The sequence below is a fragment of the Amblyomma americanum genome, chromosome 9 (genome assembly GCF_052857255.1).
Source record: "Amblyomma americanum isolate KBUSLIRL-KWMA chromosome 9, ASM5285725v1, whole genome shotgun sequence".
In the NCBI taxonomy this organism is placed as follows: Eukaryota; Metazoa; Arthropoda; class Arachnida; order Ixodida; family Ixodidae; genus Amblyomma; species Amblyomma americanum.
The window spans coordinates 110,168,027-110,299,534 of record NC_135505.1 but is presented as its reverse complement, the minus strand read 5'-3'; the positions used below and the strand labels follow the sequence as shown (position 1 = coordinate 110,299,534).

Sequence of the window (131,508 nt, the reverse complement as noted above, 5' to 3'; positions counted from 1 at the left end):
CGCAGCTGGGGGAGACATGATACGCAATTCCCTCATACGCAACCTCAGTGAGGAAGCGGTAAACCAGCTGACAGACTACCTCAACCAACTCTGGGCCGAGGGCTCGATTCCGGCCGAATGGAAACACGCGGAGGTAGTGATGATCCCCAAACCGGGCAAAAAGCTGCAGATCGAAAACCTACGACCGATCTCCCTCACCTCGTGCCTGGGAAAGCTGTACGAAAGAATAATTACGAAAAGAATCCAGCTATGGATGGAGCGAGAACAACTCTATCCACACAGCATGTTTGGATTCAGGTCAAAGCTGTCTACGCAAGACGGTCTCCTACAACTCAAGGAGGACGTTCTCGCCAACATCCCGAAAGCTGGAGAGAATGTTGTCATGGCCCTAGACATCAAGGGGGCCTTTGACAACGTCAGCCACCCGGCAATAATGGAGGGCCTCCAGAACATAAATTGCGGAGAAAGAACTCACAACTACGTGAGGGCCTTTCTCGCAGGCAGAACTGCCACCGTGGGACTGGGAGACGTGAGAAGCCAACCCTTTAACACCCCCCACAAAGGAACCCCACAGGGATCGGTGATTTCGCCCATGCTCTTCAACCTAGCCATGATCGGCCTGGCCAAAAGATTGGGGGAAATCGAAGGCACACAACATGCCATGTATGCGGACGACATCACGGTGTGGACCAACCGTGGATCGCTAGGAGAAAAACAAGAGAGACTACAGAGAGCCGCGACCTGCATAGAAGAATACGTGAAGGCAAGGGGTCTAGCGTGCTCGACAGACAAGTCAGAGCTACTCAGAGTAGCGAGCAAACCCACGGAGGCGAGCCTAGAGATCAAGTTCGAAGACCAAAACATACCAGAAAGAAGCACCATAAGGATTCTGGGCATGTGGCTGCAGAGCAGCGGCAAATGCAGCCACACGATCAGCCTGCTACAGAAATCGACCGAACAAGTCGGCAGAATGATAAAGAGAGTCTCCAGCAGAAGACACGGCATGAAGGAAGAGGACACCCTCAAACTAGTCAGGAGCCTGGTAGTCAGTAGGGTGACGTACTCCCTCCCCTACCACCCGGCGATCAAGAGGGAAAAAGAACAGATCGAGGCATTAATAAGGAAAGCCTACAAGACCGCACTAAACCTACCGAGAAACACCCCGAACGACAAGCTACTACAGCTGAGAGTCCACAACACCTTCGAGGAGTTGGCGGCGGCCCAGCTGAACGCACAGCTAGAAAGACTAGAACTTACAGAAACAGGCAGGCAACTCCTGAGAAGACTTGGCCACAGAGTGAAAACCACAGCAGATCCGGATGAGAACATTCCGGACGAAATCCGGCAAACCCTCAGAATCTGCCCACTGCCGCGCAACATGGACCCCAACCTACACGCGGCCAGAAGACAAGCAAGAGCAGAATACGTGGAGAGACACCTAGCCACGCAGGAAAACACGGTGTACACGGACGCAGGACTATATCCGAGGGATAGACGCAACAACATCACGAGAGTGGCGGTGGCGGTCGTAGACCACACGGGCGACTCGATCAGCTGCGCATCCGCGAGAGGACGTACGGTGGCAGAAGGGGAGGAGAACGCTGTGGCGCTTGCAGCGGTCGAAGGCTACCGCAGAAACAAGCCACAGATTATAATAACGGACTACAAAACGGCCTGCAGACGATATCAGCAAGGAAGGATCTGCAGGGAGGCCCTACGCATCCTCCTCGGCGCGAGAGCCTCGGGATTCAAAGCGAAGCAAAAGGTCTTCTGGGTACCGGCACACACCGGAGTCGAGGGCAACTCGAGGGCTGACAGCCAGGTTCGCGAGATCACGCACCGAGCCTTGCTGACGGAGGACCTCGAGAACCCCTCGATAGTAGACCCGACGTACGCAGACATCCTAAATCACTACAGAGGCTGCAGGTTCAAGTATCCCCCGCCCCACAAACTCCTCACACAGCAAGAAGCGGTCAGCTGGAGGAGGCTGCAGACTGGCACCTTATTTAACTTACACGACCTAAGCAAAATGTTCCCCACCCAGTACAGCGACAGCTGCCCCTGGTGCGGGGAGGTCCCGACACTTTACCACGTCACATGGGAGTGTAAACACAATTACACCTTCCACAAACAGACTAACCCGAGTGCGGAGCAATGGGAGGGCCTGCTCACCAGCAGCGAGCTCACCGCCCAAAGGGCATTGGTGCAGCACGCGTGCGAGGTGGCCAGGACCAGTGGAGCCCTGGAATGAGGGACCACCCTTGCTAAGGAGCCCCCGACGGCGGCGGCGGCTGCGGCAAGCGCCAAGACGCAGCTGCAAGGAGACTCTCCGGAACTGACCATAAGAATTCAATAAAGTTTTTCATTCATTCATTCATTCATTCGGGAAGGGCACACATTACTAGTCATCACTGTGACCGCCGGCTGGACGCGCTTCGTGCGACCTTTGTAATCATTCTGTTACTCAGTATCGCAAGACGCCACCACGTGCTCCGAAACGCTTTTCTGGCTCTGTACGGAGTGCCGTTACAATATACCATCCGGTTTTGAACGAAAAAAAAAAATTCATCAAGAAATTTCATACGACGTGGCCTTTTCGCGTAGGGAAAGAAGCGCATGTTTTTTTTTGTGGCCCAAAGTGCCGGATGACATTTGAGGTAAAACATTTCTCGTGCCTTCCCAGCGTGCCTTTGCTAGTGTTCAGCTAGTAATAGTTGGAAATTTGACCACCAGAATGTGTCCCCGTTAAACAAATGTTAAATATGCCTTTCCCACTGGTTTTCCGCATTGGCTGGCTTTCGTGACGAAACTAAAGCTGGTCTTATTAAATTATACACTAAAACAGTCTGTGCCAGGTTGTGATATATCTATATATTTTATCGCTTCATGCAAATATCCTCGCTGTTAGTTTAAAATGATATATGCACATACAAAGTGTAGCACGTTGGTTTTCATATGTATGCTACAGACAGGTGGGATACATCAACAATCGTGAAATAAATATTGATTCAATTCTTTTATCTGAATGAGGATGGGTCGGCGACCGAGCAATAGGGAGGTGGAGGAAGGGGAGGAAAGATCACATGCCGCGTTCGACGACAGTGGCGCGCGCAAGAGCCCACAACTATAGAAGCAAGTGTTTGGTGCTATCGGAGCACCGGGGCATGGTCCAGTCCTATAAGTAGCGAATGCCCGGAGTGAGGCACAGGATGCGGATTTGCCGCACCGTAACACACTCCCACAAAAGGTGAAAAATCATGAGGCTGGCGCCTGTCCGCATGTAGATCAGGTAACGTTGTGGGTTAGCAAGGTCTCGTCATCTTCGTTGGCCTTTTGGAGTTGGGTGGGTGGTACGGTCTCTCAGAAGTAGAGGCGCATGGTTGAGGGAGGTGAATTCTTTCAGTTGACGTCGGTCTGCATGGCGTGCTGCACCCATCCGCTCAGTGGGATTAGGGTCCGAGGGTGGGGAGAGGACTGAAACGCACTGGTCGGAGTGGATGGCTTCTTACTCCTCACACACTCGTGGGATGCCTTGTTGCCGAGGCAACAAGCACGTCCCGGTACCTACTCTACTCTTACCCCGATCTTCTGAGGACGAGCAGTTATGCACAGAGGCTCTTTGTTCGAGGACAGAGGGAAACCGCGTGGGCTTTCTCGTCTACCCTAAAAGGCCTCTTACAGCAAGTGCGCCCTGAACATAAATAAGCCTATATAAAGAGAGTAAGATGTCCTCTAGCAAACGCCCTTTTGTAAAAGGGTGTGCTTTAGATCTGTAGAAGGTGAAAGAAGTCTATGAACGGACTCCTGCTCCAGGTGGCTAACGCTGCGCACGAAGTCAAACTGAAAGGGTTGGACGTATCGAATTTCGCCGTGAATATAAGCATGAGTGGCATTTGGTGAGTGTGGCCCTCTCTTCCTGATGGTCCTTTTAATGTGCAACAAATATAGACACCTAATTAAACTATGAAATGGATAAAAGTCGTTTGTCCCTCTTCACTCCGCATGGCCGGCTGACGTCGCTGGCTGTCGGAGTGTTGTGGAGAGGTCATGGGTCTCGAAGCCAGCAGGGGGAAGACAGAAAACCACTTTATTTTACTGAGCAATATTATCACTGAGCAATTCGGTGGCTATTTGAATTAAGGTCAGCTGGTCGTCTCCTTGGATTGATGCTAACCAGGTGCGCAAGAAGTACAAGGAGGGGTAAAAAAAATTGGGGTTCAACAGTAACGGCACAAGAGATACTACAAACTCCTAAGTTGCCATAAAGAAAAGGGAAGTTTGGGCACGAAGCTTTTGAACATAAGCGGTGCAACAAGAACGGGCAGGGGGCTTGATGGATGTTTATGAACGATGCGTGATTCAGACTCAGGGAGAGCACTGTTCGGCGCAGGGAGTTGTGTGAGGTACAGTCTAAAAAGCTCGTAATTGTTGCGGATGCTACGTTAGTAGGGTAATGCTTGGGCCGTCGTTTTTGTGCTGATGAAGAGTATTGCCTGCGCCTGGTACTGAATATCGCGGGCTAACTTATCAGCCAGTTTATATCCGATAATCTCTCAATGACGAGGAATACACCTAAGATTGAGGATGGCTGTGTGCAGAAGCATGAGTGTATCTTCGAGATCCGCTCTTCCGCCTTGGCGTAGAATATCATTTTAAATAGAGTTTAGAACGGCCTGTGAGTCAGTGTAGACCGTATTATTGAAGATTCGCAGTAGCTGTGGGTCGTCTGGATTGCGGCCGGACTATAGACGGTGGCTCAAGGGTTACTTTACCTGGCAGATTGAGGCAGGGACCTGAATATTGTTGAGAACGGCCTGTTAGTCAGTGTAGACCGGATAATAGAAGATTCACAGTAGCTGTGGGAATGTCTGGATGGCGATAACTCTACAGAAGGGCTCGAGAGTGACGATACTGGGCAGAAGTGGTCAGGCACCTGAGGCTCAGGCTTATGGAGCAGATGAGTCTGGGGTAGACGTATACGTGGCGGAACTGAGATCCTGTGTCTGGGATGCCTCTGTATTTGCGACGGCATGTGTGGGGAAAGGAGAAGAGTGTTGGAGAGCCTCAGCTTGTCTCCGTCCCTCGAGAAGGCGGAAGGGGAAGTTAGGGGGAATGGAGGTGATGCGGAGGTTGCAGGAAAGGGGAAAGTGTCGGATTCCAGCCTGTGCCAGAATCCAGCGCCCTCGAAATGTGCCGTACAGAGGAGTAAGTTTGTAATGCCGGTTGAGATTAGTAACGGATAGGTCAGGGAAGAAGAGACCAGGCTTTGTGTAAGCATTGGTTTTAGGTGAGGAAGGGGAGCTGCAGGGTCTCCTTCTGCAGAATGCTAACTGCAGGCTAAGTGCAGAGTTGTGCTTGGCGTACTGTTTTCGTGTGAATGTAAAATAATTAATTTCGAAAAATTTTGTTCAGTGCTGAGGCTACCTAGCATCAACTGCCTAGCTTCTTTCTCATGCAGGCGGGTGAACCGTTTTGCTACACCTCGGACCAAGTGCGTAACTGAGTGACAGGTATTGATGGCCTGGGTCATGATGCGAGTGCTTTGGGCAAGGAGCTGCATACCTAGTTTTCTAAAAGATGTTGCCCGCGTATGGGCTAGTGGGGCATGGAAAGGGAGTCAGCGGAAGAGGCACCGAAGGTATAGAAGGTCGCATCATAAGCTGGTGTCCAAAGACGAGAGGTTGGCGTTGCCGGCAAGTAGCTCAGTAAGAGGAGACATCATGGAGGAGAAATTGCGCACGAAGCGGCGCAAATAAGAGAACAGCCCGATGAAGCTAGGCAGCCCTTTCAGTGAAGTGGGTCGAGGAAATTCGGCGACTGCATGCAGCTTGGACCCGCCGCGGTGGCTTAGTGGTTAGGGCGCTCGACTACTGATCCGGAGTTCCCGGGTTCGAACCAGACCGCGGCGGCTGCGTTTTTATGGAGGAAAAACGCTAAGGCGCACGTGTGCTGTGCGATGTCAGTGCACGTTAAAGATCACCAGGGGGTCGAAATTACTCCGGAGCTCTCCTCTCTCTTCCATTCTTCTTTCACTCCCTCCCTTATCCCTTCCCTTACGGCGCGGTTCAGGTGTCCAACGATGTATGAGACAGATACTGCGCCATTTCCTTTCCCCAAAAAACCAATTATTATTATTATTATTATGCAGCTTGGCAGGACCGAGACAAACGTTTCTTTGGAGACGACTTGGCTCATGATGGTAGGCCACCAGGCAGCGAAGCATCACTTCTTCAAGTTCAGTTGCAAGCGGGCGTCGGTGAAACGTTGCAGTGACAAGAGGTCTATAGAAAAAACAACGACATCGTCCAGGTAACAGACACGCGTGTGCCACTCGAGCCCGCTGAGAATTGTGTCCATAATACGCACGAATTTGGCCGGCGCATTGCCCAAGCCGAACGACATGGCGTTAAATTTGTAGAGGGAGTCGGGCGTAACAAATTGTGTCTTTTGCCGGTCAGCAGGAGCCGTGGGCACTTACCAGTAGCCGTAGCGCAGGTCCAGTGAGGAACATAATTGTATGCTACAACAGGACGTTACCGAGCTCGGTGGCATAATCCCACTTGTAGGCGCTGAGGCGCTCGTACGAGGACAACCAGTCGTCTGCATCGTGGTCGTAGGCACTGCTGAAGACGCTGAGAGCGCGCTGCCTCCCCCCCTCCCCCCCCCTCCCCCCACAGAAAAGAGTATGGTAGGCGAACGGATTTAGCTGGTGACTTCGGGCATAACGGTCGTCGGAACTAAGGTACGGTTACGGAGCTCCAGGATGAGGTGGGGGGATCAGGTGGTTGCGGTTCAGCAGGTCGCTTGCAACTCCCAACAAATGTTCAGGCCAAGCATTCGGGCTGCGTGAGAGCTTCACACTTCTGGATCGTCGCCTACTTTCACACTCACAGTTCACTCCAGTGAGCGAGTGTGGGTGCAACGCTATAGCAGCGAAAACCATTTTTTAAAGCATCTAGCGTGGACTTTACGTGCTAGGACGTGCCTTCGCAGCCAAGGGGACGCTTGTTCCGCGATCATTAATTGCAAGCTGTGTGACCAACGAGAAACTAATGAACAATGAAATTATTTGTGTTGTGTTCTGTCGCCATGTTCGTTTAAGACATACTTCAGTAGATTCTTAATCTTAAAAAGGACATCGCGGTCACGCCTTACACTTTACGCGTGTGATTAAATCCTTCAGATTTCTGTGTGAACTGTTCATGCTAATAAGTGTTTAACGTGTGGAAAGCCGCATGGTGGATAGATGCGCAAAACTGCCGCGTTCAACCGAGGACAACGCTCAAAGAACAGTGCATTTTATCGCAGGAGGTATATGATGCGCAAGTTCAACCTCCTGACCGTTTGCCCTTCCTTAAAATGTGGGTCATCCGAAACTTTTATGTGCGAGCTGAAGAAGGGAGTGATGGTGGCGTGAGGCCCTATGTCGAGGCCACTGAATTCGACCCAGTCAAGTAAGGCAGAAGGAATGTCAGGGAGGTCCCTAATATTACTTGCAACGACAATGTAATGAAGCTTCGAACATAGCCTAGTAGCCTAAGGCATCCTCATACGAAGCGTCTCTGTTGCACCGCCATTGGCTAGAATCCCACTAGGGGTTAGTGTACGGTAGTTGTTTTATTTATTGTGTTGGAAGTATAGCCTCCAAAATTATCGTGGTTGTGCGTGTGTCAGCCTATGTGGACCTGTGCATGAGCATGTGCGTGCTTCTGCTTGTGCAGCCTCCTCAATGCACACTTTGGTGGTCCCCCACATCCGGGAACTCACTGGTAAAGATGCATCTTCATCCACCTTCGCCCCCTTCCCCAACCACGTGCAGCTGATGTAGCTGAGGCGGATTGCTGTGAATGCTCCACGCATGCCGTCGCCCAAGCGTTCTACGAAGGATCGCCAGCAAGCATAAGCCTCGCGTCTTAGATAATAACTGGAAGCTCGACAGCGATATCCAGGTACAAGCCGAGCGAGAAGAAATTAAAGATCCAGAAGTCCGAGAGCAGCGTGTCGAAGCCGGTCGCTAGTGATTGTCGTCTATTTTTTTCATAAGCAGAACAATTTCACCACATCTACATCATCATCATCAATCAACCTCTGCCTCACCACGCCCACGCCACTACAAAAGCCTCTCACATATCATTAACCCTATCAAAGCACAAAGTCCTTCCATCACAGCTACATTTCATTACATTAGCATCTTTCTGGGCGTAATCGTTATCGCATGGTGCGAGCAAAGGCTATTCCGCTTTGCCCTTTTGATTATTCGGAAATTATCTCTTTCATTTCAGTACCTCTACCACTGTCACAAGTCCGCCTTTTCATGTTTATTTCCGTCACGTGCAACAGCTAAGGTTGGGAATCAGAAAAAAAAACTGCACCAATTTATACACACTTTACTTTTTTTAAACTGGTAGTAACATCTGAAATAAACGCGTGGAAGCAATACGGACTATATCAGGATCGGCATAGTGGACGACTCCAGATCAATGTACAGCAACAAGTGTTTTTGAACATGCGCTTACATCGCAGAGCACACGCGCAGTTTTGCATTTCACCATGCTTTCGAAATGCGGCCTCCGTGCCCGGTATCGAACCTGCGACTTCGATCCGAGCGCAACAGCCACTGAGCCATCGTGAGGGATATTTCAAGTACCTGCGGTCTGAGACAACGAAGGCTTTTGAAAGGGAATATTGCACTAAGTGGAGTCGTAGCACCCGAGTTTCACATATTTATGGTACATTACACAAAGAAATGGAAGCTGCCCACACTCGATGCTGTATAAGTTAGAGTAGAGCTAACATTTCTATTGAACCCATAAGCAAACATATGAAATTGGGAAGCTGTGGACAGCTAAAGCTTCACATCGGTCTCGCATATAGCGCTTTAGAATGGCCGAAAGGGCAAGCAGCAGCGCCGAGTAGGTTTCTTCCTAAGCGCCAGACTTCCTTCAAGTGTGTTGTTGCAAAGTCTGGGTGCCATTTTCGAAGTGCCTAACACAGACAGCCTTTGGTGAATAAAGTTACGCGCTATCACTACTCATTTTGTCTAGGAAAAAAAGTATCCTGTCCTGCAAGAAAGGTGGGGCTGAGCCTAGTCCCGAACTAGTTCGGAATAGTTCCTTTGAAGCGTTCCGGTTCAGGTTCAGTTCCTAGATGCCGAAAAAAAAAGCTATTACAGTTCGGTTCCAGCTCCGGTCAAAACTGCGTCTTCGGTTCCGATTTCGGGTTGAGGTTCGGTTTCGGTTCGACTACCTGCATTTGATGCGGTATGTCTACGTGTTTAATGCATTCAACGAACACAACGTTTCCACGCGTACATTATTAACGCGATATTGTTAAAAGCCCCGTTAATCATAAAATTCGGCGTCGGAGTCGTCGGCGTTGCCGTTGTGTGCGAAAAATCACGGACATGGCTCTGCCAGGTGGTCCTCAGAAAGTAACCTAAGAGGCAGGTGGGGCCACATAGGTCCCGTTACCTTCCGGCGTCATCACAACCTGCCCACAAGGTAGTGAGCGCACTGCCGAACGTCACAGGTAGCACTTAAATTAACGACTGGCCGCTCGGGAACAACAACGTGGGCCACACAAGGCCCACAGCTGTGAGAACCTGCCATCGCAGGCTTAAGGGAACCGAACACTGGCCAAAACATGTCATGAGATTATGGGGGAAATGCGATGATTGCACCTTAATTGTAGGAATCGAGCACAGTAATATCAAAGAAACGCGGATTTAAAATTTGATTTTGGCATTGAAAATAGCATAAAAAGCCATCTTGCCATGAAAGCCGCCATTATCACTGTAGCCCACCACATGACTACATCTCAGTAAAGTATACCTTATTTGTTTTAAGTGCATATCCTTTTTTCTTTTTTCAGGAGTGTTTTTCTTGTTGCATTTTGTACTCATTCTCCTAAGTGCGCCCATCGATGAAAAACAGGACTCCCTTCTCATCGTCGACGATGCGCTTTTAGCTTTTGTAATTACATAGCGCCACAGAGTTTAGAATTTTCTAAATGAAGCGGCAGCCACAGTGTACTAAAACTCGTCGACGAAGCATAAATCACTGTGCCATAACATCTTTGCGTGTGAAAACTGAAATGAATGCTACTCTATAAACTAATTTATTTTTATTCTCTAGCAGATGAGATTTATGCTACATTTTGTTACAGCCCCTTTGCCGACATGCAATCGCCATCGCGCGCGCTGGTCATGGGCTCCGGCATCGGGATACATAGAAACGGGAGCATGGGCAGATTTAAAAAATTCTCGGTAAAAATTTTCTACGGCGCTTCCATTAAAACTGCTGCGGAATGCAGCACCGTAGACGACAAGCTTTTTGTTGCGTCGAAAAAATTTTGGTTCTTAAAGTTCAGTGTTATGTCCCCTTAACTGCTGCACCACTGCGCCAGGAAGGGCATGATGACTCCCACGGATCTATGAATGTTAAATATGGGATGGCCTTCTGCATATGTGGGAATTAACCCATTACGCTATCGCGTAGTACACTTAACGCGGAGCTTACGTGTGCCCTCCATTTTTTCTGATGCCTCTTAGTGCTGCTCTTTGGCTTAGCGAAAATTATTCTTTATCAATTTATACAGACGCGCTGTTTGCATTGTCGCTGTTAGCAGGTATCCTCGTTTTTGTAAAGCAAACCCATTGTTTTTTACTCAGGCTCTCCCTGAAAAATGTCCAAATAAAGCAAACCATTTTACAGCGTTTGCCACCGCACCGCAGCGTTGGCTTGCATCGCACCAATGATTTGGAAACATGCTGATAAACCTTGCTTCTTTAACAAACAAGGATGCCCAACTCACACGAACACACAATTATGCTCAAGTGAATGCAAAGGACAAATTAATTGTACTTCAGAAATGTAAGCGGCACCGCTTCACCACTAAAACAATAATTTATTTTTAAAATACGTTTTTAAAGTAGAACTGAAGAAAAATTGGACACTTCCTGCAGCTTTGTATTACGGTAGTGCAATGACAAGAAGACTACTTTCACTGCAAAAGTACCTTTATATAAAAATACCAAACGGCTTAAACCAGCGCCGGCATTTCTCTCTGGTAAACATGTAATGACGCCCAGACAGAGTTTTCTTCGCGGATCTCTAAAGCCATGCTACACCGACATTCACTTCAGAACAATGATCACACATTTGGTTTACTTCTTGACGTCACTAGTCGTCATACAGTGGCGAGATATAAAATTATATGATTAAGCTGATTTCGCTGCGCAATAAAGGCGGCATTTCCTGTAGTGAAAAATGATTATGAAAGCACAGATTGCCAATCAACTCAGCTTTACAAAAACAAAAATTGCTTTTATTTTATTGCGATTTACCTACACGTGTCGCTTGACTGAATGAAGATTTTGTTTACAGCTTCTTTTCATTGAAGAGTCAATCACAGAAAGAGCTCTAATTTTATTCGAAGCTGGTCGTCTTCCACGTAACCGCCGTCGATAAGACTTTGTGCGTTAAAACAGTTTCCTTTGTAGACGATGCCAGCGTTTTTGGATGTTGTTGGCCTTAGGTATCTTTTCTGGGTTGAATTTGCTCCGGTTTGAAAAATGCACTCCTTGCTTCCATTTTTGGGATGCACGATGCTAAACCTAATCTTCTGCTTGAACGGCCATATAACAAAGTCGTCAAAGTCACCCTTGTGCACTTCGATCGTCAAATGCAGATAAACGGATCCATCCTTTTTTCCGAACTCGACACCAGGCAAAATATGGTAACCACGCAGGTATACTCTCTCGCTGTCATGCACAGCATGACCTTTCTCCATCGCAGTCTTCTGAAGTGTTTTCACATTTGGTACCAAAAACACGCAGGCTGCCACAGCAAGTTTTACGTCGAGCTGAACATTTTTCACGAGGTCGATTGCCTTCTGAATGTTATCATCAGTTGACGTTTTCACAGCCTGGATTGCAGTAGTCATGCGGGAGAGGTTGTCTCGTGCTTGGCTCGTCGCATTAGCCACTTCATTCTTGGTTGTTTCCTGAAGTGACTTTATGCTTCCGGAAAGATTAAGTGCATCGATTTTCGTTACTAAAAATTGTTTGAGACTTTCGTTAGACAAATTTATCTCGCCTTTTACTTGCAATAAATTTTCACGGAGTCTCTCGGCTACTTCTGCCACATGCGCACTCTGTGTTTCTCTCATCGTGTTGATTGCTTGTGACATTTCGTTTAGGCGGTTGCTATGTGCGCTGAGGTCACCGGTTATTCTCAGTAAAGATTTCTTCATTTCACCCGCTTGCTTTCCTAAGGCACCTATGTTTCCGGTAGCTAATCCAGTATCGTCGTTGTAACCGAGCTGTGTTTCGTCTTGATACCTAAGAGGCTCCTCTGAGTGGCAAAAACCTGACGTCAGATGTTCCACCATGCTGCAACGAAGAACGGTGGCTGAGCACTTGGGACAGCGAATAGAGTGATGTCCACATTCCCGATGGAAATGCTGGGAGATCCCTGAAACGCCAGACACATACTGGCAACCACTTTGTTCGTTCCAGCACTTCACCTGCAAATATAAAGAGGGCAACATTTGTACCCCAATAGTACTATAAACGGCCTAAATACGTGACTTATTCATCTCATTCTAAGCAATATCTATTATGCTAATAACTGAAGTTACACTTAAAATGCATTGTTCTCGTTTCTAAAAACGCTGCGCTTACGCAAAGGGTTGTGACTTTCCAGCACCCACGTTATGAATTATTTTTGCTCTCTTGAGCACATTTGAACTATTCATGCGTTGCAATATCGCCAGAAGAGTGATGATAGGTCACAAAGTGGCACTGTGTCTAAGCACATTTTTTACTATTTCTTTTCAACATCAAAATAGAATAATAACTCAGTAAAGAAACAGTCGAAATTCCAGGTACTGCATGTACTGACAAATTTTTCCTTTTTCACAGTAAACATGGACGATCGATAATACGTGGCTGAAAAAAAAAGCTTGTTGACAAGCTCAAGGAAAAAAGTAATTGTGTCACAAAGGGTAACCGCGGTATGTTGCTCAAAACAGAGTTTGTTTTTTAAGAACAGTGTACATACTCATTCGTATCATTGACTACGCTCAGTCATTTTAAACGTCTAAGTCATTTAAACATGGGATCGAATTATGGCCGTTAGGGCTGCATTAGGATCCAGGCGTGATAATCAAATAATATCTGTATGCATGGTGCTGCTAGTGTACGTTAAAGAAGTGCGGGTGATCTGAGCAGAGTGTTTCTCAAACTCAAAAGACAGCTATGGGCCGTGAAACTGCGCATAACGCGAACTTGTTATAACATGCGAAGTGTCTATAGGCAGCTTGTGATGCGCAAAGTTTCTTTTCTTATTCTTAATAGCCGTTGTTTAATAAAATGTAACACACACACACACACACACACACACACACACACACACACACACACACACACACACACACACACACACACACACACACACACACACACACACACACACACACACACACACACACACACACACACACACACACACACACACACACACACACACACACACACACACACACACACACACAAACTATGGAGCATAGGGGATGTCTTTTATTAATTTCTGGTTATCATTAATGGGAGAATAATAAAACCAGCAGAAAAACAACCACATGCGGTCGGCGGGATTCGCACCCACGACCTCCGATTTGAGCATCAGATGCTCTGCCAACTGAGCTACGGCAACAGCTATCAACTCTGTTTTCGGTGGTATTTATGTTTCACCTACCCTTCAGAGTGTTCACCAGCCTTGTCTCCTCATATATATATATATATATATATATATATTTATATATATATATATATATATATATATATATATATATATATATATATATATATATATATATATATATAAATATATATATATATATATATATATATATATATATGTATGTATGTATGTATATTAGCAGATAAGGTAAATGCAATTAGGGGCCCGTTTGATAAACGTATGAAGGGAGCCAACAGTCACCGAAACCAAGGTGCATAGGGGAACGTTATATTTTTTATAATGTGCTGTGCTTATCAGTCGGATAATAATACTTGGATTAATAAATCGCTTAAAAAGTTACTTATAAAGCAGCAGAAAAAACAACCATGCCGCCGGTCGGATCCGAACCCACGACCTCCGAATATCGCGTCCGGTGCTCTTACCAACTGAGCTACGGCGACGGTTGTCCAATGTGCTGCTCTCGTGGGTATTTGTGTTTATTTGGTGTACGCGAACCTTGAGAGTGTTCACCAGCGCCACCCTCGACCGTAGCGGCGGAAGTAGCACGTCCTGTAGTGCCGTCCTGTAATATATATATATATATATATATATATATATATATTGTAGGGGTGTGTTTATTCGGTGAACCCAGATGATTCCAGCCGCTCAGGGGAGACTCGCAGCGAAGCGTCAGGCGTGGCGAAAGAGCAAGGCAGCGAACAACTTCTTCGTCCTTGAGAGCGGCAGCACGCGACGCATGTCAGTGGTTATATCGATGAAGATTACCACACTACAGTTTCCCCCCGGGCAGAGAAGGAGCCATCCTGGCGACTCATGGTGCCGAAAGGACAGACGGATCGTAGTAGGGCTTGAGTCGGTCCACATGAACTATTTCGCGTCCACGGCGACGCAAGTCCGCAGATGGCGTAACGGGCTCAACTACGTAGTTCACAGGAGATGTTTTTTGAAGCACTCGGTATGGACCGTGATACCGAGCAAGAAGCTTCTTTGACAGGCCGGCGGTTGTGGCAGGAACCCAGAGCCACACCAGGGAGTTGGGCGCATATGAAGGCGCCTCACCAGTGTCACGATGGTGTTTTTGTTGCCATTGATTTTCCTTTGTGAGCGAACGAGCGAGCTGACGGCATTCTTCTGCATACTGGGCGGCGTCCGAGAGTGGCGTCGATTCAGAAACATCAGGGCGGTAGGGAAAAAGCGCGTCCATTGTGCAGGTTGGCTCGCGCCCGTAAAGAAGAAAAAAGGGAGAGAATCCAGTGGTGGTCTGTATCGCAGTGTTGTACGCGTAGGTTACGAAGGGAAGAACGTGGTCCCAGTTGGAATGAGCGTCGTTGACGTACATGGCCAGCATGTCACTCAGAGTACGGTTGAAGCGTTCTGTCAGGCCATTCGTCTGAGGGTGGTAAGAAGTAGCGGTGCGATGAATGATGCGACATTCTTTCAGTAGGGCCTCGAGAGCGTCGCACAAGAAAACGCGTCCGCGGTCACTGAGCAGTTCCTTCGGAGTCCCGTGGCGAAGAATCAAGTTGTTGAGAATGAACAAAGCAACGTCTCTTGCAGAGGCAGAGGGTAACGGTGATGTTTCAGTGTAGCGAGTCAGATGGTCTACTGCCACAATAATCCACCGGTTTCCAGCAGGAGTAGTCGGAAGAGGGCCATAGAGATCTATGCCAACGCGGTCAAACGGATATAACCACTGACATGCGTCGCGTGCTGCCGCTCTCAAGGACGAAGAAGTTGTTCGCTGCCTTGCTCTTTCGCCACGCCTGACGCTTCGCTGCGAGTCTCCCCTGAGCGGCTGGAATCATCTGGGTTCACCGAATAAACACACCCCTACAATTGGTGGAGGTGCTGGGTAGGGACGTCACACAAGACGGTATCACAAAGAGGTAAAAAGGAAACTTCCGCGCGGGCGCAGTCAATAACGGCATGATGAGTGGAAAGGAAATCGTAGCCCAGGATGATGTCGTGTGAGCAGCGAGACAGTACAATAAACTCGATGGTGTATAAGACGTCTTCGATGAGAACACGGGCCGTGCACGCCGCTGAGGGATGAATGCGCTGTGATGAGGCGGTGCGAAGCGAAAAGTCGGAAAGTGCGGTGGTCACCTTACGAAGACGACGGCAAAGAGCTTCACTGATGACTGATACGGCAGCGCCCGTGTCGACTAGAGCGAGTACTGCGACGCCGTCGACAAACACTTGAATTACGTTAGTGGGAGAACACCGAGGACTTGAAGAGTTCGAACCAAGCGCAGTTCTTGCCCCGGGAACTGCGACTGTTAGTTTCCCTCAACGGTGCCGGTAGAACGTCGGAGTGGGGACGGGGAACGGCGACGAGGGGAAGGTGATCGGCGAGCTGTGTACGTTTGATTGTCACGAGATACAAATTCGGAACTGGGCGGATTTCTCGGCGAGGGCTGGTCTGTATTGTAGGAGTAGTTCCATAGTTCAGGTCGAGAAGGTGGAAGGCGTTGGCGGCAAAGGCGTGCGACATGGCCCGGCAGCCCGCAAGAGTAGCAGATTGGTCGGTTGTCCGCGGTACGCCAAGGGTTCGTAGGGCGTTGGCGTACCCTTGGAATAGGGACATGGAATGCAGACCCAGGCAAAGGCGAAGGAAGGTTGGAAGGAGCGGCCTGGTAGGAAAGAGATGCTGATGGCATGAGCGGCCTGGCCGCAACTTGGGCGTAAGTCAGTGGTGCCGTTACTTGCGCTGGCACGGGGCTGGGCGGCAGCACAGGGCTGGGCGGGAGCATGGAGCTGGGAGGAAGAACGTCAGCGATGTGATCTTGAACGGCACGCCGTATGGTAGGGGCCAAAGACGGAGCCATGTCAGGAACAAGGCGGCCACTATCCTGTAACTGAGGGACCAGCGATAGCTGGCGGGCGACCTCTTCTCGAACGAAGGCTTTGATTTGCTGAAGTAAAGGGCTGTCCTCTGATGGGGTAGAACCGCCCAGCGCAAGTGTAGAGATGGCGTCGTCTCTAACACCGGACCGCCGGGGTAGAAGCGCGCTTCTTACGAAGCACGTCGTAGCTCTGGCAAAGCTTGATCACGTCACTCACCGTGGCAGGATTTTTTACCCAGAGCATTTGGCACGCGTCGTCAGAGATGCCTTTCATGATGTTCTCGACCTTATCCGCTTCAGTCATTAGCGGATCGACACGCTTGCATAGGTCCACGATGTCCTCTATATAACTAGTGAACGACTCATCGACTTGCTGAGTGCGCTCACGCAAGCGTTGTTCTGCCCGGAGCTTGCGAACTGCAGGGCGGCCGAACACTTCTGCAAAATTCTTTTTAAATGCAGACCAAGATGGCAGGTCTGCCTCATGGTTGCGAAACCAGAGGTTCGCCACGTCAGTCAGATAAAAGATTACATTGCTTAGCTTGATAGCGTCGTCCCATCTGTTGTAGCTACTGACGCGCTCATATGCCGCCAACCAATCGTCGACGTCCTGGTCGGCTGTGCCACTGAAGAAGCACGGATCACGCTGCCGTAGAGCTCCAGAACACAGCACGGTGGTTGGGAGGGGCGACGATGTCGTGGCAGTGTCATCCGGCATGCTGGAAGCAGAGGGTAACGTGCGGCTTCTTAGTTCCAGGGTGGACGGGAACGTACCCAGCAGCACCTGCACCAATTGTAGGGGTGTGTTTATTCGGTGAACCCAGATGATTCCAGCCGCTCAGGGGAGACTCGCAGCGAAGCGTCAGGCGTGGCGAAAGAGCAAGGCAGCGAACAACTTCTTCGTCCTTGAGAGCGGCAGCACGCGACGCATGTCAGTGGTTATATCGATGAAGATTACCACACTACAATATATATATATATATATATATATATATATATATATATATATATATATATATTATTTTTCACCGAAGTAGCGGCGATAGACGTAGTAGACTTAGACACAAAACATGCGATGGCATGCCCAGAATTGCTGCTGCTGGAGTGAGCATGGTCTCCTATGCTGCCCTGAGTAGTGCGCAGAAACCCTCCCGTTCATCGGCTGTAATGTATCGAAGCCCCAAGAAGCTGCAACGAAGTTTTTTTTTATCCGCTGCTTATAGAGAGGTTGATAGCATAAAAGTGCGCCCATTAGCGATAAACAGCCTAACCTGACAGAGAAACCTTTATAATAGATAAGGAAACTTTATGGAGCTCATTTAAGTCTCCTTACATACGGAAATGCGAAAGCAATGTACTGTCCACCACCTGCGCCATCTGCTGAGCCAGCGCCGTACATTGCGAGGCTGGTTTTTAGGGGGTGCCTCATGATGGCGCTACGACTGCACGCCAAGCGCGCACCAAATTTACCGGAAACGGAGGAATTGTGTTGCTCGCTTGATTGAGACATCTGTAATTAACATGCTCATAATTACTCATGTTGGCCTCAGTACATATCTCGAATATACGTGTTGATGACTTGTGCATTCATTAGACGCGCCTTTATTCAGTTTAAATTGTTGAAGTGTCGTGGCGTAGTTGAAGCGTCCGCGTATCGCACGCCGGCCGCCAGGGCTTTATTCCCACCTAGACCTCAATTCTATTTTGTTATTATTTTTATTACCATATAAGTGCGGACACTTTTGCAGACTGCCTTTGTCTACAATTTCCATCCACGCCGCTCATGGGCCAAGAGAGGCTTTCGCCTTAATACTGACTGTAAAGGACCCTCGAAATTAAAACGAACCCTGTCGAGGCGCTATTCGCAAGAGCTACCAGGGCCTAGGACATGCTTGGCCCTTTACCAGTCATCGGCCCCAAACACGCGGTAGATAGAACACGAAACAAGCGCTCTCGGAAATCGGTCGGAAAATTTGCTTCGCAGGTGCTGTTTCACAGAATGCTGAACAGCCAAGCAAACGTATGATAGGTGCGCGTGTGCGTTCCCCCGCCCGATTTCCGCTCTGATTTGCCTTGGCGCAACTATGCAGGGGAAGCGACGCTCGCGCGATGTTAACAGTTTGGGAGGATTTACGTAGACAGATATTGGAAAGTGTGAGTATGCCATTTAGGCTTCTTAAAAACGCTCCTGGAATGTCAGAGTATTGAGAAACTAGGCACCACAGCGCAGACAAGCCGGGCAAGAAGTTGTGCGTGAGCTCACGAATAGCAAGTGAAGACCGAAACCTCAGTATCGGCAAAACAATGCGCGATACGGCTGTTTTCTGCTGACCTCTACTGTACTAGAAAAAAATATTGGCAGTGGCTTAGCTCGGCTATGCCAGGATATGCGTAGCGGGAGGTACGTTTCCCTGGCTGAGCTTGTTGTGGCCACTGTATGTTTAGCAATGAGAGATATATAGGCTCCATCTCGGCGGCTATGCGCCGTCTTCCATAGGATCCATAGCAATGGCTACGCGCTGTCTATTACGCTCGGCAGTCATGGATCTCCGTTTGGAATGCCGTTCCTCTCTCTGTTTGGGCGTCTCCGCTGCTCTATTCGCCTTCTTACACTCATTTTCTCTTTGTTGAGTAGCCAAGTGCCAGGCAACAGCCTAAGCATTGGAAGAGTTAATCTACTCTTGACTATACCACCGTTTAGAAGCGGCTGGACTCTCCTTCTCTGCATGCGTGTCAAACGTTGTGATACAACCGCCCATTACATCTCCGCCTTTTATACGCAAATGCTGCGCATGAGACGCGCGGTTCGGATGATAGAGAGGCGTGCGGCGAGGCGGCGGCGAAGCGCACGTCGCGCCTCCTGCTCCTCTCCGGTTTCAATGGTAACGGCGCATGCGCACAACTTTCCTCTCCCAGCCTCCGCGAAATGCTCGACTGGTAGCTCAGTGTAGCTCTCGCTACAAAATGAGAGGCCTGGGTACCTCATCTTGGGTTGATCGCTTGACAGAAACGCATAGTGTACTTTTCTCCGCAACACAGGAGCCTTGCTCCCCTGTTCGCAGGAGGGGGACGCTAAAGACCGTTGGGTACGCTAAAGCCGACATCTTTACCAACACAACTTACCGGTCGAGGGGAACATCGTTTGCGTAATGAAGTCTGGGTTGCATTGAGAAGAGTTCTGCGGAGTCGCGCCTCACTCTAGAAAGCACGTTTCACAAGTACATCTCTCGAAAGCAAATGGCAATGCACGTAGCCTCCCACGTTGGCACTCCGTTTTTGTTCTGTGGAACACGGTACACGGTCTCCTTAGGAGTTGCGTAGTGGGGCAAAGAATGGAATGGAAGCGCGGAACTTGCACATTCTGTCGAGATAGACACGTGACAGCGTTAGTAATACAGGATTACCATCTCTCCCTCTCTCTTCTATTCCATGTATCGCACACCATAATGTCGAACTTCACCATGGCGGTCGCGTTTAGATGAAGGACTAGCGAAAAAGGCGCCCGTGTGCTGTGGGATGTAAGTGCATGTTAAAGATCCCCGGGTGGTCAAAATTATTTTCTGGAGCCTTCCACTACAGCTCCTCTTTCTTCCTTGCTTCTTTCACTCCCTCCTTTATCCCTTCCGCCATTACGGCGAAGTTCGGATGTCTGCCGAGAAATGTTACTTTCCTCAAAAAACAATTTATCGCAAACCGCGTCTAGTTGCCCAATACACCACAGCTCTGCGCTCTAACCAGGTCCAGCAGTTGTTATACCGCAGCTAAATTTTTTTGACTGGGCACTGACACACTCTAAATGCTCAGTTTCCTTGATTACACGCTTCTTTTCGCTCAAGGTGGCACGGGCAAAGTTCGTGTGACAGCACGTGAACACCTGACGGAATGCTGGGGGCGGTACCCCACTCCGCGATAACGTTCGAAAGGATGTAAATTGCTCACACCGCTCTCACTCCTTCATTCCGTTCAGGCTTACCTCTCTACTCAGGAGCTCGCCGCTGGGGAATTCCCTCCACTCGACCTCCTCGTCCTGGTACTCGTAGCCGTCCATCGGACACGCAGGCAAGTCGCCCTGTGCGCACTGCTCGTAGCAAGACTCGCACATCACGTGCATGCATGGAAGGAACGCGATCCTTTTAGGCACCAATCCGCAGGCGCTGCATATTCTGTTCGGCGGAAGCGGCTCGACGAAGCGCAGTGGCTTCCAATCCAGTTCAGCTGAGAACCCGACCAGGGTGTACTGCGTGCTTGAGGGAGGCATTGTCTGCCTCTAACGCTCGCTGCGAGTAAAAGTTATGGAAAAGCACTCTCCCTCCTAGAAAGCGCGCCCTAATCTTTTCTCCTCTTATCTGTTGCCAAGGCGATAATCGCATAGTTATCTGATGCCTATCGATTGTTTCCCGACGGAGTAAAAGTCGCATTGATAGTACTGTTCATAGTCAACTGTTTTTACGTGGGCGTGAAACAAGATAAGCCTACTGGGTTCCTGAAACCCTAGCCTGCAGCTCAAGCCTCGTTCTGTGTTGCCCGGAGTAAGGCAATAAACTCATGACAGTTGTTGATAAAAATTAGTCAGCGCTCACACTTTTTTTGTAAATGATGAAATTGTAAAACGTAAATTGTGGGCGTTAACGTCCGAAGCGGCATTTGGAACATGAGTGACAGTGTAGTGGAGAGTTTCGGATTTTAAACCATGCGAGGTTCTTTACTGTCCTCTAACATCACGCAGCACGCGGGCGTTTCTGTAGTTGCAAACATTAATTTACGGTCGCCACGGCTTGGATCGAAATTGCGACCTCGGGATAAGTAGCCGGATGTCAAAGCTACTGAGGCACCGCATTGAGTCTTATGAATAATAATACACAAAATGCTGAATAACCTCTAGATAAAATTCGATATATTGGCTGGTTTATTTACTAAATCCGCATTTGATGTATAATAAGCGGAGTGCTGTTTAAATAAGATTTTTCTAAAGCGGATGCTCACGTGACTAGAATTTTGCGTGTAGCTTGCAAGAAGAAAAAATTAATTTTTTGATGTGAGGTTTCTTTTCAGGGCATTGAACAAATATAAGTATGGCCACCAAACTTCCCGGAAGATGAAATGTCTTCCCGTTTTGATTGTGTTTTGAGAATGTTTTGAGTGGAAGGTGTGGAGACCGGTTCTATTGTTAGCCGCGGCACCCGCTTGTGTAGAAAGTTGCGGCGGCGCTGTCGTCGCCCGAAACTGAAGAGCCTTGCTTGCTGGGAACGGTCGTTGTGCTTGATTCTGGATGTTCTTGCTATCGAGAAATATCTGCTGGCCTGCTCTTCGCCTGTGATGCCTGCCATGCGACGGCTAAATCACTGCTACGCGCCAGGGCGCTAGACGGGATATGCTCGAACTGGCCCGCCCAAGCCCACAGGAATCCCTAATAACCTCAAGTGCCTCAATTATTACAATCTGGCAAAGAGCGTCGCTGGGTCAAATGTTCCTGAGGTTGTGGTTAGCTCGTTTCTATCACTCAAGGACCAGGCGGGTGGTTCTCACAAGCAGCAGAAACTTCTTGATATGCTGATCCACATGGGTAATCTTGATGAAGCAGAGGAGCTCTTAACAACAAAGAAGCTATGACAGAACATTCTTTTAACAATCAGAGGAGTGACTCAAGGCTTACTTATTATATTTCAGGGTATGTTGAAAGAAGGTGTATCTTGAAAACAAAATGTCGTGTGTGCATAGATCAGCTTCTGTTACCAGCTCACGATGGCAAAAATTTGAATGCTTCCACATTTACAAAAGCATGCAATTTTGGTGGCTTGCTCTACCCCTTATTGAGCTTCTTCAAGTTCATGAGTCAGCTTGAGGACGTTTTCACAGGTTGTTTTAGCTATGGAGAACTGCATCATGACAGCATAATGGTTCTGCTTGCTTTTCTGAACACGACAGGCAGGAATCGTATTGGATGCGATCAGCACTTCAAGAAGCTCGTCTCAAATGTGACTGGGTTTTATCTTGTGACCAGAATACATTTTTTTTTGTCAAAGGTCTCAACAAGTTTTGTGACTTCGCCCGAAGGAAAGCACCGCGCCATTTAAAGTTTAACCGTGTGTAGCAAATTGAGATGGAAGATTTTGTTAAGGACAGAGTGGGGCACAGTCTATGTAAATAAAATTAGCTGAGTCATGCATATTCGTGTATATTTTTTAATTTTTTTAAGCGCGGGGGGGGGGGGGGCGGCTACTGCTGCCTTATGACTGGGTTGCCGTGCATAAAGTGGGCCTGACCTATTTTTGGCGCTTCTCTCAAGTTCGTGGAAAGTTGGTGTTAAATACATGAACCAGAACTGCACTTTTACTAGGTACAGCCTTTGTAAAGAGCTCAAAGCTCACGGGGTTTGCTTCTGGGACGTATAGTGGGGCTCGTGTAGCACTTTTGGGCGTTCAGGCCATTGGAGATAACGGGGCCAAAATTCTTACCTTCAGGAGATTTGGAACGCTGGAAATGCGTTACGAGCTATGCAGTGGGGCTCGGAAGTGAACCCCGTCGACTCTAAATTTTTTACAAAGGCTCTGCTTGCACTGACGCTGCGAGTAATAGCACTAGCTCGCCCTTCTAAAGAACTGCGCGCGCTAAAAGAAGACAACGAAAGTGTTCGATGCGACCGCGGCACGCTCCTTGCCGAACCCTGGCTTATTCCCTGTCGTAGGTGTGTGCCATGTCGTTAAGGAAACAACATCGCAGTCACTGCATTCCGCTAGGCTCTTACGGAATTCCGTGTCCTAGCGTCGTGCAAACTAAACAAGATCGTGGGTGTACACGTGGGAGGGAGCTCCTGTGTAAATTACCAGGCATTTCACTTACTGCTATGCATTGTTTTGGAGTTTTTTAGGGGGTGCCTGAGGTAATAGAGCATTTGCATAATTCATTTTACTAAAGAGGAACGATGCATTAATTTGAACATCACAAGGGCAGTACGCAGCGAATTCCGCGCCCGGCAGCAAACGGCAGGCTGACAGCGAAGACGCATTAAAGTACGGTTGACTGCAGCGCCACCGCCAACTTCCACGCTCACCGGCCCTCTCCGCGGCGGCTGGTCGCGCCACTGAAAACATTCTTGTGCACTCTAGCTAGGCGGCGAGCGTGCACGTGTAGCCGAGGATGGTGGCAATCCACCCCGTTTAAAAGGGTATTACATTCCGTTTGTCGAGACGAGCGGCGTGTTCTTCTTCGCTTTCTTTATCTAGTAAACTATACAGCTAAAGCTCACCACTTCAACGTCTTCCAGATGGTAGCGGCCTATTTTAGTGGTTTCTACTGCTGCTCTTATCTCCCTCCTATTGCTATCCTTCACAAAGTTTTTGTCCTGTAGTCGGAACGAGCTTGTTTTTGTTAAGCTGTTTCCTTGGAGTGGCGTTTTTTGTTGGGCACACTTGCGCATATTTACTTCGAAGTTTCTAACTTTTGACTGGAATTAAATATTTCCTTTCTGCGTCATCTTTAGTTAAAAGCGCACATTTCTTCTGCATTCCGCACTGCCAGACCGATTTCGTATGCAGATCGGGTTTTCAGTATGGGCGATTACTTCTTATTCATACAGACTACAAAACTTCGTTTGTTTACAAGTTTACAAGGATTATAGACAGGCTAATAAGGTATAGTAATTATTTAGATGCCCGATAGTCGGTACTTTTTTATCCAAAGGAATTGTCTACTGCGTGTATTCGTGTCTTCGACATGTGCATTACCACTCTTTTGGGGCACAGAAAATATCACGCACTCGTGTTTTATATCTGAACTGTTTCGCACACAGCAAACACGGGGTAATTTTGCAGGGTCAGCTTATTTGGTCAGCCTGCATAGCACTGCTCTGGGCAGACGATGTGAGAGACAATGAGACGTGTTTACTCTCGCATCATACGATTCATGGGCTATCAGCCCATTGTACAGCTTTGTGAACGGCCCTCATCAGCAGTTCCGCGATAAAAAGCACTGGGTGTCAAACACGACATGACAAGCTCGAGAGCAGCGGAGAGTTCTTTTAGGTTCAGTGCACTTACTCCAAAAATTGCAGCAGAACAATAGGAGAAACTTCCCTCCTGCTTCAGCTGCTATGGCCGGAAGTTTGAAGTGGTTGGTGTAAAAATAGCAGCTGACAGAACAAAGTGGTGGATTGGGCGTGTTTGTGAGACATTCTAATAACATTAAGCGCACAAACAGACGAGGACGAAGAAAGAAGACGTGACGCACAAGAGCCCTACGTGCGTGCTACGTCTTCGATCTTCGTGCTTGCCTATTTATGCGCTTCAAGTGTATTTGAAGGAACAATTTGTTTTTCTGCAGCCGCTTGCTTGTGGAGATTATTGTACGCATAAGCTCGCTTCTCATTGGCACCGATAAAAAAAAAGGAGAGCTGCTCCTCCAAGTACAACAAAAGCAGTCCGATTTCTGTGACATTTTCACTCTGGGCTAATACAGCAGTCCTGCGTTTCATTCCTTAGCAAAGAGTGCTGCACTGAGACTATATAGACATAGCAAAAAAAGCCCATCGCAAAAGAAGTAATGAGCAAATAGAGCAAAACAAAATTAGTCGAATAGGGTAATTAGGCCAAATGCGGATATGTGCGCCAGCATGAGGTCAATTTTCGGTTGAAGATACGACCAACTAAGTGGTACCAGGCTACCATCTAATTACAACCCCAACATATTCGGCTTAGCTACTGTGCAAGCACCATTGGAATCACGTTCGCCTCCTGACCGCTGCTGCTTATTCCGCTTAGCTCGGGGCGCTTAGGGGCGGGGCCGCCTAGAGTCACGAAATAATTTTTTTATTTTTATGTTATTTTTCTTATAAATTTTTATTTAGTGACTAGTGCCGCCTAAACAGGCAGGCAGGCAGTGCACTGAAAACTCTTATCCAGTGCAAAACAGATTACAGCAACAATGAAATGAGGAACATGAAAAATACTTCTCACAACATTGAGATAAGAGAGCTTGCTATGCTTTGTTCAAGCAAGAGGGAAGCAAGCAATAGAAAAAAAACTGAAATTTAAATGTATTCTTTTACTCAAAAATGTAGCATCATTTTTTATAGTACGCAATAGCCCGTAAGGGAGTAAAAGTGCAAACAAAAATATGTTCATCTATCCTATTTTTGTGTGATAATATAAATAGAATAATTGCCGTCTTTTACTACAGCGACACCAGTCAAGCCGCTCAAGTTGTGCATATTACAATAGTGCAGGCAGGCAGGCACAGGCAGGTAGGCACAGGCAGACAGGCACAGGCAGACAGGCACAGGCAGGCAGGCAGGCAGGCACAGACAGCAAGGCAGGCGCAGGCAGGCAGGCAGGAACCGGCAGGCAGGCACCGGCAGGCAGGCACCGGCAGGCAGGCACAGGCAGGCAGGCACCGGCAGGCAGGCACCAGCAGACAGGCAGGCACCGGCAGGCAGGCACCGGCAGGCAGGCACAGGCAGGCAGGCACAGGCAGGCAGGCACAGGCAGGCAGGTGCAGGCAGCCAGGCACAGGCAGGCAGGCACCGGCAGGCAGGCACAGGCAGGCAGGCAGGTGCACGCAGCCAGGTACAGGCAGGCAGGCACAGGCAGGCAGACACCGGCAGGCAGGCAGCCACAGGCAGGCAGGCACAGACAGGCGCAGGCAGGCACAGACAGGCGCAGGCAGGCAGGCACAGGCAGGCGCAGGCAGGCGCAGGCAGGCACAGGCAGGCGCAGGCATGCACAGGCAGGCACAGGCATGCACAGGCACAGACAGGCACAGGCAGGCACAGGCGGAGGCAGGCACAGGCAGGTACAGGCAGGCACAGGCAGGCACAGGCAGACACAGGCAGGCAGGCACAGGCAGGCAGGCATAGAAAAAGACTGAAATTATTCCATTTACATTATCACACAAAAATAGAATAGGTGAACTTTTTGGTTTGCACTTTTACTCCCTTACGTGCTATTGCGTACTTTAAAAAATGATGCTACATTTTTGAGTAAAAGAATATATTTAAATTTCAGTTTTTTCCTATTGCTTGCTTCCCTCTTGCTTGAACAAAGCATAGCAAGCTCTCTTATCTCAATGTTGTGAGAAATATTTCCCATTTTCCTCATTTCATTGTTTCTGTAATCTGTTTTTCACTCGATAAGAGTTTTCAGTGCACTGCCTACCTCCCTGCCTACCTGTTTAGGCGGCACTAGAGTCACTAAATAAAAATTTATAAGAAGAATAAGATAAAAATAAAAATGTTTATTTAGTGACTCTAGGCGGCCCCGCCCCAAGCGCCCCGAGCTAAGCGGAATAAGCAGCAGCGGTCAGGAGGCGAACGTGATTCCAATGGTGCTTGCACAGTAGCTAAGCTGGATAAGTTGGGGTGGTAATTAGATGGTAGTCTGGTACCACCTAGTAGGTTGTATTGTCAAGGCATGCTTGACGTAGAGGCCGACAGCGAGCACAGCTGGTGATAGCCGGAGCCCAAGAACACACGAACCAGAACACAGGTCCGCCAGCAGCAGCGTCGTCTTCGGCACGCGGCAATTGCACTTCAACTTTCTATCCGGCACGCGGCCATAGCACTTCAACTTTCTCTTCGCTACACTACCTCCCCCTATAAAGAAGCATCGTCCCGATGCTAAACCGAGAGCAAAAATCACGCTGCGGAAAACCACTCAGGGGCCCAGAAATCTTGCTGGTCGATGTAGAAGGCAGTGGAATGTGCAGGCGATTATCGCGTGTAATACGGCTTAAGCCGAACAACGTGCACAATTTCAGGGCGGGAGGAACGGCGAGACGACGGTCGCAGTCCTTCCGGCAGCACCTCCTAGTTTAGCTCACCGATGCGGCGAAGAACCGTATACGGGCCAAAGCAGCGCTTCATGAGTTTCTCGGAGAGACCTCGACGCCGTACCGGCGTCCACACCCATACCTTGTCACCAGGGTAAAAATGGACATCACGTCGACGGAGATTGTACCGACGAGCGTTTGTATGCTGTTGGTGCTGGAGGCGGAGTCGAGCGAGTTGCCCAGCTTCCTCCGCGCGCTCGCAGACTAGACGGGCATCATCGACTACGTCGACAGATGGCTCGTGTGGCAACATAGCGTCAAGCATTGTGGTGACCTGTCTGCCATGCACCAGCTGGAAAGAGGACATGCCTGTCGTCTCCTGGACTGCGGTATTATACGCGAAGGTAACGTGGGGTAGTACCTCGTCCCAACTGCGATGGGCGACGTCCACATACATGGCGGTCATGTCAGCTATCGTCTTGCTCAGCCTCTCCGTCAAGCCATCGGTTTGTGGGTGGTACGCCGTAGTTCGGCGGTGGCTGGTGCAGCTGAGACGGGGGATCTCCTGTGTGAGCTTTGCCAGAAACGCGGCACCCCGGTCAGTGATCAAAACGGCAGGGGCACCATGACGGAGCACAATGCACTCAATAAGAAACTGGGCGGTATGAGCAGCCGTCGCAGTAGGATGTGCTCGGGACTCGGCGTATCGCGTTAGGTAGTCGGCGGCTATGATAATGTACTTGTTACCCGACTTCGACGTTGGAAATGGGCCGAGAAATCTATTCCCATTGTGTGGAATGGAGCATGCGGTGGTTTTAGCGGCTGGAGAAGACCAGCTGGTCACGTAGAAGGTCTTTTCCGTCTTTGACACTCTCGACAAGTTTTAACGTAGTGACGGACGTACTTGGGAAGTTGCGGCCAATAATACTTCTCTCGAATACGTGCAAGTGTTCGGCTGTAGCCAATGTGACCAGTTGTAGGATCATCGTGACAAGCTTCAGCCACCTCGTCGCGCAAATCTTCTGGCACAACAAGGAGCCATGACCTCGGGCTGCTGTCGAAGTTCAGCTTGTACAATACGCCGTGCAGAATCCGGAACGTCGGCAGAATACGCAGGAAAACGCGGGGCACCACGTCTTCGTGGCCTTCCAGGTGTGCAATCAGCTGACGACCCTGAGCATCATTGCGCTGCCGAGCAGCCATACCTGCGTGTCCAATGCCCCAAGAAAGCCGTCCTCGTCGTCATTATCGCCCCCTGGCGCCGGATTCACGGGGGCTCAAGACAGACATTCAGCATCATGATGTTTGCGGCCGGATTTGTAGATGATGGTGACATCGTATTCCTGTAGCCGCAGGCTCCACCGAGCAAGGCGGACCTGCGGGGTCCTTGAGATTGGCGAGCCAGCACAGGGAATGGTGGTCGGTAACGACGCGAAAAGGGCGACCGTACAGGTAGGGCCGGAATTTGGTGATCGCCCAGATGACAGCGAGACACTCTTTTTCAGTTGTCGAGCAATTGCCTTCCGCCTTCGAAAGAGCTCGGCTGGCATAGGCAATAACCCGCTCGGCGTCGTCCTGGATTTGCACAAGCACTGCCCCTAGTCCTTTGTTGCTGGCGTCCATGTGGAGTTCAATGTCGGCATCTTGATCGAAATGGCCTAGTTTAGGAGACGCTGCAAGGGTTTGCTTTAATTGGCGGAATGCTGATTGCTGCTCCTCGGTCCACTCAAAGGCGACGCTATCCTTTGTAAGATGGTAAAGTGGTGCTGCGATCTGGGCGAAGTTGCGAACGAAACGTCTGAAGTACGCGCAGAGGCCGAGAAAGCTGCGTACAGTCTTCTTGTCGGATGGTGGAGGGAAGGATTCTACGGCAGCCGTTTTCTCTGGATCTGGCTTCACACCCATTTGGCTGACGACATGGCCTAGGAACTTCAGCTCACTGTATGCAAAGCGGCACTTCGAAGGCTTCAGCGTGAGTCCGGCGGTTAGGAGAGCTTGCAGAACCGCTTCAAGGCGCACAAGATGGTCAGCGAAAGTGCTGGAGAAGATGAAAACGTCATCCAGACACACGAGACACGTCTGCCATTTCAGTCCGGCGAGCAAGTATCCATGACTCGTTGAAATGTCGCGGGCGCTGTACACAGGCCAAACGGCATGACCTTAAACTCTTAGAGCCCATCCGGTGTTATAAATGCGGTCTTCTCGCGGTCGCGCTCATCCACTTCAATCTGCCAGTATCCACTCTTGAAGTCGATGGGCGAAATATAGCGGCCATGACGGAGACGGTCGAGAGTGTCGTCGATGCGAGGTAGTGGATACACGTCCTTCTTGGTCACTTTATTGAGTCGCCTTTAGTCGACGCAAAATCGAAAGGTCCGTCTTTTTTCTTGACCAGTACTACAGGGGCGGCCCACGGACTGTTGGATGGCTGGATGACGTCGTCGTTAATCATTTCGCGCACTTGCTCTTGTATGGTTTCCCTCTCCTTCCAGGAAAAGCGGTATGGCGGTTGGCGAATCGGGGGCGTCGTGGTAGCGACAATGATTCTATGCTTGGCGACGGACGTCTGGCGAACTCAGGATTTCGTCGCGAAACAGTTGTGGTATCGATGCAAAAGCGAGAGGAGTTCGCGTCTGTGGGAAGGCTCAAGCTTGGGATCGATGTCCAGGGGCAACGTTGTAATGTCACATGACCCGGTCGGGGCCTCCTCTTCAGGCAGCGCAGCAGCTTCGCGAACGTCGCTAAGTTCGTCCGGTTGGGCTATAACTACCCTTTTCGTCAGGTACTGCGGCTCGTTCCTGAAGTTGGTCACTAAAATGTTGGCACGCCCACGTTGAACATTGGCGATCCCTCACGCTACACCAATTCCCCGCGAAAGTAGCATCTGGACACTTTCTTCGAAAACGCTTTCGCCACATGCGGTTGTATCGGCTCGGACAGGCAGGAAAACGGTCGACAACGGCGGCAAGTGAACATGGTCGGCATCAACTTTCATGGCAGCGCGGGGGGAGGGGGGGGGGGGGGGCTCGAGGAGGTATTGGTGACGAAGAACTTGCACGGAGGGTCAACTTGTTCCGCTCTACGTAGATTACAGCGCCCTACCCACGGAGAAAGTCCATGCCAAGAATAACGTCTTTGGAGCAATTCTTCAGGATCATGAATGTGGCTGGGCACGTCTCACCTTGAATCTCAACGCGGGCAGTGCACTTGCCAACAGGGTTTACGAGGTAACCTCCCGCGGTATGTATGGGCGGGCCGTCCCACTGGGTGGTAACCTTGCGAAGACGCCGAGAGAAGTTGCCGCTGAAGACCGAGTAATCTGCACCCGTGTCGACAAGCGCCGTTTTCTTCACGACCGTCGATTAAAACGTTTGCATTGCTAGAGGCCACAGAACAGTCTTCGCTTCCAAGGGTGCCATCAGTCGAGCGGGGACATTCCAACGTAGGCGGAGGTTCTTTACTGCGTGCAACACCGGCAACGCCACCTCCAGGCGTCGCCATACTTAGTTTCCCCGACGTGGCGAAAGGCTCGAACGGCGAGATCCGCGAGAAGGGGGTGATGATCGGCGAGGGGGCGGCGACCGGGAGGTGCGAGATGAAGTTGACACTGGCGATTGAGAGCGTCGAAGGTAGTCCTGTATATCGCGGGGATGTTCACCGTGGCGGGGGCGCGGATCAGCCCGGTTGAAACCTCGAAGTCCGAGTTCGCGGTGCGGGCAGTAGCGGTATAAGTGGTCGGGTTCACCGCAGTGGAAACACAGCGGCCTCCGGTCTGCAGTCCTCCAGATGACGGTTTTTCTGCGGCCCAGTGGTTCCAGGTCCAGGCGTGCATTAGACGGGGGCACGAACTTGTGGCGTCGAGAGCCGGAATCAGCAGCGGCCTGGTACTGACGATCTACGGGAGGTGGACGGTGGACGGAGGCGGCGTAGCTCAGAGATGGTTGGTCGGCTGCAGCTGCAATGGGTACGTCTTCCGACGCCAGCGCGTGTCGCAGTTCGTCCCGAACAGCCGTCGCGATGGAGACAGATGCAGGCTGGTCAGGAGCTGGGAACAGCCTTTTCAGGTCCTCTCGGACGACGTCGCGGACGACGTCGCAGGCAAGACAGAAAGAGAACAAACTTAATTGCTGCCTTGTGATTGGGCGGGTTGTTCAACCAGGTCTGAGAAACCAGGGTCAGGGGAAGGCCAGGGGAAAGCTTGTACCCATTTTCTCATCGGCAGATACGCGGGAGCACTTTCTGTTCTTTATGCAGCAGTTTGTTCGAAATTCTAAAACCTTGCCATGCTTTTCTGCTGAAGCTTTCGGCAATCTTTTATCTCTAACATTCACTAAATTTTTACAAAGAGGACAGCCTGCGGCTTAGCAACTAACACTGCCAGAATGAATGACATAGACTCAGAAAGAACTGTAAAAGCAAAAAGAAGCTCGACTGAATTGCTGAACCGGGAGAAAACCAATGAAGAAGCCGAAATCGGAGTGCATTAGTAGCTGTAGATTTTCTAGAGCTGCATTCCGCTGGCGGGTTTGTGGACCACTGCTGCGGTGAATCACTCCGCCCCCCCCCCCCCGCCCCAGTGGGGACTGGCAATGTAGTACACGTGTTGTTGTCAACCATAATGTCGCTCCAGTGCTTCCGCACGCGCCCGGCGACGGCCATTGTGGTCAGAGTGAGATATGTTGCGGGGAATGGGTCGGACTCCGAGGGCGCGTCTCCAGGGTTCTGGCGCTCGTACCCGTTCCTCAAAGGTGATGGTGGGTTAGATATGGAGTCGGTCAAGGATGCGGCGACCGGATGACGTTTGTTATAGGCCCGTGTATCAGTTAAGGAGATTGTCGTCTCGGAGTTCCCGATAGGTGTTGACCATCCCCAGGTCCAACAAACGCTGGTTGGATGTGGTAGTGGGAAGGTCAACAGCCAGTTTGATGACTTTGCGGTGCATGACCTCAAGCTGGTCCACGTCGTGTTTGCGCATGCGAAAGTAGAGGATTGAGTAGATTCTACTGAGCCATCTTTGCTTCGTAACCCCCCACGCTTATTAGAGACTCGGAGGACCATACGGTCCACCTGAACAGGATATTTTAATAATCTTATACAGGATACAGTTTGTTAATTTATTTTTCTAGATGTCTCAAACTGCACCAAGACTTCTTAGTAGCTTTCTCTTGACACGATTATATAGAGATAAGTAACATTCTACCAGCTTTGTATTACAAAAAGTGCATAGAATGTAACAATTATTTTCTAGTAACTTTAAACTTAGAGCAGTATATACAAAGTAACTGTTCACGGGCTGTGATTAAAATTTTTTTATTGAATCTAAACGTTAATACAATGTTTCTAGAGTCAGTAAAATTTTGATACAAATTCAAACGAAATTTCATAGCCATTGTCAAAACGGTAATTAGGTTCCAATGACCGATAATATGTAGAAAGACCGCAGAGACCCTATAGAACAGAAATAATACGCCGTCAGGGCGTGGAAGAGCGCAGCGCATGCTCGCATTCGAACTCCACGCGCCCCATAAAACGGAAGTTGTTCACAGTTAGTCTTTCAGCGGCTGTGTGCGCTGCAGTTATTTGGGTCACTGGACCACTTGGGAGAGCCTGTTCTTTATAAAATCTCTTTCTCTATTGTTCCGTGCTCAGAAAAACGTCCGTATCAAGCTTGGTCTTTTTACTCTGTCCACTCCTCGCTAACAGCTAGCGCCCTTTTGATCACAGAGTACACTGGCGCATGCGACCCCTGTCGTTTATACATCTCTGACAATAACGCCCCCTGTGTATGCGTCTTGTAATGCGCGCAAACTGTGTGAGAATATTATTGTATCTTAAGCAGCCCGACAGGCTGGCATGAGGGTTAAGGAAAATTTTCACCGGTTTTTATACGGAGCAAAAGCACCGGGGCCTGCTAACAGCGGCTGATGTGGCAAATGACGCGAGAATGCCGGAGTATAACTCTGCTCATCGAAGAGGAAGAGTTTCTAAAGGCGCATGGGCTACTTAGCGCGGAAAGCTGGTAGACAGCACTGGTTCCCCGGAACCGCACAAAATTTCCTGTTGTTTTTCATGATGCTCTTAACTGCATATAAAAGTAATAAGACCGAATCAGTTTAGAAGATATGCTCGCATATGGGCAAACGCATCACACTGTTTCGTTTTTGTGAGAGATTGTAGCACGGTGTCGATACCATTCCTAGAGATGTCTCGTGCTTACCGTCGTATGCTGTGAACTGTAGGCCCCTGCAGACGTTATCGCCAAATGCATCGCGCATAGCTCGGAGCGAATTAGAGCCCGCATTTCGGGCGTATCTAATGAAGGACAGTTCCTAATTCCCATAAGATATAATTCGCTATTTTTTTTTAAAGACAAAACAACAGGCGTAATCCACATCATCACAAAAAGACATGTTATAGTTGTGCGTGTTGAGATTTTGGGTATGCGCTCAGCTGCAGCAACACTTTTATTCCAATGTCACAAAATCGGAGCGGATGTGGTTACAAAGGGACAAACGACATTTTGTTCCCCGCTCTCGTAATGTTTTTTTAAAGAACAAAATGAGATTTCAATGGGTATGAACCGTTCCTGAAGAACGTTGAAAACTACACGGCGGAGCAGTGAACTGGTTACCCAAACCTACCACTCCGCGCTCTGAGCGGAGCTATCATGGAGAAGGTGTACAGGTCACGGTTTAGCGATTTTCGCTATTTGAAGCCTTAGAAAAAAAGCGATAACAGCGGGATTTGGCTGGTTGGAAGAAGTTCCTTCAGTGCTGAATGCAGCGAGCGAGCGTGTCGAATGATGCCGCCAGAAAGTGCGCAATACACGTTGGTTGGGGTTTTCTCTGGAACTCTATTGGAGGCCGCTGAGCTTTGCCAAGCCGCTGCCTCCGAACATAGTGTGTGCCGAATGCGGACTGGTGCGCAAGAAGACGGCGTTGCTTCCTTGCATACATGTACTCCGCGAATCTTGATACGAGTTGTGCACGCAGGAAGGGTTGCACGTCTGTCCGCTCGACGGCTGCGAATACCAGGACGAGGACGTCGAGTGGAGGGAGTGCCCTGCAGATGAAATGCAGATGAGACCTGTACACTGCACGCTCAGCTTTTCCACATAATCGTGAAGTTAAGGATGGCAGAGTAAAGACGTCCAAAAGGACAGCTAAGGAAGATTCTCTAATTGTGAGGGAATTATGTACCTTTAGACCTAATGAGAATGAAAAATTGGTTTGCAATAGATTAAAAGGCAGTATTCCAGCGGAACCGAAAACTTGGCGAGTTGGTGAACCTTAGCATTTTGAAGAGGACAAAGAAACAAGGAAACACGCAGACACAGCGCTTCGTGTATGTGCATGTTTCTTCCTTAGACCTCGTTTTCCCGCATGGTTCAAAATGGTATTCCAGCTGAGCTGAGCCCAATTAAAAAAAATTCACTGTTTATTCTATAGAAATCGATTTTGCGAGCATTAAAATATTTTTACTGACATTCTAAAAGAGGAGATTTATAACTAGTCCGCTGATTAAATTGTTTCAAACAATTATTGCGGGTAGCAAGAAACACAGGAGTTTCTCTTTAACCTGAAAAGCAGCAGAGGTGCAAGAAAACATACCGCCCCTCTCTGATCTCAAATTTTGGGATCTTTCAGCAAAGGATATTGAGTGTTAATTCGCCCACAGACTTTGTAAGGGCACGGACACATAGGCGGCAAAACGCACTCTGCACGCCGCCCGCGGCAAGCCGCTTGCCGGGAGTCGTGCCGCGGCGGCGGGTTGATCTGCCGTGCAAAGGATGGATCAGCAGCCATTTTCAGCGGCTTGCCGCGTGCTGCGGAGAGGGAAGACCAATGAGGGGCACCCGGTTTAGTCCCATGGATGGATGGATGGATGGATGGATGGATGGATGGATGGATGGATGGATGGATGGATGGATGGGGATGGATGGATGGATGGATGGATGGATGGATGGATGGATGGATGGATGGATGGATGGATGGATGGATGGATGGATGGATGGATGGATGGATGGATGGATGGATGGATGGATGGGGATGGATGGATGGATGGATGGATGGATGGATGGATGGATGGATGGATGGATGGATGGATGGATGGATGGATGGACGGACGGACGGACGGACGGACGGACGGACGGACGGACGGACGGACGGACGGACGGACGGACGGACGGACGGACGGACGGACGGACGGATAGAAGGAAGGAAGGAGCATTCCCTTTGAAACGAGGTGATGGCAGCTAGTTGACACCATGACCAGCTTTTTTCTCTTTATTTCTGTTTAACCTTGTTGTAAGTGATTAAAATTCACCATTTTCTTTAAATACGCGTTTTCCTACACCTTTAACCTTATGTCACATGTCTGCTTTTGAGCCAACATTCTTCAAATCGCTGTTTGCTAAGTTACACCGCAGATTTATTTACATTATTATAGTTATTCCTAAACTCTAGGTCCTCAGGAAGAGCGAGTGTGCCTGCATCCACATCGGGATGGATGCCATCACATTTGAGTATGACGTCTTTATTGTTTCTACAGATTTACCACACACAGCAGATGCGTCACCTTTTTCGTTAAATTTTTTTTTCGTAGCTGCTCGTTCTAAGACATCCGGACCTAGCTTCAAAGAGTAGGGCACTGCCTCTTCAGTCATCATAAAGCGCTTCCTTCCTTATCTGCCTTTTCCAGTATCGATATATTTTAACATTATGCTTATTTTCCACCAAATTTATGGAATTTTTACCTTCCGCATTTTTAACCTGTCGTTAAATGATCTTTCCTTCTCCGTCCTCGTGTCTCACATAGTTACTGGTTAGCTTTCTAGTTCATTTCCGCCAGTGTTAGTCAACGCTCTTTCTGTATAGGTATTTAAATACGTTTGCTGCCCACCTGTTTTCGTCAAATTTCAAAGCGTTCTTCGTATAGTATTTGACTCGGAGCTTCCCGTGCTCCAAACGATGCCCAGCTCATATCCCCCTGTACTGCCTCGTTTGTGGTTTTCCCGTGGGCACCTAGTGCTAATCTTCGAACAGCTCTCTGATTTACTTCTTATCTCGACTGAACTTCTCCCCTTAAGCACAGAACCCCATTCCCAAAATTAAGCCCTGGCACCATTATTTCTCTCCAAATAGCTCTCTGTACTTCATATTTATTGTACCCCCTTAATGCCCTATGCTTCATTATCCCGGCATCCCTTCGCCCTTTTGCTATGTGAGACTTTTCGTGCTGTTCCGTGTACATCTGCCCTTCGTTTACCCGTACCCCGAGATATTTTTATTAGGCCACTCGGGGTATTTCATGGCTTTGAATTCTAAGCACCTGATCAGTTGTATCGTTTAAAATCATTACACCTGACTTGTTGTTCCAAAACTAAAACCTAGAGTTCCTCCTTCGTCTCCACAACAATTAACCAGAGTTTGCAAACCTTCCTGGCTATCTGCTAACTGTACAAAATCGTCCGCATACATTAAACCCGGTAGTCGTTGCTCAACAACCCTTCCGCCTAATCTGTACAAAAGATTATAACCGAGATTGCTACTTTGTAGCCTTTATTCCATACTTATCATATAAAACGTGAAAAGCAGCGGGGATAGAGGACAACTTCGCCTGAATCCTTTGTTTGATTTATTGGGGTTTTAACGTCCCAAAGCAACTCAGGCTATGAGGGACGCCGTAGTGAAGGGCTCCGGAAATTTCGACCACCTGGGTTCTTTGATTTGCACTGACATCGCACAGCACATGGGCCTCTAGAATTTCGCCTTCATAAAAATTCCACCGCCGCGGCCGGGTTCGAACCTGCGTCTTTCGGGACAGCAGCCGAGCGCCGTAACTACTGAGCCATCGCGGCGGGTCAATCATTTGTGTACCGGGACAGTGGTCGTATTGTTCATTCCTTCCCATGTCGTTTAAACTGTATTTTCTCGATATATTTCCTGTACAAAATCAAATACCTCATGAACGAAACCTTCATATTTTAATATGTTCCATAGGAGTTCCCTGTTCACGTTCTCGTAGATCACCGCTTCTGTCCAGGAAGGCTAACTACAGAGGTCTGTTTTCCACCTTAGCTATTTCTATGCACTGGGTACGCACGAACAGTTCTCTGAGTATTCGATTATTTTGTACCCATGACTGCATTTTGAATTTTAAGGCCTGCATCGCCAGTCTGTATATAACTGATGTTATCGTAATCGGTCGGAAGGATTTTATGTTCATCTTATCGCCTTTCCCTTTTAAATCAAAGTGATCTTACTCTGATTCCAGCTGTGCGGAATTTGCTTATCGGTTATTACTGCCTCCAATGCTTTTATCAGCGTTTCCTGGCCTATTGGTTCAAGTTAATTATTTAACTTGATTGGAATTTCGTCTATCCCTGCGCACGTGCATTTTGAAATATTTACTTCCGCCTTTTTCCAGTTAAGATTGGTCAGTTCTATGCTGTTTTCTATTGTGCTGTGGTGTGTCGCTCTCTCATTTGGAGCGATTGCCCTATAGTCTTTGCTAAATAACACAGCTATTACTGATGTAATGTAGTCCACAGCGTCATCTCCCTCTAAAAATTTTCCCTCGGCATCGTGAATCTGTTCCTGCTTTCTTTGATTCGCTTTACCTAGCCAGCTTATATGGTTCCAGAATTTTCTTGACCCCAGTTTAGTTGCATCGCGAACTTCAGCCAGCCAACGATCAGAGGACTACTTTATTTTAGATTGGACGAGGACCTGCACTTTGTTTCTTTTGTGGATAAGATTTCCATTTTTCGCTTATTTTCTTTTCAGATAACTGCGCCCTCCTTGTTTCTCTGTGTTATAGTGATGCCAACCATCGTTGTTGGATGGGCTCCCTAATTTCCTTATTCCACCATCTTCGTGGCTTCCTCGTTTCTCTGCAGCAGTTTACTCCTTATACTTCTTTTATTTTTGTAATAATGATTACTTCTGATTCTAACTCTATGCCAGCCGCTATTAGCGCTATTCGTTCGTCGTTTAACTTCGCGTTCTATTTTTGACTTCCCTACATTTCCCTTTTTTCCCTGCATTTCCCTTTTGAGGAGGGCGCCCAACTTTAGACTAATGCGCTTATGATCACTTCCAAGGCTGTACTTCCCCTCTTCGTCTATTTCAATTATTGCGAGCTTGCCATACATCCCCTGCCACATTAAGCAGTAGTCAATGATCGTTTGCCTAATACGGGATTCCAATGTGATTGATCCCTCACATTTAGTTTCTCTATTTACAATAACTAGGTTGTGTCGCTCACAGAGCTCTAGAATTAATTTCCCATTACAATCTTTGTATCCATCCAGATCCTCGATGTAGCCATTCATGTCGCCCAGTAGAATAATATCGGCACCGTCTTTGTTTTATATCGTCATTGAGACAGTTAACTAGATCCTTGTTTTCATACCTGCATTTGTCCCCTGTCCCTAAATAAACTATTCCTAGCCATGTCGTTTTACCGGAAATTGTACCCGATACCCAGTCAGGTTCTTTGCAAGTTCGCTTTATTCTTTTGCATTTTTTTTCTTGATGCATCAGCATACCTACCCCTCCTTCCTTCCTCTCTGCTGTTGCTCTATTGCTCCCTTCCCAGAAAGTAGCCATCAATAATTGGTAGATCTTCTGGATTCCTGAAATTTGTCTCGCGTAGCGCGTATACACCTACTTCTTCGTCCTTTAACTGTTTTTCTATTTCTATTTGGCTCTCTTTCAACCGCCTTGCAGGTTTGATGTACATGACCCTGGTGTTGAACTTCTATTTTGTAGTTTTCTTCCTGGACTTCCTAGTCGCCATTTGTTTGGGGTAAGCCGCCATTCTTAGACTTTGTACTTTGCTTCTACCTACTCCTACGCTCTGAGCCGCATGGGGCCTCCTAATAAAGTAACTGCCCGGTGCCAGGCGCCAGCCGATCTCTGCTCCTAGCTTTCTATTAAAACGGACGCCATCTCGTGTTAATCCTCTGCCAAACCCTGCTCTATGCTCTTCCCTGTTTATGTCGGCCACTTAAAAGTCTTTCTCGTGGCTTAACTTCCTTACCTCTCGATTAACAGCCACAACATCCTTGGCAACTTCTCCGTTCCGTCCTTGCACCTCCGGCACTAAGCACGCCCCGATCTTCACTTGCTGTGCTATCATCCTTAAATCATCAACTCCCTCCGCTAATCTTTCCACTGCTTTTGCGGCTTCACCATTCAGGACAACATTTAGCCCCGCCGCTACCACTACTGAACTGCGCTCTGCAACATTCTTAGAAAATTCGCTTTCGTCTCTCTAAGTACTGCGTCTATTGCCCTGCCTGGGAATGCCCCGACTGCTACCCGCTTATCACCCTTTACAGGCTTCATTATAGTTCTTTTGCATGTCTTCATGTTTGAGTCACCACTGATAAGCACTAGGGTATTCTCTTCCTCCCTCCTGACTTCAGGATTTCGCTTCCCCTTATTTGCGACGATGACCTCTTGCTTCCCTTCTCTCCATCGCCTCCAGACTTCCTAGCTGCCACGTGTGCTTAGCTGTTCCTATCTGAACCGGCTTGACCGACTTCCTTATCTCTGTCCATGCCAGTGCAGGCCCCATCCACGTGGGTGGCGCTGGAATGTCCGCCAATGTGGCGTCGCTTGGTGGTGTCAGCCATTATTGCGTCCAACAATCGACAAAGCTGCTCTTGAATTTTGCGCTTCTCTGCCCTCTCTAATTGTACCACTCTTTTTAGGACATCCATACGTAACGCTAGGTCGGAGTTAGCTTCGTCAGCCCTGTCCAGGCGTGCACTTAATACGCAGCATTTGCACATACAATTAGCGCCTTCGACATCCACTTCAGATTCCAACCGGGTTTCCTTCAAATTCACCGACGCCTCACAGTCCTTGCAATTCGCCTTCAGTTGCTTGACCATTTTAGCAGCATTCTGCAATTGCTACCAGAAATTGCTAGAATATCGACAGACAAAAAAAAAACACCCGCAAGCACATGCTCAAATAAAATTCTGCTTACCGCAAAATCAGATGACCCAAAAAAACGAATAACCACCTGTCTAAACTAAACTCGCAAATGAGCGCTGCCGATCGATAGCTGGCGGCCAGAAAAGATTCGTACTTTAGGTAACTGACCTGCTCTTTCGCGAGCACTTCACTTAACTAGCCTAGATGTAAAAGCTAGCCTTAATCTAAACTTCTAAACTCTCAAAATATTATCGGAAAGAAGTCATCTTTTTAACGAAGTCACGGCGCTCTCGGAGTCGTCTTTCCGTCCGGTCCCGGTCGCCACGCGCATTCCGAAGGAGCATCTGTGTCGTTACCTCGGGGCTGCTACTAAAGCTACATGCCAGCGGCAGCGGCGGAGCCGCGCACGCTCCTGCAGAATTAAGAACCTCGACAGGTTTTGGATGGATGGAGTCATGGATGGAGCTTTGTGTGGCGGCGCTTTCCCGCTCACTCCTCGCCGCCAGTATTGCTGTCCCTTTCGCGGCGGGGGTTCTGCCGCCAGTGGCATGCCGCGCGTTTTTTCGCTACTGTGTTCGCGTCTTAAGTTAGGCCGTGCGGAAAGCGAGACTCCACACAATTTGCAGCCGCTTTCGTGCGTTCCAGGCGTTTGCTTCTATGACGAAACAAATTCCCCCGCAGATAAGTGGATTGGAAGCCTGGAGGCGACGTTCGAGCGGCGCGACAAGCGTTTGATCGCCGTGCTGAGAGCGGAAGCAGGGCGGCATGCCTCCCCTACAAGCATTACGCACACAGTGGTCGACTTTGGTGTTTAACTTCAATGGAGGCTAAAGCACTTCGTGATACTGATTCCGACCAAAAGAAAGTGCAGCGCGTGAGGAATGTTGCTCAACCTATGCGCTTGTTTTCAGGCATGCACGCCCTGTTCCATTCTTGATAAGAACAGTGCGGAGGGGAAGTTGATAGCGTGTGTCCACTGGACTGCGCCGCTTGCCTGTAAAGAGTAACCTGCAAGTAATGGGGCGTTAAGTGCTGCTGAAAAGTGGTAATACGGGGCGGATGGCAAAGTTTAGTTTGCAATATTTGGTGACGTGTTAGTATTCGGAGTGTAGCAGCAGCAGCGGCTTTACGCTGCACGAGCGGCACCAGCCGCCGAGGTGCAGCCGCATTGAGCTCCCACCTCGTGCTCGTGTCACGCGCCGTTCGGTGCTTTGTCGGTCAAGGCATCAAATGTTCTAGGACTTCAGCCAATAAATAAACCATTACCTTCATAACGCCGCCCTCATATTCAGTAGTGCGACTGGACAACCTCGTCCGGCCATCCCAGAGAAAGATTTCTTGGTGCTGTTCTTTTCACAGTACACGAATCCTTCACTAGGATGATATTTCAAAAGTCTTCCAGCAGTATTACAGATAATATAATGGAGCGTGACCATGGTTTAGAGGCTCGTTTCTTCCGGGACGTAATGTTCACAACAGCGCGGCACGTAGACCAGCAAAACTGAATTCCGCTTAGGAAAGCGCAGCGTAGAGTACGAGAGGAGTCTATTTTGAACTCGAGCTTCCCGGAACTCAAACCATTGAGTAAACTGATCTTTCTTAATGTATTGCACGGCTCGATGATAACTCGCGTGTTGAACCAAAATTGTGAAAGTGCTGTTAAAGCCAAATACAATTTCTGCCCAATCATTATTCATCTTAGGGCGACGTACGACGAGACAGACTACTGTTGTGCCGCACCTTCGACAGGGGTTCCGCGCTCCGGTCATCAGTACAAGGTCTTTCAACCTCTGCTGGGAGACAGCCTGCATTCCTGTGTCATGCAGGCGCCTTCCGGGTCAACATGGGCGCGGTCCGGACACACGTGCGCGCCCACCTGGAGGCTGCGTGGACGACAACGTGACCGTGTCCTGTTCCCTTTACCTCGACCGAGCTGCGAGGAAACATCAGGACCGCCCTGGCGTGGGTGGTACCATCAGTCCCATCGTGTGATTGGACATCATTCTTCGAACTGTATTCCCCAGCTAGGGATCTAGGGAATACGAAGAGTATTTAAGGAGCTTCTGGTTTGGTACCAGATGAGAGCCCCCCCCCCCCCCCCTCCACTGAGAAGCACTCTCAATTGCCCTACTTGTACATTAAGTAAATAGTCCTTGTATAAAGTTCTCCAAGTTTCCTTCCTCCGATCATCCTCGTCTCTTCTCCGGCCCAGTCACGCTACCTGAATCTCAACAACTGGTTGCAGCGGTGGGATGTTGCTACCTGAATCTCGACACAACTCGTCGGACAGCCGCCCCTTCGGTATCAAGGGATGCTTTGTCTTCCTTTCATTTCTTCGTTGTCTGAACGTCTTTTTTGTTGTGATTGATTTGATTCTGCTCGCCTTGCATTTTATTATCAGGGCGTGTACTCCAGAACATTACTTCACCCTCATAAACAAAACAAAATTAAGAAAAACAAGAGCGGCAGTCAAAAGGTAGCCCACCCGGCTCGCTACTTAGAGTTGCGGGGATTGATTCCATGCCCGGCTGCGGTTTATCGTGTTGTTTAGCTTGGGGAGTACATTTACGTCGGAAGACGGGTGTGCACTTCACAATGGCTAGAAAGAGGGCGGATATTTTTCGTAAAAGCAGAGAAATATGGTACAAGGGCTTACCGCATTGGATGGCATTTCCAGCAATCCTTCTCAGAGTGCATCACAAAAAGAAGGAAAGAGGCTGGAACCGGTTTATTTACTTATTTTTAATTTTTAGACACTGCCAACTTTCTCTTGGCATTACAGGTAGGAGCAAGTCAGTACAGAAAAGGCAAGTCAATTTCGGCACGCAAGTCAAAAAAACAAGAACGTGAGTTACAAGGAACCTTGCGAAAAATCCTTAAAAACAGAGAATATTGCGCCGGTAAAGGCCGCTTTTTCAAAATTACAATAAAGTGGACACTGACGTCATGAAACGATGAAAAAAAAAACAGCCCACCAATGCAATGTTCAAAAACAGGAAACTGGTGACTCTAAAACTAACGCGCTTCATTGGAAAGATTCCGCGACAGACACAAAAAATTTGACCGAGGACATACCAGCGAATAGAGGAAATTGCTGGGCTTGTTGCTTCATAATGCGCAGTGGTGGAAACGGCGAAACAGCGGTGTTGTGTGTGTGCCTCCTTGTTTTTGTCCTGCGTTTGTTTCCTTGGTTCCACCGGTGCACAATTGAGCGACTTCTTGCGGTAGAGCATTCTACTCTGCTGTAGATCGAGGGAAAAACGAGGAGCGATGAGCGGTAGTTTTAGTCTGTGGCATCACAATTGTTTTGCTGTGCTTGCCTCTGGTTTCTCTTTTTTCATTAAAATTCATGTAGATGTCGGAATTTATTTTTGTTTCTTTATTTTCGATATCAAACAAAACTTGTAAGCGATGTAGTCTGCGCCAAAATTCTACCGATGGGAGGCCAGAACGTGTTCTGAGATCAGTGATCGAGGCTCGTCCACTATAATTTTTATAAATACATCTATGGGCTTTGTTTTGCACGCCTTGCAGTGTTGTTCACATCGGTCTTTGTGTGGGGATCCCACACAAAATCGGCATAATCAAGCAATGGTCTAATGAGGGTCGTGTAGGCAGCGAGTTTAGTCCTACTAGTGCAATGCTTAAGCCGGTGCTTAAATAGCCATGGCTTCCTTAGCGACGCCGAAACGGCGTATTGGACATGAGCGCTCCAGGTTAGCTTCGAGTCAATGACTACACCCAGATGTTTAAATTTGTCAACCGTCTTAATTTCTACATTGTCGATTATATATATGTGCAAATTATTGCTGTTTTCCTTCTTTTAATCATCATTTGTGCGCATTTTGAGGCGTTTAAATTCATACACCAGGAATGACACATATTATCGATTGCAGTAAGATAATCATGTATAGCAGTCTGATCGCCGAGTGATTGATTGTTGTGGTACACAATGCAATCATCAGCAAAGAACCGACATCGTACCGGGGAATCAAAGATCAAGTCATTTAGATACTCTGCTTCATACCTAGGCTTGGTTGGCCAACAGTAAAATCGGCAGGAAGATTAGAGAATAGAAACGTTGGATTACAGAGATGTTTCGTGAAATTTACCAATGCGCAATCAAACATGCTGTCAATTTCAGCTCTATAGGGTTTGTATAGCCCCACTTCACTGTGATATTACGGATGACTGAGCTGGGTAAGTGCACAAGTACTATTGATGTTTCCAGTATCTTTCAGAGTCTGGTGCTTGCCGAAGAGGTAAAGCTGAGCGTGTGGGTGTTGAACTGACGCTCACACGTGCATGCGGCCCCAACGTCGCTCACAGTCCCTTCAGCGCTAGCTAGCGCCTGAGTGACGCTCACGAGCCACATAAAAAGAGGCCACGAGAGCGATAATGAATATGTTGCTCTTGTACCGCGCGAAGTAGGTGGTGTCATTAAAGTCCACATTACACAATCATGCGAAGAAAAACATCCCATTAGCACTGAGCACTGCAAAAGGTAAGAAATATTGTCCGAGCTTCTTGTGGCGGCTCTTCATGCCTACAGAACCCACAACGCCGAGCATGTTCTAAACTGCCTTCCACTGAGATTACTCGAAGTGAAACGGCAATGAATATTCCTTACCTTCTATTTTCGGCCAGATCTTGTGCGTAGCTGTTGGATGACATTATTGATACAGCGTCGCTGCCAATGGTGCTGACATTAGTTTGATTCCCCTCGTAGTATACTACACTTTATGAGCGTATTACAAAACAAAAACTGTCAATTTACTGGCCTGGCTAATATACTTACCAAAAAATCATTCAATTTCTTCACGTAGAGGAAAGTTCTTCTGTCCGGTGTCTTTCTTTTTCTGTGTGCTGTGTTTTTGTGCGCTTCATCTACTCAAGCAATGAACCAACTTGCCCAAGAACGCGTTCTACTGACAACATTAGAAAAGTAATATTTTGAATCATGAATGAATATCAACACTCGTGATTGGTAACACTTTAAAGGTATATCACCCAAGCATAACGAAACTGACAGTACCATCGTATTGATAAACTGTATATTCAAATTGGTGGATTGGTGTTTGTTATCAGAAAACGTTTGCTTTGGCACCTTGTAACACGGAGATTTTTATGCTTTCAAGTACTATGGTGCGAGAATACAAAGGTGTCAGTTAGTAACGAATGTGGCATGGACATTTTACTCTTCATCCTTCTAGTTTCATGTTAGGCTGTTACAGAAGGTGTGGCAAGAACTAAGTACGCATGATGACAACAACGCATGCAAGCTTTAGCCACTTTAAACCAGTTGGGAAGAACATGTGGTGACAGTGATACTTCGAAGGCTGTTCCAATCAGCAGTTGTACGACGAAGAAACAACTTATAAAACATGACAATGTTTGAGGGTGGACGGGCAACAAGTAAATGGAAACTGGTGCCGTGTGATATGCGGGCGGGGCCAGGAATACAAGGTGCGCAGCGCATGAAACTGTTGAAAATTTAGCGAAATAAACAAACGCTGGCAGTGTGACGACGGGCCAATAAGGGGATAATGCAAATGCTGTATTTAGGGAATAAACGCCGATTTCGTCAGAAAAGTTGAATGACTGAACTTAGTGGCGCGATGTTGAACGGCTTATATAACAGTAATATGATAAGCTGGATGAGGATTTAAATTGGTGATACGAGACGATTTCCAGTAACGAGTTGAATAATGGCTTTATGGCTAATAATTCAGCATTTGAGTAGCATGATGTACAGGGGCTTTAAAAGAAGCAGCATTCTATTCGTTGAATTTTTCACACTTCCTTTACACCCGAAGTTACTCCTAAGAGAGAAAACTTGGAAAACTAAGAAATCATTTCACAAATTTTTACGACGAAAACATTCCTTTCGACCCAAACTTGCTTTTAAGAGAGAATGCGATATTTGTCTTATCGTTATTTGTTAGGTTAATAGGAGAAGGATGCGATAAACTAACTATAACACTTAAAACTATAGGTCCGCCATTAAAACAGTGAGGTATTTCCAGCCATGTTGCGCGCATGACAGCATCAGCTGTCTATGCGCCATAAAACCCAGCACATCAAACATGACCAGAATGTAACAGTACACTTATCGCGAGTTGTTAAGCTCCTGAAGCAAGGAAATATTGTAAAAAATACTAACTCTTTAGCTGCTAATAGTCAGTCCGAAAACCGTTGATTGCCATTTTTACAGCTGTTTTTTGGCGCATGATAACGTTATTTACTTATGAACCATAACCTCCCATTGCGCGAAACACACACACACACACACACACACACACACACACACACACACACACACACACACACACACACACACACACACACACACACACACACACACACACACACACACACACACACACACACACACACACACACACACACACACACACACACACACACACACACACACACACACACACACACACACACACACACACACACACGCGCGCGCACGCACGCACGCACGCACGCACGCACGCACACACGCACGCACACACGCACGCACGCACGCACGCACGCACGCGCGCACGCACACGATGTTAGTAATATGCAAGCGCCAAGCAAGATCGTCCGAATTTGTAACGCCTAAACATATATATGACTGACCTAGTTTTGCGGGGACTTCAAAGATTACGCGAGGATTGGCCAAGAGGATTATGTTAGTGTTTAAGGAGGAGGAAGAAGACGAGGAAAGTCGGGGAGGTTAACCGGTAGATGAAACCAGTTTGCTACCTTGCAGCAAGAGAAAGAGGTGATAGGATATAAGGGTGAGGAGCAATGTAGAAAGGAAAAAAAAGCTACGCTTACATGGATAGCAACAGATTACACCTGGGCTAGACAGCATTAAGGTAAATTTAAAGTGATAATTAGTCAGCGGTGGTAATGGCAGCACACTGAATTGCTCAAACATCTGTGAAGAAGCAAATTTTAGAGGATGCCTGTGACTGCAAGTCATTATTATAGATTATAAAAATAATCCGGCGAAGCACAGATCCGTAGGAGGCAGGGAATGTTACAGGGAGAGAATTAATAGTTATCATTGTTAGCAGGTGCAAAACTAGGAGCCATTAAATAGGATATATTTATTTCAGGATATCCAGATGAAAAATAATTTGGGCCCTCATTCATAGGTCAGCTAAGCGCCAGGTTAGCCTCTGTTCTTATAGTATGGACGTGCGTGAGCTAAACGGGTTGGCGGTAATTTAAGTGGGCGCATATCGCAGGGTTTGAAAAAAATGGCGCCTTCATCTTAGAATCCCCACAGCCGATACGTAAATTAGCTTTTGTTTGCTGGCCTCAATAGACAACGATGCTGGTGTTTCGTTCCAGTACGTGTCTCCGAGAACAAAAGTTTTGCTCCAAGGTGCGGTCTGCGGTCGGGCTTTATACGCGCACTGGGTGAGATGTATATCCCAGCAGTTGGTCACTAGTAGATTTCCTTTAATGTGAAAAAATATAGCTTCAGAATTGGTACATTGGTGCAAACATAGCCAGGGGTCCTTTAAGTTGATCTAAAACACATGAATTGGCACATTGTTCTCCCAGCCAATAATTAAGAAGCTAGCTTTACTAATCGCTTCACTTTACGCAAAAAAAAAGCTGCTGACTAGGCCACACGACTTTCAATAGCCCTCATTTCGTTTCATAGTACTAGGCACTCCCGCCTTTTTAGGTCTTGTTTCCTTTAACTTGTGTAACAGATATACACGAAGCCCAAGATGCACCATCAAGCATCCACATAAACGGTGTCTTTCGAGGATCGAAAATCAATTTGGACTGCCATGGGTGTCACATAACACGTCTACGTTAATCTTTTTTTTTACTACACAATGTGCAGTAATGCTATTGTACAGACCTTGGGATGTAGTCATGCGAAAAGTAGCATGTCATGTTAATATCCACATCGTATATGCTATGGTTTGTCATGGCCACATATATTAAGTTTAAAAGTAAGCAGCACATACGCTGTGACATGCAGCAGATTTGACATGGTGTGGTACCAAGCATGTGTGCGCTAACATTCTTGCCGCATAATGCGCCACAACATCCGTTTACAAGCCACGTTAGCAATGGAGTGCTGGATGGACAGCACGTGTTGCGGAAACAAGGTTAGCGCGCACTTGCTACGCCTTCAGTATGCGGGATTTTTTCTTACAGTGATAGATAAATAATGGTCGTTATTGCTGGAGGTCTGCATTCCAAGATGAAGAGAGCGTATCACAGGGCAGTAGGAATCTAGATGGGTTGCGGAGATTACGATGTTCGCGGTGATGAGATGGCGACGTAGCTCTGCACAGTGTTATTTGAAGAGATATGGGCGAGGACTTCTCCCTGCAGTGGTTGATGATGATACGCTGATAAATACGGCGCATGGATAACTTTACATTCAGCTAACTTATTAAGGTGGCAGTTTTCCAAAACATTTCGATTGAGGCGGAAGCGCGTTTTACTCCCATCAATATGCCACATACGGTATGACGTTTAAACTGGATAAAACTGAACACTCCAATTTTGTAACAAATGCTCCAGGCTGCGTTGCAGATTTTTAGAGGCTGAAAATCATAGATTCCCAGAAACCATGATAACAGTGCAAATTTATTTGCAGAAAACATGCAAAGTACTGTTGCGGACAGCAGGCCTACTTCAATTAATTCAGTATTATCAAGAAAAAGAAAGAGCTTATTCCAGTCACAGGGACAACCTGTCTCTTGGGTCCTACACCAATGCAATGGGAACTCATGGGAGAAGCTCCCACTTGACACGGAGCTTGTCATTTTCAACAAAGCCATCCTTCAAGATATCTTCGAGGTCAAACGACTTGTTTGTACAGTAAACTTCTTTGTTGCTTGAATCGGTTGGCCTTTTATAGCCCTCTTCATTACTCGAAGGTTTAACCTGAGCCTCAAGTCGTGCACCCGCCAGTCTTTTCGAATGCACGACTCTCAGCTTGATTTTTTGCTCGAAGGCCACAGAACAACCTCGTCCATGTCACCTTTGTGCACCTGCAAGAGAACATGCACAGTAACCGAATCCCCCCTTTTCTTGAAGTACAGCCCGGGTGATATGCAATAACCACGCAGGTACACGCGCTCGTGGAAATACCAAGCACAGCCTTCCTTCAGCGCTTTCTCTTGGAGGGATTTCACACCTTGTACAAAAAAGTCGCATCGCGTTGTTTGCAGCTTAATGAATTGATGCATAGTGGTGATGCTTTCAAAGGTCTTCTGATCAGTCTTCTTCCCCTTTGTTTTGATTTCTTGCAGAGCAGATGTGATTTGCGATATGTTTTCTGCAGTTTCCGTTCTAACATTAGCAAACCCGTCTTTAAGTCCTTTTTCTATTCGGTTCATCCCTGCGTAAAGACTGTCTACTGCAACACTCTGTGTGGTCAGTTGTGTTCTGATTTCAGCGGTTGACGTCGAGAGTTCACGCAAGGTTTCTTTTAAACTCTCAGGATTTGGTAATCCAGTTTCCTGTTCTTGCCTGCGAGCTTCTTGGAATGTGTTAAGGTCATGAGAGAATTCATTCAGCCTGTCACCATGCATGCTAATATCAGCAGTCATTCTTTCGAGGTAGCCCTTGATTTCACCCGCCTGCTTTTCAAATGTTTGGCGGAAAGCAGAAAAAGACGCATTTTCATCGTGGAGGTCACGATCTCTTTGGGACTCCGACGAGTGGTCAGCCAATGAGCTGCATGATCCCGATCTAAGGTGGGCGCATACTTCCCTGCACAGGACGCGGACCGAGCACTTCGGGCAGCAAGTAGAGTGGTGCAGGCATTCCCGCTGAAAGTGGTGGGTGATCATGGAAGCAGCCGCCACATGCTGGCAACCCCGTTCTGCATTAAAGCACTGGACCTGCAAGTGAAAAAAGGGATATGCTTAGAATTCACCATTACCTCTCGAACTACTCACGTAATTTTTTCTGTAATATCATTCTTCCTGCGATTTCACCTAATCACTTGGATAATCACGGGCCAGCATGGTCATTTACGTTTTCTTGAGCGGCAAAGTCGAAACATGACAGCTGTAATGTCTGAAGCGCAATATAACGGCTACATTTTAATTTTAACGGTTTTATTCACTTAGTCTTGATCCTGTGAAGCGTGAAATGAATTTCTATGTTATATTTACGCTTTTCATTGTCCACTGTCGCGATTTTTTCTCTCCCATACGCATTTTCTCATTTTTGGCCGTCCGTGTGTGGACGCATTTGGGTTACCTTAAACAGTACAAGAGCAGGTCGCTAAACAGCACCCATCTCTGTACGTTGTTGTGATCGCGCTTCCTTCCTGCTGAGGAATTCGGCAAAGAGACGTGACTGCAGGACTGCCAGAGGGAACGACAACAATAGCGTCCCCACGTGTTCGAACAGGAATGCCGGAAGCAGCGACGATAGCGTCCCCTTAGCAACGATAGTGTTCATCAGAAATGCCAGCGACGACCATAAGCGTATTCGTTCCAGTCACCAGTGCAGGATCTTTCGACACCTGCGGGGAGACAACCAGCATTCCTGTGTCATGCAGCTGCCCTCCGGACGCACGTGCGCGGCCACCTGGAAGCCGCGGGGACGACAACGTGACAGGGTCCTGTTCCCTTTCCCTCGACCGAGCTGCGAAGAAGCGTCAGGACCGCCCTGCCGTGGGTGGTACCATCAGTGCCATCGTGTGATTGGACATCATTCTTCGAACTGTACACCCCAGCTAGGTATCTGGGGAATACGAGGAGTATTTAAGGAGCTGCTGGTTTGATGCCAAGAGAGCCCCCTTCTTGAGAGGTATCAGAGACTCCCGACTCCTAAGAATCTCTCTTTACTGAGAAGCCCTCTCAGTTGCTCGTACTTGTACATACTGTAAATAGTCCTTGTATAAAGTTTTCCAAGTTTTCTTCCTCCGATCGTCCTCGTCTCTTCTCCGGCCCAGTCACGCTACCTGAATCCCAACAACGTGCAGGCTCCGTACACCTGCTCTTTCAGGCAATACTAGACCTTCCATGATATCTTATTGGCCTTGCAATAAGAACAGCAGGCGATAGTGGACAAAGATGACTGTTTCGAATAATACTCAAACCACTTTGGAATCCCTTTATAGAAAGGAGCCTTACTGCATTCCTTAATACCTTACTGAATGCCTTACTGCATAAACAAAGCCTTGCTGCGTTTCATGCACTCTTCGAAGGCAACGGGGGGCATTGAGTAACCTGCAGTAAAATTATCTTACCGACCACAAAAGAACCTGAATTGCAAAAGAACCTCGACCTTATAACAATAATATTCACGTGTTTGTAGGCGCTGACTCGACTGATGGTGTATTCTTTACACTGCTTACAAGGATGCGTGAATGGGAGAATCAGCTACGTGTGTAATACAGGTGCCCATGGGAGAATACTGCCGCGAATATTTGCGGTGTTTGTTCATTATTCAAATCTGTCACCACGCCGCTTTATCGCTTTGTTTGCGACGCAAGACGCGACTAGATTTATCTAGATTGATCGCAGCCAGGCAGAGCTGATTCTAAGTTGTTCTGGAATGTTTTAGTAACTTTGCACGCTTTATCTCGGAATTTCGCTATCTGCTTTAGATAGTGCACGGCCGACAGCGGCGGGCATTCTGTTCGACGCCCGCCGAGCACGCTTGTTGCTATGCCGCCGCCGAGTGATTCAGTCCATTGTGGGCGGAAGTCAGCCCAAATAAAGAGCTTTGTTTAGACACCATTTTCGCAGCCTTCTTGCTCTCCGGACTGCAGTCGCCACTTGAAAATAATAAAAAGTAGTAGAAGAACTGGTTGCCTCAGGGAAATGCACAGACATCTGTGGGAGGCTACTCGACCAGGATCGAAATACAGGACCAAGTTGACCTTGGCATCACTGGCGCACTGATATAATTTGACGCCCACATTGTACATGCAGGACGTATTGAGCAAATATTTTAATATTGTTCGCATGAATAAGGCGCATTTATGACCTTCAGGTGAACAAGAAAATGAAGTAAAGGACGAAGACAGCTTCTAGACGGCATGAGTTAGACTCAGAGCGCGCTTTAGTTGAATAAAAAGTAGTGCCAAAGATGTTTTAGACATGACAGGAGCAATTATGCGCTTGCAGATTGACAATGTGTACACAGCCGCTTTTGTGTGCGCTGCATGACTGGGCGCATAGGTAGGATCAATGAATGCCGTGCTGCCGGGTTAAGCTGGGAAGAAAACGTTGAAGTAGTAGACGATGTTGACAACACAAAACACATGCACCTCTTCGAAGTTAACTACGACAAACCCAACGAAGAGGCTGCATTTCATTCCATATCAGCCCAAAACCCCACTAGACCAGCAGGCTTCAGTTCATGGTAAAGAGTACTCCCGGCAGAATTAGAATTACACTGCGGGGTTTAAAAAAAAGCTGCTTTGATATTCACGGTGCAAGACGAATATGCTACGTGCTGCTGGGAGAATATGATACAGGAAAAACAGAAGATATTTTTACACCGTTCTGAAAAACACCAATTATCTGAGCAATATGGCAGTAAATAAGAGTTGGAAAGACATATGAAACAATATTGCGAGCAGTTGTGTTCGTACATCTTGACATCTGACTCGCACATCTTGTTCTCCAATATTCTTACCCCTTCATCAAGCTTTGAAAACGTTCAGAGAAGCAGGCTGCGAGATGCAGTGAACAGACTGCATGCAACTACTTTTCTGATTTTAACAGTTCGGGCTTCTTGTGGAACCGCCGACCTACAATCAAGACGAGAGCGTTAAGAGGGGGCTCAGTTCAAACCGTAGAGTGCCACTAATAATGCAGCACTATGTGTCCTGCTTTGCTGAATCCTTCCAGGCCTCCGAGTAAGCTTGCGGCTTCTTTTGTTAGCCCTGTATATACTGCACTAAAAATTCGGGAAATCAGAACTGCATTTATTCACATCTCTCCGCAACTTTGAACTACGATACAAGTGCAGCCAGCGATTTCTAAAACTATCGTTCGAGCACTGAACGGCCAGTGCATGTGCACATTCTCAAATCGCCTAGCGACAAAAGCAGCGAGATAAGGCGCTTGCGGCGAGAGCTGGAGCTGGAGGGAGAGTAGTTCGGCAGGCTCTTGCCAAATGCAGGCACTGCCCCAGCCAGTTTTCGTGCCGCCGCCACCGACCCACGATAGCAAAGGCATGGTTATTGCCACTCTTACTGGATGATGAAGTATTTGTTGTTCGCGACACGGGTTCGGTGTTTCCTGTACTATGGAGATATATTTGATATATTTCACATGGTGAGGGCATGCACTCAGAATCCTCACCTGCCCCCTTCCCCTAGCCGTACCCGAGAGGCATGGGATACTGCCCTCCTCAGCTGTTCCACACTGGAGTCCCAAAGGGCTGTGCTAAAGCGGGCGCAAGACGGGGCCTCGTCGTGCGGTGTCCCGGAATATAGATACCGACCATGCAGCGGGGTCCTCTGATAGCCAAACTCTCGTTCTGAGCATTAAAAAGTTTTTCACCGCCACTACCCAGAAAACAGCAAAGAAGGGCAGAAGTAATAACTCATGTAAGGAAACCCAAACCTCGCAGGAAGAATAAAAAAAAAAGCCAAGCTGCACTGTAGTACTTGTTGTTCAGAATGACACTTTTGCGTAAAACTGAAGAATAATGATTAACAGTATCTATCGCACTCCCCCGTGACATTCCCCTGGAGCAGGATATACTAGGGTGACACTATGCATAAATAATTTTTTGGTTTATGGGGGTTTAACGTCCCAAAGCGACTCAGGCTATGAGAGACGCCGTAGTGAAGGGCTCCGGAAATTTCGACCACCTGAGGTTCTTTAACGTGCAGTAACATTGCACAGTACACGGGCATAAATCATTCCGTCGTGTATGCCTTTGAAGGGTCCTGAAATAACTCCTTTCACGGGGCACTCATTGTTCGATGCGCGGCAATAGTTAAGTCTTGTACATTGGCAATGATGGGACCATAAGACTTTTTCTGCCAAATAAAGAAACGGAGACGAAAGTGCGGCCTAAAAAATGGCGGAAGTCAAGGGACCCACCTCTCTTTTTAGCAGCTGATCTGTTGGAAACTCCCTCCACTCGACGTCGTCTTCATCCTTCCACTCATGGCCGTCGAGCGGACAAGCGTGCAATCCGTCCTGGTCGCACAGGTCGTAGCAAGACTGGCAGAGCACGTGCATACAGGGCAACAACGCGGTCGTTTTACGCACCAGTCCGCAGGCGCTGCACAGCCTGTTCGTTGGAATGGGCTTGACAAATCTCAAGGGCCTCCAGTCAAGCTCCGGGCAGAAGCCGACGAGCGTGTATTGGGCGTTTCCAGGAGGCATCGCTCTCTGCATGCTCTCCCTCGCTGCTACGCCGCCTGAGCGACTGTCTTTTTCTGACTGGCCCGACAGCGGCTGTTGTCTTACTGCTTTTGTTGGCGGTCGTCGGGGCGGCTATCGAAGTTGCATCCACTTCCTCTCGCCGAGCTTATCGCTGGCTGCTCGCGTCCGGCGTTCATATCTCCCGTTTCCCAACCGTTGCTTTCTTTATACAGCGCCGTCTCTATTTTTGCAATGCCTGCCGAGTAAGGCAGATCCGACCGTCCGACGCCCTCTCCTATCCTCCTTTCCTGCTCTCCCCCGTCGGCTAGCCTTTGCGCCTGATCTACGTCTGTGGGGGAGAGTGCCATCTGAGTGGCGCCTGACGACGGAAAGCGGAAGAAGGCTATTTTTTAAACGTTCTCTCTTTCTTCGTTAGACGGCGCTTTGCATCCCTCATAGTAGTAATCAGGCTGGCTGTCAGGGATTGACGCGTCATAGAGCGCGCCGTTCGAGGCGCTGCTCACCGTGGAGCCGCTGCAGGCGCCGGCTTTAAAAGGACAGAGAGTGCGGTGCAGCCAAGACCTTCTGAGCTAGAGATTTGCACATATGGCGGGGTCCTATGGGACTGCGTGCGCCAACTTTCGTTAACTTTTTGGCCGTCGAGGACGCTCGGTTGACCTGTTCGTCTTTCATGATCATCATCATCGTCTGCTTTGGACAAATAATTTCTCTTCTCTCACTGCCTACCTGTACATTTGTCCTTAATTATTATTTTGAAATATAGTAATGAATGATGCAAATATGACATGGCCTTCTTCAAATCCTAGCGGTGAGTATTGTTTGCGCGCATGCATGTGTCAGACTTTTTGGCATCTTTGCTAGGCAATGGATGAATGATGAATACTCACAACGTAGACAAATGACAAAATTATTCCATCCTTGAAGTAAAATAACAAACTCCATTTTGTTTTGCTCAACAGGTTAATTGCAGCGCCACGCCGCGCGTAGCTGCCGTTCCCTAGCGGCAAAAGGCACGAACTAGAACATGCGCGCCAGAGCAGTGCCAAATGTGTAGGTGTCAAGTTTAGTAGGTCTTCGCTGTAGCGGCGTTGGCATTGTAACGAAAGGCTATGGCGACTTGTTGTAATCATGTTTGTGCTGTGCGATGTCAGTGCCCGTAAAAGAACCCCTGGTGGTCGAAATTTCCGGAGCACTTCTCTACGGCGTCCCTCATAGCCTGAGTCGCTTTGGGACGTTAAACCCCCCTAAACCATAATCATGTTTGTCTTTTAGCTAGAACCCTGAAACATTCCTGGAGAGGTACTGAAACTGCTGGGAGAAATATGAAATCGGAGGGTAAACATAGTTATTAATACGTATTTTACTCTATTTATTTGCGATTCAATCATGTTAGTCAAGGAACATGGGAGAATGAAATAAAGAAGCAATGATATATCTTCCCGAGAAGGCATTTTTCGAAACTGCCAAGTAGCAGTAGCTTTCAACTCGTAGCTATAATTTTTACAGGCTAAGCTGTTATCGTTACCACAACTAGATAAAGATTTTTCTCTGTGCGTGGCAGACTGCAGCTACGATTGTTTTAAGGAGCGAAAAGAACTCCAGTCACAAATGCACGGCGCCGCAGCTGATGCCGAAGCATTTCGGACATTCTGCCTAGTCTTCACTACAACCAAGTGCAAATAAAAGGATGCAAAACTAAAACAGAAGCGCTTGAAGAAAAGAAGGCAGATTAATTCGGAATCAAGTCCGCTTCAGCACGTGTTCAGGCGCAGTCACCGTAATGGTCGAACCTCATGGTAGCGTTTCTTCGGCGCAGCATCAGTGTCTATTCTACCGCCGTTGTCGCTTCAGGCCGCAGGAGAGGACGATCAAACACACGAGAGCATACAAATTGGTTGTCCAAGCGGGCGTGAGGTGCGTTTTGTTTCGTTCACTGTTGTTCCGCTCGCGCACGAGATTCTTTGTCCTGCTCGCGCATACAAATGTGGTTGCGCTACAATGCAGATTTCTTCTGTCTGCAAATAAGTGTCAATACAAGCAAACCAACAAATTCTAGAAATGTAAATGGCTATAAACACAGAGTTGTAATGTATATAGCAGCAGACACAAGGAAACTATTGTATATGCTATTGCTGTAAGCAGTTGTAAATATATGTAAATAGATGCACGTGAGTGTCCGCTCCTTTTCTACAAAATAACTTAAAATTTCGCACAATTCGCACAAAACTGCAAGCAGCAGCCGCGCTTGCCACAAGTAACTGGTGTCATTTTACTTCTGCTGCGAGGACACCTCGACAGCGTCGCGCACCACACCATTTATCCGCGCAAAACAATTTTCGTTAATCATGGTGCCACGAAACGAACAAACGTAACAACTTACAACGCTCTATTCTTCTGGCAAAGAACAGCATCCTCAAGTGATAGGCGGAGCGAACGCCTGAGAGCACCTCGGCAAACGCGAGCAAAGTTTGTGCTCCAGCCGATTGTCGCTGGAAAAAGCGCCGCGCCGCGGATGAATCGAGATTTCGGCAAGAAGGGGTACGAAGCAGGAATCTGATAGACGCGTAGTATATGTCTGCAGTATAGGAGTAGGACAGATAACGCCAGCACTGCGCGACCGTTGGCAAGCATGACGCAATCAATCCAACCATCCTGGTAGCGCCGCATCGCGGCAACTAACTGAAGTGAGGCGTACCGGCGGCTCCCATTGCGAAGCGGGCGATGCGGCTGGCATTGTAAAAATAGATGAGGCGCTGCAGCTTCATATCAGGGAATCCCTTTTTTCCGAAGGAATCGTGCGAATAATGAATTTTTATTATCGGCCGGGGTAACGGCCAGATGCAATATATATAAAAAAGAACATAAGACCTCTAACTTACCGGGCACTCAGGCTTGGGGCAGAAATATGGCGGCTAACGAAAAGAGTTCAACTTAAATTGAGTTCTACGCGGCGAGCTATGGAAGCGTAAATTATGGCTGTGCCATTAAAAGAAAGGAATACAGCAGAGTGCGTCGGAGAACCAAACGCGGGTTAGCGCATCCTACTCGAAATGGAGAGGAAAAAATGGGCTTGGGCAAGGCATGTAACCCGAAGGCAAGATAACCGATGGTTGTTAAGGGAAACGGACTGGATTCCATGAGAAAGCAAGAAAAGCAAAGGCGGCGAAAAGTTACGTGGGTGTATGATGTTGAGATGCTCGCGGGCGCTGTGGGTGTTCGCATGGCATCTGCTGCACGCGCGGACTGGTCCAAAATCGGGCCTGCTAGTGGAGGTGGGTGGGTGTATCGTCGTCTGTTTGTTGCGCGCTGCCGCGCGGCGCGCTTTACTTCGGTAGTTTCGTACACGCTTTCTTTGCTGTTGTGGCATGCTAAAATTGCCTGTGCTGCTGGTCAACAATAGTAACCGCAGCGTCGGGCCGATGCATCGTGAACAGAGAACATTTTACGTGGCTTTATTGGTCATATATGGCCTTCCCGTATACTTTATGCCAAAAAGATGCATTTCTCAAACTACACTACTTGTGTGCGTTACAGCATCCCGTAAAATACAGATAATGTACGTGTGTCGACGCACGAGATGTGTTAAGTTTATCTCAAACGGCGCAACTGAGATCTTAAGTTCATCATTTCGTGCACCATTCACACAATACCTACGCGATCATTCCTGCATAATTTTCACGCGATGCACGAGGATCAGTCTCAGCTCAGTGTGTTCACGCAACTTAACCCTAGCATGATGCACCTTACAATCGTAGGGTGTTGGAAAAATTGCTTTGGATTTCCGTAAACGCGTGAGGGCAAACCGCTATCACGCAATGGCCTTCACTGTCTGTGCTGATAAATGCGGTAGCAATAAAATTCAGTTAACATACAGCTTCATAATTAGTTTCCACTATGTCCCGACTCTTCTGCGGACCAAACCCGATGTATGCTTCGTCAGCAGCAGTGATTAAATCATTGTTCATGATCCATGACACCGAAATGAGCTGTGGCTCCCGAGAAAGGGAGTGCAGGTACAGCGGTTCTTATCGTATCCGTGCCAGTTTCGCTGCACCCTTAGCACTTTCGAAGGTCACGAGCACAAAACGAAACACTATCGTAGTTGTCGCAGCACTGAAATCCCTAACACATGAAGGAACACGACGCCAAAGTGTCTGTGACCGGCACCGCAGAGCAGGCGACAGCACCCGCGATAACGTGCGACTGAGTTCGCGAAACACACGCAAAGGATGCGTCGCTGTTGCAACGGCCACACGGGCCAGAAATTCAAAAGGGAGCGAGAGACCATTTATCCTTTCAGAAACTTGCTGCGGTTAGATCTTGTATGCTTACTATCGACGCTAGCGCCAATTCCGCCTTCAGTTACGTTCACAACGGATGGGGTACGGAGTTACGGCTTGAGCGGAGGTTTTTCAGTTGGCCGGGACTGAAGTGGCTCGCGCTTTCTTCCCCATGATTCGGTGACTGCGGCTGTCACAGGAAATAATTGGAGAGCCTTTTGTCCTGCAGTGGGCTTAGTAAGGGTGATTAATATTAGTATAAATTGTGGAATAGAAATGTTGGAGAACAATAAATGAGGCATCGTTAGTGGCCCGCTGCCGTTGCTGAGGAGCTCTGGGATTAGAACGTCGAATAGCAGTGTTTAAACGGTAAAATCTCCCGCTGAGATCCCTGTTCGCAGGTCTTATGAATTCTTGATGCAAGCGAACTGAAAAAAAATGCGGAAAATGTTTTTATTGGTGTTGAAAAGCGTCCCTTAACAAAAATTCGTTACCATGCTGTCTGTTAAGGCACGAGTCAAAACCGGCATTTCTTTTTAAGGTTAAGACTCAATAATCCAATAATCGTCTACCCTCATGACTCGAAAAAGAATCTGATATGTGCGAACTGTGCTAAAAGAAAACGTCGCGCGAAATTTTCTGGGCCAGCCTGTTACTTCAATGCAGATAACCTGAGACTGAGATAGGCGCTCTTATAACGTCGAAGCCGGCATGCAGAATTAAGCTTCATTAGCTTTTCACTGCACAACTTTGGTGTAAGGGAGTAATTACTCATTGGCATCCACCCAAGCACAGCCATACGGCTACAAAGGAAAGCTGGGGGATTCCCCTAAACATTTGGCCAACACTGTACCCACTGCTATTTATCTATCAATTACCTCTCGCCCTACTATAGGCTTGCCATTACGGTTAGTTCATTTGGTAGAAGGACTGCTCCGATGAAGCAATGGTCCAGGGTTTGAACCCCGGACCAGGACGAATTTCTCTTTAACCGTGAAATTTCTGAGAAAGCTGTACAGCTTTCCTTTGTAGCCGTGAGGCTGCGCTTGGGTGGATGCATATGAGTAATTACTCCCTTTTATCAAAGTTTCACTGTCTAAAATAAAACACCTTCAAAGGAGTTTTCAGGTGTCTATAACTCGCACTCGGCCCAGAAGGGAGTCTTGGTGTCTTCATACAATTTTCACGCGTGGTGTTACGCAAAGGAACGAGCACAAAAATGAAAAGTGACCTAAAGGTGTTGGGGCGACTAGCACGCTATTACCGCCGAGCCATTGGCGTCTTAGTGCTTAAACCCCTACACCCTTCAGGAAAATACAATTCAATGGGTTCATAACTTGTTTCTACTTTTATTGCTTTTCTTAAGTGTTCTTTAAATTTACCATTATAATGCTTACATAATGTAATATACCTGTATTACTGGAGCTCTTGACAGCTATTGAGTGGCTGTGCGCCAAAAAAAAAAAAACATTATTTGACTCGCAAATCACAATACTGTAGAAATGTGGAATTTTTTTTTGTCAAAACAAAGGTATCCACAAAAAAAGCACAACGAGCTTCGGCAATGAATTCCTTACTGCCATCCAAGCAACGACTGCACCATGCCTGCTTTATTGGTGTTATGGTGCTGTAAAATGAGATTCAATTGCAGTTACATCTACCTTCTAATTTATTCAGAGTAAACAATCAAAAATTCATGCCTGTGCATCATTATAAACGAGCTTGAGGAAGGCTTGCACTGTGACACTAACTCCCCGCAAAAGCTTGAACGCAAACATAAGGTAGCTTATGCTGATCATCCATAATCTCGACCGTATGGCAGTTGTAGAGTGAACCGCAGTGGTGGGCCTGCTGAGCTGTCATCCTCCCTCGACGGAGCAACCTCAGGATATCCTTCGCAGAACGGCATGCATGGTGCGAGTCTGCATTTTACACAAAACAGAACAACATTTCATATCAGTTTACATTGCTCAATGATCTTTATTAAATGGCAACGTACTTCTCATTAACGATTTGTGATATTATGCATGCTTACGCAAACAGAGAGAATAAAATCTGCCCATATCGTGAGCAAGCGCCAGCTGTCATTCCCTAAACCATTCCAAGGAGGCCATTGTGGTTTCAGAGAAATGGCATTATAAAAACAATGTTTGAGCAAGAAAGCTACCTGTTCAGAAATGGAGTGAAGTGGGTAAGGCGATGAAATTAATTGTGCATGAATTGCTACAAACTAGTGCAAACCACTAGCCTTGCTGGAGAGTGAACTGACTCTAAAAGGCCCAAAACACCACGACAACAGACGAAAATACAGCGCACTTCATAATGCTTTACAATCACACCAACGACAGGTCAGGTGTAACATTCACTGTGACAACAAAATATACTATATGTGCCAAAGTCAGCGATGCAACCCCTTCCATGAAAATGATCCGCTTCAACGCAACACAAAGCATGCATTCATACCAAGTATGTGACATCTTGAAAGGCAGGCAACAGTGCCAAGTTAAGATATCTTCCGCGTCTGCAGCCAGTAAACTCAAAAGCCATTGGGAAAAATTTGCGCGAGGTCACTAAACTACTTCACAGAAATCCGCCGGGCCAGTTGGTGCGTGATTCTTGGCAAAACCGCACAGAGTAACAGGACACCGTCTAGATGACACGTATACAGTGCTAACAGCTGAGTAATTTATTGCTTTACTCGCAATAAATACAGGAAGCAACATCCAAAATACCGAGAACGAAGGTTATGGAAATCATTCTGTGACATCACTCCTGATTATTTGCCCAGATATAGTCAAGAATTATATCTGTAGCTGAATTATAAATCCAGTCAGTTTTTTTTTAATTAACATTAGGGATGATGTGCTTACGCAAGTTGTGGAATTTGTATATATGAGGTAAACCTCATATATCTCGTGCTTGAGCTATCGATTATATTTCCTCAAAATGGTTGGTTGGTTGAGGTGTTGAATGCTACAGGTGGGGTTAGCCTTGCTTGATCTGCCGGCAATTGCTCCACCGCAGCGTCCCTTCGATATTAACAATGCCGCATCTACCCCGCTAAGCGCACAGTCTCTTATAATAGCACACATTCTTTCCCGCAGTCACCACCTATGTACACAATCAAAATTTTACAACGTCTAAAGCGCGTAGTGCATTCGCTGTACAACACGACTCTTGCTTGCTTGCTGCCATATACTGTCTGTGTTGCCGAAATGCTCCATTAGACGAATGTTGACACGCCGGCCTTTTTTCCCAACATATGATGCTCTGCATGACAAAGAGATTTTATAAACGAAGTCACTGTCGCATGCTATGCATTTGTTTCTTTGCTTCGGAGCCGCCGCGGTGGCTGAGTGGTTACGGCGCTCCTGCTGCTGGCCCGAAAGACGCGGGTTCGATCCCGGCCGCGGCAGTCGAATTTCGATGGAGGCGAAATTCTAGAGGCCCGTGTGCTGTGCGATGTCAGTGCACGTTAAAGAACCCCAGGTGGTCGAAATTTCCGGAGCCCTTCACTACGGCGTCCCTCATAGCCTGAGTCGCTTTGGGACGTTAAAACCCCATAAACCATCTTTGCTTCGTCTTTGAAGCAGCTTTGCTGGTTGCGTCGCATACTAAGTTCACAGCAGCCCGCCCGACCACACCGTGCATATATGGCATGACAGTTAACTTCCGTTCGTCTTTCTGAAGCCTCGTGGGGGCAGATCGCCCATTTTCTTTCAATACCTTGAAACCAAGGCTGCAGATGAGGTTATCTGGGAAGCTAGCTTCACGTAACCGGGTCAATTGGGCCTCGCCACTTTCCTGCTGATGGTCAATGCACAACCTGTTCAGGGCATTTTTCAGTGCTTCTGTAGCCACATCCTTTCTTTTACTGCGGAACATAACACAAGCACATATGGGCCTCTTCAATGTATAATCATAGACCGAGAAACTGAAGCTGTACCTCCAATAGCATTTCTTTGGTCAGCTCAAAGTTGGCAAGAACTTCGGAGGTCTTAAAGATGTCAACAATGTCCTTGTGTTGCCCTTTGGTTAGCTTGTGGATTACTTGGAAGTTGTACATAAATCGGAAGGTCGCTATCGTATTCGTGCGACGAAAAGCTTCCGTTAGTTAGCGATCTTGACAAGAAAGTCAGCAGGTCACTGAGAATTGGTGCAACTGAAGAACCGGTGCATACTCCTTGCCACTAAATGTACAGATCATCATTAAACTTTACAAAGGTAGAACGCTAAGAGATGGTTAGCAACTCCAGACATCCATCTGCATTGGTTTTGGAATCTCTTACACTTCCGTGTGCCAACACAGGGCCAAGGACAATAGCTAGAACACAACGCCACGAGGAGATACGTTTCTGCCATACTTCCAATAACGGCATAGTCTCTGCGACCAGTGTAGACTCTGGGAAAGTGCTGGATGTGGAGGTTTTGTCTAAACGTTGTCCAAAGTGCAGCATCAAGGGTACAAACAGTGACCCCCTTCATAGAGAGGTGTGCCAAAGCAACTACCAAGGCACCAGCGGTGGAATGGAAGTCGCAGGAGCACTGAAAATTTTCGGCAGGAGTGAGGAGCTTCACGGCATTCGATACGTCAAATACCTTGGGGATGGTGACAGCAAGGCTTTTATGGCTGTGAAGGCACAAATGCCATATGGTGATTCCGTTGAAATATCCAAGGTTGAGTGCATAGGGCACGTGCAAAAAAGGATGGGCACAAGGTTACGAAGGCTAAAAAAAGGAAACAAAGCAGGAAAACTCTCTGATGGAAAGAGCCTCTCGGGCCGAGGCCGACTGACTGATGCAGTAATAGACAAGCTCCAGACGTACTATGGTTTGGCCATCAGAAGAAATGTAGGAAACCTGGATGAAATGCGAAAGGCCGTTTGGGCAACCTTCTTCCACTTATCGGCCACAGACGATGACCCATGCCATGGACTTTGCCCAAAGGGACCTGATACGTGGTGTGCCTTCAACAGAAGTCAGTCAGAGGGCAAGCCATTTTTCCACAAGGAGAGTTTGCCTGCATCTGTCTTGGAGGCTATCAAACCCATTTATAGGGAGCTATCGAAGGCTGAGCTCCTAGAGAAGTGCCTGCATGGGTGAACTCAAAATGCAAATGAGTCGTTCAACCATGTTGTTTGGGAACGCGCTCCAAAGAATGTGTTTGTTAGGCTTCGGACCCTACGGATGGCAACACTGGATGCTGTTCTTTCATTTAATGTTGGTAGCATCGCACGGGCCAACGTTTTGAAGGCGTGTGGATTGAACCCAGGGAGCAACACCATCAAGTGGCTGAGGGAAGCTGACCATAAGCGCATGTACTTTGCGGACCGAGCAACACGACAGCTTACAAAAGAGGCCCGACAGTCAAAACAAGCCGAAAAGCGAAAAAATGACGGCGACAGTGACTACGAAGCAGGGGGCTATTAAACCAATTACTATGGAGGCGTTTCTGCGAATAAAAAAAATGGTTTTTCACATCTTTTTTCTCTTTACGCTCTATTATCTCAAAACAGTGTTTTTTTTCTTACAAAGGTACCATTATTTCCAATGCCTTTCAAGACAGACAGCTGATTTTTTTTGCAATCATCTACATAATTGTTGCCAACTACTGAACTAGAATTAAGCAATTTCACTGAGCAGTTATTCTGTTATGAATTTTGAAATGCGCAAAGAAAGGCCAGATTTGTGTACTACCGGAAAACATTTTATTAAAAATCGAATTTTCAACACATTTCAAATATTCTAGTTCAGTAAAAAGAGCACAAAATTTGGCAAACAATGATATATGTATTATTAGGCTACTGTTATTGGTTAGTGAGAAACATGTACCTCAACATGGCCTAAAATGCATGGGAAGTACAGGGCTTACCCTGTGCCCTTAACTCGAACGACGCCTACCGCTTCTCGCGGTGTCGCAGCGCCCCGGTGCTTTTCCTGTAATCACGACTGCAATCCAAATCAGCTGACTACGGCACCCGGCTCCCAGAGCCAAAGAGACAGAACAGAGAATATTTACAACTATGTGCAAGAAAAATCGAGCCACCCTTCAGGCTTCGGCATTCACTCGCTTCTGGCTTGCTGTTCTCCGTGGACGTCTCGGTTTCGCCCTCCATGTGCGGACCTCGTAGGTTCGCCTACCAAAAGTGTACTGAATAAGTGCTCATCAAAAGCGTAGCATGTACGGCAATTCTCCCATGCTGCTATTACGCTCATCTCGCTGTCAACAAAGCATCACAGCCTTGCTACCAACTCCGAATTCGGGCTAGGCCTATCACTGTTCAAAATCCGGGCGGGCATTCTACGAACCGAACTTACTGTAGTCCCTCGTCCCAAGAGCTTGCCACACGTTGGGGCGCAATTGTGGAAATACGGCGGGGGACAAAGAGAGGGACGACCAAGCGTTAACACTCGTATGCTGTTTATTACACTTGGAATTAATACACAGAGCGGGCCAGCTAGCTACGAAACATCAACGAGGCATTCCTCGGAAGTAGAAGGCTACGTAAGAAGGACTTCCGACTTACCGGCTGGGGCGCGACTTCGGAGTTCTCGGCGGCGAACGTTTGTATGCGCCAATAATGGCGGCCGGGTTTTCCCGTGCGCGCCGCATTCTTGAGGCAAAGCCATTTCTTGGCATTTGATAAGGAAGGCGACTAGAGCGCGCGTTTGCTGCGCTCGCTTTGCTGCCTGGAACCAGAAGTCCAGCGGCAAGGCACAACGGATCCCCGTGCGCCTGCCGCGGAGGTGACGAGACGAGGAGCGGCTCCAACCGCTCGTGACGCAGGCCGAATCTCGAAGAGACTCACACCGGTCCCGCAGAATTCCGCGTAACCTACGAGGTGGCGCTCCCGTCGCCGTTCCCTTTCCCACATGAGGGAGACTTCCCTCCTCGCTCAGCCTAGGCTGTCCATTACCAACGGCCGACGATGAAGGTGGGCCGCTTCGAAATGGAGGGGGGAAACAGGTTTCCACACCCTACACAGCCTGCCATTAATAAAAAAAGATTCTTGTTAGCGCTTTTTGCCAAAAATCTCATTCTTTACGCTGTATTTCCGTAACTGCTCCAACTAGTGCTATTCAGTGAAGCCCGCAAGGTTTGATCTGCCCATTGTAACATAACGAACGTTTATAACTTATTTTATCTGTTCGACCTATGCTGATTGGAACTACCTTCCCGCAGACGTTCCTTATGACATATGACTATTTTTCTTGCAGGGCTTGTTCAATTATTTTTACTTTTTGTGATTCAGGGATGACGCAGTTTCTAAAAATTGTATTCCTATCCTTTTCTCCTGGTTTTTCTTCTATGCATTAAATAAAGTCGAATTCTGCTTCGCAAATTTCTGTTATGTACTTTTTGCACGCAGTATGGTCGCCGCATTTTCCAGAACGCTTTTTGTGCCTAATTTACGCATGCTCCTATGTAAAAATATAAAGTTTGAGGATGCTTGAAATTAATAAGAAATACACAAGATTCTCGCTATCCCAATGATAATGTCTCTTAAACTGCTAGTTGCGCACTGGCTTTTTGCCATCTCACAATTGTCGTTTTCATGAGTGTTCAATGGCACTTACAGCGATACTGACATTGAAAAATACTTGCAGCTCTACTTCTCCTTAAGTCGAATATAATAGTGCACATAGATGATCTTCAGTTTCCCTCACTTCCGTATAATGCACGAAGTGCAGGTAGTTTAGCCCTTAAGGTCGAAAACTTGTAAACTGTGTAAGTGATGTATAATGGTCGCTATGTGTGCGATTACAACATTGTTCACCGCACCCTACACTTCTGGGAACAGACGCGAACAATATGGTGCTAGAGGCCAATTTTACCTGCTATATACCAGGCGCAAACGGTCCATCAAGAAATCTGAAGTTTCACTTTACCCAGATCACAGAGAGAGGTAGGGCAGCTTAACCATGGGCAGGCTAATTCAGCCACTTTTATTCGCACCGCTTCCAGGTTGTAATGCTATATTCACTGTACAACTTGCAAACAATTTATTGGTATTCCAAGAAAAAGCGAAGGAAAAATTTGCACGCCATAAATTTTTTTTTTCCCTTGAGGCAACTGCCGCTCAGTTATTATATGAATGTCGAAGTTTCTGCGTGGCCTTCTTTGCAGTTTCCGAAATGAGATCATTCCACCCAAGGTACGTTTCGGTAATTATCCCTAGATAACTACAGCTGCTCATGTCACAAGAAAGGTGCATTCTATAGCCTGTCTAGCATAAGAAACATTACAGCTTTCGCATCAGTGTTGTGGCGATCGCGAACAATTTCTCTGATATGTTTGGTTGGGTTTCTCGGGGTTTAACGTCCCAAAGCGACTCAGGCTATGATGGACGCCATAGTGAAGGGCTGCGGAAATTTCGACCACCTGAGGTTGTTTAACGTGCACTGACATCGCACAGTACACGGGCCTCTAGAATTTCGCCTCCTTCGAAATTCGACCGCCGCAGCCTGGACTGAAACCCGCGTCTTCTGGGTCAGCATCCGAGTGCGATAACCACTCAGCCACCACGGCAGCTACAGTTGCGATTGTTAACATCACACCGCAATATTTGCTAGAGCATTACTCAGTGGATAATGGTCGCTTGAAATGTGATTTTCAGGTGGATTGTGCGTTAATTACTAAATAGCTTCATTCTCACGAATAGGGCGTGAATGATAACACCCCTAAGTATAAAAGACCAAGACTTAAGAACAAATAGATCATTATGGGATCTTAACTATAACTGGTGTAGGATGAGAGCCCACGTCATCAGTTTAAACGCAGACAAATCGATAAGGCAGATTAGATGAGATTAATGTAAAAAGCAGATTGTTTACAACATTGGATCTATTTTTCGTTGAACCTCAAGGTGTGCGTCGCGTCCAAAGGGCTTTTCCAACTTAAAAAAAAACATATCGGTTTTGCTTTACACACGGCTCTCGGACGACAAATTGCGAAATATTTCGAAGAGCGCTGTTCCAGTGAAAAGTTCTCTTAGGTGCACATTTGGGCCACTTTCTTTGTTTCGCTTACCTCCCTCCTCAGCAGGTCTTCAGCAGGAAAGTCCATGAGAGCGACATCTTCCTCTTCATAGTGGTTGCCGTCCAGCGGGCACGCATGCGAACCATCCCGCCCGTATTGCTAGTAGCAACACTCGCATAACACGTGTGTGCATGGCAGCAGGGCCGTTCTCTTCCTCATCAGGCCACAGGCGCCGCATATCCGATGTGGAGGCAGGGTTTGACAAACTGCACGGCTCTCCAGTCCAGTTCAGGGGAAAACCCGACCAGCGTGTACTGCGCGCTTGCAGCAGGCATATCGTTCTCGACGCACGGCTGTTGCACTGAGTGTTGAGGAAATGCCTTTTCCACCACCGCTCCGCTTGCGATAATGCCTTTTCTTTTTTTTGTTCGGCGGTTACCGGGGCGACAATTATCGGCTTATCGGCTGCCGCTCTAGCCGCGTATGTCGGACTGCGCGCTGAGCGAAATCTGTCGCCGCTGAAACGCTCTGTAACTCACACGTGTTGATCCCGAGAGGTAAAGAAATATGTGAAACACTCTAGCTGGCGATTGCTTGGGATGCCGCCATCTCAAAAAACCGTTCACAAGCTGACAAGCACAGGAACTTCGATAATTTGGAGCCAAAGATATGCTGTACGCTCAGGGGCGTACTTATTCGTCTTCGCATTCTCACTGCTTCAATTGGTAAGTCTTGCTGACTAACAGTAACTAGACTGAATATTCCTCGAAAGCTAACATCACGACTTCCAATATTATAACGAGGCTATCCCAAACTGTCTTCATGAGTGACGTCATCACAAAGCAACGTCGCAAGACCAGTTGTCTCATTAACAGTGTCATGTGTCAAGATAAGGCAGGATGGGCTGCGAATCATAAGCTCTCTTATTACGGTTAATTTTTGGTTAAATTCAGTTATGTTAGCTGCGTCGTACGGAGGGCCTTCCAGAGACGAGGGTTCTAATAGAATAAAATAGTATACATCAGAATCAACTTACAAACTTAAACTATTCCGTAGAAACAATTCCGAACTTCGACTCTGCGCGTTGTGATGATAAATACGTAATACAAAGTGCCCGTCAGCGAAACATGCGTATCGTTGCATCTGGTTATAACGAGGTGAAAGTGGCCCCACAATCCGACATTGCCGCCCCAATCATTAAATCAGCAAACTGTTCCCATTTATTCTTAGGCAAAGTTTTTAAGCTATAACTTCATTACATAACGTCACCATTTGAGTGGACCGCAGTTTAAAACAGCTACAAAATAAACCGAACATCTGCGGGTAAGTTTTCCAAAATTGGCATTTATTTCCGCGCCCAAGCTGTCTTCACCATCAAGAGGCGTCTTGAGGGTCGACCAAGCGTATCACAGCATCGGTAGTGCTAGCCTGCGCAGTGAACTGTTGGACCCTAATGTTGTCCGATTAACGCGGTGGCTTTACCCTAGAGCACCATGCTGAATCGCCGAGGGTTACGAATGTCCAATTTTTATGATTTAGTTTTAAACTGTCTGAAAGTTTATTCTGTTAACCTTTCCCCGCCCAGTGCCACAATTTCGCGGCAAGCTTTTTTTCTTGCCCTAAACTTGTTGCCGCGCTAAGCCTGCGTACTAATCGGTGGTAATTAAGTATACTCTCAGTAGTGATCACTTGGCGACCAAAACGTTAGGTGCTGCTGTCTGTAGAAAATGAGTGCACGAATTTGAGACATGTAGGAAGAGTTGAGCGACACCTCGTCTTTATTTTTGTGCAATTTTTTGCGAGAAAGATAGAAAGCATTGACTCGTTAAATATTTATTAGATGCCCCAGAAGTTTCCAGGTTTGATCAATGCTTTCGTGACAGATGAACAAACTTGTAATGTTCACTTTTGTATGTGGGTACATTAGCTAACACAATTTCGAGCTCATAATTTTCTTCCTCAATTCTTTCTTAACCAGATATCCGACGGTTACACTTAAAGCATGGCAGTCGAAAAAGTACCGAGTTAAAAGACACATGCTTAGCCAACTGAATAAAATTTTATGTTAAGATCATTGCAATTAAAGGGCCTGCAAAACCTTTTTGTATACAAGATATTTATCATTCTTTTCTTTTATGATACACAGGCCGACTGTCACAATTGGTACAGGAGAAGATTGCTTTATGGTGGCTTAACGTACCAAAGCGACTCAGACTGAAGGACGCCGTAGTTAAAGGCTCCGGAATTTTCGACCACCTGGGGCTCTTTAACCTGCACTGACATCGCACAGCACACCGGCGACTAGAATTTCGCCTCCATCGAAGTTCGCCTGCTGCGTCCGGGATAGGAACAAGAATAGACAAAAGTTTTGCACATACGTACTCCTTCCCGCGATTGTGCATTGGATCACAAACCACTAAATTTATGAGTCAGCAACAAAGGCATTACAAGTATGTTGCACTGAAGTGCTGTATAATGACTTCTAGCACAAGCTGCATTCTAAACGTGCCATTCAACAGCTTTTTTTTTAATGCAAACGCATTACTCCTGCTTTTACGAAAAAGACGCCGGCGTGTGTATGTGTGTGTGCGTACTCGCAGATGGCAGAGAAAATCCTCAGCGATGGCATGAAAAATGAGCTGACGTCATCAAGTGGCCGCATGACCCACACAGCAAGCTGTACACCCCCACTTCAGACAATCCTTTACATGTTGTCCGTCTACATATACTCTCCACTGAACGACTTCCATGTGGAGCTAGTTTTCCAGACATTCATTCCAAAATTGTGGCCCAAGATTTTGTCATACAGTGTTCCGGGTGGTGTCATACGATTTTTAGTTGCGAATAACTTGCATGTGCTAGTCAAGTTGGAGGCCAGCTTGAGGCAGGGATGCAAACCGCTGACGTATGCACCTTCCCTGGTATGTCTTAGTATAAAAACTGATTCCACCGTTCGCCGTTATTTATTCAGGGATTACTGCAGCGCCTGAAGGCACTGTTGCAGTGGAGACGTACAACAAAATCGAGCATTACAAGTGCCATTGTCAGTTCAGGTAATGTTACTATTCTAAGAACACATGGAACAGCCATAAACAACGCTCGAGTATTCAATTATGCATTTTTAGGATGAAATTAGTTTATGAATAAATGCATGAAACACTTCCAGAGATGTGAAGACATCGATGTTTTTAGGCAGCTTGTGCCACACAGAGATGACATACGGAAAGAAAAACTTCTGATAAGCGTTAGTTCGACAACTGGCTTCTTGTACCTTAAAAGCGTGACCACAATGTGGCAGAACACACACAGCTTTATCAATCCAGGTTTTATCGAAATGGTGTTGTAGAACTTTTTTTATTTTCTGCGTAGGCGCTTAGTACACAGAAGTTCCGAACCAAAAGATGCCTTCATTGCTGAAACGCTGCATCGATTATTGTCACTGGTGACAATACGAGCTACACGGTACTGTACGCGTTCAAAAAGAACTGCTAACGCAGCCATGCGTGGATCCCATAACCCGCTAGCATAGTCAAGAATGGGTCTAATGTGTTTGTTGTAGAGCAGTTTTTACTTTTGATTGGGTCTCCGGAAGGTGACCCTCCTATTCACCTAGATCCACCCGGGAATCAACCCCCCCATTCCTTCTCTCCCTGCACCCACCCATTCGACACCCTCACTCCCATCCGCTTCTAATGCCCGGCGGATCCTCCCCGTTTGGGCCTGGAGCACCTGACCGGCTGGAAGGAATAGGACACCCTGTTGTGCTCCGCGGACACGGTCACGCAGCAGAAAATCAACGGACCGGGCCGCTGCTGACATGGACTATCATGAACGTCTGGGTGCGGGGCCCTGGGGCCTACGGCATCTAAAACCCTTGTTGATGACGTCAGGCTCGACGGCACATACCCACGGCGGGGGATGGGGCAGGGTGCATTGCAAAAACAAACGCACTCATGGAGAAGGAGTGAAGGATTTGGACAATTGTCTGTCTTATACTAAAATGCGTAGAAAATGAAAATATTGGAAACAAAAGAAAAAGCAGGGAATTCTCATTCTTGCAGGCGAATTTAGCGGATGTAATTATATATTCGTGAATATAAGCGCACACACCCTTCCTCCAATGAAGGGTCCTCATCCCCCTCCATATGGGTGGTGTCACACGCGTGTGCGTGTGTCACACATCGCGCCACCGGAATCGGTGCACAGTGGATCACACTGCCTCATGCCTTAGAATTCACGCACGTAAGCAGCCCTAAGCATTTCTGCCCACTTTTTAAGCTTTGTTTCCACCGCAGTGGGTATGCCGATGTTCGGAAACAAGCAGTACAAAGTAGGATGCCAAAGCCACCGGAGTAATGAGGCTGGTCATTCATGATGCAGAACAAATTGCAGCAGTCTCACACAAAATGGGCATAATATTTTCAAATTCGACCACAAAACTAGAATGACAAGGAGAGACAGGTTTGGCGTAAGTCACAGCCCAGACGCTTGTACAATACGTTTAACATCAAGGAGAAAATTCACGAACAATTCCTCCGAGCCGTGCTGCTGTTTGAGAAAGCCGTATTTCGCCCCCCTTTCTTTGTAGCCGGCGCTGGTGGTAGCAACTCCAACTTGACGTGAAGGCTGTCGTTTTCCACGTAGCCCCGAGTCATAAGGTTGTCGAGGTTAAGCCAGTCACCATCGATGTAAGCACCTGCGTTTTGCGATTCTTTGGGCTTGTCAAACCATTCACCATAGCTCCCCGTAGCTTGGAAGCTCACAGTTGGGCCGTCCTTCGGATGCAGAACGCCGAGATCGAATGTTTGCCGAAACGGCCACGGAACAATCTCGTCCATATTACCCTTGCACAGAGCCAAGGCAAGATAAAGAATCACAGATCCGCCGTCTTTTTTGAGGTAGATACCAGGACACAGGCAATATCCACGCAGATACACCTGACTGTGCTCATAATTAGCAAAGCCTTGGTGCAGCGCTGTCTCTCTCAGTGCATTCACACCTGGTACAGAAAAGTTGCAGACCGTTACTACGAGTTGTGTGTATCGCAAAGCTTGTGTGATTCTATCGAGTGCCGTCTCACTGTATGCTTTAAATTCAGCTTTAAGCGAACCAGCGGTGTCCGTCATATGTTCTCGAGTAGCGTTTGTCACATAAGACAGAGCATATCTGAGCGTTTCTTCCAATCCGTTTACGCTTCCTGGAAGATTATTTACTGCATCATCCTGCGCTGTAAAACCAGTCTGGCCTTCCCCATTAGAGACGGTAGGGTCACGAAGACGCTTCTTAAAAGGCTCTTCATCTGGCCGTGACTTCGCGGCCAGTTCCGTTTTCATTGCTTCTTTGAAATTATTTACGCCCTGTGAGATTTCGTTGAATCTCTCACTGTGCGTGCGAATATCGACAGCTATTTGCTCTATGCATCGTCGGATTTCTGCTACCTGATTTTGAAGTCCTATTGGGAAAAAAGGCAAAAATGGTTTTTCCTCCCGGCTGCCCGACGCTACTTGGTCTTCGGATTCAGCTGGGTCCATTCGTGTAGAGCAGTCTGATGTGAGGTGCGAGCACACGTCCACGCAAAGAACATCGGCTGAACACCTGGGGCAAGCAACTGAGTGGCGTCCACATTCGGTTTGAAAATGGCGGCACATCTCCGTAGCAGACGTCACAGTCTGGCAGCCACGTTCGTTGTTCCAGCAAGTCACCTGCGAAATAGGGGAGACAGCGTTTACATAGCAATCAAATCTGCTTATCTGTGCTCTAAAACTTTGGTCCCCTCGTGGCTTAAGCTATATTAAACTGCAGTGCTGATAATCTCCTCATGGAGTGAGAAACTGTTTATTCATAAAATGTCACCGCAAAATGTCTACTCTAACTGAAGGCGGAGTGAAAGCGAATATTTCGCTTGTTCGAATTGCATCAGTTAACGTATTTCGCGCGATTTATAGTTCTTCATGACATATTTAGGGCCACATCCTACATTATTCTGACACCTACGGGGCTAATATACCTGCACAAAACATTCCCAAACATGGTTTTCGGGACTATTAACATCAAAGAAGTGTATGAAAGCCGCTTTTGTACGCAGGTGAGGCGACTAGGCTGGCTTAAACCGGCATCGGCAGAGCAGTGAATAGGCGACAAGGCAGAGTCAACAACAATGCACCTAAACAAGGAATAAAATTTGCAGCCACAGCTGCTAGCGCGCATCTTTAAAGTGGACATGTAAGAAGGTCGTGTTCGAACCCGACCGCGGCGGCTCCGTTTTTATGGAGGAAAAACGCTAAGGCGCCCGTGTGCTGTGCGATGTCAGTGCACCTTAAAGATCCCCAGGTGGTCGAAATTATTCCGGAGCCCTCCACTACGGCACCTCTTTCTTCCTTTCTTCTTTCACTCCTTCCTTTACCGTTCTCTTACGGCGCGGTTCAGGTGTCCAGCGATATATGAGACAGATACTGCTCCATTTCCTTTCTCCCCAATACCAATTATTAAGAAGGTCGAATTCTTAGTCTCAACAATAAATTAGTTCTTCAAGCTGGCGCTTATTCGCAGAGATTCGTATCCGCAGTTTCAGCTTAGTACTTAAAGTGGCGTGCGTTGGTGCAAAACTTCAGCCGGTGTGACAGCGTGCCCTTGGTGTTGTCTGCAAAGAGCGCAGAGTAGCAGGTGAACCTGATCGCCGTTATCTTCACACTTTCGGTTATCGAACTGAAAAGAATTCCCTACGGGACTGCTTCTTCAGGCACGGGAAGTTTCGCTTTCATCGCCACCACATTTTGTGCTTGATTCAGTGGAATGGGACGAAACGTTCGAGGCAATTGTTTAAAACACGAGCGTGTTAGTTGAATTGTACAAAAGCTGTAATATACGAATACAACCGCCTCAGAATTTTCAACGCAGACATGCACGCAAGCATTTCAGTTGTTTTCGAAGTTCAAAACGACCATTGTCATCTTGCTTAGTATAGGCCGGGTTGCGCTACCAGTTTAATAATAATAATAATAATAATAATTGGTTTTTGGGGAATGAAATGGCGCAGTATCTGTCTCATATATCGTTGGACACCTGAACCGCGCCGCAAGGGAAGGGATAAGGAAGGGAGTTTGGGGAAACAACTTTTCTGCACTTCTCGGGGTATAGATGATGGGTCTTCTGGTTTCTTTGCGTGCTGCTTTTTTGAAACAATGATGAAAAGGCAGGCATCTCTATCTGTTTTTATTGCGCGCTAGGTGCAGTGCAGGCCTTGCAGACACTTTAGGTCCCACTCGCGAATTCTTGAGCTCTACGTCTTTCTGAGCAGTATAATGCTTACGGCGCAGCTACAGAAACGTGCGAAGTGCTCCGTTGGTTTCCATCGTTTGACGCCAGCAAAGTTCGTATTTGCTCCAGGTGCGTCATATTCGAGAAAACAGAAAATGATGTTTGCCTGACCTTGCTTTGATATTATTTGTGAACTAGCGTTGCGGAAGGAAAAAAGTGACTTGCTGGAACCGGTAAAATACAATCCAAAGTGGACAAAGCGGGTAACGCATCTGAGTTCCTTGTGAGTGTCACGTCTGTTCAAGACAAGTTCATCTCGATTTAGCTCGCTTGTGCGGCTGATTCTCCAAAACTACAGCTTCATCCCCACCATCATCATCATCAGCATGATTACGCCCACCGCAGGGCAAAGGCCATGTCTCTCTAATCGACCCTCTCCTTTACAAGCTGCGCCAACCGTTTCCCCGCAAACCTCATCCGCCCACTTAACTTTCTTCCGACCCTTGCTACACTTGCTTGCTTATAAGGAGCAGCGGTTATTTCTCCTTTACCTTATGTGCCAACCCCAAGCCTATTTATTCCTCTTGACTTCGACTAGGATCTTAGTAACCCACGTTTTTTCCATCACCCACTCCGCCCAGTTCCGGTCTCTTATCGTTGCACCTATCATTTTTCTTTCCATATCTCGCTGCATTGTCCTGAACTTAGGCTGAAACCTTTTCGCTAGCCTCCACATTTCTGCCCCTCAGGTGAGAAACAGCTAGGCAAGACTGTTGTAAACTTTTCTCCTGAGTGATATTGCTAATTGCCATTCATGATCTTAGAGAACCTCCCTTATGCGCTAGATCCCATTCCGATTGTTCTACTTATTTCTTTCTTGTAATCCGGATCAGCTGTCACTACCTGCCCAAAGTAGGCGTCCAGCACCTTGCTACCAATTGTGAACTGCTGTTTCCTTGTGAGGCTGTTGAACATTACTTTGGTTTTCTGCATGTTATTTTTAGACCCACCGTTCTGCACTGCCTTCAAACTCATTTATTATGCTTTGCAGATCAATGAGTAACTCCTGACGAGGGCTATTCTCTGCTATTGTATTACACCGCTCGGATTTATCTAACCACATGTCATACCTCTGCAACCCTCATTCTGCTAAAGAAATAGCTACCCCCTTAACCTGTCTCCTCTCTTCTCTTCAGCCACGGGCTGAACAGAGGCCACTTACGGCGAGAACCGTTATTGGAAGCCGACACTTAGCCGCCACGTACCTGAACTATTACTGTGGCTAGACACCATGAAGTACGTTAGTCACTTTAACAACACCACATGCTAATCCAAGCGGCCAAGTTTCATAAGAACAGAAGCATATTGGTAGGGAAGAGAGAATGAAAGCGGCGAGAAGAAGGCCACTGTTGGTAAGTGCCATTCCTCCAGACGCCAACAACAACAACAACACAAACAAGGCCGGGCAACAAATCCGAGGCAACAACCACGACAAAGACAAATGGAAAGAAGTCTTTTGTCGACAGAGATATTGGCTCCCACAAATGCTTTAGCAAAGCCGCAGCCTATTTACGCGACTAACGCTTTTGCTTAAGAATATTTGTTTACTATTCAGCGTGTCGGGAATTGTAGCTAAGCGCGTTGCCATGTTGATATTCAGATGTAAAATCCACTGCATTTTTTCTAACACGCAGGACCACTGGCGCGAACAAGGGATGCATGCAGAAAACTGCTAGTTGTTTTCGATATAACTGTGCCTCAAACTTCGCTCGTGAAGGTAGATAATGCTGGATTGCATGAGATGGATGAATGAAATTGGGCTCTTACGATGGCGCCATTTTTGATGCTTCTCGCAGTGACAGTAGCGGTAAAGTACAATTTACCGCTACAATTTCCTTTTTTATTCAAAGTACGGCGCGCTGAATATAAGAATTAGGCAGTTTCATAACCGCCATGCACGGCTAACAGCAGTCAAGACACGGACAAGAGCAGGCTGTCACTAAAACAAAAAATATGCAACGTTTATGCAATGCTGCGCTGTGCACGAAACTCGTGCTACAGTTGTGCGGTGCTGTCGGCGTGTGCGTAATAATGTCGCACTGTGCAGGAGCTTTACACGCGAGGTAAACCCTAACGCCTATAGCCCAGTTTTCCGCATTACACAGCAGGCCGTTCTAAGCAGTGGTTCGCCTAAGCATGGAAAGCTCTGCGATAACAGGAGGAGACAGCGAAGAACACAGCAACGTGCTGTGAGCAGGGCGCGTCGTCCGCACAACACAAGAGAAGCACAGCCATTTCGTCTCGGCAGAGGATCGCAAGCATTTAAAGCAGCGGAATCCGAGGCTGACAAGGCATTGCATTCGCGGGTTTTTTACAATAAACATGTGATAACGCAAAGTGAAAACATTCACTATGTTTTTGGCTTGTGCGGTAATGAAAGTTGTGTATTAAGTGAATGTAGCGTGCTCCAGACAAATGACCGTAGGAATTACATTACCAAATGCTATGTGTGTACAAGATTCGAACTTTAACTTCTAGATAGTCTTTAATACACGTGAACGACACCACTTAATACACAGCATCCCTTAGATCAGAATAATGCTGACGGCCCCGGGCAGAAGTATAAACAACGAGGCACTGGGAAGGCGGAATTGAGAATCCAACTTCCCGAAAATTTCAGTGCCCTGATCCAGTTTCAATGACCTGCACTGTGGCTTATAAATTGTCTGGAGCGATGAAGCAGTTAGAATTTTGCGGAATTGTACCCGTCACCTGCTTTTACAGGTTTCATGCATTAGATGATGGTGGCGACAGAGGGGGTGACCAGGCGTCGGCTACACGGGCAAGAAAGGAATGATCTGGCTTTCGGTGTTTTCAGAAAAACCAGGCCGTGATACCTATTTGTCCAAATCCGAATAAATAATTTCAAATCTGGGCGAACAAACCCTAATTTTGATTCCCTGGCGTCGGCTTCACTTCAGCAAGAAAGCATCAGAATTTCCAGGATCATGCGCTTTTAACCTGCCCGGCTCTCGCTCCCTTCAACCAGAAAATTCACCTCCTCTGCACGTTCATACGTTTACCCTCTGGAGACGAGCAGCGGACGTTCAAAGCTTAATGTGGGCAACGCTGAGAATTGCGAACGAGAATAAGAGAAAAAAATTGGCACTGGCTACGCTCGGCTATGCCAGGATATACGTAGCGAAAGCTAAGGCACAGTTGGGTTAGCCTTGTTTAATCTTGTTTGCAAGTCCTGGTTAGTCTAGTTGTCTGGCTAGTTGTCACGTGGTTAGCCACGTGGTTGGTCACGTGGTGTGGTGGGAATGCGAGGAAGGCGAAACTGGAGTTCGTGACCAATGCAGCTTTCGCTACCAAAGTTAGTCGATATGGGCATAGTTAGGCAGAATGCGGATATGTACGCTAGCATGATGTGTTTGGGTGCTGCGCTGCTCTGCTAGGTTAGAGTGGTTGTTGGTTTGTGTGTTATTTCCTGCAAAAGTGAAAGGAAGACAGGTGTTGCCGGTGTGCAGGTGCGCAATGGCGCAGCGGCACAGGGGCAGGTGCTATGGCAGGTTTTCCCATCAGCTGGACTTAGGTCGAGACCCAGGTTGGTTTTCCCGAGCAGCTTCTCACGATTAAATAGGCTGCCTCTGACACAGTGGGCGGGTGAGCAGCCTGTCACAAAACCAGCTTCAGCCAGAGAGACAAACAACAGCGGATAAATGGGCGGAATGGCCACTACAAGTGCCAGCACACCAAAAACAAGCGTGTTCGATGCCTCATTTTAAATTTCGCTCACCTCTCTTCCCAGGAGCTGATCGGCAGGGAATTCTTTCCAGTCAATGTCTTCGTCCTGGCACTCGTACCCGTCCAGCGGACAGACGTGCAGGCCTTCCTGGCCGCACTGCGCGTAGCAAGACTCGCACAGCACGTGCATGCAGGGCAGCAAAGCGGTGCGCTTGCGCACGAGGCCACAGGCACTGCAAACTCGGCTTCGAGCAATAGGCCTTACGAAGTTCAGGGGCTTCCAGTCGAGTTCCGGTGAGAACCCAACGAGGGTGTACCGAAAACTTGCAGGATGCATTGCTGTTTACGGGCGGTCGCGGCAAAGGTGGATTCAAGAATGCTTTTTTCGGCCCCATGAGGCGCTATTTTATAGTTCTTTTTTCTCTTTTATCAGCAGTCACCAAAACGATATTTGCGGCCACACTGCAGCCTCTAGCTCAAGGCTTAACTGCGTCTGCGCCAGTGACGTACACAATCTTCGCGTGAGGTTCGCAGCGTATCCTATTTCATTGAGCGCTAATCATTCTCACGCTGTCCCATTGAAACTTAGCTTTTGAAAGCAGTGTTTAGTCACAAAATGCGAAAGATACGCTACTGTGGTTTGGGTTGGCAGAATTTATCAATGCTTTGCTTGGTCATAGGCACAGGGGCCAGTATTGAATGTCAGCCGAACTTAAAAATGCGCGTGATTGCTCGGCGCTCTTGATAGAAGTTGTCCGCAACATCAACAAAGAGCGCACTTAAATTTGATCGCATTCGCAGGTCTGGGATCAGCGCATCGGCATCAAGCATGTCCGGGCCCTTGATACTGATCCCTGCCCATTCAGGCGATAGCTATTAGAACACTGCGATGTAGAAAACAACCGAAAACATATAGTGGTGTCAAGGCTGCCTTGCATAACCGTATTTACATCCGTACATGGTTTTCATGTCACCGCAAAGCCCGTCCTCCATTCCACCGCGCACACTCATTCACCTCACCCAAGGCCATTGCTGCGTTCCGGTGTCGGATGTGCACGGTGCCTATGCTGCCGTTGGAACGAAATTTCCGAAGCCTGGTCCCTCAAGGCCCCGCGCCTTTTCATGATTAATGATACTTAGATGTCCATCAATTCGGCCTTTCCAGGTTATCAATCGCCACGTCACATGAGGTCTAATATAGATGCTGAGGGCAGCCGTAGACTCCAAAACAAACTGCTGATCACTCTCGCGCACGTATGCATAGCGCCGGTGACACCAGCGTGTGAGCTTCGGCGGGAATAGTGTGCTGTCGTGAAGTGTACACCTGACAGTCGACGGATCCTCAAAAGCATTCTACTAGCAGTCGCGCTCTGACATTTTTCTTTAGTGCCTGAGCGAAAAACTTGCACGCACATCTGTCATCGCAACGGCGCCCTGAACTACAGTTCTAGTGTGTTAAGTACGTAGTAATTATGATCGAGGACGACCCTCGTGATTAGCTTTGTTGTGATCGTTGCAGTTTATACGTTCGTGAATGTTTCCTGTGGGTAGCTAGATGAAACGAATGAAGGAACGTTCCGCCCAAGTGTGGCCTGCCGGCTATAGCCGTCGGCAGGGAATGAGCGCGTAATATTGACTGGTCGATCGTTTTTCTGTCGGAGAGACCTGCCTCGCGTGCCGGTGCTTCTCACGCTGCGTGTATGATGACCCGCACTGGGAAACAATTTCTTTATTGAGCCAAACGAGAGGTGATGGTGACTGCATGCGGTACCTCTCGGATAGTTTAGATCATTTGCTGTATCTTACATCTATATCTTACAGTTGTATCTTAAAGCTGTATCTTACAGCTTTTTCTATGCCTCCGCTTTCTGTACCTTTTGAAGACAAGAAAAAATTTGATTTGATTTGATATGGGCCTTTTCACTGCGCGGGAAACATGCAAGACCACGAGCTCGCATTCCGTTTCATATAGCTACGAAGATTATGCACATTAACGTATGCATGAGCGAGCATTAAAAATAACGGAGCAGGCATCTTGCATTTTCATAACGGTCGCAACTTGAGCAAAGTAGCCCATTAAACGACCGAAATGAGAAGGAAACCGCGTCACCGGTCGCCTAACGAGCACAACACACTGATCAAGCGCAAAGTTCAGAACGCTATGAACACAAACAAATTTTCTGGGAAGTTTAACGTCGCTGCACAAAGCTTAGAAGTCAGTAAAGGCGGTACAGATGCAGTCGTCATGATGACGCTTTTGAGCGACGTATATACATCTGCCTGGATCGCCGTATTCGCCTAGCTGTCGCACGACGCCTGGCGTGGCACCTCGGCTTTTCGCACAGCAGAAACGTGTTATGATCCGCCCTCAGGCAGTCTCAACATAGCCACTAAATGAACTTCGATTTGCTAGGCCACCTAATCTTGCTGAAACCAAAGTGTTCGGGCACCCCAGTTCGGGCAGCTGAATAGACTCACACGCACCTGACAGTTGTAATGCCACGTCCGGCTGTCCCACGTTGCCCACTGTGGCTTATGTACATGTTGCTCTGGCCGCACCGGCGTTCTTCGATACGAAACTTCACGCCAACGCTTTCGGTGCCTCCACTGCTGCGTAGTCTTGCGAGCACCCGCTTCAGCATCCAACTACTTCCTGCGTTCACGAAACTGCTCGACAGTGGCTGTCGAAGGTATGGACATGATTAAGGCCTCCAGCAAAGGCGCCTTTTACCGTTTCTCATGTCCGCACAAAGCGGATACTGGTGTCCAACTGGCGGCCACACTCGGTTTGAACCCTTCTCACATCAGCGTGACATATAGATTTGGTTTATGGGGGTTTGTCGTTCTAAAGCGACTCAGGCTATGAGGGACGCCGTAGTGAAGGTCTCCGGAAATTTCGACCACCTGGGGATCTTTAACGTGCACTGACATCGCACAGCACACAGGCCTCTGGAATTTCGCCTCCATCGAAATTCGACCACCGCGGCCGGGATCGAACCCGCGTCTTTCGATCCAGCAGCCGAGCGCCATAACCACTGAGCCACCACGGCGGCCTCCAGGTACAGGGCAGCGACAACGGCGGGACCTTGCGTGTACCAACGCCTGCAGTGTTGCTTTTGCTGAGACCAGCGAGTCGTTGTTGTAGGGCACTGAAGGAATGGTGCATACCCACTGAGGGGGATTGGCCAAAGTCAGTTGCCGAACTGAAATAACATATACACGATCATTTAGCTAAGTTTGGTCGACGTTTGGTTAACTCTTTAGTGAAAAAAATTATGCAATTTTGAAACTCTTAACGAATAAACAATTCCCATTCTTTGTTAGCTGAAATCACTCTGAGAATCAAATGGTTTCCGGACAAGTCTCCGGTTGCATGCACCAGGGTAGAGAACCGGAATTCAAAGAGCAAGCCCTGATCGGACGAGTGGGATGCCTGAATAATTTCTTCGGAGGCAGGCGATCCTCCCGCAGGAGAGCAGAAACTGATCAGGTGATTTAATTTCGCCACGTGGACCTTACATATTCGGCGGAGAGATCCCCGATGGAAATAAAGAAAAGATACAACCTTTGTATTCTGCAGCACAAGAGAGCCATGAACACCTATCATTGGCTTGTCCTACATACACGCGCACTCCAAGGAAATGCCTATTGCTGAACATCCGTTGCAGCAAGGACAGGCTCATGGCTCGATGATTTTTCATGCGGTAAGCGTTCAAACATGCGATTGTCAAATTCGCAGTGTTTGGAATAAACGGGACCACAGGTTCACAAAGGAGGATTTCGCTAAAATTCATCGATCATTTTAGGCGCATCCTCACAATGTCTAGACAACGAGTTAAATAGTACCTCTTTAACAAGCGGCGGGGGAAAAATAATGGGAACGGCTCAGAACAGCGTTCCTCGAGCTTTACAGTGCTGCCAGCAAGTATAATGAACAAGCAAACATTGCATGAAATCTTATTTAAAGTCATCTCAACCGCAATGACTCGGCAACGAATGCACAGTACAATCACGGGCCCGAAATTAATAGCTCCAACATATAGCCTTGCAACAAATGCTACGATCAGCCTTTTAGTGCGTAAAAGAAAATTTAACAAAACTGTTTATTGTTTTTGCATGCACATTTTTAGCATTCCCCTGGAGGAAGTGGAAAAACCAGAATTGGGCGTCACCCGTCTTGTTGCTAACCAGTACTGAGAGACTACGACCAAAAGTTTCCACAGTAATGAAGTGGTCAGCCCAATCTTGGTGACGTTCTAAGTAGGTTAAATATTAACAGTGAAGAAAGCCGGGTTCGTCGTAAATTTGGGGCCAGCCAATCCGGGACTAACCTCTAAAGTCAATCGAAAAATTCGCACTGTTAGAAGCTCAGACCAAAAATTGAAATCAAGTACCAGGGCTTTCATAAGAAGAACAACATTTCTCGCTCTTTTTGGCGAGGTGCAACGTAGGCTAAACGTTACCGGTGAAGAAAGCAGGGCTCGTCATGATTGCGGGGATAGTCAATCCAGAACTAACATGTCAAGACCGTACAAGAGATGGCAGTTTGAGAAGCTCAAAGAGAGAATTTAGCTCGGGTATGCGTGTTACCATCTTGTCGCCTCTTCAATACCTGACTGTGTCTTTCTACAAGGTTGCTACCCTATTCGATGTTTCGACCCCCACTTGGGGGCCTCCGTGGTTTTAATGAATTCGCATCTTTTCTTTTTCCTTCCCAGAAGTATTTTCTTACGTTCTCGCCTATAACCGACATTTCAAGCAGTTATGGCTGGTGTCAGATGCTTCTGGAGGGAATGCCGCATTCGTCACGGTCACGTGCACAGGTGGGTTGCAGCTATACACCCACAAAAACATACCGGACGCGTTATCTACGCTACCATGTTGAAATGAATCCAGAACGAGTGAAGTGAACCACAGTTACCAAAAGGAGGAAACCTAAGTACAAACAATTAACATCAGTTCAGCTGGTCTGCAATTTGCAAGGCCCGAAAGCTGCTCATTTATAACATATATGGCTCACGCCGACATGTCAGTTTAAGTGGCTAATAAATTCTTACTTTTGTTCTTTACGTTCACCAGTCCAGTTTGAGTTTATTTTGAGGACGCTGATACCTGCACTCCTTCTTCGCTTCCCCCTTTCCACCACAGGCTCCCATTCTATTGGACGCGATTCAGGCATAAACCCAGAATGAGACACCATGCCTTTGCTTTGAGATCATTTCAGGCAAAAAGTTCCAGATGTTGTGCTGAATCATCTCTGATTTCGTAAAAAGATCAATAGATATTACTGGAACGTTCGTAACCTCAGCCGAAAATATTTTTTTCGAAAACATTATCGGGGTGAGCGCAGTCTCAAATCTTAATTTTTACATACCAGCCCAAAAATATTTCAATGACAAATTCTGGCTCTCTATGGCATTCGGGCGATGTATTTGTGTGCGTTATAAATACTTTTTCGAGTGTAAATGTGACTGAAAAAATATCAGATTGCTATCCGGAATGAAAAAAAATTAACGTTTTGTTTCCCGACATGCCTATTCACTATACTAAGTGTTTCAGCAGATGAAAATGAATGTGTCGAAGAAAATTATCCCGAAGCTACGAAAGACAGAATTTTCAACCTTAAACAACCGTTTATTTCAGCCTAATATGGTTTAAGTAAAAAATATAAGTTATGGCTGCATTTGTAGAATAATTTACCACCTTTCATTCCTAAACTTTAAATCAAAGCAATTTTGATTTAACGGAGAGAAGTAAGGGAAAAACTTTATTACTTCCAAATAGAAAAACGAAACTTGAGGTTGACGCTAAGCGATCAGAAGACGTTCGTGATGAGCTCGGTGGCTCGCTCATGGGCCTGGCGTTCGACAGCCAGAAAGCTGAGGAGCGCAGTATTCCTCTGTTTAAAAGTACTTAATGATAGCTCTTGCGAAGGGAACTGAACGGGGAAGCCAATAAAATATTTCGACGTTTCGTCAAGTGCGCTCCGATGAGCGCTCTCTCGGCGATATTGTTCGGACACAAAGAAAGCATTTGTGTTTATGGATTCCGTGCCGGCTGGTCCTCGCTTTGTCGGGCTCCACGCAATAGAGCACGTTGAATTTCCTCTTTTTCAGCTTTTGGCTGCCATGCTGTAAAGCGGGTTCATTCGATCTTCAAAAGGATAAACGGTCTCGCTTAACGCATCACTAGGGACAAGTCCCTGTCAGATGATACCACTCATCGAATACCATGCGACAACTGCGGTTTCTTTAGCTTCAGCCTTAAAGACGCAAGACAGCGAGCGATGGCAAACTGAAGTGGTTCTGTGCCATGTCACGCCATGTCACGCCAATCGCCTTACTCGGTGAAGAAGTAGCGTTAAGAGACGACAGAACGTTTGGCGCTAGAGCTTATCTAATTTTTCTGTCGTTTTAAACAAGTCATTTTAAAACCGTCACATAAACGGGCGTTTTCGGTTCAAAGGTCACTTTTCTGCGACTTCAGCATTATTGTTTTTTACTTCGACGTACTCAGTTTCATCAGCTGTAACAATTTTTGCGGATAATAACAAATAAAAAGGAAAACGTATGTTTTCTGGTCTCAGAGAGGAACTTCAAATTAAGATATCAAAATTGATAAGTTTTACATCTTATATTCATTCTACATATTTAATGTTCACCAGTATAGATGACTCGAATCACATAGAAAGGTAAAATATTTGCAAGGTCATTAAAAAAATTTGGGAGTGTGTTCAAAAATTTCTTTTTAATCAACTACTGAGCGGTGCTTTGACGCCATTTGAGATGTTTAAACTGCGCTACACTCACGAATACACATTACCAGAAATAAATATTTCAGGCTTACAGCGCACACGTTATGGTGAGTTTTGATGAAGTTGTTTTTACAAGTCGAAGGTGGTCGAGCGCAACGTAAGGCTCATGTTGTCGTAGAGTGATCCGTATATCTGGACCATAACGGGAAATGAGTGACAGTACCAGGAGAACTATTAAAAGAACAACATTAATTTTTTCTAAGCTAAAACATAGAGTCCCGTTTTGCGAAACCTCTCCTGTAAAGCAAAGCACTAAATATAAAGCATTCTCGTTTCCGTTGCGGATACGCGAACCGTTTATTAAAAGTTTAACGAACAGCTGGCTGCTCGATACAGTCACGTTCGCTGCAGCCGGGATTTCGAGGAAAGCGATAAACAAGCTGCCGTGCAGTAAGCTTCTTCATCCATTGGACCACTGTGAGAAACTGAGCATTGACCGGAATATTAAGCGCTCAGTATGACCAGTACTGATCCTGAAACGACTCGTGCTGCATTTTCTGAGACAGGAATGTTCGCGATCTTCCAGAAATCGTACACGTGTGAATTTTATTTCTCCACTGGGACAGGCTCACCCACAAAGGCAAGGTGAGCAAGAAATCAGGCATGCATCTCGTCAAGTCAATGTTTTCTTTATTTCCTTCACGACCGAAGTGGTTAACAGCGGCAGGTTAGCTCCTGCTGTATTGCGCTTTCCGACACAGACGCGGAAATACATGCTACACCGAAAGCCATAAAAGTGAGAAATGAACATAATGTGGAATGAATTTTTATTGAAAACTTATCTCCTCCAGTTCGTAGTCCTTTTTAAATGCCTTAAAAGGTCGTAGTCCTTTTTACGCCCCATCTATCCTTCTGACTCGCATTCACCACCATTTCTCAGAAACATTTTGTGTTGTTCGCCCAGTGCGGCTGACACAGGGGCAATTACACAAATCTAGTTATACATAGTCAAACACATGAAGTAAAAAAAAACGCTCGAAATTACCGAGATAAAGATTCTTTATTTAGGACATTGCGTGACGTGTTTTTTGCGATTAATGCATTTCCTTCATAGTAGAGCCGACTCAAAAAAATAACCTAGTGGACACAGATCATAAAAGAAATAGAATAGGCGGACGAGATTTTCCATGCTAGATAGGCTAAGCATGAAAAGCAAGCTACTTAAAGCAATGCCAGTGGAAAGACTGGCTTTCATCCGACGCCTTCTGCCGGCGAGGCTCACGGCAGCACTTCCCATTTAATCCGAAGCTGGTCCTCGAACACGTAGCCGTCGGTCCTGAGACTGCAAATATTAAATGACGGATGAGCAAAATAACATCCTGGGTTACTTGATGTTGTAGGCTTTTGTACCTCTTCATATAGAAGATTTGGCATAATTTCAACGAGGCATGGCGCCACACTATGTCGTGGGTGTATGACCCCCAGCCGTATTTTGTGTTGGAATGGCCACTCAACTGCGTCGTCGTTGTCACCCTTATGGAAGTGCATCTTCACATGCAGGCACAGAGATTCACCTTGTTTCCTGAAGTATACACCTGGCGTCATGCAGTAGCCACACTGGTACACCCGCTCGCTGTAGTACACAGCCGAGCCTTGCTTCAGCGCTTTTTCTTTGAGCGATTTCACTCCTTTCACATCAAAGGTCACATGCTCTCCTCGTAATTCATCTCTTCGAAGCAATGTCTGAATGCGGTCCAGTTTCCTCTCGCTGTTCTGTAGAGTTTCAGATTTCAATTCCTGAATTAATGCCAGAATCTGTGAACAATTGCCAGAGCTCTGTCTCGTTACTTTCACTAAACCATCTTTAAGCGTATTTTCAAATGTGTTTGCGGTGAGACTGTCCTGAACTAGTCTCGTTGCTTGCATCAGTTCTCCTCTGATAACTTCTTTAAAAGTGTTTATCCCGTGAGACATCTCGTTCAATCTATCACCTTGGCACTAAAAATCAGATATTAACTGCCCTAGATGAGCTCTCATTTTCACCGCCTGCTCCTCAATGACTCGTTGGAATGATGTTGAAAGTGCTGCGTCATCCGTGTTGTTCATCTGATGGCCAGACTCGGGTGCAAGAGGCGTCGACGGTGTTGCGCAGTCCGATCCCCGGTGTGCGCACACATCGCTGCAAAGAACCGAGGCCGAACACTTGGGGCACCGTGCAGAGTGGTGTTGACATTCTCGCTTGAAATGCACGGGGAGCGGGGAAGCAGCCACCACAGTCCCACAGTCCCACAGCCGTATTCTTCGTTCCAGCACTCAACCTGCAATTAGGAAAGCAAGAAATGGAAAAAAGGATTGCAATTTCTCGCCCGCTTCCGTCACCAGGCCCAAAGTGTTTATTTGTGACACGCTCAAAAATTGACACCCATCACCGATCCAATCATCTTCACTCTCCAGAATTGCTGAAGAAACATTGGAAATTCAGTATGGAAGTTGCTCAACAGCGATGATACTGGTTTTATTGATGCTTTCTTTGATTATTATTGCAAGCTGTTGGGGGTGGGTTGTGAAGAAGAAAACTTTAAATAAGGACCCAGTTTTTTACTGGAAGCCCTTTCTTGACTTGACGATAAGCAACGTGCTGTACTGAAGGGACCATTCACTTGGGACGAAATTAGGTCTGCCGTTTCTGACTTGGCGGCTCAGAAATCTCTAGGGCCAGAAGGCATTGCAAGCGAGTTCCATACAACATTTTCCCCTCGCTTGCGCTTGTTTTGATGGGGGCTTTGAAGGCTTCTTTTGGTGTTGGTTGTTTTCCTCGCACTTCATATTCCGGGCGTACTATAATAATTCCAAAAAAGCACAGATAGAAATTGGTTGAAAACAGTTAGAGGATATCGACCCATTTGCCTCTATAATGTAGATTTCAAATTTTTCGCAAATGTTCTTTGTAATCGTCAGAAGGTAGTTGTCGGTGACTTAATAGGCTCGCATCAGGTCTGCAGTATGAGAGGCCGCATCACCGAAACACGTATTATTAACCCATGAAATTAAGATTTTAGCCTATGCTCATAATGTCGCCCTCTTTTATACTGACAAATAGAGTCTGCTTGATGCGTTACATTCGGCTGAACACATTTGTGAGGTATCAGGCGCGGCTCTTATTTTAAATAAATCCAAGGGATTTTCGTTGGGTCATTTGGGAGCAAGGCCAAGTTACGGTCGTGGAATAAGCTGGGTCTGCGGCCCCCTTCAATACCTAAGGCTTCCTCTGAACCAAATTCGCAACACTGGAGCCTACTGGGATTCACAGATAATCTCCATAAGGCGACAAACTCAGGCTTGGATGGTTTGGGAACTTTCACTCTTTGCTCGGTCTCAATTCTGCAACAATTTTTTATTTGGAAAACCCGCCTATGTGCTGCATCTCTCCTATTAGAGGTAGAATTGCGGACGATGCAGAGAGTATCCTCTACCTTCATATGGCGCCCCCATGAGAACCCATGCGTCGTGACACCCGTTTTTTTTTTTCTATAGTCTCGTCGAAAAGTCTTGCTCACTTTTCTGTACATCAGCTTGCTTCTCGATGTTTTCTTTTCCAAATCGGCAAAGCATCCATTTTTTAGGAGCATTTCTTATTAGCTGTTTCTGTGCTGATTTTCCTTGCCTATTCGAGCCGAATGTGACGGGCCTGTATAGGGATTCTTGAAAGGAGTGTCTGAGACCTTTAATTTTCTCATAATGCGCTTTTCTTCAGACTACCTGTCTAGCTTCTCCAAAAGAAAGGTGACTAAGGCGCTTTGAGATTATTATTTTCTCATGCTGTTACACCGGCCAATTTTTCTGAAGTTCCTAAATTATTAGCAGTGTTTTAAACGTGCTAAGCGAATGCGCATTTTTTCTGGGGGAAAAAAAGTTTATTTTCAATGTCCACGCATCCACTCTTCGTGTCAAGGCATGGCTTCGTGCTAAGGAGGTGTTTGTGCCATGGACAGTGAATTGCTTCCTGTGCAATTAGACAAAGAACATTGACCCCTGTTTTATTCTGTGCAATGATGTTATGTTCTGCTGGGACATATTCCAGCGAACATTTCAAAAAGAAATTGTTTTTGCCTGTTGAGAAAAACTGATTTGTGCCACATAATCTATTTCTGTTGATTTGACAATGTAGTCTCTGGAAGAGTCGTATGATGCACCGCTGCACCAAATCATCGCGGTCGTCAAAGTCTGTTCCGTAAGCAGTGCCCTTTGGTGCGGGGAGTATATGCAGTCCTGGCAGAGCCGCCTAGCTGGCTCCTTTATCTACAAGTGCATGTGTGCGCATCCCAGACTTTTGATCTTTGGGAAGGTGATGACGCGCAGGGCTTTGGTGTACTTTATTAAACAGCCTATTGGTTTGTGGTGCATGCCCACTCAGGCTTTCTTTTTCGGCACTATTTACATCAAATAAAAACAAGAGGCTTGGTGGCACGCGTGTAGCGCGTACGTCTTGCAATCCAAGTGTGGTAGGTTGAAATCCTAATGATAACGGGTTTGCACATTTTTTTTGGATAGGGGAGGGGGATGGAGGGGTTTGTTATCTTAGGAAAGGAAATGGCGCAGTAACTCTCTCACATCTCGATGGGTGCCCGAACTGCGCCGTAGCGGAAGCGAGGAAGGACGGAGTGAAAGAAGAAAGAGAAAAAGACCTCCTGAAGATCTTGTTGTCGTTGGGAGGCAACCAACAACAATAACGTGCTGCACTGACATCGCACAGCATATCGGCAATTTCGTCGAAGCCGGATTCGAACCCGGCCGATATATATTTCATCGCTTTTACTTCACTTTGCCTAGAAAAACGCCCTTAAGATGTTTGTGAGGAGTTCACGAACCGTAGCACCAATTTATGTCCGTCACCATGTTCGGTTCTGCGCGTTGACTTTGCAGCATATATATCTATATAACAAAAGCATGAGTGTGATCCCGCTGGAGTGTTTGAATTACCTTCGGAAGATTTTATTTCTTTATTTCCACAAACGAGGAGGTAGAATTTTGTAGTGGAAAACAAGGGGACAAAGCTGCACCAGAGGCGACTTGACTAGAAACAAGCTCAGTTCACAACGGCAGCAGTAGTTCAGGATGGAAACTTGTTAAGCAAATACGAGAAAGAAAAACAAAAGACCAAAGCCACAATGATATAACAATTTCAAAACATTCAGAAATGCATGACAAAAAAATTGACAAGTGAGGAAAGACAAAAAAAAAGCCAAAGTACAACAGCGCGTACACGTGAAGACGCTTCATACAGATTTCTTGCGGAACAATTTGGCACATCGATATCACATTTCGAAAGACCATTGAGCAAACTGGGCAGCCAGTGGTAAAACATTTGCCGACCATAATTAGTACATAGGTGTGGAACACACCAAGTCTTTGGAGCTCTACTTGTGTAACGGGTTGCGTGTTTTGTGAGGCTAGCGAGATAGCTGTGAACGCCAATACTTTCTACATCTCTTCTGGAAGTTGGCAATAAGCGGTGCTTTATTAAGAGATGCAAATTTTTAGAGTTCTGTGCGCACTGAAAAGAGCAGTGGAAGGAAGATCGTGAGGCGTATTGCATATGACACGAACAACATTCTTTTCGAAAAACAAACAACTTATGAACGTTTGTATTTGAAGTTGTCCCCCATGCGAGGCAGCAGTAGTTAAGGTGACTGCGAGAAAGTGTTACATAAATGAGCATTTTTACGAATAAAGGCAAGTACCTCTGGGAATGGACCACACGTAGCACTTGTGCCCGTTAGCCAGCTACAAAATTTATATGGAGTGCCGAGACTTACCATGATCAAAGTGCACATCCTATCATTTGGTTGATCGTGCCGCTTCAATTGTAAAGGTGTTAAGCAGAATATCTGCAGGTAATGCGACATTCATATTTTTTGGGTGAAAGAGCAAGGCTTTGGTTTTTTCCGTGTTCATTATTAGACCGTTTTCGAGAGACCCCCCATGTTGTAGACAGCACGCTGTTAGCACCTAGAACCAAATGATATGGGGAATTTGGATGAAAAGTGCGCTGCCATCGGCATGCATAATCTAAAGTGGTGTCGAGATCAATGTTAATAAGGCCATTGACGAAAATGTTACATAAAACAGGGCTTAAAATGTTTCCTTGAGGGACAAATACATTAACATTAAGGACAGCATATGAGAAACCGTTTACATACGCAAATTGCTTTCTGTGACTCACGTATTTGTGATTCAGATAAGTCGAGGACCATACCTAGAATGCAATAATAAGTCAATTAGCGAAGCAAAACTTTTTGATAAATACAATCGAAAGCTTTACACAAGTTGACAAAAACACCTGAGGTTAATAAACCTGACTCAAGATTTTCTATAGATCAGTTCTTCTGCATAAAGAATTCCAGTTCAGTCGACATATATTTGCGGAAAGTGTGCTGATGCGGTGTTAATAAGTTATGCTTGTCAGGAAAGCGAGAAAACTTACACAGTATTATCTTCTCAAGTGCTTTGGTTAAAATGAGGAGTATGGAGAGTACCTTTGCCACCTGCATTCCTTTCTGAATTTGGCTTTGTGAGATACAGACGTTATCAAGTGGAGCAAGAAGAGGTCAAATAATACCAAGCACATACCTGACCGGCCTGATCTGCAAGCCATCAGCATCACAGACACTACTGCTACTCAACTCACGAAAATGAGTCTTATTTGAATTTCTTTTGTAGGATTCAAAAATATCGATTCCGTGCAGTGAGCATCACTGAAATGACACGTGCTCAGGCTGGCAGTTTGGTGAGAGATACTGGTAAAAAGGTCTTCTGGTCGTGACGTAATGAACCGGTCGGTTAGGCTTAAATACTCGGCCACGCCGTCGGTCAACAGCGACGTTAATTTTTCTGCGACACCGGCCTTTTAACGCTGACGCGCTAAAAGCAAAAAGTTAGAGAGGGAGACGATGAGGAAAGGAGGAAGGCGCCGCAGTTTCAGCCAGTGCCACGGCGAAACCGCGGACTGCTGCAAGAGATCCAGGCCTGTGCCCTCGAAGTAGGTCAGGAGAGACCGCAGTCCCTTTCCAGCTAGCAAGCGTTGGGGCTTCTGGAACGTGCAGCTCTCCTGTGGCTCAAAGAAAGTGCGCGCGCCCCTCCTCTTTTATACTCTATTGGTAACGTCACAGCTCTGCAGCGCCACTAGGCGGCTTCACTTACAAGTAGAAACTTCTGGTCCTTTACCAAGGACGTGCGGCACCTCATGCGATGTTTCGCTTACCACCCCGACTCCGTATTTCTACGACCGCGTGCTCTTAACGCCGTCGCGGCAATACGGGGTCATCTCTAGAAACATGGTTTACACCTAATGCAGATTTTATGAGCCGAAACCTTCATGGAAAATGAAAGGGAATGGTGAGTAAGACACCGTGACCCGCATACGTCGGCATTCCTTTTATCAAAAACGTTGTATGTAGATGTTCTCCAGCGCAATATAGTAGAAAGTTTTAGAATAGGGGACCCCAAGGCTTGGGGGCCCCATGGAAATAGCGGGCCCTAGCGTTACGTACGAGCGTGACGGTGAGTTTTGGAATAGGGCCCTCCACTATGCAGCGGGGCCACATCGATTCCAGCGCCACTACGGCGGAAGAAAAGACATTCTTAAGAAGATTTTAAAATAATCGTTTATTTCTTCAACACAAACAGTTATTAATGCAGGCTTACACTTTAAGAGCGAAAACTATAACAAGTTAGTGTTTTTAAACAGCTCGTTTTTGGTTTAAAGTGGAGGCGAAATTGGTCAGTGAAGTCATCTCCATGACAACCAAACGGTGCGTACTCGCTAAGCCTAGCAGATCTGTAAACACGAAGGAATCTGAAAATCTCAACGTCACTGGTGGTGTAGTGGTTAGAGAATCCGCTTCGCATGCGGGAGGTGTGGGGTTCGATTCCCAGTGCCGCCGGGTACACGCCGGGGATGCAATAGGTACAAGCTTTCCCCTTTCCTGGTGCTCGGCTTCTATACGGTGAAATGATTGGGAAATGGGTATTAGACCCTACCTTGAGTTGTCGACAACACCTTGTGCCAAGGCGCTCTTTGGCCAAAGCTGCCCTTGCGCCAAAAAATTCAGCATCATCATCATCAATCAGAAAATCGCTAAAATTTTGTGGTGCGGGCATCTTCAGACAAAGCGAAATCTTTGTGTGCCTTTCGTTTCCTTTGAATGTAATACACAGAGTAGCGGCGACAACGAATCGGTGGTGAAGCGAGAGGCCCCGCTTCGATGGGCGCGCCATGGTGGCTGAACGTAGAGCTGCACTTTCTGACGTCATACGAAGTGTACTCGCTAAGCCTAGCAGCTCTAAACACGGAAGCAATCTGAAAAATTGGCGTGTTCTATCGCTAAAATTTTGTGGTTCAGGCAAGTTCAGACAAAGCCAAAGCTTCGTGCGCATTTAGTTGACGAAGAACGAGGGACACAGCGTAGCGGCAACGACGGATCGGGGGTGAAGCGAGAGGCCCCGCTTCGACGGCCGCCGCCATGTTGGCCGAACGTAAAGCGGCGTTGGGGCGCACGCCACTTCGGCAAAATAGCGTTCGCCGCTGACGTTAACCCAAGGCGCAAGGTGGGCCTTCCGTTCTGCGCATGCGTACTTAAAATCCCCAAACTTCTTGGGGCCCGCGAAGCTGGGGTACCCTATTCTAAATCTCTCTACTGAAACCCCGCGCTTACCTCTCTTTTCAGCATTTCTTCTGCGGGCCATTCCTTCCATCCGACGTCTTCCTCTACGAATTTTTCGCCGTCTAGAGGACAGACTAGAAGTCCACTCTCTTAGCTCTGCTGGTAACAGGGAGGCGCACATCACATGCATGCATGGATGCCAGGCACTCGTCCTGTAGAGCAGACCCCAGGCGCTACACACCATGTTCCCTGGAATGGGCCTCACGAAATGCAGGGGCCTGCTGTCCAGCTCGGTACTGAAGCCGACCAGTGTGTAGGGCCTGCTCGCCGTAGGCATACCTGTTACGACGTGCCGTCGTCCAAAGGAAACAACGAATGGCCGAGTAGCGTGCAGAGCGCGCCGTGTTCACTTGCGGGCTTCGTGCTGCAGACTGACCGTGGGAGCAGGAGCGCCAGAGAGCTTCGCTCGAGCACCAGAGTCTAAGGTGTATTACGACCATAGTACCACACATACAAAAGAGCGGCGCAGCTGCATGCGGGCTCCCGGCGGGTATCACCTAACACGCTCGCTTTATCACGGCAGACGCGGACACGTTCACCCTGTCCACGACACAATACCAACATGCGTGCGCTCAGAACAGAGCCGCGAAGAGACTGCGGGGCGATTACATAAGTCGCTCCCGCCATCCCTTGTGAACTTGTAGCCAAGGCCACAATCAATTTTTTTTTTTTTTGCGAGACACGTCTATTTTCTTCGTGGAAGCTCACTTGGCTAGCATGCGTGGCTACCTTGCAAAGGCTCTTGCACGATTTAACATTAAATATACAGGTCTTTCAGATTCTATAGTTTGAGGTAGAATAGAAAGAGTATAGTGTTTTTGCTCCATTGTTTCTTTGTCGAGGTTAAGCAGCGCCTGGCAAAAAATACGCATCACGGGAACAAGAGCATAATGCACAGGGCAATCATAAAAAATTACGAGAAATTTAAGATTCGTCTTTAGTGTATGGCTTTACAGCTTAAGTGGCTTAACGCGCTTAAGTGCAGAATACGTCATTCTGAGCTTCTCATTCGTAGATCCCTGGGAGTCCTCATACCAATCCTGGTGCAATTCTGCAGTGGTTAAGCGACGGCCCTGCAATGGCAGGTGCTGCCATCGGTGGTCGCAAACGTCCACCTGCCCCGGCACGCAGATTGCTCACAATACGGTGGGCATGCCGTCATTTGAATTCCACTCTAGCTCGGGGGAGTGGAATGGTACTAAGAATAATTGATAAAATCCACTCTTGCCCTACCATATGCTATCAGTCGCGTTTAGCTCAGTTGGTAGGCGACTGTCCCGGTCAGACGGTGGTCTCTGGTTCGAACCTTGGACCAGGCGGCATTTTTCTTTACCTATGGAGCTTTTTAAATTTACGTTCTTTCCTTTGTAGTCGTACGCCGGTGCTTAACTGGATGCTGGTGAGTAATTATTCTCTTAACAGTGGCACAGTGAAGTGTTACCGCCTTGTCTACTCTATAGCTGGTCGCGTCTTTCTGCAAGGTTGCTCCGTTAATCAATAATTCGAACCCCACTTGTGAGCCTGGGTGGGTTTAATGAACTCGCATTTCTTTTGTTTTGCCATGCTGCGCAGTATTTTCTTACATTCTCGCCTAATAGCAACATTTGAAGCAGTTCTGGTTGATGTCAAATGCTGCTGGAAGGAATGTCGCTTTGGTCATGGTCATGTGCACAGGAGGACTGCAGCCTCCCCCCGGAAGCAACATAAGGGGGTGGTTATGTGCGCCACCATGGCGAAATGAATAGAGGACGAGTCAAGTGAAACACGAAGAGCAAAGAGGGAAACTTCAACATCCGTGTAGGTGGTCTGCGATTTTTCAGGGTCCAGAAACTGCTGATATGAAATGGATATGGTCCACGCCTACATGTAATTTCCAGGTCTAATAATTCCTTACTTTTGCACTTGTCTTTTACGAGTCCAGTTCGCATTTATTTTGACGGCGATTGTACGTGCTCTCCTCCTTCACTCCAGCCTTTTCACCTCAGGGTTCCATCCTAGAGGAAGCGATTCAAGTATAAATCAAGAATCAGAAACCATGCTTTTGGTTTCGTGGCACTTCACGCTAAACGTGCCGACGCTACGCCGAATCATCTCTCATTTGTTAACAAAATAATGAAAAACTAGTAACATGTTCGTAACCTAGCCCAAAAACGTTTTTACGGAAAAGTTTATTCATGGGCTGAGCTCAGTTGCGACCTTTTTGAAAGCAGTGAAGCACGACATGTGCGCTCAATAATTTATAAAAAATCTAAAACATTTCACAATACACCACAAATAGCTTAATGACGGTCTTTCTTTCAATGAGGTTCACCCAATGTGTTTTTGTGCGGTATAAATATTTTTGTAATGTAAATAAAAGACGAAAATAATGCACTTTTTTCCTTCTTTCCTGAAGAGTTATCATTTTGCTGTCTGGAGTAAAAAAAAATAGCCTTTTTGCTTCCCGAAATGCATATGCTCTATAATAACTGTTACATGTGATGAACATCAATGCATCAATTACATTTATCCGGAAGTTGCAGAAAATTGCGTTCCAAACCATAATCAGCCTCTTATTTCTCCCTGATGGGGTTCAAGGGGAAATACAAGTGATAGCCGCTGTAGTTGAAATATTTATTGCCTTTAATTTCTAGCGTTTAAACATAACTGATTTTTTTAAGCGAGAGGAAAAGGAAAAAAAAATTTACTTCTATAAAGAAAACCGCAACTTGAGGTTACGCTAGGCGATCACAAGACGTTCGGGATGACCTCGGTGGCTCGCTCATGGGCGTGGCGCTGGACAGCCAAGTACAAGCTGAGCAGCGCAGCATTCTTCTGCTCGAAGGTACTTAGCGATGACTCTGGTTTAGGGACGTAAACGGGGAAACCCACAAGTCTGTGGCGCCGTCGGGGCTACAGCAACCGGGACACATGGGGGCATAGAAAGGCGGCGTAGTGAGACAGCGATTGAAGATGTCACTAATGGACAGTTTCAGATTTTGTAAGAGATTAATCACCCCGGGGAAACTGTTGTGGTTACAGAACTCTTTGACGCTGATGCTCTCGTGCCGTAAGTTGCGTCTTCTGTTTTTGCCTCTACACCGCAGGCCTAAGTATCGTAGACGCTGCGGCTATACAAAATGTAGAGTTCTCGTTGAGATCTTTACAGAACTGAGAATTGAGAAGTTCGATGTAAGCAGACATCAGGGCAGGCAGTAGCCAAACAGACATTCTTCGGAAATATTTTGTATTATCACTGCAGGGGCTGCATATGCATAAGCGAGGTAATTTAGGATAAAAATACAAATGAATTCCCCACTCTCTCACATCAGAATCTGGACAAAGAGCAAAATGACTTAAATTTAGAGAGGAACTTGATTCATCCATGGCACGAAAAGTGAACCGGGCATCCCCACCGGCGTGTTTCGCGTTACCTGCCGCAGAGGTTGGGACTTTGTTCTGTCATGTGTGCTCCGAGACGCGCGCTTTACGCGATATAATTCGGACATAAATGAAGAACTTGTGTTTATGGATTTCGTGCCTGCCGATGCACACTTTGTCGCGCTCAACGCGAGGGGGCGCTTTTAATTTCCTCGTTTTCTCCTTTTGGCTCCCAGGTACCAAAGCGGGTTCATTCGATATTCACATGGGAAAAAGATCTCCCTTGACGCATTCCTTCAGTAGGGAAATCTTTGTGTCAGATGATACCGTTCATCGAATGGCTTGCTACATCTGCGGTTTCTTGTCTTCAGCCTTAAAGATGCAAATCTGCGAGCGACGGCAAACTGAAGTCGTTGCTTGGGCTTAAATACTGTGTCGTGCCAGGTGCCTTACTTTGTGAAGGAGTGGCGTTAAAAGACGAGACAATCTGCGGCGCGAGGGTTTAAATTTTTTGTCACTGTAAAAAAATATTTCATAACCGCCATCGCATGTATTTTGGCTTGGAATACCTGAGGGTAAAATAATCGGGGAGTTTTTGGTTGAAGTCTATCTTTTCTGCTACTTCAGTACTTTTTTACTTGGACGTACTCAGTTTCATCGGTTGTAAAAAAATTTACAGGCGATAGAAATCTAGGCAAAAACTGTGTTTTCCAATTTCAGGCACAACTTTACTATATAAAAATAACGAATTTATGCAAATTCAATACTTTATATACATTCTAATTATGTAAAATGCAATAAAATGCTTGACTCGGATTGCAGAGAAACACCGAAACTCTGCATTGTCATTCAAAATTACGGATCGTACTTTAATATATTATTTTATCAATTACTGCGCAGTGCCTTGTTTCACGTCATTTAGAAAAGTTCAAACTGCGCTCCACCCAAGAATAAATTTTCTCCGGATAGAATATTTCAGGCTTACATTGAGCTCGTTGTGGTGAGTTTTCATGGACTTTCAACTTATCTGCGATTATCGAGCGCAACGTCCGGGCCGTATTGGCTTGGAGTGACCCTTATATCTTGACCATAACTTGGAAGGAGTCGCGGTACCTGCGCAACTATTGAGAGAACCAACTTTTCCTAATATTATTTATGAAGTCCTGTTTTAGGAAACCTGCTCTGTAGAACCAAGTATTAACAATAAATCATCCTCGTTTGCATTGCGGATACGCGAACTGCTTACGAAAGTTGAACAGGAAGGAGATTCAAGCAGTCAAGTTCGTTGCAGCCAGGATTTGTGGCAATGCGATAAACGCCCATTCGGTAATCTTCTTGATCCTTCCGACTACCGTGAGAAATTGAGCACTGACCGGAATATTAAGTACTCAGTATGACCAGCACTGATATTGAAACTGCTCTTATTGCTACATTTTCTGAAACAGGAATGTTCGCGGTATGCGAAAAATCATACACTGTCACTGTTATTTCACCAATAGGGCAGGCTCAACCACAAAGGCAAGGTGAGGAATAAATGAAGATTGCATTTCGACAACTCAATGTTTTCTTTATTTTCTTCTCGACCGAAGTGGTGTCCAGCGGCAGGTTAGCTTCTGTTGCATTGCGCTTTCCGACACAGACGCTGAAACACATGCTGCACAGAAGGCCAAACAGAGAAAGAACATAATGTAGACTTACTGCTTGCTGTAAACTAATTTCTTCCTGTTGCTATTCCAAGATAAAGGCCGTGTTTTGAAGCACTCAGGCCGTTTTTTTTTTTTACGCGCCGTCAACGCTTCTCACTGACTTTCACTACCACTTGCCAGAAAGATTTTGTATTCTATCCGGTGCGGCCGACACAGGGGTAATTACAGAAGTATAGTTATCCATAGTCAACCACATGAAGTTAAAAACTGCTTAAAAAATAACCGAGATAAAGGCTTTCTCCAAAGGACATTGGGCCACTGTTTTCTTGCAATCAATGCGATTTATTCATATTAGACCCGACCAAAAGAAACAAGTCCACTGCGCGCAGTTCAGGATAGGAATTGAATAGACAGAACAAGGGTGTCAATGCTGGATAGGCTAAGCATTAGCAAAAAAATGCTGTGATAGTTGCGAGAGCAAAGGAATGGCTTCCATCCGACGCCGTCTGCCAGCGCAGCTCACGGCAGCACTTCCCATTTAATCCGAAGTTGGTCATCGAACACGTAGCCGAAGTGCGTGAGAGTGTCAAGATTAAACGACGGATGAAGAAAACAACTTGCTAGGTAATCGAATGATGCGGGCTTTTGTAGCGATTCACTTTCGTTTGGTGGCTTAACTTCAACGAAGAATCTCGCCACACCTTCTCGTGGGTGTATGACCCCCAGCCTTATTCTGTGCTTGAATGGCCACTCAACAACGTCGTCGTTGTCACCCTTATGCAAGCGTATCCTCACATACAGGTGCACTGATTCACTATCCGTGATAAATTCCACTCCAGGTGTCATGCAGTAGCCACACAGGTAAACCTGGTCGCTGTCATACGCAGCCCTGCCTTGCTCCAACGTTTTTTCTTCGAGCGATTTCACTCGCTTGACATAGAAGATCGTATGCTCTCTTTGTAGTTCATCGGATCGAAGCAATGTCTTAATGCGGACCAGCGTCTCGCTATTATTAAGTGTTTCACCTTTTATTTCACGAACTGATCCTAGAATTAGTGTGCAATTGTCATAGCTCTGTTTTGCTGCGGCCGCCAACTCATCCTTAATTTTTTTCTCCAGTGCGTCTAGGTTGCTCGAAAGGTTATTACTCCGCGTTATCATCTGCTCTTTCAACCGCTCGTTATCACTGGCGATATCGCGCACACCTGTTGTGACACTTGCTTGAATTTGTCTCGTTGCTTGAGTCAATTTTCCTGTGAGCTCTTCTTTAAAATTGTTTATCCCGTGGGACATTTCGTTCAGTCTATCACCGTGGCACTGAACATCAGTAACCAGCTGCCCTAGATGCGCTCTAGTCTCCTCCGCCGGCTCCGCAATTACTCGTTGGAAAGATGTTGAAAGTGCTGCGTCTTCCGTGTTGTTGAGCTGATGGCCAGACTCGGGTGCAAAAGGCGTCGACGGTGTTGCACAGTCCGATCTCAGGTGTGCGCACACATCGCTGCAAAGAACCGAAGCCGAACACTTGGGGCACCGTGCAGAGTGGTGTCGACATTCTCGCTGGAAATGCTCGGAGAGCAGGGAAGCAGGCACCACAGCCCCGCAGCCGTGTTTTGCGTTCCAGCATTTAACCTGAAATGAATAAACCAAGAATGTTAAGAAAACTCTACCGGTTGTAATAACCTGGCGGCGACAGTTTCCGGTCCGATATCTCTAAATCTTGCTTTAAAATAAGAGCGGGTATCTGTCCATTATGAAACAACAGCGCAAATAACGACGGGGACGAAAGTAAAGACGACACAAGGAGCGCTGACTCTCAGCTAACTTTATTTGACGTCAAATACAATTGATGCGCATTTGCGTCTCGAAAAATTGCATAAAAGGAAAAGTTAGAATTAGTGTGGTCATGGACAACGAACAATATACAATCCACTGAGCCCTCAGATTGTATCCAGGATTTGCAAACTCATTATCTCGAAGAACTACAGTTCGTTTGCTGATACACCAGTCCGAGAGCAGGTCCCGGAGGAGTTCCTTCCCGCCGCTGGGCCCGGTCATCAAGTGCAGCCAGCAGCAGCGGCAGAAAAAGAAGGGACAACCCCGCCAGGGCGGAGGCACGAAGGTGAGCTGGAAGGCAGGCCCTCCCAAACCACTGTTTCCGCACTCGGGAGACAAAAACAATGAACATAACAGCAGCCCTAGCAAGAGGGAGAAACAGAAGAAGTTAAACAGCTTAAACTGCAACTAAGCGGCTGTTACAAGCTAATAGAAGAACAGAATAGGAAACTCGACAAGTTTGTGAGTCAAGTTAGGGACCAGAGGGCACGCGCTCAATCTCCCGAGCAGCAAAAACAAATCGAAACAGCTAAGGCAGGGGACCTAGCAGGGATAACCAAAATTCAAGAAAACATGCAACAAAAATTCCAAGCGATAGAACAGCGCATGGGAATGATGGATGCCGAAACACGCTGCCAGCGCTAACAAAGAATAACGAAAGGGGTAAAGGACAAATTTAATGCTGGACGCCCACTGCAGGATTCCAATCTAGAATATTAATCATGGCTAGTACTATTAAAGGCAGTCAAAACACCGAAAAGCTAGGAATATTGCAGTGTAACTGCAGAGGATATAAGAAAAAGAGAGAACTATTACAGCAATTCATAAACAACTAACCCAACCCGATGTAATAGCGTTACAAGAAACGAATTTAACGCCAACGCTGCAAGGATACACGACATATGTGTACCCGGAAAGCGACAAAACCGCATCGCTCATACGTAACAACTTAGTCGCAATCATGCACAACAGCTTAGTCGACACGGAAATAGAAAATGTAATTACAGAGATAGTTCCTTAAAAGAAAAAGCAGGGAAGCAGCATCTTCGTAGCCAACATCTACAGCTCTCCTAAACAACAGAGGGACACGAAATTCCATGAACTGTTCCACGGCATAAGCAGCCTAGCCAAAGGAAACAAATTGGTAATAGTGGGAGACACAAGCTGGGGCTATGGCAGCGCAGACAAAAAAGGCAAGAATATAAAAGAAGCGGCGGAAGCCACGGGATATTGTCACGTAGTGGTGAGGGCGGTCGAAGCAGCGATGAAGACGGACGAAAGGGTCTTCTAAAAGAACTGTTTATTGGGCTGACTTGCACCCAAAATGGACTGAATCACTCGGCGGCGGCGAAGCGACAAGCGTGCTCGGCGGTCGTCGAACAGAATGCCCGCCGCTGTCGGCCGTGCTCAATTTAAAGCTGATAGCGAACATTCGAGATAAAGGGCGCAAAGTTAATAGAACATTCCTGAACAACGTAGAATCAGCTTTGCCTGGCTGCGATCAATCGAGATAAATCTAGTCGCGTCTTGCGTCGCAAACAAAGCGAAAAGGTGGTGTCGCGGCAGATTTGAAAAACGAACAAACACTGCAAATATTGGCGGCAATATCAATTGATAACGGACCCATGTACCCCCACTAGGACCGGGAACAGCGTGCGCAGGGACACCTGTCCAGACCTGACGTACGTCAATAAAACGGGGCAAACGTCGTGGGAAAACCTTAATGAAAACCTAGGCAGCGACCACTATATTATCAGCACGCAGATTACAGCCAGCAGATTCAGGCGGAAAATCGGTACTGCCAAAATTACGGATTGGGATGCGTTCAAACAGCCATGCAAAGAAAACCCAACCGAGGGAATAGACTCGATTGAGGCATGGGGGAACATTCTCAACGACAAATAAGGCAGCTACACCATAGAGATAGACAGGACAGAGCAGACACCCCAGGTGGACCCCAACTCCTTAGGCTATGGGAAGCACGCAAGAGGCTCACCAAACGGTGGAAAAAGCAAAGATACAATAGGAAGCTAAAACCGAAAATTGCGGAAGTAAACAAGAGGGCAGAGGAGTACGCAGAGCAACTAGCGAGAACGAATTGGCAGCAATTCAGCAACTCGCTCTGCGGCACTCTAAGTACAGCCAGAACGTGGCACATGCTCAGAGCCCTCCTCGATCCAACTAAAACCAAAAACGAAAACAATAAGGTGATCCACAGACTGGTCCATCAATTTCAAGGTCCAGATTCGGAATTATTAGAAAAAGTTAGGCACAAATGCTTCGGCAACAGCGACCGAGCAGCGTACACCGAACACTACCCAGGACAGGAAAACCAAGAATTAGATAAACCCATGACTATGGAAGAAGTCGACGCAGCAATTAGAAGCACAACAAAAAATACAGCCCCAAGGCGGATAAAATCACGAACGCACTCATCCGTAACCTAAGCGACGGAACGATTGAAGAGCTGGCCGAATACTTTAATAAGCTATGGGAATCACAGGCTGTTCCAAAAGAGTGGAAGCACGCGGAAATACTAATGATTCCCAAACCATGTAAACCACTGCAGATAGAAAACCTCAGACCGATATCTTTAAATTCGTGCTTGGGGAAATTATGTGAAAGAATTATAACTAGGCGGGTGCAAGATTACATGGAGGAAAACGAGCTATACCCCCATAGCATGTATGGATTTAGGGCAAAACTGTCAACGCAAGACGTCCTCCTGCAGATCAAAGAAGAAATATTAACCAAAGTACCCAGATGCGGCGAATGGATAATCATGGCCATAGACATAAAGGGAGCTTTTGATAACGTTAGCCACGAAGCCATACTAACAGGCCTGGACGATTTTAACAGCGGGAAAAGAATCAACGGATACGTAAGAGCTTTCCTCACAAATAGAACGGCTACAATAGGGCTCGGGGAAATCAGGTCCAAGAGCTTTCAAACCCCCAATACGGGAACGCCGCAAGGGTCAGTGATTTCACTCATACTCTTTAACATAGCAATGGTTAAGCTGGCTAGACAGCTAGAAACCATACAAGGCATAAAACATGTAATGTATGCGGACGTCATCACTGTGTTGGTCACGGAGGGCTCACTCAGCGAAAGGAAGCGAAACTGCAGGCTGCCGCAACGTGCGTAGAAAATTATGTTATACACAGGGGCTTGGCTTGTTCGACGGAAAAATCAGAACTACTAAGGGTCTGGAGAGGTATACTCAATCGATCGGCACCGGAAACAAAAGAACTAAATCTAAATGTTTATCTAGAAGGGCAACTCAGACCGGAAAGAACAACCATCAGAATATTAGGGATGTGGATTCAATCCAACCAAAGGTGCACGCAGGCACTTAGACTAATACAGAACTCGGCGACACAGGTCACCCGCATGATAACCAGGATCTCTAGAAAAACACAACGGAATGCGGGAGAGCGACACGCTTAAACTTGTAAAGAGCCTCTTGGTTAGCTGAATTAAAAAGATCATACCGTACTACAACTGCAACAAAGCAGAAATAAAGCTAGCGGACACGATACTTAGGAAAGCATACAAAACAGCGCTACACCTACCGAAATCAACCTCTATGGAGAAGCTAATGGCTCTATGTCTGCATAACACCTTTGAGGATCTAAGGGAGGCCCAACTCGTAGCTCAGTTCCAGAGGCTAGAAAAGACTAAAACAAGGACAGAGCTGCTCAAGCGATGCGGCTACGAGGGTGCACTGTCAGAGATAAAAAGATCAAAACAAATACCCTATGAACTGCGGCAAACAATTAGGGTAGCACAAATTCCCAAAAATATGGATCCGAACCTGCACAAAGAGCGACGCGAAGCTAGGGCACAGTATGTGCAACAGAACCTAGCCAAAAAAAGAAAACATTACGTACACGGATGCGGCTGCATACGGAAGAACTAGACAACATAACAGAAATAGAGCGGTTGCAACGGCAATTAATCATGAGCTCAAAGAAATAGCCAGCGCAACTATCAGGGATGGCACGATTGAGGAGGCCGAAGAGGCTGCCATTGCCCTAGCGCCGGCAGAGGGCTACCGTGCTCAAAGGTCCCTAATAACTCTAATAGATTCGCAAACAGCTTGCAGAAACTACATGATTGACAAAATAGGGGGGGGGGGGGGGCAGCGCTCCACATCCTAAAGACAGCCAAATTACCGCCGAAGGAAAAACAATTGCAACACATAATAATGTGGGCACCGGGACACACAGGCATCGCGGGGAATGCCGAGGCGGATAGGAGAGCTCGACAGCTTACAAACCGAGCCTCCAACCAAGCCAGCCTCGAGTAGCCTGACGCAAAAGCAGTGCCCTTAGGATACTCAGAAATTCTGGATTACTATAAGGGGGTCAGGATTAGATATTTCCCACCTCACAAAAATCTTCCACCAGCAAGAAGCGGTCTACTGGAGACAGCTACAAACAGGGCTATATAGCAGCAAATGTCCGTGGTTCGAGGACAAATCCACGTCAATTCACACAACGTGGTGTGAAAAGAGACCAAATGCGGCTGCAATAAACAGAATCCCGAGTGCGGAGCAGTGAGAGAGGATGCTTTCCAGCGAGGATCCGGCGGTCCAGGCAGGACTGGTCCGGAAAGTCTACCTGGCGGCAAGACTCAGTGGGGCCCTGGGCTAGGGGCTCCAACCCTGCCACAAGAGCCACAGACCACATCAAAACATGTGAAGAGTGGCTCTACACCGAGACCCACCCATATACTTCTATGAATAAAGTCCATACTACTACTCATTATCTCTGAGAACTTTTGTTCGTTTGCTGATACACGTCACCATGTTTTTAGCGATATGATATGATTCCACAACCTCCCGCGTGATCTTATCCCCGTGTTTGTGCAATACTATTTCTGTACTTAATATTGCCGGACACCCGTGGTGCGTGAGAAAGTGCTTGACAATGTGGGAATCTGGGTCTTTTTTTTTCGGCATTTTTTTGTCTTCTGGAAGGCGTGTGTTCAGACATCGTATTGTCTGCCCTATTTATAGGCTCCGCGTGATAAATTGCTCTCATATACTAAGCCTACACCGCAAGTTACGAACTGCCTCTCATGGAAAATAGTGCACCCCGTGTAAACACCTCGGTTTGGTGCTTCCAGCTTATGATGCACCACTGGACGTATTCGCTCCAGCTTCAAGGGAGCGGTTAAGACGCCAATTTAGTACCGTTTCGGCACGCTCTTCAACCCATGCGAAAGGCGGTGTACATATATAATGACAGCGAATTTGTTACTCCTATCTCTGTTGCGTTGTTGGTTAGTGTTGGAATGCCTGCTTCTTATACGCGCAAAGTTACATTGTGATTGGCCTGTACCTCTCGACTGTATAGATGTTTACTAAGCGACATAAATAAAGTGGTCTCACTTCGCATAGAGAATGGCCAATGAGACGGAATTCAGGTGACCACATGCGAGGCAGTAGCCGTGATGGAATGCGATACCCGATAGTGTTTTTCAGTTCGGCACTCGTGTAAACAAATAACGTTTGGATTCGAATAGAAGCAGTCGTGTGCTGATTTCTTAACACAAAATTTGTAACCTGCCGTGTTCCTAATGAGACTTTAGTACCTTACACAAATACTGGACCAGGGCAAATTAAATGCTCATGACATCAAACACCAGCATGAAATTAACCTACTGCTTAGCAGCCGTGCCACGCACGAAGCAGGCATGATACCAGTTTAGCCAAGGGCGTCATTTTGAAGCGAAGCTGCATACCTCTAACGTCCAAGGCAATTTTCGTGTCGCTGCCGTAAACAAAAAACTGGACGCGACAGCGTGCTCCAACGTTGCCAAGGAGTCCACGGAACGCCATATTCCGTTCGGCTAACGCCTACCCCGTTGGTCAATTTAAGGAAAAGAAACATATCTTGGTGGACACTCGACCCGCGCCGTAAGGTAATGAAAATGAAATGAAACTTGGTTTTAAGGAAAGGATGTGACGCCTGTCTCATGCCTCGGTGGACACACCAAACCGCGCCGTAAGGGAAGTAATATTTCCGACGCACGGTGCCGACAATTACAGCTACGCGTTCCGGTAAACATTACGTTTGAAGCTGCTTCGAAAGTTGTTGGGGTTATTCGAAGCAATCATGTGAAGTGCAAACCGCGTAATGTACGATAACGGCGCCGGGAAACATTGCGATGCGCGTTCCTTCTCTTCGCGTGTGTTTCCCTTTAAATATTACGGTTGCGCTTTCATGCCGTCGTCTTAAGATAAAAGCGCCAGGCAAAAAATTGAAGAAAACAGCATATCTGCTTTGAAATCAGGCATACTACATACAGTTCAAGCACATTTCACTTGTATCTGGTTTCACTCTTTGTAGACACGTGTGTGAATTTTCAAGTGGTGTCACAATGCCTAATTGCGTGTCGGTTTACAGCTTCGCTGTGCAACCGCCTTCATAGCATGGATTGGAGCCACAATTTTTTCCCTCTCTCTCTTTGTTAGTTGAACATGGAAGAACACCGCCTTTTGACAAAGACAACACATGGCAGGCACAAGGCGTAGGGCCCGACACGCACGTCAGAAAGCGCACGCACTTTTCCTTGTTCGAAACGAGCGAGGACGTCACAGTTCTCCAGCGACGTTCGGTGGCCTCTGGAACGATTGCACACTTCCCTCTCCGTTTTCAAGGACGCAAGATGCATCTTGGGATTTTTCGCTCACAACGCCGACTCCAGGTTTCTGCGGCACAGCGTGCTTAATGCCCTTGCGTTAGTATGGCAACCTCGAAATAAGTACCTTTGTACCTCCACATTAACAGCAGTACCCAGCAGCTGTGCTTACCAAAATGCGGCACTGCATTGTGCTTCTGTACCACACTGCGTTGGGCCGCGACAGCAAAAAGAAAAGGCTCACTTGGTCGTGTAAAACCAGACAAATATATTTTTCTTCCTAAGGCCTTTAGGGCTTCATTAACGGAGGTTTCCCTCCAACCTTTATTCTATCTGATCTAGCCTGCCATACATTCATATCAACGGGCTGTGAAAGCCAATTAAGGCAGAACATAAATCTAGTCCTCGGATATTCGCAGATAAGAACGTTCTGCAACAATCGTTCCGTTTTGTTTAGAAGCAATACAAAATAACATGACATATCCAATAAACTATTGCGCGTGACAAGTTAATTTTCACTGCTATATATCTGTTCTTAATAAAGTTATAATTACGACTAGAGCCTCAAGGCCACTATAAAGGCAAGTGTGACCTTATTAAAGCAGGAATACCTCTCCCCCTTTGGTTGAAACCTTCAAGAGTTTCGGTCCACCTTTATGGTTCCATATTTCTGCTTGTTTGTACCCCCTGTATATCTTGTAATCAGAATACACTGAAAACGTGAGGAGCATTATTCACACTTTTCTTCAGCTTTGAACTGCAATGGAAGGTAAGCTAGCCATTTTTTAAAAGTATTTGGCTACCGCCAGCCGACCAGTTCTTCAACGCCTTATCGCGGCTTGCTCTGTGGAAGACCAACGAGATTACGCACTTGCAGAGAAAGCTGTAGCTTCAGAGATCATAGTCCTGTCAGCAGCTTTCCACGTGCACTGGAAACCACAGCCGCCATTGGTGGCAGCGTAATTGGCGAGATAAATTATCTTTCTCTTACTGCATAATGAGGGTGCATTTGTTCCTCCGTTAGACTGTTTCCTAACTAACAACGAAGCGCAACAAGAACCAACCACTGAACTAAAAGCAGAGCTTGCAGGAAGATTAAAACGACAGCAAAGTTGCATTGTAGCACTTGTTATCAAGAATGCTATTTTGTGTGAAATTGAAAAAAAAAAGCTTGTGTCGTGAGTAGCGCAAATGGAAAAGACCAATCGTGCTTCCCTGCGCGGAAGATTTGCAGACCTATTACTGCCGCGGGCTATACTAAACATGAGATATACTTAACTCGGTCCCTAGTAGAGATGTTGGAACGATGCCACAAGCCAGTCTTTCGTGGGGTAGGTACAATGCAATGCTTGGTCATATTATAGGCTGCTAAATGCGATGCTTGGACATCCCAAGTTAAGAAAGATACTTAAGCAAGTTGGCACACATTTAAGAAAGAAAGGCAGTGCGACACACGGGACAAGAAAATAACAGGCGAACAATGCACTACAGCGGCACCCCGCAATGTGGCACTGTAGTACAGTGGAGGGAAGCTTTTTGGTGAGCAGTCAAAGCGACTGATTCCGTCTGTTCCTTTCTTGCCCCGTGTGTTGCGCTGTGAATCCTTTCGTAGACATTTCAAGACTTTCTCTTGCCAGAAAAAAATGGGGGAAATGACGGCTCAAGGCAAAAGGAAAAGGATGGAAGATTTATGACTAACCTCTCTTCTCAGGAGCTGCTCTGGAGGAGGGTCCCTCCAGTCGACGTCGTCTTCGTCGCGCCACTCATGGCCGTCGAGCGGACAAACGTGGGAGCCTTCTTGGTCACACTGCTCGTAGCAGGAGTCGCACAGCACGTGCATGCAGGACAGCAACGCGGTCCTTTTGCGCACCAGTCCACAGGCACTGCACACCCTGTTCGTCGGAACGGTCTTGACGAAACACAGAGGTCTCCAGTCGAGGTCCGGGCTGAAGCCGACAAGAGTGTATTGGGAAGCTGAAGGAGGCATCGCTCTTCACGCTCGGTCGCTGCCACGCCGAATTAAAAACTGCATTTTTCCGCCCCCTCCGTGCTGGTTGTTATCTATTTTCTTTTGTAGGCGGTCTTTAGGGCGGCTATCACCGCGGCATCGGCTGCCTTTCGCTGAACGTATCGCCTGCTGTTTCCGTTTGACGTGTGTTATCTTTCGGGGGGCAAGTGCCAACTCCTTTAGAACCGTAGCTCAGACATTGTTTTTTTTTTTTTGCAAGGAATCAAACAAATAAAAATTTACTTCATTGCGTAACGGTAGAAATTTGACTTTGGAGCGGATGACTAATTGAGACACCCTGTTTGAATCATTGCAGGCACTAAGTGAGGGGTAGGAAGCTGAGGCAATTTTCGGCTTCAACTACTTCAGCACATCTGGCAACTGGAGGTGAACTGATGCTTAAAACTGAGCAATTCCGCTCCACGCATGTAGTGCGATTAGGCTGTGGCTGTGGCCAAATTAAAGAGTAACACACATAAGAAGCTGTTTCTTTTTCGATGGCGGCGGTCCGAATCTCGCTCGGGAATGAAGTCTTTTTCTGCTGGATATACCGTTGTCATGATCATACGACGCTCTATTTCGATGCCCTACGACCACTCTGTGAGGAATTTGCGCTTATGTCTGTATTTGCTGGACAGTGCGTTATATGGAAGTTTCCAGCCCCCTACAAAGTGGCTGTGGCGTTGTTACTTTGAGTGATAATGTTTCGCGGTTAACACATTGCCGCCGAGGTGCGCGTCCGCGGGTTGCATCCCATCCGAGCCTTGATTCTGAATCAAGCGAACGGTCGAACTTTCGGTGTAATTCGACTCCTATTTTTGCGGAAAACCTCGAGGAACCACCGGCTACCTTCTTGCTGGCCGTCCGTCGAGCAGCAGCGGAGATTGCGCTGCTGGGTGGGCCGTTCCCGCGCATGCGCACATAACAGGTGTTTTAGGGAAGACTTTAAGCAGTTATCAGAAAAAGCCTTTTCGTGGCACAAATATGGCTTATGCGGCACAGTATTACCAGTGCTGGCGGACACCGGTAAGCCGGTGTATTGGGTTTAGTAAGCTGTTTAACTAATTTCTGATAACTAATATTTAGCCATTAGCCATTACAACAAGGCAACTGGTTGCAACTATAGATTTGTAGCCTGTCATTGGTAATAGCCATATGGCCTTTTACATTTTGAAAACACGATTATACTAGACGGTGTGGACCACCATATTCTGGCTTTTTTTTAATTGGTTTTTGGGAAAAGGAAATGGGGCGGTATCTCTCTCATATATCGTTGGACACCTGAACCGCGCCCTAAGGGAAGGGATTAAGGAGGGAATGAAAGAAGAAAGGAAGGAAGAGGTGCCGTAGTGGAGGGCTCCGGAATAATTTCGACCACCTGGGGATCTTTAACGTGCACTGACACCGTACAGCACACGGGCGCCTTAGCGTTTTTCCTCCATAAAAACGCAGCCGCCGTGGTCTTGTTCGAACCCGGGAACTCCGGATCAGTAGTCGAGCGCCCTAACCACTGAGCCACCGCGGCGGGTTTCTGGCTGCACCATTCCCAAATACATGCGTTTTCTGGCTGCACCATTCCCAAATACATGCGTTTTCGTAAAGCATGCAGGCAAAACAACCTCTCCAGTGTTCGTAACTAATCCAAAAAGACTAACTTTGACGAGTAACAGCGGCAAGGGTGATCGCTTTTCGAAATGCTCAGAATTTATATGGCTATTACTTAGGACCGGCTACAAATGTGTAATTCGAACTAGGAGTCTAGCTGTAACAGTTAAAAACTTAATTATTAAAAATTAGCTTACCAACTTACGACTTAAGATGAGTCAACCGTTCTCTGGTATAAGCCAACACTAGTTATACTACGCTGAAAAAGCCACATTTTTAGCTCCAAAAACCAATTTTGAGATTTACTTAGTCTTCTCTGAAACACGTGGTATGCACTCTATATATGCTCGCCATCAGGGACAGTACACTACCGCGTGCAGGACAGCATGCACTGACAACTCAGGGCCGAGGAAAGGATTACTGCCTGCAAAATGTGGAAGTGGAGGCCTGGTAGGAAGGTGGCATAATCTTACTGACCCATTAGCGTCCGGTGTACCAGATGTAGTAAAATAAAATAATTTTTTTACCTTATAAATGCTATGTATCTTCATGCTGAACACACTGTCACCAGGTGTCCTGGCTACAATGCCTACGTCTAGTCTTGTCTTGTTTGCGTCGACGCAGACTAATTTTCTGCAAACTTTTGCCATTCAATGGGCACGCTCGCGGATTTCTCTGGTACATGCGTTTTACTTTATGCATCAAGTCAGCGCAGTGTGACTAAAGCCTATCTTAGCGTAAAGCATCTGTAGACCTCTAAACAAGGAACATATATTGTAAAGCTTAGACATATATTTATAAGAGGGGAAAGAAGATATGCACATAATGATAGAACCGAACATGAAGGGGCAAGCGGCGCCACAGACTAGAACCGTTCTTTGTTACTGTCGTTGTCCACGCCTACGGCCCTGACACGACTGCCTGCTTAAATGGCACCGTCCTGGGGCTAAGTAAACACCGTAGGTTTGCGGTACGGTCCCAGACGGACCACATAAATGACAGGGGCGTAGGGTGCACGGCGCTGAAGAAATTAGGGAGTTAATTTCACAGGTAAGGTAGGTCCCTTGACGGAGCATGCGGCCGGGACAATTTACGGGACAGAAGCTTTTGAGACTGTCTGTTGCTGGAAGATGGAGGCCACAAAATCTGGAGGGAGCTCGTAAAGAGTTGTATGTCCAGATGGGGGTCGTAAGGGGCCTACTCTTGCATTTACTGTTGAGACAGAAGTCCGCGTGCAATTTGCCGTTTTGTGTCCGCTCGTGCGATAGCATCATGTGCGTCGTCTGTGATGGAGGAGACAGCGGCAGCGGAAAACGTGTCCAAGAGAAAGTGAAGGTGCCGGACGACCAAGAGACAAAAAATCCAGAAAATTAACTGTGTGGTGCCGGGAAGAATACAGGCAGATGTGATGTAATCCAGCATCGCCCAATCACGATGGTCGCTGGATACATACATGGAAAGCGCATCTGTAAGTGCCCGGCTGCGTTCTATACGGCCATTATTATACTCTTGGTAAGCTGTAGTAAATTTTTGTGGGTAGAACAGGAGCGGTGTATGTTGACGAATTTGTCATTGAAAGCAGCGGCCTCTGTCAGTGAGGACATATTGAATAGCTGCATTGTGAAGGATGAGGTCTCTCAGAAGTTGGTTCGTAATATCTCTGACACAAATCGTTCGCAATGAAAAAGTGAATAAATACCTTGTCGCGCAGTTAGCGCCGACGGCAATTCATTCACTCCCATAAAAGGGCCCCAGAGAAGAGCCAAAAGGGTCGAGACTAATCCGAAACAACACTACACTCAACGGGTGTATCTAATGTCGCAAGGCACCATGAAAAACTCCGTCAGTAGGTTCATTGAAATGTAGAAAAACCGCAAAGAGCCATTGGTGAGTGTTCGCTAGGATGCTGCCTAGCAGGTCATTCAAGGCTATTATACAGGGCTGTACATTTATAAGTACACTATTAGAAAAAAAAATGTAGCGAAAAGGTAGTAAGTTAAGCAGTCAGAAACTCTGACTTCGTTTTAGAACTTTTTTACTCTTTACTACCGTCATCAATGTATTGCCAGTATAAGTAGATGTTGCTACCTTTTTTCTAACAGTTTTCGCTAGCTAGCAATTCGTTAGAAACAGTTCCTTTAATCCCACCCTTAAAAAGTCAAAGAATATAACTGACATTGACTCTTGTATGAGAGAGTTGGTCTTGTATTTAAACATTTCTGCAGCTGAAGGCGGTTAGGCGGACCAGCCAGTTTCTACAATTGCAGCTTCATAATTAAGGCTCGCATATCTTAGCTAAACGGGTAAGAGCCGCTAGCCAGCAACTGAGAGACAGATATACGAGTGTATATATAAGACGGAGAAATATCTACCTATGCACACGCACTAAGGGTATCACACGTGAACGACCCTTTTCTGGTTTGCGCTTTAATTTCAATTTGGACTTTTTTGCGTGCCCAGTAAGGTTGTTTGACGCAATCAATTTGCGTAACATGTACTTGGAATTCGCGATATGTACATGCCTAAGTGCACGAGTTACAGTCTGCACGGTCTGGTAGCTCTGATGGGCGTCGAGAATAAGTCAAATAGAAGATGCATATTTTTTATTTTGCACGGTACACAACTTTAACAAGACATGCCAGCCTACCGTACGACGAGCCCAAGAACATATATGAAGGGTTTCTACCCATTTTCCTAATAAATACAAGTAGCTTTTTGTTTGCAACTGTAGTGGTCTTCACTATGTCCTTGAAGTAGTAACTTCCACTAGTGTAACTTTTGCTACCTCCAGCTACTAAGAATGTAGTTATGTGTGTGACAACTAAGGGGTCATTGGTTTTGAATTCTCTGACTTCTCGCTGTAAAAACTATTACTTCCCGAAGTTTGGATTAGAACCGAGCGCCTCCGCATTGCGCGTACGGGGATCTAACAACCACGGTAAGGTTGCGCATGTCCTATCTTCAGCTATCTTCAACTGTCAGTTTTCGTCAATGCCACCCTAACCATAGCGGTGGATATACATCGTCTGTCATACCGTAAATGTCAAGTGGACCGCGATCGAATGGTGAAAGGGGCAGGCATGCCAGATCCCTTTTATGTTACCTAAGGCTTCAAATCCACCTGAAGACAGGCCCTGATTAATCTGTTGAGGAAGCCAGAACAGAAATATAGGGGCTTGTGAGAGTTGCTTATCAAGGAAGCCCACAGCCATTCAGAGCGCGGAAAACATCGGAAAATAGCCCTTTATTTTTATGTATTTCCTCCATAAATGAAAAATATATATTTTTATTCACTTTTTCTTAAACTGTTCCTGAAAATAAAGTAGATTATATATAAGCGATCCCACAGCTGGATATACAGAATTAACGCATTTGAAAACATTAGATACAGAAAGTACGAGTGCGTGTATTTATTAGCTATGCCGTGTCCGAGTCACTTTATCTGGTGGTGAAATAACGTCTTTCGAGCTCTAATATTAATTACGGGCAGGTTATTCCGACGTTTACATTAAGTGTTTGCGATATGTCACACGAACTAATTTTTTAGCGATGCAATTTTTGTTTAGCTACACAGTTTTTGTGGAAGCTCGATAGCTTTCCTTTGCAGCCGTATGGCTGCCCAAGAATCGGTGCTATTAATTACTTCCTTATTACAATTCTACTCCATCTTGGGGGATCCCCCCAAAAAATTGCTCGAATACCATTCCCACTAACAAGTGCCGATGAATTCGCTCTCGCGCTATCATAGCCTTGTCGTCGAGGTTAGCTCATTTTATTTATTTATTTATTTATTTATTTATTAGAAATACCTGCAGCGCCCGAAGGCATTATTGCAGGGGGGATGAGGATACATAACAGAAGAATAGGCCAGACAAACAAAGAGGAAGAAAAAAAGGCGCTGGCGCTGGAAAGGCGCTGGAAAAAAAGGACAGGCGACTGTCCCGGTTAGGCGATGGTGCATGGTTGGAACCTCTGACCACGGGACATTTTTTTTATATACAGAGTTTCTCGCCTTTGCGTTCTTTCCTTTGTAGTCTAATGGCTGCCTCGCCTCTAAGCAATATTTGAAGCGGTTATAGTTGATGTGAAAAGCTTTAGGATGGAATGCCGCATTTGTCTCCATCACGTGCAAAGGTGGGCTGGAGCTAGCCCTGCAAGCCACATGCCGGGATCGATACGTACCCTGCCATGTTGAAGTGAACAGAGAATGAGCCAAGTCACACGCAAAAAGCCAAAGGAGAGAACCTCATTTCACCCGTCGCGGTGGCTCAGTGGTTAGGGCGCTCGGCTATTGATCCGGAGTACCCGGGTTCGAACCCGACCGCGGCGGCTGCGTTTTTAAGGAGGCAAAACGCTAAGGCGCCCGTGCGCTGTGCGATGTCAGTGCACGTTAAAGATCCCCAGGTGGTCGAAATTATTCCGGAACCCTCCACTACGGCACCTGCTTCTTCCTTTCTCCTTTCACTCCCACCTTTATCGCTTCTCTCACGGCGTGGTTCAGGTGTCCGCCGATATATGAGACAGGTACCGCGCATTTTCCCTTCCCCAAAAACCAATTATTATTATTATTAACCTCATTTCGAATACTTAACATCAGTTCATCTCGTTTTCAATTAGCAATGCCCGAAAGCTGGTCATTTATAATGCATATCATCCACGCCGGCATATCGTTTCAACAAGGCAAGAGCGGAGCTAGTTGGTGCCTCATACTGAAGATATCGCGCTAACTGGAAACAGGAGGACGTGAACACAGACCGTCACCTTCTTCTCCATAGAAGCGCCACGCCATTTTAAATAAATCAGTGGAAAGTACGCTCTTCTTCCGTCTGTGTTCGTGTCATCCGGCAGCACTTAGCGCAATTTCCTTAGTATGCCATTTCAACTGGTTAATAATTCTTTACGCTTTTGCTTTCACTTTAGGAGCTCAATTAGGGTTTATTTTCAAGGTGATGGTACATGCATTCCTCATTCCTCCCCCCCCCCCCCCCCCTTTTCACCTCAGGCTCCCATCCTAGGAGGCGAATCGGGCATCAACTCAGAATGAGACACCATGCGTTTGCTTTCAGGGCATTTCATACCAGACGTGCCAGACGCAGCAGTGAGTAATTTTCGATTGGTTAAAAAATATAATGAAAACTTACAGGAACTCTGGAAACCTACGCCTGAAATGTTTTTGCTGAAAAAAAATTGGTCAATGAACAGAGCAGTTGGGACATTTCGAAAATCAGTGACACCTGGCAGCGCGCAATAACTTCTTATAAGGAATCCAAATATTGTCACTTTTTGCTTGACGTAGAGGCCGGCGGCGAGCACAGGTGGTGACAGCAGGAGCACAAGAACACAGGAACAGGCAGGTACGCCAGCAGCAGCATCGTCTTCGGCACGCGGCAATCGCGCTTCAACTGTCTCTTCGCTACATTAATTACACACCACTACGAGATGTATTAGTGACAAATTCTAGCTTTCTAAGTTATTCGGGCCATGTATTTCTTTGCGGTAGAATAATGTGTCTTTCAATATAAATAAAACATAAAACTGTTGCCATTCCTTTATATTATTCTGAAATATACCGACTTACAATCCGAAATTAAGAAATGACCGTTGAGTTTTCAGAAATGCCTATTTACTATGCCAACTGTTGTAGCAGATAATTAAAATAGACCGGAAGCTGCAAAAAGTACCTCCACCCATAAGCACCCGTTTTTTTTTCACCCTGTCGTGGCTCAAGTAAAAATAGAAGTGATGGCATAATTTCCCTCCCTCTCCTCTTTCACCTGTCTCCCATCCCTTAGGGCGCTATTCAGGTACAAATTCGTCAAAAAAATGATGCAATTTTGTTATATTATTCTGAAAAATACCTGCTTGCTATCCGGAATTAAGAAATTACCATTTTGTTTCCGGAACTTCCTGTTTGCTATGCCAATGGTTAGCAGATGAATGAAATAATCCTCAAGTTGCAGAAGAGTACGTTTCTAGCCTTAAGCACCCATTTATTTAACCCTGACGTGGGTCAAGTAAAAATTGAAGTGATAGAATAATTACCTCCTCCTCCCCCTTTCACCTCAGTGTCGCATCCTTTAGGACGCTATTCAGGTAAAAGCTCGTCATAAAAAATGATGCCGTTTTGTTATATTAGTCTGAAAAATACCGACTTGCTATCTGGAATTAAGAAATGACCATTTTATTTCCAGAAATGCCTATTTACAATGCCAACTGTTGTAGCAGATGAATAAAATAATACGGATGTTGTAGAAAAGTACGTTTTCAGCCATAAGCACCCGTTTATTTCACCCTGACGTAGTTGAAGGTAAAATAGTAGGCATAGAGTACACTACTCTCTTTCATTTCTACCTTTTATTCAAAATGTATTTTGTTTTAAGCGGCAAGAGGAGGAGGAGAACAACTTTATTACTTCAGAAAATAAAAAGACGTAACTTGGGGTTGTCGCTACGCGATCAGAAGACGTTCGAGATGACCTCGGTGGCTCGCTCAAGGGCCTGGCGTTGGACAGCGAGGTACAAGCTGAGCAGCGCAGCATTCCTCTGCTCAAAAGTACTTAGCGATATCTCTGGTTTAGGGACGTCGACTGGTAAGCCCACAAGATGAGGCGCCGTCAGGGTACAGCAACCGGGAAACATGGTGGCATATAAAGGCGGCGTAGTCAGACAGCGTTTGCAGCGGTCGCCAAAGGACCGTTTCAGATCTGGGCAGAAATTAATCACCCTGAGGAAACTGGAGTCGTTACAAAAAGTTTCGAAATTGGTGCTCTCGTTCCGTAATGTGCGTCTTGTCTTAGTGTATCTACACCGAAGGACAGAGAATGGTAGACGATATTTAGAGTTCCCACACGAAATGTAGACTTCTCGTTGGTAATTAAGAGTTTCACTGTAAGCAGACATCAGAGGAGGCAGTAGCCAAAAAGTTATTCGAGGGAAATGTTTTACCTTTTCACTGCAGGGGCTGCATATGCATAAGTGAGGCAATTTATAAAAAAAAATAAAGGATTTCATCATTTTCGCACGTCAGAATCTGCAGAAACAGCTCGACTTATATTTAGAGACGATAATGGTTCACCCATGGGACAAAAATTGAACCGGACCTCACCGCCGGCGTGTTTCGTGTTGCCCGCCGCTGAGGTGGAGACTTTGTTCCGACAAGTGCTCTGCGAGGCGCGCGCTTTGCCCGATATTATTCAGATATAAATAAAGTATTTGTGTTTGTGGATTCCGTGCCGTTTGTCGGGGTCCGCTTTATAGAACACGTCGGTTTTCCTCCTTTCTGCTTTTGGCTCCCACGTTCTAAAATGATCTCGCTTATCGCATTTCTTCACTATGGACAGGTCCCTGTCAGATGATAATACCCATCGAATGCCATTGGACATCTGCTGTTTCTTTAGCTTCAGCCTTAAATATGCAAGACTGCGAGCGACGGAACACTGAAGTGCTTGTCTATCATAAACGTCGTGTCATGCCAGGTGCCTTACTCTGCGATGAAGGAGCGTTAAGAGGCGACATACCTAGCGACGAGAGAGCTCATACAAATTGTTTTTGTCGCTTTGAAAAATTCATTTCAAAACCGCCGTCGCCAGTGTTTTTGCTTGGGCATTCTCAGGGTAAATTAAACGGGCCTTTTTGGTTCGAAGCTCACTCTTCTGCTCCTTCAGTAGTTTTTTACTTCGACGTAATCAGTTCCACCAGCTATCAAAACGTTTACAGGGAACAGAGGTCTTAGGAAACAAAACGCTTCTTTTCTAAGTTGACGGAGTAATCTCATATTTAACAAATCATAAAATGAAATAACTTTTACGTTTTGTATACATTGTAAACTGTTTATTGTGCCCCAATATACATGACTAAAATCACATAGAAAGCCAGAATCTTTAAAATGTCATTAAAATAATTATGAACTGTGTTCTAATATATCATTTTTTGTCAATTACTGAGCGGTGCTTTCTTTCACGTTATTTCAAAATGTTCAATCTGCGCTCCAACCAAGAACAAAATTTTTCGGGAAATATACTTCAGCTTACATTTCATGACTTTTTTTCAAGAAATCTGGGATAGTGGACCGCAACGTCCCGGTCGTTTTGGCGTGGAGTGATCCCTATATCTCGACCATAACGTGGAGGGAATGACGGTATGTGCACAACTATTACAAAAACAACTTCAATTTTTTTAGATTACGTACCCAGTCGTGTGTTATGAACCGTGTTCTCTAAACCAAGCGAGAACATTAAAGCGTCCGTAGTATCATCTGACAGGTCCCCGTCTGGTGATACCGCACATCGAATGCCACGCGACATCTGCTGTTTCTTTCCCATCAGCCTTCAATATGCAAGACTGCGAGCGACGGCAAACTGAATTGGTTGTCTGGCATAGACTTCGTGTCATGCCAGGTGCCTTACTCTGCGATGAAGAAGCGTTAAAAGACGACCCACCTAAAGACGAGAGAGCTCATACATTTTTTTTTGTTGCGTTGAAAAAAATCATTTCAAAACCACGATCCCATTTGTTTTTGTTTAGGCACACTCAGGGTAAAATAAACGGGCCTTTTTGGTTCGAAGCTCACTTTTATGCTCCTTCAGTAGTGTTTCTTTACTTCGACATAATCAATTCTATCAGCTGTAAAAACGTTTACAGGGAACAGACGTCTTAGGAAACAACACGCTTCTTTTCTAATTTGAAGGAGTAATTTCGTATGTACAAAATCACAAAATGGAATAAATTTTATATTTTGTATACATTCTAAACTATTTAATGTGCACCAATGTTATAACATATAATTTTTTGTCAATTTCTGAGCTGTGCTTTGTAACATGCTAGGCCGAAATGTTCAAATTGCGCTCTAATCACGAATAGAATTTTTCGGAAAATATACTTCAACTTAGTTTTCATGAATGTTTTTTTTTTCAAATCAAGGACGCTAGAGCGCAACGTCCGGGTAATTTGGCGTGGAATGATCTTAATATCTTGACCATAAAGTGAAATGAGTGACGGTACCGCCACAACTATTTAATAAGCACCTTCATTTTTTTTTTCAAATTAATAATGCAGTCCTGTTTGCTAAAACGTGTTCTCTAAACCAAGCAATAAAAATAAAGCATGCTTCCTTCACATTGGAAAGGAGCGAACTGCTTACCAAATTTGACTTTGAACTGCTCGAAACAGTCAGAACGAGCAGCTAGGATTTCGGGGAACGCGACAAGTAAGCTCCCGTTCGGTGACCTTCTTGATCCATTGGACCTTCGTGAAAAACTGAGCCCGGTGGGAATATTAAGCGCTTAGTGAGACGAGCAGTGATTTTGAAACTGCACTTCCTGCAATAGTTCCTCTGACACCAGTGTTCTCGCCCTGCAAAAAACCGTACATGTGTCAGTGTTATTTCCCAAATGGGACAGGTTCACTCAAAAAGGCAAGGTCAGGAATAAATGCAGCGTGCATCTCGTCAAATCATTGTTTTTTATTGATTTTCGTCACGACCAAAGGGGTTACAAGCGGCACGTTACCTCCTGCTGCATTGCGCTTTACAGGCATTGAATAACATCCTACACAGAAGGACAAAAAATAAAAACTGATCATAATGTGGATTTACTGCTTGCTGTAAACGCATTTCCTCCAGTTCGTAGACAAAGTTAAAAGCCACGTTTTGAAGCACCCTGACTGTTTTTTCGTTACGCACTCTGTCCTCACATGCGCAAACTAACATTTTGAAGAGATCGTTCCTGTTTTCGGTTCATTGTGACTGACGCACTGGCAATTACAGAAGCCCATTAAGCCACAGTCAACAGCATGACGAAAAACACTCATTAAAAAGTAAAGAAGATAAAAACTGCGCCTAGCACAGTGCGTCAGGCGTTTCCTTGCAATAATTGCAATTTCGTTATTTTCGGCCCGACTAATACAAAAGAAGCTTACTAGACGCAATTCAGGAAAGGAAGAGAATAGACGGAGGAGGTTGTCCATACTAGATAGGCTAAACTTTACCAATAAAATGCTGTAATAGATGCCAGAGGAAAGGAATCGCTTCCACTCGACGTCTTCTGCCAGCGAGGCTCATGGCAGCACTTCCCATATAATCCGAAGTGTGTCCCCGAACACGTAGCCGTAGTGCGCGAGAGTGCGAAGGTTAAAGGATGGATATCGGAAAAAACCTGATGGGTTACTTGATGCTGTAGGCTTTTGTACCAGTACACATTCACGGGGTGGCTTAATTTCAACGAAGCTTTGCGCCAAACCTTCTCGTGGGTGTATGACCCCCAGCCGTATCTTGTGCTGGAATGGCCATTCAACAGCGTCGTCGTTGTCACCCTTTTGCAAGAGCATCCTCACATAAAGGTGCACTGATTCACTATCCTTAATGAATTCCACTCCAGGTACCATGCAGTAGCCACACAGGTACACCTGGTAGCTCTTGTACGCAGTCCAGCCTTTCTTCAGCGCTTTTTCTTCGAGCGACAGTACGCCTTTGACATCGAAGATCACATGCTGTCCTCGTGGTTGATCTCTTCGAAGCAGTGTGCTAATGTGGTTCAGAGTCTTTTCGCTATTCTCAAGAGTTTCAACTTTCATTTCATGAATTGATGCTTCAATTTGCGAGCACTTGTTGTAGATCTTTCTCGTTGTGGTCGCCAACTCATCCTTACTTTTTTTTTCCAAAGATTTTATGTTGCTCGATGTGTTATCATTCCGCGTTGTCAAGTGCTCTTCCAACTGCTCATTATCACTGGCGATTTCGCACACACCTGTTGTCACACTTTCTTCAATTTGGCTCTTTGGAAGCGTCAGTTTTCCTACTAGCGCTTCTTTAAAAGTCTTTATCCCATGGGACATTTTGTTCAGTCTATCTCCGTGGCACTGAACATCACTAATTAGCTGCCCTAGATGCGCTCTAGTCTCCTCCGCCGGCTCCTTAATGACTCGTTGGAAAGATGTTGAAAGTGCTGCGTCTTCCGTGTTGTTGAGCTGATGGCCAGACTCGGGTGCAAGAGGCGTCGACGGTGTTGCACAGTCCAATCTCAGGTGTGCGCACACATCGCTGCAAAGAACCGAGGCCGAACACTTGGGGCACCTTGCAGAGTGGTGTCGACATTCTTGTTGGAAATGCTCGGAGAGCAGGGAAGCAGCCACCACAGTTCCACAGCCGTTTTTTGCGTTCCAGCATTTTACCTGCAATGAATAAATCAATAATTTGCACAAACCTTTAGCGGTTGTAATGGTCTCATGGCAGCAGTTTAGGGTGCGGTTATTTCTGAACCTTGTTCGCTGCTGAGAGTCCTCTCAGTTTAATTTTTCTAACTGCCAGAGGTATTTACTTATTTTCGAGTGTTGCTGCGTGAGGAAAATTAGTAATTACGGCAACAGGTATGTTCGCAGGCATTCTGAGGGCGTCATTGTCAACGCCCCTCATATATGCTGATTGCATAGAGATTCTGCGGAAGTGATCCAGTCTAGGAGTGAGTTTTCGGCAAGGTTTTCACGGATGGTTGGCTTAAATGGCGCATTGCAGAAGACAGCAGGTAAACATGAACCTTATTTGAAGGAAGAACGGACCTCCTTGCCCTGTCTGAAATTTCCTTACTCGGTTAGTCGCACTTAAGCCCGTAGTAGTTCTGGTAGGCTTTCGGCTGTAATCGCACCGACGCTAAAGTGGGTCCTCTAACCTTAGCCCCTTTTTTCAGTCCTTGTGGCATTGTTTATGGCCCGAAAGAGGATAGAGTCGGTGTGTGAGGATGAGGAGGAGGGCAAAGATGAAGGTGTTAGCGCGATAACAGTGTGAACGGGTGTGCACACACTTGTCTGTCTCATACCGACGTTGTACTGTTAAACAGAATGGGCGAGCGAGCTTTCATAGGCCTGTGTACTGGCGCTGCCGTAGGCTGAATGAAGTCAGTCTTACGAATATAACACAGCAGCCAGGTGTTTTAAACTGATGCAAGGAGCGCTACAAGGCATCTTATAATCGAGAAGAGCGGTGGACTTGCGCTCCGAGTACGAAACTTTCGGTGACTCGAATAATTTATGCACAACAATGATAAACCTTTGAGTATTTTTAGATATGATTAAATAATGAAATTAGGATATTTCACAGAAATTGAGAATATTAAATTTCCTAAACGAGGACCATTGGGGGATAACACTTCTAGACTAAGATGTGTCAGTGACATGTTAAGCTAAACAACAGACAGCTAACAAAAAATACCGACAGCACACAATCCGAGCAGCCGTGTTGGACCCGTGTGATATAGTGATAATGCACAAAAAGTAATTCTAAGTTTGTGAGAAACAATCTGCATAGATTGCATTTCAAAAGTTCGATCATTTTGCTTGGCGGCGATCTACAGGCACTGGATACAAAGCATAATCTTTTTCAACGTTGCCCACTTAAAACATATCCGACGGAACTGAATTTAGCCCTACTCAGCCTGCCGTTACTAAAAATTATTCTTGTTAGCTCTTGTTTAAAAAATGTGTCGTTCTTTAGGCTGTATTTCCTTTACTGCTGCAGCTACCGCTTTTCGTGTGAAGCCCACAAGGCTGGATCTCGCTATTGTAGCACAAACAAGGTTTATAATTTTTTATGTCAGACCAATGCTGATAGTAACCACCTCCCCCCGACGTCCCTTATGACATAATAATTTTTCTTGCAAACTTAGTTCACTTATTTGTGTGTGTGAGAGAGTGTGAGAGTGAGTGTGAGAGTGTGAGAGTGTGTGAGTGTGAGAGTGTGTGAGTGTGAGAGTGTGTGACTGTGTGAGTGTGAGAGTGTGTGAGAGTGAATGTGAGTGTCTGTGTGTGCGTGTGATTCAACAATGCCGCATTTCCTAAAAATTGTGTACCTATCCTTTTCATCCGGTTTTAACTCCTCTGTGCGCTTAATAAAATCGAATTCTGGTTAAGACGTTTCTGCTATATATTTTTTCGCGTGCACTGTGGTCGCTGTTTTTCTCAGAACGTTTTTTGCGGTCAATTTACCCACGTCAAATGTGAAAATTCAAAGTTTTGGATGCTTGAAATTAATAAGTAAATAAACAAGATTCTCACTATACCAATGTTGATTAACTTCGGTCGTGAGCAGCGTGAATGAAAATTATATATCACCCTTCTCCGCGTGGTAGATTTGCAGACATTTTACTGCTGCGGGGTATGCGAAGGTTACGATATACAGCACTCGGTCCCTAGTATAGCTGTTGGAACGATCCCACAATCCAGCCTCTCGAAGGAAAGGGGAGGTGGTAGGTACTGATTTATGATTTATAGGAGATTAAAGAGAAGCTGGAGCACTTTTCGAAAATATTCAGCTCCGTGCAATATTTTATAGTTTTCAGTTAACTGAACAAAATATCTCATTCAAGAAGGGCAGAAATAAAATTGGCTGTGGTTTAGCTCTGGTTAACCTTAGTTGAATTGCGAGAGCTTCGTTTCCTCGGCACGTCGTCTACGCATCGTCTCATTCCGACGTCTCGAGAACTCAAACCGGTCTCTTCCGCAGTTGAAGAGTAATTCCGGGACGTGGCACGAATTCTTTTAGCCGCATCTTCGTTACGACGCTTCTCGAGTCGTGCGGCGCGCTCTTCTGTCGTCTGTTGAGAGCGTTGTCTCTTCCTCGGTTCGTTTTGTCGTTGTTGCGTCTATTTCGCGCTCTCTATTACGACTACAATACACTGAGGAAAAGCACTTTATATATATAGCGAAAAAGTCAAAAACTGGTACGATTATCTTGGTTTATTCCCGAACGGTTTCAGACGGTGGACCGTCCTTCATGAGGATTTAAAATCCTGATGCAGGACGGTCCACCGTCTGAAACCGTTGGTGAATAAACCAAGAAAATCGTACCAGTTGTGATCTTTTCACTGTGCAAGTTTTCACTGGCCCATTGAGCAATGCCGACACTGATTCCACTATTATATATATATATATATATATATATATATATATATATATATATATATATATATATATATATATATCATGTGTCGTACATGTGTGCCATTGCCAACTAATTAAGAAGTCGAAGAAGATCGCTGTAACTGCAGTCTTGAGAAAGGACAGGCCCTGTCCGAAACGTCGACTCAAAATAAATCTATGGCTAAATGAAGCGTTATATATATATATATATATATATATATATATATATATATATATTATATATATATATATATATATATATATATATACCCCCGCGAGGCGACACCTCCTCTGCCTGTACCGCAGCGGAACACATCTGGGGCCGCAAGCGACGACGGCGGCGCCATCTGTTGGGATTGCGGCTGCGGCGTTGCTAGGCGACAGCGGCTCAAGTTCAGGCCACGCGCACACGGCTGAAGTGCGCGACGAGGCGAAATGGCTCGCTGGCTGGAGTAGTCAAGCTTTCTCTTTGAAACACAAAAAGCGATTTTTTAGACGGAAACGCGCCCCACCGCCTCAGCGGACGGAGCGAACGCCGCTTTGGCCCGCGATTGGTCGGGTCAGTCGTGACGTCATCCACGGGGATCACCGGCCAGCATCGACGGCGTTGCTGCGTAACACGTTGATTCGACTGGCTTAAGGACTACGTTTTAGAAGTTATGAATAATTCAAGCAGTGTTCAACACTTTGGACTCTAACCTACAGGTTCGAGTCATCAGCGGCTTCGAAAAACGGTGGAACCAACGACGCCGCCGAGTGCGCCGGCAGCGAAAGTCAAGGCGGGACATTTTCAGTTGTTGGAAATCTCGACCGATATGTGTGTTGTGCGTAGCTGCATGCGCGTGGATATTTTGTGTAGGTGCGTATGCAAGTTACAATAAAAAAAAAGAGAAAATTGCGTCCAAACGTTGTTGTCTACCGCTGCATCACAAGAGTCTTCTTACACACTTCTTGTAACGCCTGTAAACATGATCGAACTCAGATCGCAAGCATGCCTACAGGAGCTGCACGAGTTAAAGAATTTGTGTGTTCATTTACTTATGGTGACGTGCCTGATTGCACCCGAATGAATCTCTCGGATGCACTATTCCTTCTGCCGCATGTTGGGGCTACGGTCCAACCACGAAATTTCGGCCCTTACCCCATTACGCTGGGTTTTTTTTTCGCATGCTGAACACCCCTTTGAAAAATAGCTATGGCTGTGTTTCGGAGATACCAATGCTGCTCTTCAAGACTAGTGTTTTGCGCGATATAGTTGCTGCTGTTGCGGATCGAGATCACGAGCAGAATTACTTGTGGCGGATATATGCGTACCACGGCTCGACGATTTGCCGTTCTGGCGCAAGGACAAATTTGCATGAATTCCGGCCGCATTGTCGATCGTCAGTCATGACCAAGCATTCATGAATGCAAATGTTTGCATTGCTCAAGTATACTAGGTAGATATAATCGGTTTTTGTTCAATTAGGTACAGCTGCATGTGCTGCGCGCTTATGAAAGATTAAGAGATTACTGGAGCTGCCAGGAGGTGCAAGGAATAAGGAAAAAGCAAAAAGGCACACAGTGCCGAACGAGCTGAAAAGAGTTCAATACTGTGCCTCAGAAAGGCAGTGCTAGAAGTGTATTTAGCTGAGCATGAATGTGAACCAGCTAGAAAAGACAAGTTTTTATAAACAATTAAGAAACTAATATAACTGAAAGAGAAAAATTGGTGCACTTATTTTGTACGGGCATTTTCGGTATGCTGCGTACCACCAGTGTCTGGCTAACGTGTGAGAGGCTGGGGGAGAACAACCGATGAATTCTACCAAACAATGTAGTGAGCGCTGTTCGAGTTACCTTGCCAAAAGTGGTTCATATTCAGGCTTCAAGCATTAAACAATTAAACAGAACGCCCGAACCAGACAAAGCAAATGGCACAGGGAGAATATTACGTTGATCGACAGTTCACCAGAAAGCGGGCCACAGCGGAGCAAACACAGTCGAACGGCGGGCCGACTCTCCGTGAATAGCGTCACTTCTGCCAGTTCCCCCTTTTTGCAGTCCCCCCCCCCCCCCCCCCAGCGCTTCCGGAAGCGACGACGGACAGAATCGAAAATAAATTTAAATACATGATCTTCAAGGTCTCTTCTTCCCAACCACTTTGTTTTATTCGATTTGAAAACCGTTTCAGCTTCCCTTTAACGTCCCAAAGCAACTAATGCTATGAGGGACGCCGTAGTGAAGGGCTCCGGAAATTTGGACCACCATGGGTTACTTAACGGGCACTGACATCGACAGCACTCGGGCCTCCAGAATTTCGCCTCAATCAAAATTCAACCGCCGGGGCCGCGTTCGAACCCGCGTCTTTCGGGGCAGCGGCCGAGCGGCATAACACCTCAGCCACCGCGGCGGCCTTGGGGGGTAGGTTCTCGTCAATCATCGGTAACCGTATAGTCTGCTAAATGCTCTAGGTGGACATCCCAAATTAAAGGAGATACCTATGCAGTTTGGTACATAATTATGGATGAAAGAGAGCGCGACACGCGGGACAAGAAAATAACAGGCGAACAATTGAGTACTGCGGCACCCCGCAATATGGCACTGTAGTACAGTAGAGGGCAGGTATTTGGCGAGCAGTCAAAGCGAATGATTCCAACTGTTCCTTTCTTCTCCCGTGTGTTTTGCTGTGGATTCTTTCGTAACATTGAAATACTTTCTCTTGCCGGAAAAAAAAGAGGAAAGGACGGTTGAAGACAATTGGAAGGAAAAGGGTGGAAGTTTAGTGACCAACCTGTTGTCTCAGGAGCTGCTCTGGAGGAAGGTCCCTCCACTCGACGTCGTCTTCTTTGTGCCACTCATGGCCGTCGAGCGGACAAACGTGGGAGCCTTCTTGGTCACACTGCTCGTAGCAGGAGTCGCACAGCACGTGCGCGCAGGACAGCAACGCGGTTATCCTGCGCACCAGTCCGCAGGCACAGCACACCCTCTTCGTCTGAATGGGCTTCACGAAACTCAGAGGTCTCCAGTCGAGGTCCGGGCTGAAGCCGACCAGAGTGTATTCGGAAGCTGCAGGCGGCATCGCTCTTCACGCTCGATCGCTGCCGCACCGAATGAAAAACTGCAATTTTCCACCCCTCGACGTGCTGGCTGTTATCTGTTTTCTTTTGTGGGCGGTCTTAAGGGCGGCTATCACAGCGGCATCGGCTGGCTTTCGCGGAACGTATCGCCTGCTGCGGCCGTTTGAATTTAGTTATCTTTTATGCTGCAACTACCAGCTCCTTTAGAACCGTAGCTCAGGCGTTTTTTTTTTATTTCCGCAAGGAACCAAGCAAATAAAAACAAAAATTACTGTTGGCCTAGCTCTGTTAGGCCAGGATATACGTAGCGAAAGCTAAGCGAGTACTGGATGGGAAGAGTTAATATACGAATCCCATGCTTTCACTACATGCGCCTTTATTCATGATGAAGCCCTGAGCCGCGAGTATATGCTGCCCCGCAAGAGCTGCCTAGCTGGCTTTCCTATCTGGATGCATGTGTGTGGCTCCCAGACTTTGGATATTTTGGGAGGGGCAATGCACGGCTAAGGTGGCCTGGTGTTTTGCGGTGTAAGCGTGCTTAGGCTGTTCTTATCGGCACTATTTCCATGCAATAAAGAAAAGAACAGAGCCGTCATAGGGGAGAGGTAGTTTCTCCGCGTCGAACGCCAGAAGCCGTGGTTCGGTTTCCAGCCTTGACACAAGTTTTTTTTTTTTATTCAGCGAATGTGCGGGGGCTTCAGTGTCCCCCATAGATAGCGCGGCCGAATACGTTGGTTAGCGCGTAAAGGCAGGTAAAAGAAAGGGCGGGTAAGGGCAGCTACGCGGCGAAGCGGGCGGTGTGACGTCATGCCAGATGGCGCAGCGAGCGCGCGGCGTCTGCCAGCGACAGCCGTTGCTAGGCAACGGCGCTGTGCCTCCTCCTCAGGAGTGCCACAGCGAAATCGCAAGTTCGTGGCCATTGTGGCTGTCGCTACAAGATTGTCTTCATCGCGTTAAGGTCGAAATTAAACTTTAGTGCGGAATACTAATTGAGAGACCCTGTTTGAACATTGCATCGCAGGCACTGAGTCCCGGGTAGGAAATTAAGACTAGTTTCAGTTTCAACTACTCCGAATCTGGCGACTGGTTGGGAACTGATGCTTAAAACTGATAGATCCCTGTCCACGCACGTAGCGCGATAAGCCAGCAGCGGTGGCCCAGTTTTCGGAGGAAGCGTTGGAGGAGGAGGAGGAAAAACTTTACTGAAATGAAGAGGAGTTGGGCTAGTTTATGGGTGGGGCCCTCATTCCAGGGCTCCACTGGCTTGAGCTGCACTGCGGACCAGTTGTATGAGAGCCCAATGGTCCTCCAAGTTATCGCTGGTCAGCAGCATTTACCACCGCTTAAAAGACGTGTTTCCCGCTTGTAGAGTGTTTGGTTAGGCCCCAAATCCCACGAAATGTATAAGAGTGTAGGGCGGGCCTGGCACCAGGGACAGGTGTCGGAGTATAATGTTGAGTGTATGAGATGTAGTCTATGGAGGTTTGGAAATCGGCTCGTCTGTATCTGCCGCCAAGAGACGACATATGGGGGTGTCTAATTTCCTATCTGGTGGAGGTTAGTGTGTGTTTGAAGACGCTGAAACTCGAGGCATTCGCTGCAGCTGGAAGGTAGAGGGGTAAAAGCGGACACAGCTTGTGGCCCCGGTCGGTTGATGATTCCTCAAGCTAGATCAGTTGCCCTCTCATTTCCCTCCAGTCCCTCGTGGCCTGGGGTCCAGGTGATTTGGTGGTGCTTGGTGAGGGGTGTAGTGCCGATGAGTGGACTTTCGTGCTTGGGAACTCGGCCTCTCAGGAAGTTTCGACACGCGTGTTGCGAGTCTGTGATCACATGAGCGCTTTGGCCTTGGGACTCGTAATGCCTAAAGGCAATGGGCACCGTGGCTGTATACGCGGCCGCTGCTTTTTCGGCTCCTACGGAAGCAGTGAATAGAGTGGAGAAGCGGTGGTCCACTGCCGCCACTGCGTGCTTGTCATGGTCCTGACATGGTTCGGCGTCAACATAATCCACGTTCGGGGAATTGGCTAGGCGTCGGCATAGGTAGGATACTCGTGCTCGTCGTCTGCCTGTGTGAACGTCTTTAAGCATATGTTTCGGTATCGGGAACACGCTGATGCATTTCGTGTGCTGTTTTTCTAGAGAGAATGGAGCATTTAGTGCGCGGATGTCAGCAACTGTGCCTACTCGGCGAAGGATAGCTCGTCCAGATTGGGTGGTCTGAAGTCTTAGTGTTTGAGATGCAGACATGATTTCCGTTAGTTCCGCAAAGGTGTTGTAGTACCTAGTGCGGCAGACGCTCCGTGGAGGTGTTTTTAGGGAGTTTAAGGGCCGTCTTGTATACACCCCTTATGGTGGTGTCAATTTTCCGCTCGTGTTCGTTTGCTTGCTTGTGAAAGGGTAGTCCCAACCATAGGGGTAGGGGGGGTGGGGGAAGAGATCATTGTCTTTAATATAATTTTGAAGGCGGCTGTGGTTGACGCGTACATGTTGTGTGACGGCGCCTTGTCGGGTTAGGGAATGGTGATAATTTCGGCATGACGCCTATCTTAAGGTACTATGCCCTTCTCCCAAGGTGCATCATTGGAGTAGTCAGTGATGGCTTTTATAAGCGCATGACTGAGGTTACGAAAAAAAACGTTTGTAATTTTCGAAGTGATCAGCATAAGTGACCAGCATAAATTGTTGTAGTGGCCGGCATAAGAAGCTGTCTCATTTTTGACGGCGGTGGTTCGAATCTCGCCCGGGAATCTCTTTTCCTGCTGGTTATATCCTTGTCCTGACCACGATATGACGCTCTATTTGGCTTGCCTACGGCCACTATGGCAAAAATTTCCGCTTACGTCTTTTTTTTTTGCTGCACAGTGCTGCACATGGAAGTTTCCAGCCGCTGACTAAGTGTCTGTGCCGTTGTAACTTTGAGTGCTAATGTTTCCCGGTTAAAACAGCCGCCGAGGTGCGCGCCCGCCGATTGCATCCCGTCCGTGCCGTGGTTCTGAATCAAGTGAAAGGTCAAACTTTAAGCGTAAGACGATT

The 131,508-nt window shown here is 46.8% G+C and overlaps 2 protein-coding genes across 4 annotated transcripts; both read right to left on the bottom strand.

The window, feature by feature from the left end:
* Positions 1–11,298: 11,298 nt before the first annotated feature.
* On the bottom strand, positions 11,299–109,886 carry LOC144104046 (TNF receptor-associated factor 3-like). 3 transcript variants are annotated; one of them, XM_077636827.1, is made up of 2 exons: positions 109,599–109,886; positions 11,299–12,525 (listed from the first exon to the last, which is right to left on the bottom strand). In XM_077636827.1, the coding sequence occupies exons 1-2, from the start codon at positions 109,884–109,886 to the stop codon at positions 11,407–11,409; spliced, it is 1,407 nt and encodes a 468-aa protein (XP_077492953.1). In that variant the 3' UTR covers positions 11,299–11,406. The 3 variants fall into 3 exon arrangements, with proteins under 3 accessions (XP_077492953.1, XP_077492954.1, XP_077492955.1); XM_077636828.1 differs by lacking the exon at positions 109,599–109,886 and adding an exon at positions 20,580–20,907; XM_077636829.1 differs by lacking the exon at positions 11,299–12,525 and adding an exon at positions 99,285–101,044.
* Positions 48,893–54,859, bottom strand: LOC144104044 (uncharacterized). The gene is made up of 2 exons (XM_077636826.1): positions 54,381–54,859; positions 48,893–50,201 (listed from the first exon to the last, which is right to left on the bottom strand). The coding sequence occupies exons 1-2, from the start codon at positions 54,678–54,680 to the stop codon at positions 49,287–49,289; spliced, it is 1,215 nt and encodes a 404-aa protein (XP_077492952.1). The 5' UTR covers positions 54,681–54,859; the 3' UTR covers positions 48,893–49,286.
* Positions 109,887–131,508: the final 21,622 nt, after the last annotated feature.

What these genes read in the sequence shown, in the direction of transcription:
- LOC144104044 (XM_077636826.1), bottom strand. Translation starts at nt 54,680, where the DNA reads ATGCAGAGAGCGATGCCTCCTGGAAACGCCCAATACACGCTCGTCGGC. An exon ending in ATCAGCTGCTAAAAAGAGAG is followed by an intron (nt 50,202 to 54,380) that starts GTGGGTCCCTTG and finishes TTTCACTTGCAG; the next exon opens with GTCCAGTGCTTTAATGCAGA.
- LOC144104046 (XM_077636827.1), bottom strand. Translation starts at nt 109,886, where the DNA reads ATGCCTCCTTCAGCTTCCCAATACACTCTTGTCGGCTTCAGCCCGGAC. An exon ending in AGCAGCTCCTGAGAAGAGAG is followed by an intron (nt 12,526 to 109,598) that starts GTTAGTCATAAA and finishes TTATATTTGCAG; the next exon opens with GTGAAGTGCTGGAACGAACA.